General features: G+C 37.4%; 1 protein-coding gene across 2 annotated transcripts; it reads right to left on the bottom strand.

The window, feature by feature from the left end:
* Positions 1 to 1843: 1843 nt before the first annotated feature.
* IGF1 (insulin like growth factor 1) lies at positions 1844 to 49604 on the bottom strand. 2 transcript variants are annotated; one of them, XM_069003001.1, is made up of 5 exons: positions 47429 to 47508; positions 46887 to 46957; positions 44966 to 45122; positions 9870 to 10051; positions 1844 to 3021 (listed from the first exon to the last, which is right to left on the bottom strand). In XM_069003001.1, the coding sequence occupies exons 3-5, from the start codon at positions 45114 to 45116 to the stop codon at positions 2962 to 2964; spliced, it is 393 nt and encodes a 130-aa protein (XP_068859102.1). In that variant the 5' UTR covers positions 45117 to 45122; positions 46887 to 46957; positions 47429 to 47508; the 3' UTR covers positions 1844 to 2961. The 2 variants fall into 2 exon arrangements, with proteins under 2 accessions (XP_068859102.1, XP_068859100.1); XM_069002999.1 differs by lacking the exons at positions 46887 to 46957; positions 47429 to 47508 and adding an exon at positions 49375 to 49604.
* Positions 49605 to 121896: the final 72292 nt, after the last annotated feature.

Below are 121896 nucleotides of genomic sequence, written 5' to 3'. Positions count from 1 at the left end.
TTATTAAGCTAATGCAGCCCTTTATCTTTCACACTAACTGGTTTATCATGTGCTCCTTGCCATATTACTGGAGGTTTCTTATACCTCTGTGGGGCTGGAGCTACTTTCCATTTATTGACACTATTTATTCTCTAGTAAAGCAAAGTGTTGCCTTTGAAGTTCACAGCTATTCATTATTTTAGTTGCTTTCAAGAATTGTTTTAATTTGTTTAGACAGTTGTCAAATTGTGATAAATATTGCTGTCTCTGAGTGACATTTTCTCATTATGGTTTCTCAACAGGAGAAATATGGTGGCATGAATGTGAGTGTGTGAATCCCAAGATAAGACCACAAATTTGAATTAATTTACAGGAATGAATGCAAAATGATGTATAGTTATTCAGTTAAGTTAACAGTGCATCAGTAAAAAAGTTATCTACAAAGAAACTTGCTGCCACAGATATTTGCAAATTGCTTTTTACATTCACACCTTTCTTCCCTCTTCCCCTTAGAACTTCAGAAGAGATAGGGGACAGAAAGGGTCATGGGGCATGAAATGGAAATATATATCATGTCTATGACATCAAAATAATGGCTTATTCTTAGATTGCATTGCAGCCATTCTTAGAATTCTTACAGCCATTAAAATGAAAGTCCTTCCCTCTCCATCCCCCCTGCCAAAAAAAGGCCTATAGGAGCTGTGACAGATACCAGAACTGCTAACTCCATTTATTGATTTGGTGGTAAATAATTTAGGTTAGTTTCCACATCTGTTTCTCTTTACTTTCTTCCTTTTTCAACATAACTATCTCAGTCAGTGAGAGCTGTGACATATTCTTTTTATTCGTTTACTGTTCTACTTTTACATTGCTATGGCAGCTTATTGTGCATATAGACATCCATCTCACAGAAAGCAGAGGGTTTAAAGAGTTGCATAGGAATACATTGCACTTGTTAAAAATACACACCGCAAATTTTCTATGGGAATAAGAAAGGAACTACAATGATTTGTTAGACTTTTATGACCTCTCCTTCTTGTTTCACAAGGGACTGCTGAGGAGCTGTACATAGGCAGTCTGGAGAGAACTTTCTCTTGTGTTTAAGTCAATAGTTATCGACTCCCTTGGTTGCAGTAGAAAGTCAGGCAGATTTGAGCTGCCCTTAAAAGGAGATACTTTCTTTATATATCTAATCTACCACCTCCCTAACTGCTCCCTTCATACACTATTCTCCAGTCCCCCTTTGGAGCTGACCAAGAGGTGCTTCATGCCTTGCCTGAGCTTACCACATGCAGCATAGTGAGGGGAAAATTTTGAATGGGATGACATTGGAGTTCTTGGATAGGGTGGAACAGTGCATTCTCCTCTGCCTTCCCTTCTCTCACAGACAAGTTTAATGCTCACCTTGGGACACTGTTGGCTGCTTATCCCCCTTTGCTGCATGGCCAACATATACTGAGCTGATTTACAAAAATTCAGCAGAGGACACAGTGTCATTCAAGGTAGAACCAGTGCAGGGCCTATCAAAGTTGTGTAGCAGAGGTTATCTGGGAATCTCTGTCTCCCACAAGAACACATGAATGGCAGTTGTAAGTAAGGGCATAAGGAAGTTACAGTTAATCTCTCCTCAAGGACTCATTCTACACTAGTAATTTGGTGATTAGGTTAGCTTTTCTGATTTACAGAGAGATGCAGCAGCCCAACTAACAGTCAGGTATGCTACATCTGATTGTGGGAAGAATTGGAATGGAGGGGAATTGAGCACCCCTTTATGATTGAAGAGAATGCTGATATTTCAGGAGGATTTAGGTCCTGGTGGACTACCCTTTGAAGCCACTTGAGGGCTGTTTTTCAGATTGTCTTCACTGGCCCTAGATATCTATGAGTTTGTGTACCACATAATCAGCTGTCTAAACACCACCCTTCAAATATCTAAAAGGAAACAAGTATGTGAATTTTCTTTTGAAGATGGTAAAGTTATTTTAATGTTGAAATCTGAAGCCATTTTAGTTGATTTAAGCTGAATATTTTTGAAAGTATTTAGTTATTTAATCTTTGGCTTGGTCTTTCCATATTTGCTTTTACCTATTACCGTTTTGGCCAGACCCTTTCATGTAACAAACTATAAAATAGCACCGTTGTACTATAAAACAGATTTTTACATACTGTTTGATATATGTGTATTATTGATATGCTAAATTTTACATACGGCATTATATGGAGGAAGAAAGAAGTTACCTATACTGTTGCAAAATAATTACCTGGAAGAATCATTACTGGTTCGAGAGCCTATGTATGCTTTAACTGCTTTTAAAAATCTTTTGTCTCACAAATTGCAAAAAAAAATGCGTGTTTGCAAGAGAAGGAAGAATAAAACTGTCTTAAAACAAATGCATCTATAACCCATATTTTGTTGAAATGCCACAGATGGAATTAATGGATGTTTAAAACTGTATATGTTACCTTACTGCTGCTGTTACTGGGAATGTCAAACTGTGCAAATATGAAGGGGTAGACAAACAATGTTTTCAGACACTGTAAAACAAACAGCCTGTTGCTTGTAAAGAAGTGCAAATAAAAAAACCACCACTTAGACAAGGCTGATGAATGACTCCAGCAGCCAGTGTTCATAGGTTAATTTAGTGCAATTGGATCCATCAAAGGCCCATAAATTTGTAGGCTTTTGAGGGGCACAGGACTTTGTTTTCGTGCAGGACATTTAAAATAGGTTAACAAACAGCATGTATCAACCACAGATTTTTTTATCTCTGGGCTGCTTTAAATGTTCTGTTCTCTAAAGACTTAGTATTGGAATGTTTAGTTGCGTTGTTCACTGGGAGAATGCCCATTGGTTGAAATTGCATCAAGCTTTTTAAAACAAAGGTTTTTTTTAAGTCTTCCAATGTTTAACAAATAATTTATTTACAGCAAAGTATCCTGCAGATGGCACATTCATTCTTCATTCTTGTGGATGGCATGTTCTTACATTCTGTAGTTTCTGTTTCCTGTGTTCCCTCTACTTGTATTCTTCAAATGCACTTCCTGAAAGTTTAGAAAGAAAAATTTATTACAGATAGGTTTGAATACGTTATATGATCACAAAACTTATAATAGTGGGAAAACAGTTGTCCAGAGTGCTGGAACTGTTAGACAATTGTATTTTAATCAGTAATTCTGTTATCTACAGAGAACTTAACTATGCAGAACTTCTGTACCCAAAATTCACTGTTCTCCTTGACTGTTGTCATTCTTGATCTTGGCAGAGGAGACATCTGCACACTGGAACCTAGATGGGCTTAGGGATACGGTAGGTACCAAAGATTTCCTTTCTTTCCCCAAGACATTTGCAAAAGCAGGATGTATAGGGGCCAGGGAACTTTAGAGTTGTAACAGCAGGATTTATGGAATCTCTTGGCCTTTGGTACCAGGTGTTTTCAAAATTGCTCTGCTAACTACGTATTGCATAAATGGCATATTGGATGTGTTGGATTTTGTTGGATAAGGCCTTGAGGAGGAAAAAAATTGTGGGTTCGCTGTAGGAGCTGCAGCCATATAGTTTGTTTTCTCAAAGCAGACAAGGTGATATGCTAGGCAAATCAAGAGAACTTTGGAATGAATAATGCCCTCAGTTCCCTGTCATTCCATGCACAGGCCAGTCTTCAGCAGCAGTGATGGGGGTGGTATATACATTTCAATTTGATTTCCTTGTTTACCGCACTAGTAAATATTAGCCAGGCCCAAGACTTTGCATATTCTGTATCAGACTAAAAGCAGAATTGTATTTATAATCCTCATATTTATAATCCTCCATATTTATAATCCTCATTGGAAGTCAAATTCTTAGTTAAGTGAAATTATAGGGGTTTTTTTCAAGAAAAGCCAAAAATAATAAAAAAGAAAATCTCTGTGACAGATGAAACCATGTGTATACAGCTCTACCACTGCACTAGTTGTTATTTAAGCCCTACAATTTAAAAAGTAGTAACATTTTCTTGCGTTTCTAATGTAGAGAAATAAAATGGAAGCTAGTTTGATGCATTAGTTTTCTGGGGGTTTTTAGTGATTGCCCATAGAAAATACTATTCTATATATAACCTTTCGATTTCCCTTCAGTATCTATTAAATATAAAATAAATCATAAACTTTCAAAGGATCACAAAACTATAGCTCACATAGAGCTTATTAATTTTCACTGGATTTGAACTAGCTTCTGATGGATATGAGTGGAGTTACTATTTTAAGTATATACAACAAAAATTAGGCAGTACTAGTAATTGTTAAATTAATTATACCACCACAGAGTATAAAAGATTGAGCCAAACTAGGATTTATCATCGCTGACAAGCCAAAGTTGTTAACAGCAAAATAGTCATAATGAAGAAAAGTTTTTGTTAGGAATCTGCCATTATAGACTAATCATCTAGTCACTATTCCTGTGAACAGTTCAGAAGGATACTGGCTTCTGCTCATTCAGTTTTGCTAATATTGCTGTAGTATAGCATCAATCAAATACAGAATCAGAAATGTCAACAGAATTCTGCTTATCCTTAAATTAAAATATGTATTTTTCTTTTCACTACCTGTTTCTCTTCCAGCTTTTCCAAAACTACCTTTGCTGTCTTTACTTCTTCCTAAGTTATACCTTGGTTTTCACCCTGGAGAGCTCATCCTGGGTAAACCCCCTAAACTGTCACTGATTTTCATTAAAGTCATCATTGCAGCATTTCACAGGAGTCTGCCAACACTAAGGATCCTGCCTTATTCTACAAATGCTTATATTGGTTACAGTGAGCTAAGAAAACAGGAATTTCTTTACTCATCTGCCCAGTTTTTTTTTTTTTCTACACAGCAACAAAACAAAATATTCTCTTCAGTGCTGACCCTAGGTGCTCTTCCTTGAAGAGAGTTTACCAGCATACAGGAAAAGCTATATGCTACATTTTATCTGCCAAAAGTCATATTTTCTTAAGGACTACAAACTCTTGATCCATAAAATGGACAGTGAGAGCCTTATAATGAAACAACAGCCATTTTACATTGCAGTGACTTTCAAAGTATATTTAGATTGAAAATTAACTGTGTGTTTCCCAAATGAAAATATAAGTTCTCTCTGCTACTGTCGTTGGCTGACTTTAAAAGGGATTTATCACCCAAATAAAGCAGACACTAAGATGCAGGATGGTTTCACTTATAGCTTTTAATACTGACATGTAGGTGGAAAAAGAGCTGTCATGCTACAGACTAGCTTTGAAATTGAGAGAAGATGGCAGGTTGCTTTTAGAACACTGCCTTCTCCAGAATCAGCATTTTGATGAATGACTACCAATAAGTGTACTGGTAGTAGCATGCATGCCAGAAAATGCTTTGATCCCCATAACACATTTTTTTCAAGTATGCATTGCTGAGACCACTGGGGAAAAAAACCCTAAAACCAAAAACCAGGTGTGAGTGCCTGAATTAAGTCCTCAGACCTGCATTTGTACTTGTATAGAAAAGTTTGGTTTATTTCTTAAGTCTTTGAGAAGAAGGTAACTAGAAAGAAAATTGCTCTGAGCTGATATTCAGACAAAGACAATCATAATTTTAAGATGAGAGATGCAAAATGTGAGCTATGTATAAGTCAGCTCAAGAACAGGGAAACAGACTTGTAGCCCATCACCTTCAGCATGGATCTTTGGAGATAAGGCATCATCAACAATAGGATAACAACTACCTTGGTGATGGTAATGGTCATTTGGCTGAGCTGGAAGGGCATTGGGAAGCATGCAGCAGCATTCTTATCCTATTAGGGCAGACATTCAAACCTCATATTGGCATTAAAGGTTCCCTTATTTACTGGTAATAGATGGAAATTCTAATGTTTGTAGTAACAGGCATGATACCTTAGCTATGAACTCTCTGGGGTCTCTTTGAAAGCTTTCTAGTTCTGTGGGCACTGTGATCACTAACATAAAAACAGGGCTGCAAAGTAAGCAGTGGGAGAAAATACTTCTCTGAAAAGGCCAAGTCCTTCTATCTGTTACACCTAAAAGTTCATTCATTGGCTTGGTAATGTGGCATGGCTTCAAGAGAAATTAAGAGTGGTGCCATAGTGCGTATTTTGGCCTGTAAATGTATCTGTGAGTTGATACTGAGCCAATTACAAAAGTCTTAGAAAAATTAATGAGAAATAATGCAATACTTTTTCTGTTTTCTTAATGGCATTTTCTTATACTAAAAATACTAATATCTTTTCCCTTTCTCTCTTAGTCCCACTCAGTGTTATTTAAATTTTGAAGATTAGAAAAATCTGGAAAGTATTTTTGAGAGAATCCACTTCCTAATCATACTTTGTTAGTATATATATTTATGCGTATTTTTCACATATGAGGCCTAAAGAAGAATAAGGACTGAAAATCCGAGGAAGAGCAAAATTATAGCTAGATATGCACCTCTTTTGCCATTTTGCTCAGGTTGCAAGGGGATGGCACTATGTTCATGAACAAGTTCAAGTAGTGCCAGGGGCAGTTTAGATTGGATGGTAGGAAAACTTTTTTCACAGAAAACATTGCCAAGCACTGAAACAAGCTGCCTAAGGAAGTTGTGGAGTTATTACCCTTGGAGTTATGTAAATATATATGTAGATGTGGCACTTATGGACAGGGTTTACTGGTGGACTTGGCAGTGCTGAGTTAATGGCTGAACTCAATACTCTTAGAGTCCTTTCCAGCCTAAATGGTTGTATGATTCTTTTTTTACTGGATTTTAAAATCAGCCTCACCAGCGTTCACATTCAGTAGTAATTTTCAAGGTACCTTGAAAACCGATAGGAATTTTGACATTATTTCTGTGACACTGCTTCATTTGAAAAGGTCACAGTCTTCTCTCATGTGTACAGTTGTGGAAATTGCTCAGTTGTTTCCCTTGGTAGGGCAGTGTTCTTCAAAGGTGCTACTCAGTAGTTTTCCAAATTGCTGTTTAAGTTTAGTTCACTTCAGGGTAATTGACTAAACTTTAGCATTTTTCAGAAGAGAAAGAAACAAGTGAAAGAAAAGCTAGATGGTACCATGACAATGAAGACAAGACTTTAACTCCCCTTCTTGCTCTTGTTTTGCACTTTAAAACTCTAAATATAGGGTAAAACTAGGAGAAACTATTACTTTGCTTTCTAGCAGAAATACTGAAACCGTAAAGAAGAGAAGATCCCTACTCCACTGGACTAAGATCTTCTACCAAATTGTGCCTAGCAGGAACGACCTGCCCAAGGAACTGAGGAAATAGACCACTTAAGCACTAGAAACTCTCTAAAAACAAACAAAACCCCAAATACTGGATTTGTAATTTAAAATTTAAAAAGATTACAGGGAGATGCTAAACAAAGGCTCTATCAGATGTATGAAATGAATAAGAAACTGATTCTCTATGAAATCTGAGAGGAACAGTACAACATCTTATATATTGTACTTATATATCCTACCTTACATCTTAGATCCAAATAAGAAAATTTTGAAGAGGTCGTATATATATTCATTTTCTATGAATAAGATATAGGTCTCATATATAACATATAATATTGAGAGAGAAACAAATTGTTTAACTTAAAATTTATATGAGTTAAGCATATCTATTTTTTTATTTAAAATCAGGGGCATATCAACAGTATGAACTAGCTAAATACATTTATCTTGGGAGAGTCTGTCCAAAAGAGTTTGAACATAGTTGCCTTCCTTAATGGTGGCATGTACAACTGACTGCAAAAAGGAAAGAGAGTAAAAATTAAATGAGGATATGTACCAGTTTTTCCTAATGAATTCACTTTCTCTTCCCTCCACAGTATTTTCCTTTTATCTATCATATATCAGAATTATAATTTCTCCTACCCCTTCTCTCTTTTTGTTTCCTCAATCTAATTTTCTCCATCTGCAGATAAAAAAGAAAATTTGTTTATATTTCCCATCAGATTTGTTATTTTATTGCCAAGTTCCTATCGAGAAGAATATATGGTTTCTTTTATTCTGTTCAACATGCTCCTTTTTGCATACAGTTTCTTTGAAGGTGTTTTTTTCTTTAATATTAATTTGTCTCTAATTTCATTTTCTCAAAATTCCATTCTTTATTTGTGATGCACGCTGGTTCCTTCAGTTTTGCAGTATTTTACATCTCAACCTCTTGATCTAATTCCCTCTCCCTTTTTTTTTTTTTTTTTTTTTTTCCTAATGCTCTTCATTGTCCCTTTGCTGCCCCTTTCACCTCTTGATTTTTCCCCTTTTTAATTTCTGGGATGATTTCTTCAGCAGCTAGGCTCTCTCAATTACTCAATTACATACTCCATCTATTTTATCTTTTTTCCAGTACCCCTCCTGAGTGCTACCTCCTCTGATGCTGCAGAAAGATACAAAGTCTTTCCTGTCTGTAAAAAATCCGTGCTCTCCTGCCTTTTTTTAGAACTGGGAAAAGGACAGCTGCCTAAAGATGACATCATTCCTTAGTCCTCCAAGGAAAGTGATGTGGAGATCCATCAAAGACCTGGCAGGTATCTTGTCTCCTTTACTCGAATGTTTATCCATTGCCTTAGCAACAAGCATGGGAAGGAGCACACAGGTTCCTGGCCAAGCCTGTTTTCTCCTTTTCCAGCAAGCCTTAGGTTTATGTGTGCCCAGATAGGAATAAACCTAAGGTTTAACAAGAGTTTCTTGCCTACAGTTGAGCTTTACCTGAAGAAGTCTTCCCTTGCTGCCCTGTGTGCCCTTTGAGCTAAAGGGCTGAGGCGATACTTCCCAGGAAGGATCATGCAGACACTGATTTTTGGAAAACTCTTGAGGAAGAGGGGAAAGGATTCCATTCTATGGATTGACTTACGGTAAGGAATGGATGCTGGAATGATTACAATAGTTCTTTTCATAAAGTTGATATTAAGGATTTTAATATACAGCACTGGTTTCCTGACTTCCTATGAAATCTTAGGTTCCATGTCTTGTAAGCAGAAATTTTCAGATAACTGCAGGAGTGGTGCCAATATGTGTAGGACAGACAGGGTCAACAGCAATAAAATAAATCACAGGAGACTTACAGCAGAAGACAGATAATATGTAAAACAGATGTTCAGACCTCAAACAAGAGGGACAGTTGGACATGAGCTTAATTGTAGCCTAGTCTAAGATGGGTTTTCTGAACTATAGGCTCTGTTGATACATATATGTACAGTATATCTGGTATCAGAGGAGCAAAAATCTGGATACTCAGAACTCTGCAACTATGTAAATAATACCAATCAACGTTGGAAGTGCTTGGAGAACATACATATTAAACTTCAAATAGTAAAAATGGAGTATGCAATGATTGCAGCGACTATCAATTTAATTTAGTTTTGATAAATAAAAAAAAAAAAAAGGCAAACATAATGAAGGAAAAAAAGATTTGTTCATTTAAGTGTAAAATGAATAGCAGAATGGCTGATTTCCGTCTTGAGCACTCACTCTACCTCTCCCTAAAAGTGGAGGATGAATGAAGAGATTCTGGATAAATGAGTTGTTAATCATTCAGTGTTTAGTTTCTCTTTTGAAAGAAGTCTTAGGTGATACTTATGATTGGATGATGCTGGTACTTGTCACTTACTACCCTGTGGAAGGATAAAACCTCATAACTACTAGCTTAGCAATTCCATGTTTTATTCACTGTTCTAAGAAATGAAATGGAACACACCACTTCCTACTTATTTTCCACCTTGGAAACTAATTTCCAAAGTTCCACTAGATCTAGTAGGCAGAAAACATCAATTGTTTTCTATGTTGCCAGCCTTGATAGAATTTTCCTCCCCTAAAATACGTAGAGGTTTTTTGGTTGGGTTTTGTTTTTGTTGGTTTGGCTTGGTTGTTTGTTGGCTGCAGTGGATTTTTCCCAGCCTGGCCTACCTTTTGTGCTTTTGGCATGTCGGTGTGGCGCTGAGCACGTACGGACCGTGCGGATTTAGGTGGCTTTATTGGAGCACAATACATCTCCAGCCTCCTCAGGTCACAACTCTGGAAGCAGCATTCATCCACTATTCCCTTGTGGTGTAAGCGTCTGCTGCTGGATCCATACCCTGTGGGCTTACCTATTCAAAACACAAAGGGAAAGGTTTTATGTTAGAAAGAAAATGCAAAGATCTCAGGTCGTATTATGAAGCTGTATTATGTTAACCGAATCACCACTGACCGCTGTAGAGCCTGCCTGTGTGTATCTATTCTAAGACCCTGTTCTCAGATACACCTTTGAAAGATATTCCTGGAAATGGACAGCTTTGATCTCTGCCTCTGGGTGGTTTCTATTTAAGCATTTGAGCAAATCTATGCCTTCTTAGAAAAGTATTATTAAAGTATTTTCTTGAACTGCCTGAGCCTCGAAAATGGAGAGGGAGGAAGCTGAAATCTGACCTTCAGAAACCTTACAAAGGAAGTTTGTCATTTAGCTTTTGTATGAAAACTGATTGTTGAGGCACCTGAGGTAGCTGGTGTGTAAAGACCATAGATCATGGCTGTGTTGTAGATAAGTATTTCCTAAGAAAAAAGGCTACACCGAGGTACTGTGTGAAGTCAGAGTGTGCTCCAAAGGGGAAATAAATACTGTGTACCACTGCACAGGCTGTAAGGTCTGCAAGCTCAAAAGTGGGAAGCAGGAATCAAGATAACAAAGTAACCAATGAAATACAAAGGTTGATGGAAGAGATAAAAGCAGAAGATTTTTATATTCCATAGATTTGCACAAGATAAGAAATGGGACTGACACAGCATGGCTTTCCTGTGCTTTGCGTTTGCACCAGCCATCTGTGGCTACTACTTAATTGGCAAATATTTTGCATTTTTCACTCAGCTCCAGTAGAGGCCAACATTTTCATTCATACAAGTCTTACACACTTACATTTTTGTCTTTTTCCCCTGTGGTTTATGATTTCCTTAGTAACTGCTGAATTCTCTGCTATCCTACGCAGAGATTAAAGGCCCATTATTTCCTGGGATTTTTTTGTACACAACCCGGTCAGATGTTGCAGTTGTTGTAGTTATGACTAACTACAAATGAAGGAATGGTAAATTCACAAAAAAAATAAGTAGTTGCTTACTTAATATATCTACTTTAAAATTCTGGTAGAATTTGATTTCAGACAGTAAAATTCTGAAAAGATTAAGTGTTTTGTTTTGACAATTTCAGCATTAAATGTTTCCATTTACAGAATGATCCACATTGGTTAAGAAGTGAAAAATACGGAAAAAGAAGACAAGTGTGCCAAGAGCCAAAAAATGAAGTAACTCAGTTCAGTCATCTCTACCAATTTCTTTCTTGCTTTTTTTTTTTCTCCTTCTCAGTTATATCACTTAGACCAAAAATCTGTTATTCACAGAGTTTGGCAGGAGTTTATGTTTTAAGAATTACTCAAGTTAGATAAAGGATAAGGATATCAAAAAAAGAGGAATATCCAGTTTCTCTTTGGAAAATTAATGCCCCCAATCTTATACAGCAAAGTCTAGATTGATACCCATATGTTTTTCCTGCAGTGGTCAATTTGAAAAGACAGCATTACATTTTACTGTTCCCTGTGATTAAAACGTATCCATTGATGAAGAACCCTTGAGGCCTTAGAACATCAGTAAATGAAAAGACCTCTAGTGGTACAGTACATCTCACATTTTAGCCAGCAATTCAGCCAGCTAAGAACTAACTATCCCTATGAGCTTTGTAAACCCAGAAAGCAGGTTTTTAAAATGTCGTCTTTTTTTTTTTTCTTCCCCCAGGGACTATAAATTAAACAAAAAGAAAAACATGCTTACTTAGTATATTGCAATCCACTGGAGGCCTCTACATTGTGCATTGCCTGCTAAATTATTTGTTTCATAAGACTAAACAGAACAGCAAGCCAGGAGTAGATTACAGTAATATTTTGGTTTGTCTCTGTGTGTTGTTTTATGTGTATCACTGAAAAGTATTCTAAATGCTAAGATGTGGAGTTGGTTTGGTTTTTTTTTTTCTCCCAGACTATTTTCTCTCACTGAGCTTTAATCTGAAATACAAGCTTTTCCCTGGAGATTTTTCCTGAAATCTGTTAATCTGGTTGTTTTAGCCTAAACTTTTAAAATTTAGCCCTCATGATAAAGTGTGGAGTGTCATTACTTTGCAGTATACCCACAGCTGTGCCACATTTTGTCTCACTCCCATTTAAAGCACGGAAAGGCAAATTGTGTTCCTGGATATGCAGGTGTAACCCTTCCTAAAAGATGCAGCCAAACTATAGGTATAAGATTTGATGAGTTAAGCTTCCCTTTCTTTTATCAATCTGTCAATTTTTCATAAGCAAGCATACCCTAAAAGCTTCTGTTCGAGTTATTTTACCCTACAGTGTCCAAATTTAATAATTTATAAAGTTGATAAAATACCTTTACTAACCTATGTCTGCTGCCTGCTTTATTTAGTCATCAGTAGCAACGTTCTTCCTCACTATCGTGTGCATAAATAGTTAATACAAATCCTGAATCCTGGAATCTTTCTGGTGAAAATCTTAGAGTACTTCAAAATCATTTTTAGTGTAGCCAGACAAGAGACATCTATGTTTTATTTTTCTTTCTGACAGAATAATAATTTTATGAAGGATTACATAATGTCTAATAGCTCTTTAAAAGGCCTGTATGGTACATGTAACAAGATGGGAATGGAATCTCTATCACATCAGTAATGGTGTCAGCTATGAAGTGTGACATTAACTTATTTGTAGGCTTAAATATTCGTGCATTACATGGCATACTAAATGCTCATCCTTTATATAAAGGTAACATTAGTATTGAGAAGTCAGAATTTTTTTTTTCAAGAAATGCTTTCCCAAGGCTTTTGAAAGAGCTAAGCAATCAAGTATACTTAAGATTTGTGTGATGTAGAAAATGATATTGCCTAAAGTGCTGTACAACAGAGAGAGAAAATTAACAGAAAAATACAATCCTTTTCAGTAATCATGATCCACAATCGTGATTGAGAAGTATCTGATGACTAAAGTAATTTAAAGCAATAGATTTTAAGTTGCTTCTGACCTCTGAAGTGCTGCAGTGTACAAATATGCTATCACAGAGAAAGATGAGATAAAGAATTACAAGGAGATAGCACCACTTCTACAGATGTTAATCACTATTTGGCCCATCTGTTCTGGCAGGACTGCAGGATCAGATGGTCCCAGTTCATCAAGTTACCAAAGTATGCACTTAGATCTAGGCAAATGTTCAAGCTCCTACGTGGTGTGTTGGACTAAATTGCATATTAAAAACAGTGAGCACATGCCTGAGTGCTCTCCTACATAGGAACTGATATAACTAAGCACTTAAGTTAATTTCTGGACAAAAATCCATACTGGTAAATAAATGGCTGCTGGTTCTGCATTTTTAATATAACTTCTCCTTCTTAATTTTTAAAAAAATATTATTGCCTTCAGTATGGATTACACCTTCTGTGTCACTATACTGGGAACACATATAGTTCTTTCTCATCTTTCTGACAGAATTTGAGTGCTGCCTTCCTGCTGTTATCAGAAGTTCCTTTTATTTACTCAACCATCAAAGTGCTGCCTGTGGACATACAACAATCCTAGGTGTTTCTTTTTGCTGATGTACACTGATTTCCTTGGAGGTTTCTTTCCTTTTTTGTCAGCTGCTAGCTCAAAAGAATTTCATATCATGTAGGTCAAAGTTTACTTAATAGAATATTTGGCTCTTATTTAATCTACTTTATCAAACCTGTGGATGTTTCTTTCAGTGTGTGACAAGCAGCTACAAAGTCTAGTCACATTGTTCTGAAGTGCTCTGAAAGCAGGCCAAGGTATAGGATTCCAATAGTTAAACAGCTGGCTTCTGCACTAACAGCACTTCCCTTTAAATGATGCAAAGTCAGTGGAGTAACGCAGCAGGACTTGTTTACACTTGCTTTCTCTGTTCCTCCTCATCCCTCCAAAATTCCCTACTGTTGCTGCCACTGCTTCTGCTCTAGCAGTGGTTTCAATGTGAGAAGCACTGGGTGTAGGTGGACTACAGAAGTTTCAAATGGCAAGTTATCTAGGCATTCTGGGTAGAATCATAATCTACTGTTGTAGTAGTAAAATTAGAAATTACATGAGAACTAGCCCAAGATAAATGCAAAGCTTATCTACTCTAAGACTCTAGGAAAGAACTGGGGTTATGTGTCCTGGAACTTTTATGTGACTACTTGTATTTGCTCTTGTGTCTCTTTTAACCAAGCAGTAGAACTCGAGAGTGCCATGTAGACTGTAATTCAGAAATACATCATAAATCTGAAAACCAGAGGATTTAATCCTAATCTAGCATTAGAGTCAATCTTCAGATGCAACTGCAGCTTTTAAAGTATGGTGGAAGGCCATTGACCTATTAGATTGCTACAGTCTTGTAGAGAGAAACCCCAAATGCTTCCATCAAAACATTGGGGTAAGGTAAAATTTGGGAGCATTGATAGCAGCTTACAGTATTGGGATGTATTGGAGCATCCTGTAAGGCAGCAGGTCAGTCAGACAGGATTTTCCTGTGGCCTGAACAACAGGCTGAGAGTTTGTGGTGCTGCATCACAACACAGTAATTGAACAAGCACGTCCTGTGTGCTAGACCCAGACTGGGAACTGGTGGTTGGAGAGGTTTTGAGTTGCATGTGCTGTCTGCCTCATGGTGGCACAGAAGGCGAGGGGGTGCCGAGTTTGACATTCATCTTGCTCATCCCTGGTCTCTGAAAATTAGGGATCTGGCTTAAGATAGTGAAGTCAACAGGTAGGTGTGTATGGAGAGTGAATTATTCCTGCATTGAATCTTTGCTTAAAATTAAATTTATTCTTGTCCTCTGAAAGAAATGGTCTTCTTTCATCGACTACAGATAAAGCTAATTGATCTGGTCTTAGCATATATGCAGAGCTTCTTCTAGGAGATAGAACTCAAGGAAAATGAATTAAATTAAAAATTATTTGTCCTAAATCACAGAATTTATGCGCCTGGTGGAGTAAAAGCTACTCTCTTTCATTTCCAATTTAACAATTAAATATAATGATAAATTGTTCTAAAGAACAGTCCAGCCAGTGTACTGTTTAATTATGTATCTCTGTGCCTCTTTGACTACATTCTGTATGTTAGTCTAGTATTTCTGTCTATATTTGCATCATAAATGCCTGCATATGCAAAATAAGAGACTGTTGATATCACTTTTCATCTCCTTGTAATCTTGAACAAATGGTTTAGTGTTATATTGGTAATACTTCTTGAGGGTGCTCTGGAATTTCTCATCTGTATTTGAAAAATTATGAGTCAATGTTCAATCAGCAGGAAATGCCTGGGTTTTGATATTTCTATGAAGTGTTAAAACAAACAAACAAGCAAATAAACAAACAAGCAAATAACAAATCTTGGGGATTGTTGTAAAGTCCCTTACCAGAAATACCTCAAGGTTTAAATGTGCAAAGTAGGCAATCTGATTTTCATGTAAATAAGTTGCATGCATTTGAAGTGACAATATTTAATGTTTAGTTTCCATTTTCCTTCAATGTTTTGTTAATGCAAAAAAAATTATTATGCTTAGACTGATTTTTGTTTGTATTCATCAAAATGAGCATATATTAGCATTTATAAATGCTCAATGAATGGATGCCCTAGCTCTGAAATCTAATTTAATATGCATGAGAGTAGAGGATAAGCTTTATCAGTATGCCCAAGTAAAATCTTTATGAAAGCATATGCATTTGTTAATATTGTGATATTGCACTACAGCTACTGCTTTGTGGAATACTAGATTGTATTAACTACTGAGTCCAAAGCAAGAAGATGTTTGTTCTTTGCTCTGAAATCCTAGGCAAGTAAGACTGGGAAAACATGGACACTCAGTATTGATCTAGAAGAGAAATCTGTCAGAACTTCAGAGTGTTTTGGCTGAATAAGTGAGATTTATAAATTTCACCTTTTGAAAAAAATTATAACTCCTTGATGTTTCAAATGCAGAGTAAAATAACTATTTCACTTCTCTAGGCAGTGAGACAAGTGTAGCTTTATTCCAGAAGATGTCTTAATTTGTAATTTTTATGTCTATGTTTACTTAGTCTGTCACATAGTTAAATAATTTTTTTTCTTCTAGAAATATCCCTTCAGAAACTTTTTTCCTTCATTGTGTATAGAATTGGGAAGAAATTCTTCTCTTCTCCTAAACTTATTTCCAAAGTACAGCACTTGCAACAATTTCCTCTCACATACAGGAGTGCTGTTCTCTGCCCTTGTTATGGAATAGCTGCTTTGGAGGCCATCAAATGTGCTAAGAATATGATAGAGCCATTATGCTTCACACAGTGATTCCCAAGTCATTTGCAATGTGTGAGGAGAAGGAGGTGTAGTTTTGAGTGTTGTACTGGGATATGAAGCAGGAATTTCAGAGTTTAGATACTTTTGAGGGGAAAAAAAATTGGAAAAAGAATGGGAAACAATATAATGTCTTATTTTACACCAATTCAGTGCTCTGGAGGCTGAAAACCTTGCCGACCTAGCACAATTTACAAGCCTGCATCAGATTCCAGGGCTGGAAAGTGCCAGATGCTGCCAAAAATATATATACTTTGGCAAGGGAAATGCTTTGCTGAAGAGAAATTCACTATTGCAAGAATAGCCAGGTTGATCAGGGTTTAGGACAAGATAATTAGAAGCCAGTAGGTCATTGTTACATTTGAATATTGCCCTTTAAAGTGCATTGAGGAGGGCAATGATAACACAGATATACAACCATAATGAAAATACATTCTCTCCCCTTCCTGTATATGCTCTCACAGGAAATAATTACTGCATAACCTTGCATGTGGTGGAAGTAGGAACAGTTGTGATAGAAACTTTCATATCCTTCTTATCCCAAGCCAGTGTAAAACTGCATTTTATTTGGATTACCAAATTAATAACAATGAAACCCTATAACTGGGTGAAATTGTAACATTGCTGAAGTCACTGGTAAATCTTTTAGTGCAGTAAGGATTATGTCTTGATGAATCAGACGCCAGAAGTTACTTACATATAACCTGATCCAAGGTCTACTCAAATCAGATTTCCACTGTCCTTAGTAGGCTTTTCAACATGCTGGTATTGAACACTTGCTTTTTCTTCCAACCTTGCTGTTCAATAAGTAAATACTGTCTTAGTGGCATCTAAAGAGATTACAGGGAATGGGTGTGATGAGATTCCTTGAAGGAGGTGAGAAGAAGAGGATACTGATGTATAGTGTGAAGCAGAATGACTGATATGTGGTTGGTGCCACTGACCACATAACAAGTAGTGCATTGCTTTGTACTTTGTAATCAGAATTTTTAGCTCTAGAAAAGTTACTCTTTCTCAGCTGTTCTCTGAGACATGAAAGTAAAGAGCAAATGGCAAGCATGGTGCTCTTGCATTTTGCCATCATCATCTGATTAAGGCAGAAGGTGGGAATGGCTGTTCCAAGGCTCATCTAATACCTTTTCCATTGTCCAGGAGTGCATACATTATGATTTTAATTTTTATTTATACAGAATATATATATCCTCTTTACAGGAGAATAAATAGGTGGGCACAGGCCAATGTCACCTAACAGAGAAGTAGACAATATTCATTCCCTTATTAGAAACAAGTGCTGGTTTGACAGCAGCTGAACATGAACCAGCAGTGGGCCCAGGTGGCCGAGAAGGCCAATGGCATCCTGGCTTGTGTCAGAAATAGTGTGGTCAGCAGGACGAGGGCAGGGACGGTCCCTCTGTTCTTGGTTCTAGTGAGGTCATCACACTTCGAGTGCTGTGTTCAGTTTGGGGCCACTCACTACAAGAAAGACATTGAGGGGCTGGAGTGTGTCCAGAGAAGGGCAACAGAGCTGATGAAGGGTCTGGAGCAGCTGAGGGAGCTGGGAATATTTAGCCTGGAGAAAAGGAGGCTCAGAGGAGACCTTATGACTCTCTACAACCACCTGAAATGAGGTTGTGGTAAGATAAGGGTTGGTTGATTTTTACTTCTTCCAAGTAAAAAGTGGTTGGAAAAGGGGAAATAGCCTCAAGTGCCAAGGGGAGGTTCAGGCTCAACAGCAGGAAAAATTTCTTCACTAAAAGGGTGGTTAAGTGTTGGAACAGGCTGATCAGGGAAACAGTGGAGTCACCACCCCTGGAAGTGTTCAAAAAACATGTAGGCATTTTGTGATACGGTTTAATGGGCAAGGTGGTATTCAGTCAAAGGCTGAACTCGATGATCTTGGAGGTCTTTTTCAACCTTAATGATTCTATAAGTGTGGCAATAAAAGAAAAAGTAGGAGGGGGAAAGAAGGTAAGGCCAGTAAGGGCCTGGCTCACTCCTCACTGATTAACTCACTCATTAACTTTAGTGGATTTGCTCTAATGTGCTCTAAGCTCTGTCTAGTAAGATCTCATGTAATTGCCAAGGGCTTTGCCAGGGAAAAGTGTCCAACCTTGTACATTGATGCAGCTATAGGGCATCAGGAGTAAACAATATTCAGTTTTGTACCTATGAAGTCTTGAATCTTCTTTAGACTTCCAGTTATTGAACTTTTCTGTACAAGTCAGAATGACATTAGTTACTTCAAAAGTTACTTAAGCATGGTAAGATGACTTAATGCTTTTGGTGAAAGTCCAGCATGTAGTTTTCTTACAGCCAACACTTTGAATGAATCATTTCCCAGAAAAAATATTTTTTATTGTCTGCTACTTTTGCCATATTGGGATGCTTTTACTTGTGGAAGTAGATTGCAAGATTGACTTGCACGATTCCTGATTATAAAGTACAAATTAACCACTACATTCAGAACAGAAATTAAGGCAGAAAGATTAAGAGACAGATTCTTTTATCATCTCTGATGCTAAACAGTACTGTACCCTAAATTACAAGAGGTCTCTGCAGAGAAAGATAAGAACTTAATTTGAGTAATATTTATGGAATCTAACTATCAATTATTTGCCCAGGAGAAGGCTGTGTCAGTGCCAGGAACTTAACCTACATCAACATAAGCACCAGGCCAATGCTTTAACTATATACCTGTCTTTCTTTAACCTTGCTTTTGAGTCAGTAGGGCATGCAAAAATATAATCTTGAAATGAAACATTCATTTGAGGTCATGATGCTCCTGGTTAAATTTGTCAAAGGAGATAAAAGAAAAGTGAAACTTTCCAGAGTGCATTGTCATTAGGGAGTGAGGATGAGGTCATTGGGATGAGAAAGGGACAGTGCATTGTGGCTGGAAACAAAACCAGAACTAAACCTAGCTAAAATATAGTGGTGTTTGATTCGTTTTTCACTCACAATGATTTTCTACCAGTTGTAGCTCCATCCTTTAGCAATTTAATTTTGCAGTAGGAGCTAGGAGAATCAATTCTAGTGGCAGGAACATAAAGAAGTCAGTGCTGAATAACAAATGAAACTACACTTGCTCTCCTTGTCCTTCCAGCTCACCTTGTTATTGCTGAAGAAATGCAGGGGGATTATAAGGGAACACTGTTATAGTGCAGGGAGAAATTAGTTCCACTATAACACTTTAAATACCAAAACTAGAGTTTCTGTAGGATGCTTGAAAGTGGAAGTGCTTATGGGCAGTAAAGCTGTTTTATGAAACAAGGAGGACACAATCCATCTTTTATGGGGCTGACAATGCCCTCTGCAGTCACGGTGTTTAAAAGGGAATGTAGTTTCTGAAAAGATTTTTCTTCAGTTCTCACTTGCTAAGTTTCAGTGGCCTTTTCAGGGAAGTTGAAAGATTTTTAAAGTTCATTTCTGTTAAAAGAGAAGTTTTTCTAAGTAACCAGAATTATTCCTTTCTTTTATTATTTATTTTCCAACTTGTTTAAGTTTGATTAATGATCAAAACCTTTGCATCAGTTAAAGATGTTTTTCAATGGCTTCTCTTATTTTACAATCCTGCTATCCTTTTATTTCACTACGCTTCTTCTCGGGGTCATATGGGAATACTATAAACTTTAAAAAGGCTATGGCAATGTTGAGGTTGACCTGGCCTTTACATTTTAGGTACTCACTGACTTTTTTTGAGCCACCACACCCACAATTATATAAGCAAGTGAATCCATTTCAGCAGAAAAGCAGTAGGATGAGTAAGTATTCTTACAATGGTGTAGAGTTTTTATTTTTCTTATAGGTGCCATAATGTGTAAGCTTAATGGTGACTCTGTAAAACCTAACTGTTAGATGCACTTTGTGTGCAAAATCATTCTTCCTAGTGCTGGGCCAATGTTTTTCACATCATGTCATCCACTTCATCAGTCTGAGCCTACCCCTGCTCAGGATCTATGGTGGTTATAAAAAAAAAAAAAAGAGAGAAAGAAGTATTGTGGAAAAAATACTTGTCTTAGGCATCATTGGCCAGTGGAGGGCTTACACGGTATCAGAGCAAATGCGAAAATAGAACCAAGTAATTCCTATGAAATGCATTTCTAAAGAATATCTTTTATTCCCTTGTTGGTTATTAAAGATCACAGCCTTTTTGAATTCTCAGGTCTTCAACACCTATAATTCATTTTTTATTCCTTTACATGCTAATAAATCTCAAAGCCTGGAGGACTTTGAATAAATCTTTTGATCATCTGAAAGCATAGATTCTGAGTTTTGTGTTGGACATAGGCATCAGTATGAATATCTTTGTTGTGAGTCTTTAGATACTTAGTTCTGTAGTTACAAGTTAGCTGTATTTGAAATTTAGAATCCAGTATTCAAATTAAGGGTCAAGGTACACAAAGGAAAATTACATTCAGGCATACCCTGTTGCTACCCAGAATTTGACTTAATAAGATCATAAATATTTTTAAATTACTATCCTTAAGTAGTTAATTGTAGTTAATCCTACAATTGGATCTAGTACTGTTGTACGTAAACTGAATCAAATAGGATAGAAAACAACACTTCCACACAACAAAACCACCTAAGCACCAAAATCCTTGTAATTTCTCATCTTCACTTCTTCTGATTTGATACAGCTAAAGGAGTGGGCAAATGTCCAGGTAGAGCTAAATAATTTTCAGATATTTTAGATGTGCAGCTGAAAAGTTTTTTGTTCAATAACATATCCAAATTAACTTTGTCATTATCCACTCAAATGTCATTGAGAAAATTGAAAAAGAATACTTGCAACTGCCTGCACTATTAGTATTTATACAGTTTTAGTGTGGATGTAGATGCCAGCAGTACAATATTTCTTTCTCTTAGGTCTTTTGTAGCAAAACCTTCTAGAGTTCTTTCCATCGAGAGTGATTTTTTGGATAAAATACGACCACTGCTCTCACTGAAACTTTGGGCAAAATGTATCCCAAATTAAATTGAATTTCTTGTGGTTTGGGAAGGTTGGATTAATTTTTTCCCTTGTTTTTTCTTTTAAATTCCTCTAAACTCCTCATTGCTTGCCAGAAAAGGAGGTGCCAAAATAACCCAAGGAGGCTGTGCAGCCTCTCCAGAAGTGAGAAGTTCAGCAAGTTTAGTGAGAGTGGCTGTTCACTCATCTTCCCCATTAGTGAAAGTTAGAAAAGTTTCATGTCTGCATCCAGGATAAAATCCTAAATGAAAGTACAATGAAGTCACTTTCAGAACTCTTCTTGTCTAAAACAGGTCTGAGTTTTCACTTCTTTTTTTCTAAATGACTACCTAAATGGCATCTCTTGTGATTTGGCTTAATTATTTGCAATTTCTCATCATCTGTTAGTGGCTTATGCCTCTCATGTGTTCCTTCTTGACTTCTTCCAATACCACTTCATAACTTTCCTAATTAATTTCCTAAACTCATTCCAGCATTCTAGGTGTTCTTTGTTTATCCCTCTAGCAGTTAGACAGCAGGGCATCAAATACATTGCTATCAATTTAAACTTCATAGTTGTTTTGACTTTCCATTCAGCATCATAAAACTGCTATGCAATCAACTGTGATCACTCTAAAGACAAAAACCACAAAAAATAAACTATTGCGTATGGTTTTCTCTATGCAACTTCAGAACAGGATTGCTTTAAACCAGATAAATTTAATGTATGTCTCATTTAGAATTGGTGACAATAAAATAAACAACATCCTTGCTATTTTGTTTTCTAATCTTAGTGATACAAAGCACAAACTAAAAGGTTTATATACAGAAATAGCCGTGTGTTATGGACCTGTGTGGGATTGAATATGTTTCTCTCTTGATTTGTCTGTCTCCCTCTACTTGCATGGCTGGGATCTTTTGCCATACTACCACTGGCAAACAGATCTGAGCACTGGAATTTCCTGGGTATGGTTATATTATAGTGCAAACTGGCTGTGTCTGAAAGATTTGAATGATTCTGAGATAACTGATAAATTTTATCCTAGTGTACGTAAGGCTTAAAAAAAGGCTTTCTGTCCTTTAAATGGTTTGTATCAATTGTTCTTAAGGTCACGGTCTATTGAAAAATTAAACAAAATATTTATCTGACAAGGGCTGCAGTTTATTTCTACCTTATTCTCAGGGTTTTGGATCCTTTTTTCAATTAAGACTGTCTTTGTGATCAGTCATACGTTAGCCCTGAAATCACATGATGACATACATATTTGTTTGTTTGAGTTCAGGGTTGAAACCCAGGGGGCTTTGTAGTTGTTGAATCTCCTGGGCAGTGTACGCTGTTGAAATGCCTGGAAACTGACAGGGACGTTGTTTGCAGTCATTGTTTTCCTGTGTTATTTGTGTGCAAATTATGGGCTGTATGTCCATTTCTTATTCACACTAGAGGGCTCCTTCACACTTCCTTAGCAATGTGGCAGCACCTACAAGTTAGAACAGTGGAAACATGCTGCAGTGCAAGGGTTTGCCTGCATTTCAGGACATAATAGGGTCCTGCATCCTCCCTTCACAGAAATTGCTTCTGCATATTGTAACACTGTCACCTCATGAGCGGTGTCAGAATGGCCTGTGATAATTTTCTCTCCTTCTTACCACATTATGTGGGAAGAACAGAAACACTACAGGACTATTTCTGAACAAAGAGAAGATTTTCTCCCTGTTCAGCTTAAAAGTACTCATGAGAATAATAAATGTCATAATCAAGCCAGCTGATAAACTGGAAATCTTACCTTGAATGTTTCCTAAAATTAGGTAAGATTGTTGAAGACTATTGAAAATCATGTGGACTTGTCTTTCTGCCTTTGGAGTGGCTGAGATGATCTGATTTCAGTAGTGAGGACCAGTGTTTTTACAAGTTGAAGAAAATGCTTATGCTAACTGAATGTTGCAGTAGTCTTTCCTGCCAGTACTTGTGTCTTGGACTACAGTAGCTCAGACAATGGAAAAGAACTAGAAAATTAGAAGAAAGATTAACTGTTGGAACAAGGCACCCCCATGTGATAACTACTCTTGACCTTTTTTTAGACTAGAATTTCAGATAATTTTGGCTTGTAAATACAGCTCTGAAATTTGAAAACTAAGTTGGTAGAGAAGATGTGTAAATCAGGAAGCAAAACACTTCTCAAATATCTGTGTTGTTATCTGTTATGTCCTCTTTTTCACAATATTAATAGTTTTCTTAATTGTCTATACAGAAATTTCTTAGTATTAATCAGCTTGGGCTTTCTTAATGTCTAATTTAAATGAAGTATTATGGCAGAAAACCCTGAAATTTACTAACAAAGTAGCTGTGTGCTGTAGTTCAGTAACCTTTTAATTTTCTAAAATAACTGAATTCTCTTCAGTGTGAGAGGCTGTGTAGTAAACAGTGGCCATTCAAGTAACAATATTGGAAACTGTTCCCAAAACACTGAGTTATGTTGATATTTTAAAACATTGCTACTGTTTTCCACAGCTTCGGCACTTAAGCTCTACCCTGCTCTTTGTCAGCTTCATGCTTGGGAAATGTCACTGGAGTGACAGCTGGTGGAGTGAAGGCAAAGAGCGGAGAAGAAGCACTGAAAAAGGCAAAGAGTGGAGACAAAGCACTGAAATAAATGCTTGGAACACATTCCTGTGTTGTAGGGAGAAAGGACGCCAGAAATAAAGAAACCAGTGCATGGCTTTTAATATGCACAACGTGTTCCATCCTATGTAAAAGCCTGTTCAGGGCTGGTTGCATTTAAACGTCCACGCACGATGGGCAGCGTATTTGTCAGGACTCCTTGCCACTCTTCAATAATGCAGCAACAAGGAAGATTATCTTTCTCCTACTCCAGGATGACGTCACTGCACTGATAAGAAGGACTTAGAAAAGGTTTATGTTCTTAGCACTAGATTTAAAGAATATAATGCTCCTTTTAATATAGTAATTTCTAGCTCTACTAATTTTCAATGTTGATCTTGCAGGATCGTTAGGAAATTCAGAAATCATTTCTCTGGTTTGAGAGGAAAAGAGTGGGGTGATCTAAGGATAAATAAGCTCTCTGCTGTAGAGTTCCTCTACCACTGTATCACATCTGGCAAGTATCCACAAGGTCTTTTCAAAGTGATATGCTGTAAAATTGCTAAAAATGCAGTCTTTAAAAATTCAAAATATTGTTTTTAGTGTTGAAGTTGGTAGTAGTTACTGAGTACTTGATTTTTTTCCTAATAGAGTAGACATTTTAAATTTATTATTTCACATTTTAAACTTTCACATTAGACACCATACTGGATCAAGAGAAAGTATCAGTGACAGGACACTTGTTCTTTCCTTTTAATCAGAAGAAAACAGATATTATTGTACCATATCCTGCATCTTGCTCAGATTCATTTTGACTCATTTCCTCACAGAAATTGCTGAAAACTCTCCAGAGTTCTTCATGGACAATTCATTCATTATTGTCTCATTGCCCTGGCACAATTATATTAAGTTGTATTTAGTGGATGTAGAAGAAGAAAGATGAAGAGTAGCTCTTCTGGATGGGCTATGTGGTATCTGCTATAGCTCAAACTGGAATCAGTGGGGGGCAGCCCAATTCCTAAAGAATAATTCATCCTGACTCATTGCACAAAGTGCATATAAGTGTTTGAGATTTAAATACTTCTGCAAAAGCAAACTAAATATCCTGCTACACTATTATCAGCTGATACACAACAGAACACAAAGTTTTGGTAATCATACATATAAATTCTGATTGTTTGGCATGGTAGAATTGTCACTAATTGTTGGAGCAGGTAATGACACCTAATCTTCATATTGCCTGACATTTCCTAATATTAATCTCTGCCTTAACACCCTTATAACTTAACCAAACATTGATTGTCTGGGTTTCAGGTTTTGTGGATTGTGTGTATTCTATAGGTTCTGGAGGTGTTTTGTTCTCTTCTTGTAGAAGACTTGCAAAGAAAAAGGTGCAACTAAAACCATTGAGTCATTTCTGACAGTAAGATTGGAAGCTATATGGTTTTGCCCCTGTTAAAATGTAACCCCCTCTTCCCTGAAGTGTTAGCCTGTTTTACTGAATAACCTTTGTGCTTCCATCATGTGAAGGTGGAATTTGGGGAAGAGGCAAAAAGTAATCATGGTTTGGGTTGGAAGGGACCTTAAAGATCATCTTGTTCCAACCCCCTCTGGGGATTATTTTGGTTCAGATACTTTTCTTGTTATACTCCCCTCATGATAATTTCAAGGAGTTGTCATCCAGCAACTTTCCTGCTGTTTAGAGTGGCTGGTATCATTTGTTACTGCTGCCATAGGTGAACCTGCTGTCTGATATTGACATTTCCCCACCTGAACATTGACATGAGGTTTCTCTTAAAAACATTTTTTCTTGGAATCTACTGATATTGAAGTTAAACAAGGTGTGGCTGCTTTGTGGTCAGGTGGGTTGGAGTGGGTGTTTCTGTAGAGATGCTTCAGAGTCTGCACTAACCAGGACTGCAAAATCGATATTTATGTATCTGTCCTCTGACATGCAATGGCTACTATGCAGGGCAGTCACTGCCCAGCCCAGATCTGATTAAGAAAAATGTGACAAGGTTGCATGTGCTGAGCGTTTGTGAGAGAACTGTCCTTGAAACCTGGTTCAAACATGGTTCACCCTCAAAGGAGTCAAAGTCCTAGTTCAGGTAAGGTAGCTGCCAAACACAGAACTTTGTTAGCAACTTTTAAAGGCTCCTCTGACTTAAATTATATTTTCTTCTGATTCATCGTTTTCACCTCTCTCTAGATGAGGTTTTTCTGCCTTTCTTGTAACACCTTTCTGTTACTGCTAATTCTCACCTTCTTTTCTCCTTGATGCAGTTCTGTTGTATAATGAATGCTTTTAAAAGAAGTATACTAGAGTATTGACTCCTTTAAATTCATGATGGATATCTCAAAGCTCAGACTAAGACCTTTTTTTCTATTGTTTCTGCATTAAGAATACTGGAAACTTTTGACCAGAGTTTCTATTAAATTTGAAAGAGTAAAACTTTTCTCAACTGAACTTTTCCAAGTCAAAAGTACTTAGCAATTCTGAAAAATAATGCCTTCACAGCTCATCAGCACAGTATTGACCCAGAACTGACAGATATCCTAACTACAGGGAAGTCACTGACTTCAGAAAATTAACCTCATGGGAATATTGATAGAAATGAGACTAGGAAAAGAGCATGCAAGGCAAGTGTGCTCTTCTCTGAGGTAGTTCTTTTGATTTATTGGCAGAATGTTGTGGAAAATAAAAGAAATTGCTTACTAGGCTCTACCACTTTATTGAGAGGATGCAAAGGAAGTGTGAAAAGTGGAATGTGTGGGGAATTAGAGTGAGAGCACAGTATTTTGTTGCTGGCAGATGTGTGCTAGGCTTCACCATTTTACTGGGGTGGTATAATTCAGTTGTTATGACACATCCAGGAAGAAAAACAGAAAACACGAGCTGGAGGCTTGGAGAAAATTAAATGATGATGACTCAGAACTTATACCCCAAAGTAAAATGAAGATTGAAACACTGCACCAATTCGTTTAGCAGAGAAATCTGATGCAAACATGAAAAAATGAGCTTCCTTAAAGTTATTCAGACTTTGCACTGATCTTCAGATGAAGAGGGTAATATTAGAAAGATAGTGTCAAGGTGAAAGGCAAGGATGATTACAGATAAACTGCAAATTGAGCTTATGTTTTTGGTGTAATTTTATTTTCAAAGTATTCTTTTTGTTCATTGTGCAGTCGGCCCTACATCTGCTTCTACTGAAAACCAAGGAAAAGTGTTTCATTGCCTAAAAGTGTTATTGTTTGACTTGTTTGGCTGGGAGAATGAGTCTCAAGTAACCTATGAACTCTGTGCCATATTCCTGCAGTAAGCAGAGGCCTGCTGGGGTGATCTACTTAACTTGCCATTAAGTTTTATGTAAACTGTTATAACATTGTTTAAAAACAGTTTGCAGGATTCTCTGCAGTAATATGGCATATATTAACTTCTAGACTGAAAGTAGTAGCCAATTTGTATCCCTTATGTAAACAGATCTATTTTTTTGTATTTACTGAACTGTCTTCCTAAGTTTGATAGACTATTACCTATAATTTATCAGCAGTACTGCAATGTGATACTTTGCTTAAAACTTTAACCCTTGCAGTATTTGGGTTATATGTGGGTGAGCTTCTAAAAAGTAGTATTTTGTTGGATCTGAATTGTTATCTGAATCAGAGGATTTCAAAAGCAGTTTTAAAAGGTGAATAAACATCATTGCCTCATTTTCACACATGGTGAAAGTAAGACAAATAAAGATAAAATTAGTTGGTTCAAGGTTATGTAAACCAGTTAGTCCCATAGCCAGAAATAGTCCTAGCCCTCCCACCTGCTTACTCTTTACCTGTTGTCTATCTAAAGAAACACTTTGTCTGTCCTCTGAAATACAGATGGGAGGTAGTTTACACCAATTAGGCTTCTCATATTAGAAAGTCTAATTTCTGGATTCTTGGAAAGCACAGAAAGGGACTGCGCTAGTCATAACTGCATACTGCTGGGCCCCTACATTTCAACATCTCATAATCTTTTTCATGGTTGCAAAATTTATAATTAAATGTTCTGTACATATGAGAAATTGGCTAGTAACAATATCATCTTATGCAGCATATTAATCAAGTGACTGTGGGTTTGATACTGTAAGTAATCTATGTCCAGAAGTCTTGTGCACTTTATGTAACATTTATAATTTCCTGGTGCTGAGAGGCAAGATGGTGGTCTTGTTACTTGTTACCAGAGAAATTCAGGTATTTTTACCTCTGCCAAAGAAGCTGTAATACTGTCTACCCTAGAGGATGGTGTTGCATGGAGCACATCATCCCTTATCTTCTGAAAGCATAGCCTCAAAACTCACTGAACACCGGGCAGCCTAAGGGGCACAGTGAGCTTTTATTTCATAGTTTTATGCATTGTAAAGACAGTGCTAGTGTTCTCCTTGATGGATAATCATGAGGGCAGAGGCTACATTACACCACTGCTGCTGACTGTGGTCACAGAAAAGCACAGTCAGACTGACATTAGTTCCTCTGGCTTACAGTTCCAACCTGCTGATATTCCAAAAGGATGGATAATAGATAACACTACCTACTCCACACCACGTGTCACCTGAGACAAAGGGTGCGTGTCATTCCCTTCACTAGTACCTGGCAATGCTGAGCTCTGTTTATCACCAGCCAGTTGGCAACAAGAACTATTCTTGGTTAGGGCTTTGCTGGTGTCCTGCAGAGCAGATACTCTGGAATTTCTGCAGCTCACAAGAACGAGGCAATTTCTGTTGTTCCAGTGAGAGGAGGAATAGGCTAATGATTCTCTGGAAGGGCACGTAGGGTTGAAAAAAAGGAGAGGAGGATTATATTCCCAGTTTCTGTTACATGTTAGTCACCACTGCTTGTAGTTGTTGGGCTGAACCTATATTAAGTTCACTTGGGTTGATAGCTGCATCATTTACTCAGCAATTTGGGTGTGCTATGGGTTTTTTTTATTGACTGTATATATTTTGGCACATTTTAGTCTGTTTGTAATGTAAAAGCCCAAGTGTATTGCTGTCCATTAAAATGATCATGATTAGCTCTCTTACTAGACTATAGCATTGTGAGTTAGATTGGTAATGAAACCTGTTCTTACTATGTCTGTTGTCTGAATCCAAACTTCCAGTGTTAACACTGGCTTAACAAGCTTTACATTTTCTGTTTCCTTTATAAAACAAAAAAAATACAAAGAGCTCATATTTCAAAATAAATCTCCTGAACTGTACTTTATTTAACAGCTGACACAGCTGAGATTTTAAGCAGCTGAATGCACATATAATGCATTTTAAGAAGTGACATTGCTATGGTTATGAGTTACACAACAATATGATGTCAGCCCTCTGATTGGTGCCATGGTATTTAGCAATGCCACTTGGACAGGAAAGTTCACACACAGAAGCCTGTCCAACAGTTCTAAGAATTTTATATCTTTTGAAGTATTCAATATATTTCTTTATGTGTTGAAGCACTGGCCTTCCAAAACCCTTGTTTTCATTTTCCAGCAATCTCAGTGAACTTGGGGTCATTGGATTGTTTGCTTTCTCACTGGCTGCACTGAAATCAAGCAGCCATCAGCTAAATTACTATAGTTTGAGTGTGTCTAAAAAGAATTCAAAGCAGTCCTTTAAAACAGCATTATGACTGTGCTTTTAACTTAGCATGAAGATATAATAGAAACTTAAGAGGTGGAGGCAGTTCAAAGGAAAGGTGGATTTTTAGTATTGGCTCAAAATAAATGCTGGGACTTTCAGATTTCAGCTGCATGCTTCAGTTTTCTGTGATTGTAGTTGTTTAGCAAGAAAACAATCTACTTTTGATACAAATTTAGTTTTAGTTTTCCAAGCCATCTCTCCATCTCCTGAGACTATAGGGAAACACCAAAATGAAAACTTTCACAAGATATTATCAATCTATACTGGCATTTTTTTCAGTGATAACTTATCAATTCCGGAAAAAAGAAAGATAAATTGAGGCCAGTTAAGACAGACTTGAACAAAAAAATCATATTTATCTGTTTAGGTTACTCAGAACCACCACTTTTCCAAGTGTTGTGTACAACATAGTGATGCAGAATGGAAAAAGGAGGAAGGAAACCAGGTGACGTACAAAGTGGCTTTTTATTGCAAACAAGGTTTGGTGTGTGAAAAACACTGAATTTTTATGGTGACTGTTGCAAAATGCACTGGTGGTCTCTGCTAAACACTCACATCATAAAATCACTTGAATGCATTTTCATCCAGTTAGTAGTTTCAACTGACTACCCATGTGGATAAGCCTAATCCATGTCACTACAGAGGACAGGAAATTGCTGAAGGTTTAGAAGGCAACTCTGAGCTGGCACTGTGCCCTTGCAGCCAGGAGGGCCAATGGTATCCTGGAGTGCCTTGGGAAGAGTGTGGCCAGCAGGTGAGGGAGCAGATCCTCCCTCTCTACTCAGCCCTGGTGAGGCACATCTGAAGTGCTGTGTCCAGTTCTGGGCTCCACAGCACAAGAGAGACAAGGAGCTGCTGGAGAGGGTGCAGTGGAAGGTGACAAAGATGATGCAGGGTCTGGAGCGCCTCTCTTATGAGAGACTGTGGGAGCTGGGTCTGTTTAGTCTAGAGACGACTGAGAGGGGATCTCATTAACACTCATAAATACCTCAGAGGTGGGTGCCAAGAGAATGGTGCCAGACTCCTTTTGGTGGTGCTCAGTGACAGGATGAGATGCAAAGGCCATAAACTGAAACACCAGAAGTTTCACCTCAACACGAGGAAGAACTTTTTTCCATTGAGGGTGTCAGAGCACTGGAGCAGGTCGTGGAATCTCCCTCTTTGGAGACGTTCCAAACCCATCTGGACTTGTTCCTGTGTCACCTGCTCTAGGTGACCTTGACTTGGCAGGGGGCTTGGACCACATGATTTCCAGAGGTCCCTTCCAACCCTAACAGTTCTGTGGTTCTGTGAACTCTGAGAAGTGTTAATGCAACTACAGTACTTGATGAACCTTTAGTGAACAAATTTAGGGGTTTTCTGTACCGCCTTTCATGGGATCCTTCATTAGCTGAAAAGGAAATTAATTATTTTATGTTCTCTCTTAATGGTTTCTAACATGTTCATCTAAAATTAGATCTCTTGACCAAGACATTTCAATAATTTAAAACTTTAATTGTTTTTGCACTGAATTCGATTTATCACCAGCCACTTGGCAGCAAACATTGTTCTTGGTCAGAGCTTTGCTGCTGTCCTGCCCAGGAGGTGCTCTGGAATGTCTGCAGCTCACATGAATGAAGCAATTTCTGTCACTCCCATGAAAGCAGAAAGAAGCTAATGATCCCTTGGAAAGGTGTTTAGATTTGAACAAAAACGGAGGAGGATTAAATTGCTTTTGTTTCCAGCTCTTTTGGCAAAAGTGCTTTGTTAATTCAGGTAGAGAGGGTATATGCTGAAGCTGCTTTTGAGGAAGGGGGACACTTGCAGCTGCATGCTTTGGAGATGGTTTTGTCTTTATCCTTCATTGTTCCCTGTATAAAGGGAAGGTACTACATCACTGTATTGCTAGGTTAAATTCATTCACATTTTTATTCTATTTTGAACATGTGAAGTTCTAGCAGAAATATAAAAATTGTTTTGGGAAGTAAAAGTTCTTGCCATCTCCAGTTGGATATGCAATCACTAGGGCAAAAAAACTCACAAATGTACAGAGGAATAGATGATTTCCTGGGATATTGTAGCATATAACGTATTTGTCTGAAGGCTGCAATTGAATACTTCTATGACGAGCACTTTAGAGGAGTTTATGAAGAAAATATTAATTCTTATTGTCTGCAGTGTTTGGATCTTGGAAGTCAATAAGGCATGAGACCACCCATTACATAATGAAGACACTGGTTTTTCTCCTTCTCCTAGGAAGTGTGTATTCTGCATAACTATGGATACAATTTAGTCATTTAGTGATGGACTGTGTGTCACAACATAAAATTCATTGGCCTGTGACCAAAATTAAGGCTAGTATTCCCTGATTTTAAGGAATTCCTAAAGACACATTTTCAGTCACTGATTCTTTCATTAAACTCTTCTGTTTGCATTGCAGCATGCTTAAAAGTGGGTTTAATTTACATATTCCTGTATTAGTCACTATTACACAAATACGACTTTCTAATAAAACGTATTCCTTATATTACAGTGTATTTTGAATGATTGCAGTAAATGTAGCTGCTGTCAGATAGTCTCATTGCAGGGGAGACAGGGTCTAAGTATGGTCACAAGTATGTGAAACTCCTAAATAAGACATCCTAAAGAAGTTTATGAGAATTTAAATTAAACTTTCCTGCTTAGAAGACAAAGAAAATGATAAGATATGCATTGTCTCCAACTTTCTGCAGTGATTATAATTTTTCTTATGTTTGATTTTTGTCCAGTATTGTTTGTGGTGCATGTTTAGACTTTAGCGTCTTGCAAGTGAGGTTAGTAGAAAGGTAGCATTTACTGTACTCATTAACCACTGTCTGTTCCATAATGCCTCTTAGAATATTTATTCAAATTCAGCCATCATTATTTTTAGCTTGCTTGGGAAATTATTAGCTTTCATCTGATGCCTCACATACTTATGCTAGAAATAAGAAGATTTCATACTAAGCGTATTAGTGTGTTTAACGTCAGAGAGGAAGCCAAGTCATTATGCCAATTCTTATTTTGAAGAGCTTTTAATAGTGATAGCTTTTTGACAAGTAGTCAATAAGGTCCATAAGCAAAATTTAGACAAGTAGCTAAGGACCCTGACTTGTATTTCCAAAGATCCTGAGGCAACTAAAAAGTCAGGCATATGCCTAGAAGGATTAGAAAAACAAAACAAAACAAAACAACCTGCCTAGGATCACCTATCATTGATTTTAGCATAAATTAGATACATGACTGCTTTTGAAAAATCTCTTGAGTGTCCATCTACCTCTTTAATGCCTAAAAACCATTGAAAATCTGACTCATATGCCTTTAGGAGCTTCAAAGGTCCCACTAGCTATTCATGAGACTCATGCTGATTTTTGAGAATAGAGTAACACTTCTCATAAGTTAGTTTTCAGTCTTTTAGATGTAGTCATCTACTTGCCACAAAATCAAGAATAATTTAGGTACTTTAGCAAACAGCTGAAGTATGAACTTCAGCAAATTAGAGAGAGGAGCAATCCCCAACTGCACGAAGTTTAGCAAGGGTAAGTGCTGGACACTGTACCTGGGGTGGGGCAGCCCTGGTCATGTGTACAGACTGGGGGAACGATAGCCTGGAGAGCAGAAAGGGCCCTGAGGATCCTGGGCAATGGCAAGCTGAACATGAGCCAGCAGTGCCCTGGCAGGCAGAAGGGCCAAGCATGTCCTGGGAGCATCAGGCACAGCATCACCAGCTGGGCGAGGGAGGGGATTGTCCCCTCTGCTCTGCACTGGGGCAGCCTCACCTCCAGTGCTGGGGGCAGTTTTGGGTGCCACAATAAAAAACAGATATTAAGCTGTTAGAGAGTGTCCAGAGGAGGCCACGGGGATGGTGAAGGGCCTTGAGGGGAAGCTGTGTGAGGAGCAGCTGAGAACACTTGGCTTGTTTAGCATGGAGGAGGGGAGACTGAGAGGAGACCTCATTGCAGCCTACAACTTGTGAGGGGAAGAGGAGGAGCAGACACTCATCTCTGTGGTGACAGGACTTGAGGAAACAACATGAAGCTGAGTAAGGGGAGGTTTAGGTTGGATATTAGGGAAAGGTTCTTCACCCAGTGCGTGATTGGGCACTGGAACCGTCTCCCCAGAGAAGTGGTCACAGCACCAAGCCTGACAGAGCTCAAGAAGTATTTGGACAATGCTCTCAGGCACATGGTGTAATTCTTGGAGTGTCCTCTGCAGCATCAGGAGTTGGATTCCATGATCCTAGTGGGTTTGTTCCAGCTCAGCATAGTCTATGTTTCTATGAAGAACTGAATGGTAAGTGAACTTTAAAATTACGCTCCAAACCTTTCAGGTTGGTCTGAATATTGTTAAAAATGAGGAGTTTTTTGATGTGCATGTACCCTTTTCAAATCAGGAACACATAGTATCTATTGATTGCTCAAAAGAGCCTTTATTTGCTATATTTATACACAGAAAGAAAAATATCAGAAGTTCAGCTGGTAGTTCTTAGGAAAAACAGGTGACTAGTAAGAAAGCAATGGGAATCCAGTCAAGGGAAAATATTTGTGGTGTAATGATACTTATGGCCAAAAGACCTAGGAAAATCAATGATCGATGTTTTCTTTAGTGACCATAGCACAGAGAACTCATGAAATAGAATTCCTCAGACTAACTCCTGCTCTCCTCAATGAACTGAGCTAAAGCCATTTGAAGTTAACAGATAACCCTGAATGAGTATCCGTGAATTCATAATTATGGATTATGAAGAAACTCTTGGACAGGGCCAGCCTGGATTATTAACATTACTATTTTCTCCTTCTCTGGCATCAGCTTTGTCCCTTCTTTTATTATACTACATATCAGATTTTCCTTAACATTTTCTCTTTGCCACATGAAAATGTAGAGATACACCTTAAAAATATTACATCCTAAGATAAAAAATAAACAAGGCACTTCCACCTGTTTCTTAATTCAAATATAATAATTTTTGCATTCAAAATCTGTTGCAGGTTATTGGATTCTTGATGGGGCAGGGAAAGCCTTATTTATTAAAAAAGTTTTGTTCTTTTTTCGCAGATCTGAATTTCATCTGTTTCATATCAGAGTATTAATTTCTATTTGAAAAGAACAGCAGGGTAAGAGTATCACCACTTATGAATTCTGCTCATTTTATTAGTCTTCATCTTAGTGATAACAGGAAATAGTTGTATTTTATTGCATCAAGTCCTACTGCTTTCAAAAACTAAAAGAAAATGCGTAGGAAAGAAAGATTAAGGTAGTTGACTTAATGCCAGTAGAGCTGCAGTTGTAGAATTTCATTCCATTTTTTGCAAAAATAAAGACAAGGGTGAAATTCTGCAAAATATCTTCCTTTTTTTTTTTTTTTTTTTTTTTTTTTTTTTGTAAAAGAACAGATTTTCTTGACCATTCCACTTTTTAAAATGTTTGTATCTTGGAATAGCTATATTAAATCTACTGTATGTAATTCCTGAAATAGTGGTGGAACTCCTTAAGTGTAAGAAAATAATTTTCATGTCTCATATGAGATCCTTTATGTCTTTTAAATGCAGAAGCAAATATATAACTGTGAAGTGAGAGCCTCTTTTCTACCCCATTTTCCTCAAGCCAAATCAACTGAGAATAGTACAGTGCACAAGACTAAGAGCATCTTGAAATAAGCTAAATTATATAAATATTTATTCATAGAAAATATAAATAATTCTTTCATGGTTTTAGTGGTGGTTTTTACTCTGCTTCAAAACAATACAGTTACTGAAAAAGGATTATCAATGTCCGAACTACCTAAAGGACAGTTCCTATTGCCATAGACGGTTTGGAAATTTTAACTGCTGTGATTACTGCTCGCTGCAAAGAGATCACTTTAGACAAGATCATGAAATACAAATGTCTTTTGTATTTCTGTGCTTTTCTATATTGCCTTGGATGAAGAGGGGTACTGAAGTGAGGAAGGTACAGATGCTTTGTGGTGTTGTTTCAGCTCACTGAATGGTTTACAGCCTCAGGTGAGATTCTTTCTTAACTCAGACTACTGCTTTTATATGTGAGCTCATTAGGTCAGCAGTAGCTATTTTTTAAATCTTTCAATTCATAGTATAGTTTGGGTTGAAGGAGACGTTTTAAGACCACCTAATCCAACTCCCTGCAATGAGCAAGAACATCTTCAACTAGATCAGAGCCCCATCCAACCTGAATAGGAATGTTTTATTTCCTGAGTATCTCAAAACTGTGCTTGAGTGTCATTCTGTGTCCTTTCTCCATGATGATACCATTATAGAAGGCACAGCACTGTAACAGAGAAAATCCTTCTTTAATGACACCTGATATTTAGCTGTCACTATAGGTTATAAGTATTATTATTGTCTCAATTTCTTAGAAAACTGCTGGGAGATGAATATTCATAGAAATAGAAATGATCTTGTGTGAACAGCAGTGTAAAAAAACTGCTTCATTACTTATGCACCTTATCTTGCAGGAATAAAACATGAAGGAGTTTTACTTGTTATGGCATGTAAGAGTATATTCTATCCATTGTATCAAGAAAGAAAAGATAGATAAGCTTTTCCCTTGTACTTTTACTGTGTCAAACTGCAGTGCTTTCTCCAACAGGATTCACACTTAGACTAAAGCCTGGGAGTTGTTAAGAGCCAAAGGAGAAGCTCGAACTGGTGTTACCTGCATAAGGTACTTTCTGGGTCTTTGCTTAACTGTATCATATCATAGCAGCTAAAATAAGTTTGGATTTACTTTGATCTAAATTGTGATCTGTATGAGTGCATCCTTACCTCTACATGGAAGTTCAGAGTGTGGTTTTAAACAGATTCGTTCCACCAAAATGTAGGCTTTTAATGGAGGGTCCTTACTCAACTGACTTAACAAGCATAAGGATACAATAAGGATACAATAAGCTACAGCTTCCTTGCTTAATTTAATGGAGAAGGAAAAGTATGTCCTAGGGAAAATTTATAAATTAAGGAGAGCTCTGAAAGATTTTTAGTATTCTCACTGACTGCAGGATGAGCTTGAGTAGACTCCTAACTCAGAATCCTCATTTAAGTGCCCAAAAGTAGATGGACTGAATCTGAACCAGAATCTCCTTACTTCAGGTCACACTCTCTTCAGTGTTTATCATTCAGCAAGTTCATTCTGTATGTGGATAAATGAAAATGATGTATGTCTAGAAAGGTCTGAATTTAAAAGTCTTTTGTCTGAAAAGACATGAAAGGAACAATACAGTCAATAACATAAAATACAAATGAGAGCCTCTTGAATACATCTATCCTTCCTCTATATGAATTGTGGAGGTATAATAACATCAACTGTTCTTCCTATACCTCTATCCTCTCTTGAAAAAAAACAAAAAACCACAACCAAAAAATATCATAAGGAACACTTTTATATTACTGAATTGCAAAATATAAGTAGGATTGTAATGCAAATTGTTTCAACTAGTGCCTCTGTTTTTCATTCAACACCCATTGATTTAGAGTAAAATGCCAAAAACAATTAGAAAAAAAAACACAGAAGTGTTCTAAAAGCAAATATATATGGTATTTTTTGCATTTAATCTTAGCTATATATTTCAGAAATAAACATGGCTTTTATTCAGGACATGTATTTGCCAATAATACATTTGATTAAACTAGGAAAATTAGACATACTATCAGTAGCTTGGTCCCAAATTACACAAGAAGAAATTAGATACATTTTCAGTAGCTTGCTCTCAAATTTCTACAGTCTATGAGTCACCAGATTCTTCCTGCCAAACTAAATATGTCTGTGAAAGGCTGGAAACTTTAATGGAAAGAAACATAAAACTTGAAATATGTAGGAAAAAATAAGTTTTTTTCATGGAAGACCTGTTGACTAGTAATTCAGGAATTCAGGGGATGTAGAAACAAATTGTTACAACAATATTATTATTTGTCCACAGAAGTTTCAAGGTAAGAAACGTATTCAAGTTAAACCTGCTATGTTAACCTAAAATAGATAGACTTATTAGCTTTCATGTAATCTGAAGTAATCAATGAAGACTTACAATAAGAAGCTGTAAGGCTTCATGATGAGAGTAGAAGCTCATATCCAGTAATTTTGATGGGGCTGAGTTAAAAGAAACCTTCAGTATAGTAAATGCAAGTCTAAAAAAAGTATCCCTCTTGTAAATTGGACTTACTATACATGGTCTGGAACAGCCATCAAACATAATTGGGAATGTACTAATTTTTTCAGATCCACAAGCAGAATGACATCTTCCCTACGATATTCCCCACAACACTTAGCCTTTTTATACCTTTGCATAAACCATACAGTTTAAAACTTTCTTTAGAATACAGACTTGTGAAATACAGAGTTTCTGTGCGTAATTTAAGATTTTATCCATTGCCTTAGAAGGATATGGCTGTTAATGAACCTCCTTTTGAAGTCAAACCAATTTTCAGTAGTATTTGTTTTACTCAGAATCTGCTGTTTATAGGATTTGGGGGTATTAAGTGTTTACTTTTTTGGAGATAGAAATAGTATTCCTAGAATATTTATTTTCAGAAAGAAAACACTTCACTGAGCTGGATTGAATCATCATGGTCTGAGCCAGCCCCTTCCTTTTTCTGCATACTCAGCCTTGTGCAAATTTCTACCCAACACACAAAGAAACAAACAATATAAACAAATAGCTCTGTTTAAAAAACATCATATAATTTCAGGTTTGTGTGAGTCATAATTTCCCAAAGGAAGTGCTTTGACAGGACACTCTTTCCCTACTTCCATACTTTTATGGGCACATAAGGAAGCAGAAGGGCCTGCTGTCTGGATGCATCCTCTTACTCTAGAAGAGTTATATTACATAAATGGAAGACTGGGATCACAGCTGGATTTCAAAATAAGATGGGAAATATTTAAATATACTCTCAGGGGAAAAAAAAGGGCCCTAGAAAGTGTCTTTGATAAAAGGAAGCTATTCCAGTTTTCGCTAGCAAAGGATTGAACATGAGATAAACAAATGCATTCTGCTCTGCCTTGTAAGACTAACGACACTGAAAACATAAAATTTCTCTGCATATGCGATTCAATCAGAAAACAGAGCAAGTATCTCAGACTTGAGTTGGAGTTTGTAGGAATTTAAGTAACTTTCCACAAGCTGGAGTCATCCACTGGTATGCCCTTCCAAAGACCCTGGATGTGTTAAAATTCTTGTTTGCAGAACCTCATTTACTGAGGCAAACATGAAATATGCCTGTCATTTCTTAAAAGTTAGACCCAGTACTTGGGCTTTATCTTTCATAATGGTTTTGCACTAAATGCACCACATAGAAACTATGAATTAATGGCTTTTTCTTCCTCTTGACGTTGAAGTTCCTGTGGTTATTACCAGAGATAAATTTAGCATAAATTCTTCAATAAGTATACATTTGTGGTATTTCTTTTGTCTTGCTTTCTAGACAGAGAAATTACTTAACTGTTGGTTATCCCTTGCATTTGTTGTCATATTTTTGAACAATTACTTGTGTCACAGGGAAATACTGACATTAGGGTATGGTTTAATAAACAAGTCCAGATCCATCCTTTTTTAACAATGCTCTGAGATGAAAATGGCTTTAAGTCTTTATTTGATTTTCAGTGATGTGAAAGGGTTTGAAACATGCATAAGTGCTGGAGTGCTGAATAAGCCCTAGAGAAACAGCTCTGTGAACTTCTGCCTTTGAATGAGCACTCTGTACAGAATGCCCTTCATGCACAGGTAGTAAATACAAAAGGTTTTCATTAGCAGAGCGTGTGGCTCTGCAGACTGAATCATTTGCTTTGTGGCTCCTGCCGCTGTTGATCAAGAATCGCAAGCGCTTTATTGATACCAGAACAAACAAAGAGGTCCATATGCAAAGGTTTTGGCCAATTGCATAAAGCATGTGCCAGAGCTGAAGTCAGTGAAGGGTTTTTCTTGGTATTTAAGATTCAGTGGAAAAGTAAAAGGGGCAGCTATGCCAAGAATTAATGTTGATCTTGCCAAGTGCTTCTTTGAGTGACTTTATCCAACATGAGACTAAACAATGTATTAAATACACATATAGCAGTTAGGGAATCAAATGTCAAGTAACAGCTTTCTGTTATTTGAGACCAAATTTGAAGCTTGGTCTAGTGCGTAAAAAAAAGTAAACATCATAAAAAGCATTAACATCTCTAATATCTACCAGCTAACAAGGACATATATAAATTGAACTTCTGGAGAAAATGTACTTATTTGGTTTTGGCAGTGGGCACTTTTTTCAAAGATGTTTCTTGTAGAAATTTTGATCAATGATTTGTTTCCAGTCACTTTATTAAAATTATCATCACTACTGCAGTCCCTGTTAAGGAAAAGGTTGAACAATTACAAAATCCTTGGTGACCTGAGAAACTAGCTGTAGAGGAGATCTGTTTGCAGGGACTAAATTTAGTGTATATCAGAGTCTAAATCCTCCTAGACTCACTCTGCAATCCATGGAGAAGGAAGAACCTCTCTCTTTCTGTTATTAAGAAGATAAGCCTCACTAAACTAAGGTTAGCCTTTATGAACACTCCTTACCCTTTCTTAATGTGGTAAAAAATGAGAAAATTCTTTCAAAGACTGGCTTATTTTCAGAGAACTTCCTCAATGTTTACTACCAGGGGCAACAAAGCACACATCTAACTTGTGTCAGCTGTTTGACTATACAGTGATATCATTCCAGAAGTCAGAGCTGTTCTCTTTCTCACAGAGATACGTCAGTAGCTGTGCCTATAGTTTTGGTTCCCTGAGCACTGACCCTGTAGACTTGGCTAAAGCACATCTGAGCTCCTTTCCAGGTTAGCTTTCCTGTAAGAAGGAACCTAGGGACAGACAGAGGAATACACTCAAATCTTCCATAGATACAGTATTTGGACATGAATGGGGCACATAGCCAGACCAAGGAACTTAAAAACACTCTCAGATCTTGCTGTGTGAACACAGCCAAGATGACCAGCGTTTGTTTGCAAAGATTTGTAAGACTGTCAGTGACACCAGAGTCTGTGTGTGTCCGTGGCAGCTTTTCAGCATGCCTCTGCTGGGCTTCTAACATTAACATTCCTTTCAATCAGGGATGCAGAGAGGAGCTAATGACTCATAGCTCCTACAGGTATGGAGTACTTAAAGAACTGAGTGCCATGCCATCTCTTGTAATTATGCTGATAGGTTTGACAGGCCTAGAAACTTTAATAACATCTTAAAAGCAGACTTCCTGAAGTAAACAAGAAGCTCTTAACTAGAGGGAAATGGAAGAAGCAAAACGTAATTGCCTATTGCTATGCTGCTTGTTTCCTCTTTTCTAAGGCAGCAATTCCTCCACATATACCTTAGTTCTACAAAGCAATGAGATCTCATGACAGCTCTCATTACCCAGAATTATGTTCAGGGGCTTATCCTGATTTTCTGATGATTCTAAACTAATAGTCTTACATTGTGCACAGCTGGGGATTTTCCCAAGAACAACACACAATTTTGATTGTCTTAGTGGACAAAAAAATGTAGTAAAAATCTGCAGTAATTCTCCACAAAGTACTTGACACAGGGAACATTAAGCTGGATATCAGAAAAGCCCATCTTTTATGGGATTCACTGCTTTACACACGGAAGCATGTGCTAGATCATTCTCCATTCTCTGAAAAACATCAGAGGAACTTCAGTGTCTCAGGTACCTAAATTCAGCTCTTTCTTTTTTATGCATGTGATGGTTCAGAAGATTCACATGAGACTAAAGCAGTGTTTTTATCAGGAAAAAAGTTGGAGTTTTAATTCATGAAGTTGATTGCCATGATTTCAAATAAGTATTTCCATCTAACTTTGGCTTTAGAAATGAGAAGACTGAAAATGTCTAAGGAAATAAGAAATCTGTTTCTTTATTGACACTCGTGTATTGTTAGCCAGACTGCTATGTATTTATTGTAAAAGGAAAAGGCATATTTTCAAAGGAGAAGAAACTAGATAAAAAAGAATACAGTATTTTCTCCTTAGAATAAGCTACCTGATCTTCCCTTCCTCATGGTAGTAGTAGTCCTCAGAAAAGAGCATGAGCAAGAATGCATGATTGTCCAGCAACGTAAAAATTTATTAAAAATAATCTTTTTTTTACTAATCTACTAAATAAATTCCTGTGATAAGACTAGACTATTTCAAGGAAAATTTCCCCCCTCTTTGGCTATCACTTCTGTAAGTTTCCTGTAATTTCTCCTTTCAGTTTTTCCAATGTTCTCTGCTCTCAGCATTGTTTGGTAATAAGTGTACCATGGTAGACCTCTCTAGACATTAAAGTTCAAGTGAATGTTGAAGCCATCCCACTTTGTTTTGAGAGTGAAGAAATATTGAGAAAAGCTGTGTTTAAGTGTAGGCGCTTGTGTAGCTGTGGCCAGGTTCTCTGTCACCTTCTCCTAATAAAACCTAGCACATATGAGGGCTAGAAGTTCTCCTAGAGGGTGTCCCTGCAAAAAACAATCTGCTTTTCCCTGGTAAATCACGGGAGACAAAAAGCTGTCTGAGGAGTAGCCAGTGCTGGTTGGAGTTAAATGTGACCAAGGAGAAACGTAGATGCTCAGTTTGGGGATTTGTGCTGTGTTTTCCCCTAAAAAACTTAGAAAAATGCTCCTTTTCAGTCTATCTCAAGACAAAAGAGAGTGGTAGAAACCACATTTGACTTCCTCTTGAAGTCAATACTTTTCTTTGTGTGTGGTAATAAGCAGCTGGGGCATATCCTCAGAAGCTGTAAAGAGTTTCCTTTTATAGCTAGAAAGCTGGGCAGAGTAGACTATATAAAGGAGATTTTTGTCTTCCAGTCCTAGCCATAGATATAGCCTTGTGGTTGGGAAGCACAGAGTTTCAACAGAAAGTAACACAATTATTTCTATCTTCACTTCCACCCACAACTCCCAAGGAATAGTCAGAAGCTTTGACCTTGACTCTGAACCAGGAATTCCACCTCAGCCAAAAGGTATTCTTTATATTTGGAGTCTCTAGTGAAATACAGAATGATGGAAGAAAAAAAAAATTCACAGCTATTTCCTGTGCAAGTTAAAGGCAAACACTACCATTGATTATACTTTAAATAAAGGAACCATAGTATGAGAGTAGAAGGCTTAAAATACTACTTTTATTGACATACTGTTTACAACAAAAGAAAAATTTCACTGGGTTTTTTACCTCTGCAAATGATGTGGCATTCTTAAAAAGTCCCAAGAAATCGAGCAACATTTTTAACTTCTAATAGTATGCTGCATTCTGTACTACATTTGATATGGGGGGGTCTCAATTTGTTTTACCAGTGTTACTGGGCTTACTTTTCCCTGATTTTGTGTTTTAGATTGAACTCGAGCAAATAAGAGGGAGAAGGTTAAAACAGATTAAATTTCTTCCTCCCGAATAAGAGGTAGTCTGGTAGAGCACAGGCATTACTTAGCATCCAAGGGGCCACAGACATATCAGCTTCATAAAATTTCTATTGAATGATGCAACTGTAGTCTATTGATTACAACTGTGCAAGACTTCCCTAAAACAGGGTGGTCATTCATGAATAAAACCTTTTCCATATAAAACAAGGTCGACATTTATAGTGTCGTTACATTATTTCAAGTGAAAACTCAGAAATGTCAGAAAACAACAAAGATTAGAGAGAAAGTCTAAAACTGACAGCAGATAAAAGTCAAAATTGCAAAGGTAAAATGTAATGATCTCCTTTGAAATGTTGGAAGCCCATCCTGGTATTTTAAATTAAGGATGACCTATCTTAGGGTAGAGATTTAAAACAGATTGTGAAACCTTAGAATAGCTGAGATTGAAACCAAAGAGAGTTATTGCTAATGATTAGCATTTCACATGACCTCTTACCTTGAGGATCACAAAGTACACATCACAGTAGGTCTGATTGCTCGGCAGTAACAGCTACTCTCGTGGAAAGCAAGCACGAGAGGTCTCTGAACCAGCAGCAAACATTTTGCTGGGAGAGAAACACCTGAGATACATACACAGTAAAAAAAATTGCTCTGCTGTTCTAAGGATGTATTGTCTCATCTTTCTCTGGTGCAGAAACAGGAGGGGGAGATGACAGTCTTTCAATTCACTCCAGCAATAAAATATTTGTAGGAAACTCAAATAGCCCCTAACTCCGCTGCTAATAAATGCAACAGACTTTGGTGTACAAATGAACACCTGATGAGTTGGTAGAAAAATGCAAATACCTCTATGAGAGATTCCAGTAGTTTTAGTATTGTGTTTAGCACTAAGCTAAACAGCACCCTGGAGGAAGTGCTTATCAACAATAGCTGAGGTGTTAAATACAGAAAAGAAGGGTTCTTCTCTGAATAGTGGATTACTTTACATATATGAAACTAAGGCTTCAAAAGTGAACTTTAACAGAATGTGCCAAGAAGATAGTAAAAATCCCTACAATTTATACACTGAGGAAATTAGGATTTTCTGTAATTTAGAAGTGCAAGAATCTGAATTTCTGTTTTTATTGCAAGCAAGGAGAAAATATTGAAAGCAATGACTTAATGAATAGAAATAAATAGGAATAGTGTGGGTATGATCAGAAAACCAAAAATGCTCGCTTAGAAGAGAAGACTCTTCGGCCACAAAGGAATATCGAGAATATCAGAGAAACACATATTGTTAGTAAAAGTAAATGCTAGCTTCAGAGGCTATGAGAGCACAAATTCTATCATGTTTTGAAAAATTATAATAATGAATGTATTCCGAATGAATATATTCCTAGCTAAAAGTTTCATTACCTTTGTTGTTTAAATAGCAAATAGCTGGAAATCAGAAATAGATTTCTATTACTTAAAAGCTGAGTATTTCTTGATCCTCACTATTGCAGAGTTAATTTTATCTGTTGCCTGTACTGGTGTTAGTCTTTATTATCTCACCATGCATGAATTTTCCTCCACCTGTATTTAACTGATGAAGCATGTGGATACTTGGATATGGTAACTTTCTGCTTGCTGCCTTCCAACTCTTCTTTTTTTTCAAACCAGATGTTGAAGCTTAGTGTGTTTTTAATGTGATACAGTGTGTACTTAAAGTGTTTACTAGTAGTCTGACATAACAGGTACATGTAGTTCTGCCTCATGAATGTCTTGGGTTTAGTGTGTGCTTTCATTAATTTAATTTCAGTGACAGTCAGTGGAAAGCAGTAATAAAGCAGGTGGAATAGCAGCAGCTGGAAAGTGGTGAAAAACAATAACAAGCCTGAGAACGAAAATGTTTCAGAAACTCAGAGGGGTTGAACACAGGCACAACTTTATTCTTTACTGAGGCTTCATGGTGACTGAAGGCTTGAGCATCTTCCAGGTACAGGATACCAGTCCTAGTTTGGCAGCCTCGATGATTATAGCTAAGCTCCTTTAGAGCAGTTGCAGACTCCAATGGATTACATGAAAGCTTTTAGCAGTTAAATGAAAGAAAGGGATGACTTACTGAAGTAAAAGCCTCTGTCTCCACACACGAACTGAAGAGCATCAACCAGCTCAGCACCACAGAGTGTTTCCGGGCCAGCAGCAACAGAACTGGTTAAGGTAAGCAAACACAGGCCAAGGTAGAAGAAATGGATGTAGGACACAGTGTGCATCTTCACCTGCCAAGGAAGCAAAAGCAGTGTCAGAATTTCCCCAAAGAGTCTTAAAGAAAATGACTCCTGAACCTTTGTGAATGAAAATGAATATGTACTGTGATTTCTTGGACAAATAACATGGTATCAGGAAATGTCTCACCATGATTTTGCAACTGCCTACACGTTCTAGTCCATGCATTTTGCAAACTGATAATTTATTCTGGTGAATAGTCACAATCACATCTAGTTAGGGAACCCTGTAGTAACTATGGCTTGTATTCGCTTTTGCAAAAGGGGGATGTGGAAGAGTGGAATAGACAGACAAAGGGAAGCCTGGAATAATAGGAATAAGGAACACAACCTTGAATTGGTTTTTCTCAGACCAGATAAACTAAGAGGGAATATGCCAGGTGCCTGCAAATATACTGTGGGAAATGGGAGTGGCATATGATGGAGAAGAGCTATTTAAACTAAAACTAACATTGTCACAAGAATAAACAGCTCTACACTTGCTGGGAGGAAATTTGGTCCAATAGGAAAAGAGCTCATAATTAGTACTTCACAGTTCTCCAACTGCCTTAAAAAGGAAAATACCAGGACAACCCAAAAATGTTGCAAGGTTCAATTCGCCAAAGTTACAAAAGTTGATGTGGGATCTTCTGTAGCAGAGGATCACATTCAGTGACTTTTACAGTCCCCTGTTACTAGCAGACAAACATTTGGAAACATTTGAGAAATTAACAGTAGCATGAGTGGGACCATTAAAGATTTGAATTTTTACTTGTTGCAAGCAGCTATACTTCACTGACCTTCATTATACCCTCTTAGGCAGCTGTGGCCATACACAGAGGTGATAATTCTTCTCTCATTTACATTTGGTTACAAACTATCTTTTTCTTGCACTTATGATTGAAGAAAGTCCAGTTCTCAATGGGTGTAAAATTGCACCAATCCATTTATCCACTTCTTTTCTATCACTTGATGTCCACCTAATTTCTTACCCAACATGCAAAGAAGATACCTTTTTCTTTTAATACTAGGAAAAGCTATGTATGTATAGTATCAGGACACTGAGTGATGTGCTTAATGCATGTTCTGAACTTATTTAGATCACTTGCCAAAAAGGATAGTTTTGTAAGGTGTAAATCTGCATTTAATTTCATTCTCTTTCAAGGTTAACATTAGCATTGCAGTCAGGTAAGAAGTTACAAATCTGTCTTCCACATACAGTTAAACTTGGCTTAAAACTGCTGTGTGTTAGCAGTCTAGTGCAAAGTGATTGGAGTAAAATAATTAATCTTCCCTAAAGTTTCTTTCAGGGTTTCAGGGACCATTTAATCTTTAATATTTCTTCACTGAACTTTTGAAAAAGAGATGAAATTATTTATTTTCTGATCAATTGGGATCTGATCCAGGGGGTATTGGGCCTGTTTTAGTCAATAATTTTTAAGAATTCTTATTTTCTTGGCAAGAGATCTTAGTGCCTTGCTGGATGAGCCCCTTATTTCCACTGTGAAAATAATGAACAATTTAAAATCCCATGATATATCATCAAAAAAGAAAGAATAATTATTTTTCCATTCACAAGTGTCTTTAACCAACTTTGCCATGCAAAACCCAACAAGATTGAACGCATGGACATGACTTCAATGGTAGATGGAAAAAGATCAGATTATGAATGAATGATGATAACATGAGGAACTACTTCCTGTAATGATTCCCTATCTTAAGAACAATTTCTTTTTTCCTTTGCCGTATTTTTGAATTTATAAGATAAATGTAATGCACCTGCAGTTTAAGATGGTTCCCAGTTCTGAGGAGGTAAAGCAGAAAGCTGTTTAGCACACTGCCTCAGAAAGCTGAAAGACATTACAAATACAAGAACATTATGTATTTAACAATTTGTTCTCGTATAACATTTGGTCCAGAAATAAACATAAATTTTAGACATTTAACAATTTTTTATTTTTCAAGGCTTCTCAGCTGGCTTGCATTTTCAGATAAATATCAGCACTGAACTACGACAAAACAGATTATCTACTGTTTTTCCTTTAGTGGAAGCCAAAAAAGGCTACACAGTATAAACCACAGAGAATTTCTAACTTTATCTCCAAATTTAACAACAGACAAGAACTTTCAAACAAGTAAAAACTTTGCAGAAAAGAAAACAGGCTCACATGGTTGTAGGGTTCAATCAATTACTTAATAAATTAAGTATTGTTTCTTAAAAGCAAATTCCAAAACATAGTTTAAAACTTTAACTTTACTTCATCATTTTAATTAAACACAACATTAATTGATTCAATATGCTTGTGATAAAATCAAAGTACCCCATTATATCTGAGGGGAATATTCTTAAGAAAATACAGAGTTGTAATCCAATATTGCTTCAGGTTCTGTACAATCAAACAGAGTACTTACATTATCCTCAATTTGACTAGAAAGTTGAGAGCTTAAAAGAAAATGCATTGGCATGTGGGTGGGGTTTATCGAAGCATCTAATTACATTAGGAAATTGAATACAGGTTCAAGATGAGCCTGGTTAAGCACTTCTTTTAGTTGCATAGAATGACTGACCATATTTTCACAGCTGGAATTTCCTCTTTTTTTAGTAAACTAGCCAGCTTTTGCTACATTCCTCTTTTAGTAGTCCAGAAGAGTAGCACCACAAAAGAATGTTATATATGAACACACTGCATCTCATTTGCTTCTTAATTCTTCTATGTAAGTCTCCTTCATTTAACAAACTCTCACTTGACACAAGTTGTACATAAGAATTCTTCAGATGCTTGGTCATTTCAGTAACATGTAAGAACATCTGCAATAATTATAAGTATCTTGAAGGAGGCAACATTTTTTTGGAGAGTATATGCTACAGCAATAAATCAAGAGCTATATATTCAAAATTACATTTTATTCCAGAGGGGTTGGGCCTGGTTATCAAGCCATAGTAGAAATGTGTAATTCTTATGAAATATCAGTATTCACAAGTAATTATTATATAAATAAAGCATATATACTCTAGAGCGGATCAAGGTTTAAATACTGTTAACTTTGAGTAAAGAATCTGGGCTACATGCTAACCTAAATCAATATGTTCCATTGATTCCAAGGAAGCTTGGCAGGATGCACAGCTGAGGAACTAGCACATTACTTTTATGTCTCTTAGTGCCTTGCTCAATACTTTAAAAAAACAAACCTTCGTCTTTCAAGTATATTGGAAAGGATGCCCATTTATACATTAAGGGAATGATTTCATCCCTTGCAATTACAGACCTGTAATTAGGTCATTAAGGAATGAGATAAGTGTGTTTTAAGTGTAAGACCCTCGAAAAAAAATAATTAGGCCCTAAACAATTAAAATAGGATAATTCTTTCAATGACATAAATGTCCTTGCAAAATATTAAGGAAAAGAAGTTCTTGAAGGATATAAATTTGCAGATAATGGAAAGTTGGACTGGAGCCAACTGACAGAAACAGAGGTCAGTGCACCTACTGAAGTCAAATTTACCTTAAGACAGTTTAGTAATCTATGCAGAAATTATAGGGTCATAACATCAAACTTCACATTCAAACTTTCCTGAAACAGCCCTCCCTAGAAGGGAAAACTTGGAGATGAACATGTAAGGGAATTTCCATTTTCTTTATGTACAATTGCTTAAGCTGTACAAATATGCAAGGTCAGCAAGAGTCGCAGCTGGTTTCTAATGTAGAAAACAAACTGAACTTCTCATTTACTTTTAATTTATGAAAGCAAAAACCAAGTAAATGCTACGATGCTGCCAGAAAATTGCTGCAGTGACAACATCCCTTAAAAGTTTCCTTGAGAAAGCATGAACATTTTCTCTATAATTGTGTATAATAAAACTGCAGAAACTTAACATGTGAATATTACCTTTTTTCCTATAAAACCCTGCACCTGCAGAAAATAGCTAAAAGTTCTTGTTTTCAGAAGCATTCATTAACAATATAGACAATGATGTAATTGGACCTTTTAATAATGACATAACTGAAATATTACAAAGTTCTCTGAATAGAAGTGAAATTTAAGACATGTATTTGCAATAGTTTACCCTTACAGTTATCTATGTAATTGCAACTATTACATACAGCCATTTTCCAGATCACATAAAATTGCATGTTCAGCAATTTATAAATAATTCTCAGTTCTAAAATAATGTTATTAAAAAGTGCACAATACTCTTCAAGCCAGAAGCAGACAATACACAGCAAAATAAAACTAAAAAATTATTTGAAATAGTAATAAAGGTTTACCTTCAAGAAATCACACAAGCAGCACTTAACTAATTGTGTTGAAAGACTGTTGATTTTTTCCATTGCTTCTTAAAAGTGCAAAGTCTGGAAATGAATTTGTTAGCAGTAATGATGAGAAAAAAGAAATCCAGAGAGATGTGAGATGTTGAGAGCAATGTCACATTTCAATATTGAGGACTTTATTCCATTGCGCAGGCTCTATCTGCTCTGATTTTAGCAGTGACAGTGAGATTTAGCAAACAGAAGAGGGATTTAGAGAAAATCCTCACATTTATCTACATTACACAGACACTGTAGACAGGAAACAGCTGGGGGAGCATTTGCCTCTCTCTCTCTCCCTCTTCTGGCAAAGTTACCGAGTAAGGACTTTTTTGGGCATGGTGACAAATAACATCATACCTTTGCATTTTAAAACTAGAGCACAGAAGCATATTTTTTTCCCTTTAAAAGAATGTGAATTAGTGACTGCGGGGTTAGCAGACAAAAAGAGCTTGTGCTGCCATGAAAAATAAGAAAATGTATTCTGGTTAACTTTCAGGTAGCTGTGTGTGCATTTGTATTTATGTGTGTGTGTCTGCATTTCAAATATATAAAAACTTACATATGGGCAATATTTGTACATGTGCATACCTTTATATATATATATGTACATGCAGATTTTATTTATGCATAGAAACATAGGTATTTTATTTATATAGTACAGAAAGACAGGCAGGCAGTTACCTACTTTTCTCTTAATGTGTCTTTACGTTATTAAACTTGGCACGCCTATATGCTGAGTAACAATTAAAACCTCCAACTCTCTGTGCCATTAACCCCAAAATAGCAGTTTGTAATTTGCTAAAAAACCCAGAATTGTTGAGAACTGCTTGTAAATAGGGCAAAATAGCTTTATGATCTTTCAACAACCACACAGGAGAAATCATGTAATTTCCTAGAACTTACAGTACTATGAATACAGTAACACTAGTAGCCCAGTTTGGGGGGGCTTCCATGACATTTTTCTTAAATCTGCTGCTATAATTATAAAGTGATTACCCCCCCTTCCCCCCCCTTTTTAGTAGTAATCTTCAAATTTCTCTTGATAACAATTTAAATGACACTGGGAAAGAGAGAATTCAACTTATTAGTTCTGCAATACCTAACTTCTGCCTTTTTATTTTTCCTCAATTATGAGTATATTATAAATAACACCAGCTGGCCAGCAACATGCTCTCACGGGTTATGATGTCATTCAAATCCCTCAACTGTGTTAGTGGCTTGCAATGTGCTCCAAGCCAGCTGTTTTTCTATTTATAATGTATGCTTGCATTTCAATACTTAGCTATTGAGAATAAAGTTGTAATATTGTTTTATAGATACAGTTTATACTTGTTACCCTTTGGGTTTGGAAGATGGCATTCAAAAGTGGACGACTAAACAAGACTGCAGCTCCAGAGACCAAACACATGTCACAAACAGTGCATGATTTCCATAAAAGCTGTTTGAGAACACTGCATTTTGTCCCTGTCCACTTCCACTAAGTGAGAGTTGCATGCTGAGGTGCTAGCTGTACTTTATTATTGAAAATAACAATTGAGATCATGTTGGCCCAGATCTGTTCTCAGTTTTCAGATCCACCTTGAACTATAGGGTGCTTGCCAGGCAGAAAGGACACATTTAGTTATTTGCATCCTCTATGAATGGCTAATACTCTGCTTTGTGCAATTTTAAACAGTGTATGGTTAGCTAAGCTGATTAGTCTTTGGAAGGGATTTCTTCTAATGTAACATAACGGCAGAAGCACAGGGGGCTTTGAGGTAAGTTTGCTTAGTACAGGTAATACTAGTATTTCAAGTATTCTAATACACATTTGTACTGCAGGTGCTGTATTTTAATATTCTGGTCTGGTTTATTCTCCCCTCTGCATTTCAGAGGTCACGGAATGGTGGCACCATTCTGCGCATGGCTTGATGAAGCCTGCTGCCACTCGTACCACAGGCATCACTTATTCCACTAGCCTTAGAGAAGAATGTGGGAAGACAAATTAGCAAAGCTCTGATAATATTTATCTTTTTTTTTTTTTGCTTTTACAGTACTCCAGATGGGTGCACATACTTCTGCCTTTTTCTTCCTAAATAAGAGAAGGAATACACTCATTCATAACAGCCCTGCTGCTTGGGCTTCAAACGCTCTTCTCACTCCTCACTGCTTGCTTTCTCCTTGGTTTCACCAGGCCTCTCTTGGTCATGAGGGCAGCATTGAGCAAAAGATTCCACTTTGGGCTGTCAGGTTAATCAGAGAATCATAGGGTCTCTAAACAACTGGTAATTCTGGTTCTTTCCACAGAGCCACTCTCAACACCTTTCCTCAATGCACCTGACCAGCCTAAGGTTCTGTTGCACTTTATTTCTCTCTTCTGGTTCTTGTTTTAAAGTGGTGTTATGAGAAGGCAGGAAAACAAGAGATTCAAGAAAGGTTTCCATTAGTTATTTTTGGACTTAGTGCAGTGTTTATCTTTACTAAGAAGTTATTCCATTTTTTTTTAACAGAAAATTAAAAATCACTCAGGTCATCCTCAGATCATCAGATCCCTGATCTGGGGATCACTGCTTACCTGAAATATAGCTTCTACGCTGGTGGTAATATTCTAGTCAGTATAGCAGTCAGTTAACTACTGGAGATTGGTTCATTTCTCCCCTGTTAAATATAATAACTTTTTAAACTACTTAAAATACTGTATGACTGCACACTTATGCAGTTGCATACATTCCCTTGAATAAAATACACCTGTAAACTCCAGAGTTTATGGTATTCTTCAAAGTACTGAAAAAGATGTCCAGGTCAGAAAAAGTTATCTAACTGGTATGTGTATAGCTATTATATATTAAAAAGCAATAGCATATATATCCTTCTTTGGCTTCTTAAGTATAACCTTCAGTACTATAGTAGCCACAAAGATATATGAAATGTGTGAGAGATGTAATGAGGTATTTAGGAATTTATGTGTCCTGATCCTCATCTTTTTTACTTTAATTCTTCCATGATTTCACTAGCATGCTCTAATGTTATAGAGCTCATGTATCAGTTTTTCCAGGGATAACTATTTTATAGATTATAAAAAAGATACAAATAAGCAATTATCCTAATTAATATATTGTTCATACTTAAATCCTTTCTTAAAAGGTAGGAACATTGCCACAATGCCTTAAAAAGCCTGAACCAGCTTGCTTTTGTCTTACATTCTTCTGTGTTAGATCACTCTTACCTATATGCAATTATTTGTAGCTGTTGTTTAGATTTTTTACACTGAGATTACAAGTTTTCTGATAGAAAACTAAGATAGAACTACTGTAATAGATATCACCAAGAGGGTGATAGGGCAGACAGCAAGGTTTAGGAGAGGATGGAAGAATACAATAAATACAGTAGCTGGCAAACAGCTGTTCTTCATTATATAAAATAGCAGAGACAAGTTTGTCTTTGGAGGAAAAGATGAAGGGGAGTATTTTATTGATATGGAATTCTGTGTTGGAGTTAGTGATTAGTCAAGTATATTGTGGAAAATTCTTTTCATCAAGTTAAAAGTTGGGAAATCAAGAAAAAAAGAAATTTTGCTAATTGATTTGAGCTAAAGAACGTTTTAAAAAAAAAACCCTCAAATACCTTTTGTAATGGTCACCTAAGAAGCATCATCACTAGATGAAATGGAAATAAAAAATTTGATGGGAAGCATGAGGGTATGAAATCTGAGCTGTCATTACACTGTCAGTATTGAAGAGACACCATGGAGAGAACAGTGCCATGAAAACCAGTTTTTCATTTGGGCAAAACAGGGAGAGTGCAAGCTTCATGATTAAGTTTTAGAGAGGATCACATAAACTGAAATCCTTTGTATTTGCTGATCAAGAAAAGCATGAGTGTTTCAAAGCAGGTTGAATGTATGAGAAACTCAGTCCACAATTATGACTTATAGGTAGCAGTGGTAGAAAAATCGATGTTAGTAACAGCTCAAAAGTAATCCATGGACTTGTAAACTGACAGTGTATGGTGAGAATGCTGTGATGAAAAAAATAAAATTATTTCATCACTTTAATGTACAGTATAAATTAAAGTAGCTACTGTTTTGAATATCTTTACATTAACATGGGGTTTTCTCTGGTTTTAGAAACAAATGTGCTGAGATACAAAATGTGTGATAATACAAAGCCAGATATTGATCTTCTGTTCCTACACAAGTGAAATATGCATCAACTATTGGATATAATTGTTCACAATTTGAACAATTAATTTTAAAAAAATTATAATATATTAAGGAAATTACATATTAATTAAGTGACATGAGATGAGCTATAGCTATGACTAAAACAAAAATACAACATATGAAAAGTAATATTATAGAAACAAAACTGAAAAGTTCAAACAAAATGTGTTTCAACATTTTTGAAAGCATTTTTTTAGGTTTTTTTTTTTTTTTGATTTCTGCTTTGTGGGAAATTTTGAAATAGTTTGTTCTGATTCAGAATAATCAAAATACCAGCATTTTCCATTAAACTGGAAATTCCCAGTTTTAGCTGTTTGTAGTCTTGCTCTCACTTTCCCAATGTTATGCCCTGAATAGGTCATCTTTGCTCAAAAAAGTTGCTTACTTTCTTATTCCTAAAAGCAGCACAAAGTCAGAGTTAGTAAAGAAAGAAATTTAGGAGCTATGACTGCATAAGCTCTATCCTTGCATGCATACAAAGAAGGTAAAATAAGTGGGAATTGGGATGGGCAACTGTTAACATACATGTGTATGAAGGGTGATATCCTTGAGTCATTTGAGTGCCTCTATCACAGGAAGAAAAATGCATGACCTTATATATCCCCTTAATTTCCTAGACTGTTTCTTCCACGTTTATGTGAAATGTAGAGCCATATTAATTTTTTTCCTGAGTCATCATTAGCGTCAAGGCTAAATCTGTGCTCACAGATTTTTACAAAAAAGGGTCTAGCACATACGTTTAATGGTATTTTGCTTTTTCTGTAAGTTAGACACTGGAATGCCAATGCTCATGTGTGATTTTTTTTTTTATTTTTTATTTGCTGATTTAGGAAAAACCATAATGAGAACTGAATACTGTAAATTTTATGGCAAGCAGGTTGTGTATGTCCGTACAAAGCAAACAAGGTAAGTGCTTGGAAAAAATACATATCTGTTTTATCTTGGCCTGAAGAGTATTTGCATAAGTTAGAGGCTTCAGAAACTACTCCTTATTGTACTTATAAGCAAACTCTCTTTGGAGATGAAATAAGATGTCTCTAAAAAAACCAGAACATCTGCTTCATCCATTTTTAGTTTATTTAATTTACAATTACTCTGCTTCTTACTGTATGTCTTCGGACAATTTCTTCTGGGTTCATTTCTCTTCACTCTCAGGATTTACTACTCAGAAGGGGCTTATCCCATTAAATTTATACAGTGTTCTGTGGCCTGAAGCCAATATGTTCTGCACCTTCAGATGCTAACCTCCCTCACTGACATTTTTCTGTATTATTTCTTCAAATAGAAGTTACAGATAAATCAGTCCCCTCCAGTTTGGCTTATTGATACAGTGATACTCTGGTTTATTTTGAACAAAACATTAAAAGCTAATGGAAAAAAAATTAACCTAAAGCCATAAACAACCTCATCTCATTATGATTCTTAGATTTTGGTCAACTATGCTTTCATTAAGAAACTGCTGAATAATTTAAGTACTAAAAAGAACCCACAGAATGCGAAAGTTGCTCCAAAAAAAAAGCTATATTGACTCTAATTCATGAGTTCTCTGATTACAGACTTCACTGTGTCATTTTAAGCTCAGACTTCAATCTATACTGTAGCAGTAGGATATAGGAACCATCTCCTCAAGTGTCGCTTTGAACAGAATTGTCTGATCAAATGACCAATTCTGATTTCCTTTCCCTATTTTTGTCTTAAAATATGAAGTATGTTGAACTATAGGAGAATTTTCTTAACTTATGTATGGATTTTGTGGTTCTGAGCAATATCTGCTTAGTAAGCTTGATGTATTTTACACCCCTTATTTTTATCTGCTTTGCTTTGATAATGTTATTTTGCCATTGGATGTGGTTTTAGGTTTTTCTGGAAGGTGGTGGCAGCTTAGGCCATTGAGACTGATTTTGCAAACCTGTGGTTCTGGGTTTCAGGGCATCCTGTATGTGAATGAATTAAAACAAACAAAAATGCACCTTTGATCTCTAACAGATCTTAAATATGGTTTCATTGAACTTGGCTCTTACTATAGTTTCTACCTTTGAATTTCTTGAGCCACTTGAGTAATTTCTCCAATCAGTTCCATGTTTTCCTGTCTGTGAGGAAGGAATAATAGTTACTTTAGGTACTTTGAGACTCAGAGAGAGAAAGCAGAGCAAGCCATATTATGTATTTTTTGGAAAATGTTATCATGGCTGAAAGAACACCTCTGTATATTTATAGGAAGTGACAAGCTACTATGTTAGCCTTGCACATATTATGTCTCTGTCATCTTCCAAATGTGTTAAGCACAGCTGGAAGAATTCCCAAACAGATGCTTCCTTTTACTTGTTTTCTTATTTTTTTTTCTATTACACCATTCACAAGTGTTCTTGTCAAAGACCTACTTCACAAAACTTTTTCAGGAATGATTGTTGTACGATACAAGTACTATTAGTTACGATAAAAGTATATGCTTCATTTCTATGCTGCTTAAAAAAAGCAAGGCTGTTATTTAAACTTGGGTAAGTGAGGAGTAACATCTCTAAAAACAGTCCAATGTAACTGGAAAGGGAACTGCATCCCATGAAGTGGCAGAAACCAATGCCTAGCTAATGTATTAGTTAAGATGTAAGGGAACAATTTAATAACTCAGTCGTTAGTCTAAATATGGACACATGGCTGGTTAATAGAATAAGGTCCTGATTCTGCAGACTCATTAGCATGACATTTTTTCCAGTCTTTGAACCTGCCTATGAATTGAGCCATGCCCCTGTCCAGAAAAAAAACCCTTTCTGGCAAGGAGGTTACTGGCTGGAGTGGTTTTCAGTGGTAATGAGCACCTACAGTGCTGACTGGACTTCTTTTGGTGCTAATAGGTGGTAACTACCCCTTAAGATTGGCAAGCTCATTTTGAATCCTATGTATGCTTTCTGTGATAGTTCAACCTCTTTTCCTTCAGTGCTATGTAAAATTTTAAATTAAAAAAACCCCAAACAAAACAACAAAGTAAGAAATAATTAATATGAAAGGTTTTGTTATATAAAAAAAAAAGAAGTAAGAAAGTAAGAAAACGCGTTTTAACTTCTTTAAAGAGGGGCAAGTATCATGGGCTAGAAGTTTAAATGATGAAGAGAAATAAATCTTTAGCTATTTTGTTTTATTGTTTGGAATTTTAGCAAGAGATTGAGAAGGAGAACATATTTACTTCATGTTCTCTGTTATCTGTTTAAACAGGACTTTCCTGTTTCTATGTCTACTTTACAGCTATCATTTTCAGTTTCCTAAATCTTTATTTTTCTTGCTTTTTTTTGTGACATAGGATATTTCCTACATCAAAGAGTATTACTGCTTCTTTAAAAGAATGTTTCTGTTTGAAAGCTTTCTTTTTTATGGGCAACAGGATCAGCATTATTATAAAGAACTGAATATTGGGGCAGTTCTGAGATCATCACACATCATCAATGTTTCAAAACACTCTAAAGTTTGAAAAGCATAGCAGGTTGTGTAGCAAATTTTACCAGTGGAGCAAAAATCTTTGCTTAGTATTTGATTTTAAAGGTTTCTCATTATTTATAACTTTCTATTTCCATTCTTTTTCCTTTTGACACAAAGGAAAGAGTACATACCAGCACAGCATCTACCTATATTTTGCAATGCTGGATTTATTTGGGATTTTTTTTTTTTGATACTTTTCTGTCTTTTGGTGAATGATTCATATTTTAGCAGAACTTTTTTCATGTCATTGTAGTGGATGTGTATGGGACGAGGTCATTCAGAAACACAAGTCTGAGCGAGATCAGCTGTGAGCACAAGATCACGTTTCCGCTAATAAGGCAGAGCAGAATTCAGCGTTGATGTGGTTTTATGCTGGTTGCAGAAGGAGGCATGGAATTTCATTCTTCATAACGTTATAGGGGTGAAAGCAATTGTTATGTGAGCTGGCATAAAGACTGCAGGTACAGAATTAACCTGTCAAAACTCCAGCAAATTTCAACAGGCACACTGAGTTTTGTTTGAAGCTTTGTGTCATGTACGCCTGGAATATTTTTATCTAATATCAGAAGCCCTAAAATTCAGTACTAATAATTGAACCGTGGACTCTAGCAATATTGGAACATATTGGCTTAGAATCAGTTGGTGTTTTAAAATTCTAAAATTATCTTTGATTCTCTTTATAGAAGATTACAGTAATCTGATAAGTGCATTAACTTCCTTTATTCTAATATTTACTGATAATTTTTATCATTTTCTTCTGCTCTTATTCTAGAAACATTTTTTTACATGGAATCAAAAAATATGCCAGGTGCTTTTCTGTCTACTTTTTGTTGTGATAGATATATATGATTCTATTCATATTGAAATACACGCAAACTTATTGTTCAGTTCATTACTGGAAAAACATTTGTCTATTTTGCCAGTATTTCTTCCATCATAAGAATCCAAAATACTGCTACTGCATAAAAATAGCATCTCTTTAAATTAAATAATGGGATTTTATGGTAAAAAATCAAGCACAGGATACGAAAAGAATAAGATACAGTTGCACCTAAACCCTTTCATCAGCCCCCACTGTGCATTCGGTTTCTTTCCTGAATGAAAATTGAGTATTTTTTGGGAAATACCCTATGGCTATGTAACTACAGAGTAATAAAAGGATGGACTCAGGGCAACCTGAGTGGGCACATATTTGGCATCTCCAAGACCACTTTACAGGCTTGCAAAACACCCATCTGAACAGCAAGCATATCCTTTCTTGGGCTTTGAGCATGGAACTCACTCTTTTTCTTCATAATTTACTCTTCTTGCCACAAAAGTGGTATCTCATGTCTATTTAGTAAAATTGTTATTGCTTCTCTGTGGATGCCCAAAGACTGGAAAACCATCCTGTATTGTTGTGTTCAGTGCCATACTTACCAGCAATGTTTTTTGGGGCTGTGCCTACACTTCACTGGTCAGACAACCCAGGCACCACCTTTCTTTGGAAATCACAGCTGAGAAGGTCTCACAATGTGCTCAGGCCTTGACTCGAGGCTCAAGATGCACATCTCAGCTGGGGAACTCAGAAGTCTGTCTCAGTTTCACTGTCCATATGTAGCCACAGGAGCCTCACTGACTAAAGATTGCCTGGGAAGCAGCCTCCTATAATTTTTATGTGTGTCAGTCTTCCTGGAGGCAACCATTTCATGACCTTGCACATCAAAAAATCTGATGTGATCCAGAGGCATTGTGTACTAATTACTTGTATTTGCTAACTAGTACTGGGTTTTCTTGGCTGTCAGGTGAGCTGAGAAGTCTAGAGCAATCTTCATTCCAAACACAAGAAATGCTTTCATAGCTCAGCAAGCACATGGCCTTTGGCTATCTCACTAATATATATGACAAATTAACCAGGGTGTTCTCATTATATAGCTGGGAAGCTCTGTCAAAGGGGTTTGTCTGCTAAAAAAAAATGGCTTAACCAACACTTTTATTATCCCTAAAGGTGTGAAGACATACACTGATGCCAAAAGCAGGAGTTAATGACAGGTACTCGGTCCCCATTATCCTTGTAGTTGCAGATGGTTGTTTTTTAGTTTCCTTCCTGTCTTGCACTGATACGTCATCCTGTGCATAGTGAAAAAGGGCCTGTTGTGTTCCACTTAGGCTTTATACAAGGAGATATTTTTACCATTCTGACATAATCAAATCTAATGAAGTCTGTATTTGATTTTTTTGATCATGTATGCCTCTTTTTAAGAGACATGTTTGTTTGAATAACAGGTGAGACAGAATGGTTTGACAAAAAGAAAAAAATTTTCTCTTCCATCCAAAGTGGTTGCTGGCTTCCTTACTACCTACAGAACTGTTAACATGTTGACATGTCAACTTAAATACTGTTCAGTATTACATGGGTAGTGAAATCTGTCCTCAAAACAACTGCTTGGACTGGTAAGTAATCCTAATATTAATGAAAATGTTTTCGGAATCATGTCTTACAATACAGTATTTTAAATATGCATTATGTGTACACGTCTGGCTTGAGTTGGTTGTGTGTTATAAGAACCAGCTGAAGTTCATGATGTAACCATGTTAACACTTTTTAATAGCTTTTTGAGAACACAACACAATTGTGTTAATGATAATCAGTTAAAGATTCTATTTGTTCCAGATGTTACTTTTCCAGGCAAAAAAAAAAAAAATTTTCTTCCATATCCCTGCTTACTATCAAGTAGTCAGAAAAGTCCTAATGTGAACTTAATCTCTTTCTTTAGATAACATACTACTGAGCCATAGCTTGAATTGGATATGTGAATACAATTGTGAAAGAAACATAGATGCCTAGAAAAGCTTTTTTTTTTTTTTTTTTTTTTCCTGGCATGGTTCTTTAGTTCCCAGTGGCCTAAAGTCCCACACCACAAAATCACTATAATTGGTATGGCTGGCAACTTCTTCTCTCATTGTCAAACAGATCTTTTACAGTAAATTTGTAGGAACTCTGAAATTGAGCTAATACCAGAAGTATCAAAAGAGAAAAAAGAAAGCAAACCACACACAGATTCAAGCATACCATTAAACGACTGACTTTTGATAAACTGTACTATTAAGTGACCTATATTAACAAAAAAAAGAAGCATTTACTTACTAGTTGCTTACATTTCAAAGGGTCATCCAAGACAAACTTGGCATTTAATGCCTCATTGATAAGAAGGGTACATTTTACTAGACTTATAATGAATGGACATGTCCAGGCTTGTTACTAATGTTAAATAAAGATTGATCTTAAAGAATATATCTTCAGGAAAGAAAAGACTCTGGAACTTTGGAGGTAGGGAAACATGCATGTAAATCTGTGCTGCAGTTGTAGCTGGAAAATATCCTCAGTCATTGCAGTGAACTGCAAGAAATACCTTTTCTAGGACTTTTCATTCCTGCATAAAATAGGAATAGGTATGATGGCCCAGAAATCTCCTGCACTAGGACAAAGAAAGGAAGGAAGTTAATTATGGGTTCTAGATTCCTACACTTATGCACTTCTCTGCATTGCTCCAGAGGAGCAATCTGTAAAGATATCTCTGGCAGAGGACATATACAAGACCACATGACTTCCAGCCGTGTCATTCACGTTCACAGGATGTCCTTGGCATACAGTCACCTCTTGTAAGGATACTTCCTCCTTTCTTTGCTCTATGCCATGAACACTCTGTGACCCATCACTCTGCTTTTCATAAATGAACCTTGTCACTGCTGCCCTTCAACATTGCTGTTGGCCTTTCTGTGACTGTGTGTTACTGCTCGTGACTAACAATGCTGAAGAAGAGTGAGGAAGGAAGCAGGAGGCTCCAAGGAAAGAGCTGACCCTACTGCCCAGAAGGAAAGCAGGATTATTCTGCCCTGGCACTAGTCATTCTGGGCATGCTTTGTCAGTATCCCCACCCAATGAGGTGACTAAAAGGAATTTAGCTATCCAGGTGCCACCTATCTGCTGAGATTTCCTCTAATTTAGTCAAAGCACAGAGGCATTGCCTATGAAGCAGGTGGACTGGCAGTGTGGAGAGTGCTATAGCGATCACTCAGGACTCTAAAGCTCTTCAAAATGCCTGTGGGGAGAGCATGGATTGTCACTGTTTATATGAATACAGTGAAGACCTTGACCTTGGTGGATGCTGCTCTTGCAAGGTAAGGGAAATATACCATCTGTATCAACATATATTGGGCATTAGGCCAAAAAAATAGTCTCTTTGCAAACAGCAAAACCATTTCTTTTGGTCAAGTGCAAAAGTCACTTCTGTTTCGCAGTTTCACTTCTGTTTTACAATTTAAGATGATTTTTATTAGCCTTACGTGGGGAAAAGAGTTGTAAAATATAGTAAAATCTGAAAGACAGGCCTTTTTTCCTCAATTGTTAAACACAAACACTCTTCCCCAAAAGGCACAGAATTATTGTTGCCAATACAGACAGAATCTATATAAAAAGGCTACCCATATTAATCACAGTCAGAATAATCACTGACTTTTTTTAGAAGCACTATAATATGTTTATGCCCTTGAATGGGCTGCCTTATTTTGATGTTTTTATAGTGTTAGAAAATTTTTCAGTTCAGGGAAAACCAGAAAATTTAAGTACCAGTCATGCAGTGACGAGGTGGTTTTTTTTCCAAATTATTTAAGAAAAAAGCATCCCCTAACAGCCATATGTGTTTGTGAAAGAACAATGGGCAAAGAGTGAGTGCCACTAACCTTCTCTGTCATGCAGACTGTTGAATTCTCCACTGAGTGTTGATTAAAAAATGTCTGTTATCATATTTTCTGCATGTGACTGTGAACAGAGTGTTCTGTGGCCATGTAGACAGGAGAGATGTTCCACTGCGCCCTCATGACTGTAGACCTGGGTATCTGCTTCACTGAGTTTGCCCTCTCAGGGAATGATGTACTCCACTTCCTCTTGCTTGTCCCAGATATCATGGTCACACCTTGTCTCCAAAGGAAAAAAATGCTTGCCAATGAGTTTGGTCTGTTCAGCAGGGTTTTGGAAAGGACATATCTTATGTAGAGCTACAGGGGTTAAGAAGTCTGATATGAGATTGGGGCAGGATGGGTTGTGCTGTGTTGGGCATGATGTTTTGGGGTGGGCTGGCAGGAATCCGGGTCATCTAAGCTGTGTAAGGAATTCAGAGCATGATGGAGGAGAACTCTCTTAAGGTTTATTTCTTGACATTAAAACCGCAATGCTCTCAGTTTCGCATAAAGGAGATGTGAAGTGCTAGACAATGTGGGCAGTCAGGGAATCTGGTCTTGAGTGTGTTGCTGAAACTGTAACAAGGCAAGCTGTAACTGCAGCACAGGAGTTGACTTGACTTGTTCTGGCCATAGCCCTGGCATGGGTGTTTTAACATGTGCCAAGCTGATTATAGTCTGCAGGAGACTATGTGCCAGCTGAGAATTGCTGGAAGGCAGGCCAACATCAAAACAGTTAGAGGGTAAACTGCTTGTTGACTTTGTGAGTGACTTCTGGGAAGAGGGGCAGCCTCTGGCAGCCTCTGAAATTGCTGAGAATGGAAGGAAGTAGTGTCCTCTCAGAAATGCAGCTTAGGGTGGTTATGAGAAAAAATAACCCTTGTGCTTCTTTGAGACAAGAGTTGTGGGAAAGATAAAGTGAGTACATGGACTTAGTGTGGGGGAAGGGAATGAAGAAACTAAAGTGAGTACATGGACTTAGTGTGGGGGAAGGGAATGAAGAAACTTGCTGGGTTTGTTAGGAAATTGGTTAGTTTTGCCTTGTTCGCTCCAGCTCAGTCTGGAGGATTGGGACCCTCTATCAGCCAGTGAAGTCAGGAGGGTTTGGTCCTTGTTTGCCACAAAAGCCAAAAAGAGAATGTGTATAAGTACAACCTTTTAATAAAAATGGGCACACATCATGCAGATATCATTGCACTTTACTCTTTCTGCTGGTAGTAGATTGACCAACACCCCTCAGTTTACCCTTGCCAGTTTTCTTAATAGGGACTGAAATTCCAAGTCATAGCTGTATTTCTTGGCTTTGGTCTGTGCTTAAAATCATTGCAGATGGAGCCAGAGAGGATAGGTAAACTTGTGGCACTTAAATCCAGGCACTTATTAATGATAAATTGTATTTAGTTCATTAAATCAATCTCTCTGAGCATTTTTTCTTCTGCCCTCAATTCCCTGTATCACTACAACCAAGGGGAGTTGTAGTGTCTGCATGTTTCTAAAATAAACAGAAAAATCCTTGATGGTGCTGGACTAGATGTTCCTGATAACATGTTGCCAACAGAAAAGTTCTCATCCTTGAAGAAAGTTTTTCAAGTGGTCATGACACTCTCAATCGCGTAAGCCTCTCTTCAGAACAGACATTCGGTGCCCTCAAATGACTCTTCAGACTTGGCTCAGAAACAGGCTGACACAAAAGGGGCTAATTAACACACACATTTTCATGTGGAGGAATCTGGTTTCCAAACAGATTTTTACCAGTAATATAGCTGACAAGCTGAATCTGCTAGGACTGTTTCTTCCGTCCAATTTGAATGAAAATGGGAACAAGGGATAGGAGAAAGAGACATTTCATTCCACTGACAGTACAGACACGATGAATTCCTTTGAGCCCAACTTCTGTCATGTTATATTTCTTCTTAAATGGAGCAATGCACAAAATATAAGAGGCAACAAATTAAAATACAGATAAATGTTGTATGTGCCATGTACATATCTACAGAAAATGTGGGTATGAACATTTCAGGAGCATGTATGCATTTATGGAGAAGAAAGAGAACAGGGCTAAAAAAGTGGTTCTACATTATAGCACTGGCACATTATAAACTCCATTTTTCACTTCTGCTATAGACTTCAGATCCTGTAATTCTCTTATAATGGTTGCAACAGTACAGCCCTCCTCTGCACAAAATATTTTAAGTCTGTCTGTGTGTCTGTCCAGACAATTGTAAACAGGACTTTGAGGCAAAACAGGGCAATTAGTAGAACCCAAGATTCAAACACTTCCTCTGCTCCCTCACACTCCCCCAACACCAGTTAGGAGAACTCATCTTTAATGTGCAGGGCCTTGGGCTCTCCTACTTACTGTCATATTCTCTCTGTTCTACCTAGATTGATTCTGAACCAATTATTATTTTTACTGTCTCCTTTATGGGAAATTATACATATACCTCTCTCCCACCACAGCAACAACTACCAAGTGTTGATAGCTAATTGCTCCAGACTAATCCACTGCCTGCACCCCTGTATCTGGCAGGGTATTGTAGTGGCTTCTAGTAAAGGGCTCTGGAGATAAGAACAGATTTTCACATGTTTTGGTGAAACTCACAAGGAGTCCATTGTAACACTGTGCCCTTTGGATTAAGATTAAAGAAATTACTTTTTGTCAGTTTATCAAAGGAAAATTAAAGTTCCTTAGACATCAGTTACATTGAATCTGAGCCTATAATCATACTGACAAGAAAAGATAGAGAATTTGAACTAAAGAATGTGTTCATAGTCTCAATGTTGGATGGTTGGTATTTAACTCTGTGTAAACTACTGATTTTTATCGGGAAGAGTTTTAACTCACCAGAGTTATGTACTTCTGTATCATTTCAGTTTGAAGTATTCTACCCCATATCACTCTATACATTTATTCCATGTGGTAGACTGGATCACTCCAAAGACTATTAGATAAAATTCTGGAAATGCTTCATTCACAAACCTGTTTGGTTTGCATCCAGCAAAACAAGGAACTCGAGCAGAAGTTCAGGGGGAAAAAAAGTTGTGATTCTCAATGACACTGCCTGGGCAGTCTTTAGTCCACGTGAAACTCTATTTGCAGTACTACCAAATATTAATATACTGAAAGCTGTTATAAATGGGTGCTGGACCAACTCCCAGAAAAACCTTTAAGAAATACTTAATGAAAAAAAAAGTGTTGAACTTGAGGCTTATCTTTGAGAAAGTAAGAAAATGCTAAGTGGAAATCATATGTAAACAGAAGGTGATCTGGTTAATACATGAACTACTATGCAGTTATTTCAGATTACAGGCTTTTCCACATCTGACCAATAGAAAAATGTACAAACAAGTTATAATTCCAGAAAGAAAGCCTCCTGGACAGACAGCTGGGGGTAATTATGAGACCGTGACCAAGCCATCAACAGTGTAGGTGTTACTTTCAGTTCAGAGCCAAAGGGAAAAGGAGGCAGTTAAAAAGTGCCCTGGGGAGGGGTAGGATGGAGCTGTAAATACAATAACAAAGAGGGGCCACCTTAAAAAATAGTAGTAGCAGTAGAGAGCATATAAGGATTAAAACATATACATGTTCAAAAGAAAAACAGAGTTTTAGAAGCAGAAAAGTGCAGAAATAGCTTAGGAGTTGTCCAAAGAAAAGCTGAATCAGATGTTACATTCTTCCCCCACACCCCCCAAAACTTAAATAAAATATGTATCTAATTTTTCTTCGACTCTTCCTAGAGTGGGTTTGGGACACTTTTTTTATCTGTTGTCCTATAGTTTTCTTTTTTCTCTTTCTGTATATTTTGCAGTGCACCACAAGTTTTGTGATTCCCCTGTGTTATGTGCTATTCTTCACTTTTATTAATGTGCACTTTCTTGGATTGTCTGCCTCCTTTAGCATTAATTCTCCTTTTCACTGCTATTTACTAACTCTACCATATTGAGGATTTGGGACAATGAAATTTAGGTGGAATGAGGCATACAAGAGACTTTTCTTAAGAAAGCTTTGCTTCTAATTAAACAATTTTTTTTTTTTTTTTTTTTTTTTGCTATGAGGGATGTCCAGTTATTGAATGTCATGGGTGGTAACTTCTGCCATATAACATGAATACATATTCACTGGAAGCCTAACATTGTTGACAGGTACAGTCATCTACTTGACATTTATCCTGGCCTTTACTCAACAGAACAGTGTTAAATTCAGTACTGCTAGATAGTTGAGAGAACTGGAATTGTCAGTTCTGCAGTGATGCAAGATGCGGAAAGAGATTTATCAGTGTTGTTGATCCAGAAAGAGTAATTTTTCTTTCTGAACCCTTAAAAATGTAAGCAAGACTGACCAGTTCCAGGCCCTGGAGGAACTATGAGATGAAATTCAGTCTCTCATTCAGAGCCAAGGAAAATAATTATGAGAGAAGGTCAATATGCATTCATACAAAAAATGGGTAATGAGAATCAAAGAGGCTAAGTCCTGTCACTAAGTCTCCTCTGAAACACCTGGTGCAAGCAGATCTGTAGCTCCCTAGTTGTGTTACAACTTGATTAAAGTACAGCTGAATTTTGGTTGATTTTGAATGATAGATTTTCTGCTATGTGTTCTACCTTCAAACTAGTCATTTTTTTTTTTCCATTTCATAAATTGCCTGTTCAGATTTTGTGACTTGCTTCTTGCCTTTGGACCTACTGGTTAATGCTCTGAAATTCTGGTTTATAATTTGATTGACACTAGGAGACATCAGGTACACTGTGTGTAGGTTTTGAGCATTTTTTAGCCTAAGTTCTTGAAGAAGCACCATACAAACACCAGAAAATCTTTTGACAAAAAAATCTTGAAGGCTGTTGAAAGAAAATATTGAGCTATGGAGAACAAAAAAATAAAAATATGTAACTTTAGCTTGTTATGTTGGTGTGGACTGAGCATGTATTCCACTGTTTGGGAGGTGTCAAGTTGAGCATGCTGTCTTAACCACAGCCCTTTATAGTGGCTGAGGTCTAAACTTGACCCAAGTGCATGTTTAGCCAGATGTCACTTGTGATTACAGGAATTTGGACCGACTTTCAGCTAAACCACAAACCTGGATGAATGAGTGTTGTTCCAGATGCATTATCTCATAATCCTAAAGAAAATAACATCTCAGATGAAAGGACTATAGAACTTTCCTTTGTATGAGCTTTGAAAGCTAAGGCTAATCCTGAGATCATTGAAAAGGTTTAACCTACCACTCTATGAAATTTTAGCCAAACAGAACTTAAGAGCTTTAATACTTTTAGAATCCCCTCAAATTAGTAAAAGAATATTCAAAATTAATTGAACTGGAAACAGAGATCTCAAAACTTATAACAATTTCTCACTTTAAAACATCTTAATACATTTTTAAGTGTTAGCTTACATTGTGTTAGTAACATCTCGATCATGTATGGAATATGCTTAATTGTAGGGAACCCTTTACATATACTATTATCCAGAAAGATCCCAGGAATAGTATAATCCAATAACCAAAGAATCTTTTAGGTTGGAAAAGATTTTTAAGATCGAGTCCAACCATTAACCCACTGTCAAGTCAAAATTTGTTGACATAAAGACCTGTATTGAATATCTGGAGAAAAAGGAACTGGGGGAAAGACAGCGAATGTTTTGGGGAGTTCCAAGCAATAAATAGCTGCTGTACATTTCTAATGATATATATGTGTCTATATATATTATTAATATTGTCACTCTCAATCTTACTCTTCTGTGCTTCAGAAGACACTCCAGGTTTCTAGTCTAGCTCCTGACTTTTAGCTTAAGACCTTAGATGAAATCTTCTCCCTCACAAAATATTCCAGAAGACACAAAAATAGGCAGGGCTTTCAGAGAGACATGTAAGACCTATATGTTCAGTGCACAGCTGAAGGTCAGCTATAGTTAATACTATGCTATTAACCTGGATTTCAAGTCAGGTTATAGTGTGTTACCATGCTGTCTTCTATTAGCTGAACTATTGCAAATCTAAGTGGGTCTTCTTAGCCTGTAGCATGGACAGAAATGAGTCTCAGTTTTAGTTGTTTTTGTTGCAGACTGATCTAAGTCACAGTAATTTCCCGTTGTTTCTGGCAGAGTGAACTGGCAAACAAAGATCATGTGTTGTACAATAATTTGTCAAGCAACTTGATGGTGTGTCTGAGTCTTATTGAGAGCTATCTGAGATTTTGTAAAAGAGGTATGCCTGGTAAAACTTACAGAGCAAGATGATTTATATGCAGATGCAATAATTAACAAAAGCAGGCCCATTTTCTTAATGGTGGGGCAATTTATTGGATTGCTGGAATAACAGAATTAAAACGGGGAGAATAACATGTATCTCCCTAAAAGACTGTGAGTATCATTGGTTGATTTCTTTGGTGTGCCCAGAGTGGTTACTAGTTTTTGAACTCCAGTTGCAGAAGGAGCCAGAAAATGAATGGATATAGAAGTATGTGAAACAGTGGCATGGGCTATACGTACGCAAATATGAAATCAGTTATGCTGAAAATGTTACTTTTAATCTCTTAGAAAAAATATTTGGGTTTGCTCACAGTGCATATACCTTTGAGATGTATGTATTAAGCTAATGATGAAGGATTAGGTACTAAATTAGGTGGCTAATTCACACATGCTTGTGTCAGAAAAGATATTCTCTTAGCTGGAATTTGACACCTTGTTACAGATAATTTAGAGTGTATGAGTGTATCTTTTTGATGCCAAACAGAAATCTCCAGTAATGGCCAGCACTGTTATGATCAGCATCACAGATTTGAGTAACTATTCCTTCCAAGTATACCCTTTTGTAAGAGAAGTGAGTGTCTGCTAACATGATATTCAATTATTTCCCTTCGTTCTTAAAATTTAACTTTCAGCAGCCAAGTAGGTCTCTTCTCATTGACTGTATACATAACTAATTCTTTCCCACCATGGAGAGTTTAAGATAAATAACAACTACTCGCTGAAATAAACTTTATTCTGCTTTTGTTTCATGATTTGTTTTAACTCAGGTGATGCTCTTATCATCTTGGGAAGAATAGGGAGAAGAAGCAATTACTGGCTTTGCTAAGAAGAGCTAGTGCAAAAATCACCTGAAGTAGATTTAAATTCTGTACCTGTGCAACATAAATCAGAAAACACAGCTGACAGACAATTCAAGGGTTTTTTTCCACATATACATATAAATTAGCTACAGGATTGTTTTGATACTGTTTTCTAAATGTGGTGAAACACTGCTGAGGAAATAATCATTTAAGAGTGCTGAGGCAGTCATCCAATGTCATTGCAAGGCTGCTCTAAAAAAATCTTTGAAAAGTCATGGCAGTTGGACAAAATTCTCAAGGACTGACAGACAGCAAAGGCACTCCTGTCTTCAAGAAGCATAAAAAAAAAGGAGCTGATATTGTTTATTTTGACTTTTACAAGGTTTTCTCCTATAATATCTACATAGGGAAACTGATGAAGTTTGGATGACATAGTGAGGTGGATTGAAGACTGGCTGAACTTCTGGGATCAAAGAGAAGCAGCATGAAGTTGTACTGGAGAGTAGTCATGATTTGTGGGCTCCAAGACTGGGATTGTGGAGCTGATACTGTTTAGCATCTTCGCATATGATCTACATACAGGGGCAGAATGCACACACAGCAAGTGTGTGGATGATGCAAAATTAGAATGATTAGCACACTAAATGGTTGTGCTGCCTTTTAGAGAGACCTTGACAGGCTGGAGACATGAGTCAACAGAAATCTCATGATTTCTAACAAAGGGAAGTGTAATGTCCTGTACCTGTGAAGCTTCATGGTTTAGAAATGGTATTCTCCAACTTAATTCTTCCCACTGAAACCACTCCAAGATACGTACCTCTCGTTCGCTCCTTGCAGTGGGCTGGAGAGGAGAATTCTAGGCACAAAAGGTAAAGATCATGGGTTGAGGTAAGAACAATTTACTGTAAGCAGCAATGGCATTAGTAAACAAAGAGTAACAGCAACAATGCTAATGGCAGAGGGGAGAAGAAAAGGTTATTGCTCACCGCGGCATCACCATAGACAATTCCAGATGGCTCCTGCTGCCATGCTCCCCCCACCACTCCCTCTGGCTCTAACAGGCTGCCATGCTCTCCCCATAGCTCCCTCTGTCATGCTTTGACATGTCCTTTTTGTCACTGCAAAAATTCATCCCTGTCCTGGCCAGAACCAGAACAAAGGAATAGCCCCCTTTGCCGACACAGGCTGGAGACCAACCAGCTGGAAATCAGCTTTCCAGAAAAGGCTTTTGTACCCTGAGGATTCTGGTGGACAAGTGGACCATGGGCTAAGATTGTGACCTTGTGGCAAAGAAAGCCTGCCAAGATCTGGGCTGTATTAGCCAAATAATTGCCAGAGGATGGAGGGAATTTCCCTTTTTGCACTCCATTCCTGGACTCCCCTATATTCGAAAAGGATGTTGTTGTACTGGAGTGAAGCCATTAAAGAGCATGAAGATGATTTAGGGACTGGAGCATCTGACATGTGGATGAGAGACAGAGATCTAGACTTGTTAAACCTAGAGAAGTCTTAGAGGGATCTTGCCAAAGTGGAAAGAGGGAGAAGGAGCAAGAAAGAAGTTGGATTCTTCTCACTGATATCCTATTAAAAGATAGGAAGCAATGGAAACAAACTGAAACACAATATATTTAGATAAAACATAAGAGAAAGGTTTTCAGAGTGAGTGTGTTCAAAGTCTGGAAGAAGTTGCCTACAGAGATTGCAGAGCCTCTGTTCTCAGAGACATTGAAACCCCACATGGACATAGTACCAAACAAGGAGCTTTAGTTGACCCTACTCAAACCAAAAAGGGGGGGTGCATAAGGGGAGAACAGCTGATATTTTTAGGGGATTGATAAACCATCATTCAAGAGGGAATCATTGGGACTGGAATGACTTTCAAGAACTACACTTTCCATGCACTGTTTACAACCTATGAAATCTAGAATGTTGGCATAAAACTGTCAAGACTTACATGACTGAAACAGTCAGAAGATCTGTCTGATTAGGCAAAATGTTGTTTTGTGAACCATAGTGCACAAGAATTTAACCTTGAACTTTTTCCTGAGGTTGTGACAAATTGGTTGTGTGCACAGGTAGCAGAGAAGTATGGTCAGGGCAGTTCTTTGGAAGAAGCCCATTTAGTTTCCACTTCTAGCTCATGAGAAAGTTTTGACAGTTGTCTTGGCATTTAGTTGTTTACAGGAAACAATATGCAGGATATGCACAGCAAAAGTCTGAAACTGTTGACCATTCTTCAGTTTCCATGAGACTACATTCCTACAGAAAAAGTAGATCACGTATATTGACTTATTAATAAGTTGGAGAATATTTTGTCTCTTAATAAATAAGACTTCTGCTAAAGTAACAACTCCCATTCTCTGTGAAATACCTTACAGTGTATCTCAGAAATTAAGAAGAGCTGCATTTCTAGTTCTCAGTATTAACTTATTTGGGATAACATATTTTTTTCTTGTATGGAGACAAATAGCTGGGTAAAGCATACTATTATTACTAATTTGGCTCAAGTCACAATTATGATGTTCAAAACTAGACAGTACTTCTACAAATATCTTGCTTTTTTTTGCTGTCTGAAGTTTTATATATTTTAACTTTCATCACTAAATGTGTCACTCATCCAGAAGCATTATCCAAAAGTCATAGTTGGCACACACTCCATTACACCAAATAATACTAAATAATGAAGAAGAATGGAGACTGATTATTAATGCAAAATGGCTTGAATAAGCAAATGAATAGAATGACAAAAATAGATTAAATAATTGAGTCTCAGAAAGGATGTTAGAATGTATGTCTTACATAAATCAAAAATGAAGTGTGTACGACACAGAATGAGTCACCCTGTGAATAAGAGGAAGATGAATTCAAATGTTATTTGCCAGTAGTAATAGATGGTACCACTCTGGTTCTGCCAATCTGCTAAATAATAAAGATGGACCTAATACAGGAAGTCAGTAGGAGTTTTGCTTGGCTAAGGAATGTAGCATAGAGCACTAGGAAAATAATGAATTTAAATACTGAATATCTGTTGTGTTGGCCTACATTCTAATCCTGTCTCTAGTGAGTTAACTAGCTAAATGTTTATTAGCATCACTGAGAACAAGGAAGGACCCCCTCTCCTCTGGTACCAATTAATTTATTTGTTTTAGATGAAAGTAAAATTTTAAGTAATCTGCAAATAGTCTATAAAATGTTAATTTTGATCAAAATAGTAAAATCTTTAACAGACTTTTTTGTAATGTCTATCAGTGAAGGACAAGGTAGAAATGCTGTTCATTATAGGGTCAGTAGAAATTTTTATCATATGTCAGAGCATACATGAAAGAAATGGCAAACCTATAAGACAAGAAATTTTAAGAATTAGCATTCAGATAATCTCACATTATCAAATCTGAATTATATAAATAGATATTACTACATTACTAGCATTGAACATTTCATTATTGGATTAGAAAATGAAAGTTTAATACCAAATGGCATTTCCATATGAATTTTTGACTATGCATAAGATACCACAAATGAAGTTTGAAAGTTGCTATTGTTTTCAGCCATGTCCAGATTGAATCAGTTTTTGAAAGTCTCCTTCTTTGCTCTACATATTAGGCTGAAAAAATCAGGACAATGACTTCAGTTTTATTGCTCTTACTAATCTGAATTCTCAAGTTTTAGTTTGTCACTGCTAAAGGGAAAATAAAAGAAGAAATAGTGGCGTTGTTTTAGTGCACTAAGAGTAGAAAAAAAAGTAGAGAAGTAGAAAGAGGCTAGAGAGACAGAGGGGAAATAAACTTGGCAAAAAAAGTCTTGAAGTGCAGGAAGGTCAGAACAGGAGAGAAAGCTTGGAGGAGACAGATGTGCTTGGGAACAAAAAGGGTAAATGCAATTTCTGGAGTAGAGCGAAGCCTTGGACTCATTAAAGCAGAGCAAAACAATCAAGAAGGAGACTTTGGGGAGCAAAGAGAGCAATCACACCTTGGAAGGAAAAAGAGAAAGAAACTGGGAAGTGGGCCTGAAAGAGGAGAGCAGGGGAGAATTGAGAAATGAGGTTTTGGGAGAAGAGATAGGGCTTTGTTAGGATGGAGTTAAGCAAAAAATATTGCTAAAGGCTCCAGCTCTCTGAAATGTCAGCCAAGGTGGCTGTCTGTAAATCTCCGGGTTTATTTATTTGTATTGCCACAATATATAAAGGAATTTATTTAGTTAGTGAAATGCATTTTTTTTGCATTCTGCAGAGCCTATTCTCCCTTTAGTGTACATGCTAATGGGAGATTGTTGCATATATCGATGGGAGAACAGATGTCTCTGAGTAGTTTTCCATTGGCAATTTTTTCTTGCTATTTAGAATTTTTAAGAATATGTGAACTTTTGGAAAAGTTTGCATAGAATGTGCCTAATTCATGCAGGCTAGAAACTCAGAAAGTTGTACTTAATTGTGAAATACAGAGGGCTGACAAACAGCTAGGTGATATAACCCTGAATCACTTAATCACTAACATGGTTAGGTTGTCAATGTTGTTATTCCACCAGAAAGTGCTCCCCTGCGTGAAAAACAGTTGTACACTGTATTCCAAAGACTATCTTGGACAGTGAATTAAGCAGTCTGGGTGATTAATGGATTTGGTGAATGCTGGAATGGATTAATCAGTCTTTGATTATGGTGTGCCAAGAAGTAAAGAAGTTGTAAAAAAAAGACATGAGTTCTGTTAATGGTATAGTTCTTCCATTTAAGTATATGAAGTTTCATAGAATTTGTCCAATTATACAATCAGATATGACACATTAGGAAAAGAGTCTGCTTCCTTTGCTCATAACAATTAGTATGTCACTTTTCAGGTGGGATACCTGAAGGCAGCAGAAGGCCTTGAAAAGTAACGTACTGTTCTTCACATAAAGAGTAGGTAAGGAGTTTAAAAGCTTCTTTCAATATTTTGCTCTTTTTTTCCACTATATATCAGCACAATGCTTTGAAAAGTTTCCTTCCTTGTTTAATCTGATTGTTGGCTTACAACACTGAATGGCAAACTGAGCTAAACCAAAGCAACCTAAACCCCATTGAATTTGCCGTGTCTCATCTACTAATGCCCACATTTTGTCACAGGTTTCATAATTAGTGAAGTATATAAGAATGTGTTTGCACCTGTTGGAAAACCTATAGCTGATCTACTGTGAAGACAAAAATAAGGAATACAAAATGTTTTCACAACAACTACCAAAAATACTACTTTTCTTTTACTATGATGTGACATTTGTTTTATTTTGGACTAGGATATTAAGAAACAAATATTAAAGACTTCTTGTACTTAGAAAACACATCTTGTCTGGGATCCTGATGGTCTTAATCTGTTCAGTTTAGTAAAAACATACATAAATATGTATGCATAAAGTTCTTTTCCCTGTTGAGTGTTATAGTGACACACGCATGCATAAATTAGTCTGAAAAAAGAAGGCGGATGGGTTGCACAAATTCTTTTAGGTCGTTGTGATGTGGGTAGAGAGGACAAACCATTCCCAAAAACTAGAAGGATATGGGTTCTCTGCCATGTCACTGAGGGGAGGAAAGGACAGCCTTAGATATATTAGATGCAGGAATTGTCAGGTTCCATGTGTTGAACCAGCTGCCATGAACAGAGTGGTTTCTGGCATCTGGTCTGAATCATCTGCTGGTGGCTGGTACATGGACCCATAATCATCATATCAGAAAGAGGGAAACTGTCTGGATTCCATTTGAATGCTGACTGTTACAAAGGGTCTTTGTTTTTAGCAGGGATTGCAACCCAGGATGAATAGAATTCTGAACTATTCATTTAAATCTTGGCTGCAGGAAAGATTATTTTCCTTATTTTGACTAGTCTAGAAAAGGCTGATACAATCCTTGGTTTGAGTTTTGTCACTTTGGGGTACCCATCTCAAAACCAGGCTGAGCAGCTTTTGTCATGATATGAGTGACTGATGCACAAAAGAGGCTGGTATCACAAGACTTGCCTTCAACTGACCTCTGTGAGACTGCATCCACAGCCTCCCATAGGGATCTGAGTGACTACTAGACCCCCAACAGGTCAGAGAATTCTGCCAACTTGCATCAAGTTTACATTAAAACAAGAAAGGAAAAATAAATTTTCAAACCTTTCAAATGGAGAAACATTTTGTGAATTAAGATTTATTACTTGGTTTCATAATCTGTTACTTGACAGCAGCTGGCTATACAAAGTGTGGAGTCTATTGGATTAGTTTATATAACAGATGGTTCTGTTTTCAAATTTATTCCAAATGTTCAGATGCTTTAGTAAATTAATATTTCCCATCTGATAATAGCTCATGGATTCAGCTTTAATCTTCGGTCTTTCAAAAAAAAAAAAAGAATTAAGAAAGACCACTGGGAATCATTGACACTCAATTTGAAAATGATAGCCTGGGGAGTGACAGGACTGGGGCAAAATGCATAAGAAATGGCAGCAAGAGTACTGTACTGAGGTTTAAACTAAAATCACAGTGTATGCAGTATCAGAGTGTATTTCTCAAAATATTTTTGTTGGAAGATTTCAAGACCTGTTTCATGTCTTAGACAGTTGTGTGTGTTTTTTGCACTATCCGTAAGTTCTACATATATAAAAATCAGTCTTGAAAGAGCATAAATAAAGAAATACCAGGACAATAAATTCCTTAAGCTTCATGAAAGTTCTGTAAAGTTGGTGAGATTATCATTGTAGTGCAACACCCTATTGCGGTATAAGAATTATAATGAATGGCTTATCCCATATATTTTTTTGAGCCATTGGAAGAAAAAGAAAAAAGAAATCCAAGACAGCTTCTAAACACCTGCAGGCAGTACAGTGTTGTCTGTTTCTTACTCAGTAGACATATGGAGATGTTCTATGTCTGCATGTCAACCCTATATCAACTTTCAACAATTTTCTTCCTTTGTCTAAACTGACATCTAAAAAAAACCTTACTAAAGGATGTGAGGAAAATAGGAACTGCAAACAGTGAAGCTGCTGTTTCAACATAAATTTGCTCTCTGTATATAGATGTGATGTGATACCTGTTTATATTACATAGCACTTTTAATTAGGCAGCCCACTTTTTCTACATAATTCCAGCCTCATTAATGACTATGACAAATGGTGCTCATTGTAGATTGGTCTTTATTTGGCAGTTCTTCACGGTCTCATTTTTCAATATATAACCATATAAAATATTTATCATGTGCCATCTAAACCATGTCCTCAATATAGAAATTTTACTGTGTACAGAAATATTTCTACTGGGCCCTTGCATTAGTGCCAATGGATTAGTTCAAAAAGAATATGTGACTGCAGACAGGATTTCATAACCCTAGAGTTATGTGCCCAAGCTCCACGTGTGGTGTAAAGGGAGAGCAAAGATATTTCACAGGGCTATGTGGATTAACTCTCAGGTTGAATAGACTGCTGTCCAGGGATGACACATAGAGGGTGTCTGAAAAGGAAAAATGCTCTTAAAGTCTTTCCACTGTGAAAACTTAAGACTTTCACTTCGGACAGAAGTCTATCCCTCATCCTTGGTGAAGTATCTAAGTTCTTGCTTTCAATAAAGAGCAGGAAGCATTATTATTTCAGAATTTGACTAGAGGAGGAGGCAGCAAAGGATTTGAGGGTACTCTTACTGTGATATTGGTTGTGCAACAGTTTACTGGTTAAGCATTTGCTTGACATTTTAGAAATCCAGGTTTCATTATTTTCTGTCTCACTCTGATAGAGGAATAAAAAGTGTGCTCAACAGCCATTGCTCTGTGCACTAAAGCAAGTTCCACTCAATAAGGCAAGAAAGAAGACCAGGTGTACCAATATTTCTTAGTTTAATGGCTAGAGCATGCAGTTGAGAATGAAGGAGGAAAGGAGTGAGCATCTGCTACCCAAAATAGGGAATATTTATTTTGCTGCTTTTTCCTAATATGGAGTCCTTAAAAAAATATGAAAACCTACAATGGAGTGCAGGGCTTTCTGATCCAGTCCTGCTGTTCCCTGGAGCCTAAAGCTTGTCCAGAAAGTTGATGAACAAAATCCTTTCATGTTGTGGCAGAGTTTCAAAAGGAACCAGTGTTCTACCCTCCCTTCCTTGCATTCCCTAAAGCCTATTGTGTGGAAGCTTTGAGTATGACTCACCTCAGAAGAAAGGGGAAATTGAGACTGCACCTCCTACATCCCCGAGAAATGCCATATTGACTAGGCTGTTGCCTAAGAGGAGGCACCACCTTCTTGGTCAGTTAGGTTTTAACAGAAATCAGTGGGAGTAAGCTTCTTAATAGATATAGATGGGAGTTTTTAGAGCCAAATCAGGCTGAGGAAAGCATGTTAGATTGAAATAGGCCCTATTTACAGTGACATACCTCTCAGTGAATAAGGAGAAGTAGAATTTTAGACACTTGTTAAAATGTGAGGTTGTTGAGACTCTTACAGAGATGAGGTAATTCCAAGATTGGGTTGAAACAGACATGGGTGTTAGAGGAGCTCAGAATGTTTTTATCTTAGTGACAGTCCTGTCCAGTAGGGACTATTTTTATCACAGAACTATGACAGACTATAGATAAAACAATGAAAGAAAATAAAGTGGCCAGACTGACAGTTTAGTTGACATTGTAAGAACAGTAAAAGTGAAGAGTAGGGCTCATCCTGAGGCCTCTTTGGTCTCAGTGATCGAAGTTACAGGAGTAAGAGCTCAGTGCACTTGCTGCACAACAAACTAGGAGCAACCATGTTGTCCACTTCAGAAAATTTCAGATCCTTTGACTTTCCCAGCAGGACTAAGAGCTACAATAGGAGCTGAGACAGAATCAATTTACCCTAGGGAAGCTTTAACTACTCTAGCTTTGAGGACATCCTTCTGCCTCCTGTATGTTTCAGTCTCAGTGCTAGGTTTATGGCAAAACTCAGGTAGCTCCCCTCATTCAACAGACAGCCTTGAGTACCATGCACTAAATAAGGCCTGGCTTCATTTGGAAGAATTACATCACCATGGAATTTGATTGTATCTATGTATGCATGAGGGAGGCACATCACAGCTTCCTAAAGCAGTTTGCCATGCAGTAACGCAGGAACAAAAATCAGACCGAAAAACCACGGAACATTCAATCCTGCGATGTATGGCAGATCCTCACGTGGGTCATCAGTGGGTCTGGGCTCCTGGTTTGTAACATGGCTGTTTAGCACTTGAGCTGACAAAGTAATTTGTAGTAGCAGAAGACTTTTATCTTCCACTAGGGGGGAATGGATACACATACTTTGCTGGTAAGTTAACAAATCTTTGCTAGCCCATGAACAAATTATGAGACTTGGGGGTAATAGGTTAACTGGTCCTAAGGCAAGGATTAAGAAAGTCATAGTCTGAAAATAGAAGCACACCCCAAGAATGTTGCCTTGTCTCCTTTTATCTTCTGTGTTTCTGTGAGCTTTTGAAAATGCTTAGGTCAAACTTTTTTCTTTGACTGAGAGGGGAAAAAAATGAAAAAGTAGGACTTTAAGGAGAACACCATGTATTGCAAGATGCACAGTAAAAGTGTATGGATAGTTGAAAAAGATAATTTTTTGGTGACTGAAAGCTAAGTTGTCAGTTCAAAAACCCTGAGCTGCCTGCACCACAGACAGCAGTTCCTGTGCTACTCACAATGGCTCAAAGCTCCCTCAGTCCATTCACCACAGTCAATAGCAGCTGACCTGACAAACCATCCCAGCTGTTTCTACATCCAATTACTGTGAAGCAAAGGTGACATGACCTGACATTTAGTCAGAGATCTTTCCAAAATCCAAAACAGTGGCACGACAGTCCCAGTTCTTGGATCTTTGATTTCTGAAGTTGGGAGAGCTTTTGAGTTTGGGTCTCAGTCAGGCCCTCAGTTGTGTGATGTGCCAAGGGCCCCTGGCTTCCCAACAGCCTTATATATGGATGCTCTTCTGACTGTGTCAGCTTGGGCCTCAGTTACTGCTCTCAGCTTTTAATTTCCCTATGCCTGTTCATTCTTCCATTAATGCCAGTTGTCCACCCTTTCCCACCCTCGTGGGAATGAATTTTCATTCACTGTGGGCCTCTCCAGTTCCCACTGTAGTCAAGAGTGCTTTGCCATTGACTTCCATGAGAACAAGATCTGGCCTTTCCTATTTTGTTCTCTCTTCACCCACCCACAGCTGTCGGCCATCTATTCTTATGCTGTTTCTCTAGGCATTTTTTTTGTAATTCTGTGTCCAATATTATAAACTTCATAATTTTTTTTTAATATTTCTCTGGCCTCTTTATGTGCTGTAATCTGAACCCTTTGCTCTAAATCTCCCTAACTTTTCACACACCCATTCCCTTGTCCCGCTTTCATTTTGTTTCTTTTCCAGCTTTTGGCTTTCCTATTTTAACCTCTCTGACTGACACAGGAAACAGAAAAATAAACGAAAGTACTAAGACTTTCACACAGTAGCTGAATGAGGTGGTGGTTTGAATTCATCAAAGGGTATTCGTTTTTCAAATTTTAATAGCCTGGGTAGGAATCTTGTTCATTATTAATCTGTGTTAGAATTGTAATGAAACACTGTGGTGGTGGTAATTAAATTTCAAGACAGATGCTTCATAAATAAAGAAGCATTTCATAAATATCAAATTATGCCACTATCTTAACATGTGCAGGTTCTCTGTCATCACAGAAATGTGATAATTATCTCTGGTTATTTGTTACAATTTAAGAATGGATAAAGAATAGAAAATGTAGGCATGAAGGAGGGAAATACCTGTAGCATTGAGGCTGTACCTTAGCTCTTTTGTATGTGAGTTTTAAAGGGGTTTGCATTTTTAATTCAGTGCTCATTTCAGCAGGGAAAATTAATATGTAGTTAAGTAGAACCTGTCTTCAACAGTACATTTAACTGTATCTTTCACTAACTGCTGAATAGCACTTTTCCTTGCAACGGGCTCTCCCTTTGAGCACTACTCTGTTCCCACTGGTGCTTTCATAGATATGGTCAACTTGAAAACTTATTTTGTTGGGTTTTAAAATCTCTTGAAGTGAGACTGACAGGCCTGTAGTTTCCAAGGTCCTCCTTCTTGGCCTTCTTGAAAACTGGGACAACGTTTGCCAACTTCCAGTGAGCTGGGACCTCTTTGGATTCCCAAGACCTCTCAAAAACCATTGAGAGAGGTTTTACAGTTACTAAAGCGTTGCAGTGAGGTCCATTTTGTGAACTGGAGAGAAGTTTCAGTTATGCATCACTCGCACACAATATTCCTCTAGCATATTCACATATAAATATAGCAGTAGATTCATCCTTGTATTGTATCCATGTTAATATTTTGTGTGTGCAGAGGTGTGCTTCATTGTATAATTCCAAATCATGTGGCAAAATCCAGTCAACACCTTTGTGGATTTAAATGCAAATCAAGTAGTTCTGGCATTTAATTTTTATTAATCACATAGTACTCTAAACTTTCTCAGAGTCTGATCTTTTCATCCTAAGCTTGTTTGATCTTCATCCAAGTAACCAGCATGATTCAGTATTCTCCCAGGATATAATATTATAGTTTGCAAAGTGATTGTTAAATGCATTAATAATTTCAATGGGATCATTAATAACATCTCTTGTCAGCGACCTAGCTCAGATAATAACTTTCTTGTGACTTGCATGAAGTAAATTTTTTTTCTGGGGGGAAGGGTATTCTTTTTCAGAGGTTTCGAGATGTCTTTCAGTTGTTTTCCAGTGGCTGAAATAGCTTTTAACTGTGGTATGTCTTGAGGTTTATGCACTCATTTCTAAGAAAATGTGATAATTGGTTAACCAATCATTCCTCTGTAGTTGTCCTGATTACTTAACCTAACAAATCCACCAATATTTTCTGTAAATAATGGTAATTATATGTATTTTTCATAATAATGTCTTATTAATACAAAAGAATTTAAGGTAGCAAATGTCTATTGACAGAAGTCATGTTAATGTACTAAAATAGTATGGCAAAGACATATTTTGTGGACTGAAAATTAATTTGGCAGAATTTCAGTTTATAAGACCAATATATCATCATTGATAATATTTTCATATCAAGATAGTCACAGGGCTGCAAAGGGTAGCTCTCTGGCTGTTAGCATATTGTTGAGAACCCTAAAATGCAATATAACTTGAAGAGAGACAGTGATCATCTTTGTCTCCCTGTTTACCCCTGCCAGACTGATAGATTGCTGTCTGGCAACATTCATCTTGCAGATCACCATATCCTCCTTGAATGACAACAATCTATCCCTGTGCATCTCTACGTTCCCTGTATTGCTGTCCCCTCTCTACTGTGTGTGGAATAAAGCAAGTCCAACTACTTGCTGGCCACAGTTCAAGCAAGAATCACTCTTCCTTCTTTATCTACCTTGCTATGATGTGTAACAATGGAGTCAAGGGCCAAGGTGTCATCCTTTATCAAAAGAAATAAGTTAATACAAAAAATTCAGTTGTGGAAACAATATATCCTGCTAAAACAATGAAAGGGAAATCCCTGCCAAATGTTGACATAACTCATTAGCAACCAGTTCTGTAAGAAGTTGCCTCTGTGCATTGTCTAATGTGAGCAAGCCAGATTTCACTGTCTTAGGAAAATGAAAAAGTCCTAAGGTAGGTCTGCTTGTAACTGTCCTTCACTGAAACATATTCTGGTTACTCTTCTCTGCTTCTATCTGATACATCAGTGTTGTACAGCTGAAGAACAAGATTTATTATGTATTATCAACAGCGGTCACACCTTTGTGTTTTTTGCACATGCATTGAAATGGCAGGATGGGGTCTATACCTGTAGACTACAATGGTTACTATGGTTTGTGTTCTTTGCATAGTGAATGAAGTATATTTACAGGTGCAAGACAATTAATTTACTGTCCCATCCCTGGCAGTGTTCAAGGCCAGGCTGGATGGAGCTGTGAGCAACCTGGTCAAGTGGAAAGTGTCCCTGCCCACGGCAGGGGTTTGGAACTAGATCATTTATCTAGTTGGTTGGCCTTCCAACCCAAACCATTCTATAGTTCCATGATTCTATAATTCTATTTATTCTTTCTAAGCCTAGAAATTTTAAATAACATTTTTCAGAAGCATATTGTTATAACTGTACTTTTGGAAGTACAATTTATCTTGGATCTCCTGTTCTTCAGTCCATTCCCTAGGTCAAGTTAGAGTCACCCGTAAGAATCTTTATCTAAAGTCAGCAAGCAGTGGGTGCAACTGAGCAGGTTGTAGCAGCTGGGAAATGCAGGCATTCCCACAATGACTGTGTCATTGTGTGCACTGGCATAAGCATCACTCTTGGAACTTTGCCCAGTTGTGCTTACCCTCTTCCCTTACCTTTTGCAGAAAAAAAAAGTTCACCATTTAGTGACTGCTTTACTCTTCTGAATCATTTCACTGAAGCAATGCCTAAACACAAAATAGGGGTACACAATTAGCTGGAGACAGAATTTTCCAGCAAACCCCAGCTCAGACAATCATTAGTAGAGTGGAAAGAAGGATGTTCAATCTGGCCTTGTTTTACACAGTCCCTATAGGTGTTATTTATTATCAAGGTACTAAACAAGATGCTAATCAAGCATTGTAGCTTCTTTTCTGTGAAGTTTTGTATCCTGTAGCTTTAATTCTTCTTTGCATGCAGGAAAACTGGGTAAGTATTTATCTCTTCTATTCAGATGAGATGCTGAAACTTATGTTGTTAGTATTACAGAATCATAGAAATTAAAGATGGAAAAATTTTATTAGATCATCTACAGTAGTAGTTCATCATCTTGCCAATACAAGCATTTTACTATAGAACAATGACTCCTTGCCCAAAGCCGCAGAGAGAATCAGTGTCAGAGCCAGGATTAAAACTTAAGGAGTTTCTGGCTCCCTGTCCTCTACTCAGACGGCGAGAGCATACTGCAGAAAAGCTAGATTGTCCAAACATTAACAAAAACCAGCAGGGATGATTTGATTAATTCAGATTTGTTGCTAAAAGGCCTGTAGTGTTTTTGATTAGCTCTTGGGCCCTCATCAGGCTTAGAGGGGTGTGTGTGGTAAATTTCCTTTTACCAGTATGTTACCGACAAGATCCTGAAGTGATATGTATTCTTGAGAAACCTGCAATTAAAACACTTCTTCAAGCAAATCCCTATGAATACATGGATCAGCATCTTTATGTTAAATAGGTCAGACTTAATCCTATAAGCACTTAAAGACGGACTATGTTTTCAATGTGTCCATACAGTGCCTTACTGGACATTCTGAAAAGTATTGTGATATGTATAAATAATAATATATATTTATTCACTGGACAGGAGAGCTAAAGTTAGAAGTTGTTTCTGAGGGGTAGCTTCACTTGTTCATAAGAAACTGCACCATGAAAATTCTATATGCTTAATGTGCCGGGCTAAACAAAGTACCAGTTGTTCTGCATCCCATACACATTTGCAAGGATGAGTAGTACATTGGAGGTACTTAATATTGTTATTATTACTGCATAGAACTCAGTGTATATATTTTTATAGATGCTCATGTAGCACCTACAGAAAGAACACTCAAAAAGTCAATATTTGCTGCACAGCTTGGTTTTCACTTCCACACCAGAATTTTCTCACACATGTTTCTACAATAGAAGCACTATTATTGGTACTGGAAAAAGTGCCTACTATTACAGATTTCAGATGTATCTCATTATAAGGTCTTGTTTTCAGTAGCTAAACTTTAACTATGTAAGGAAACTTTTCATTTATATGTCTCCACCTCAGATAGGATTTTTTTTGAGAAAATTTCTAAGAAACTGAGAAGAAAAAATGCATCTATTTTAGTGAGATCTGAATCCCTGTGTTTAGTAACAGGAATATAAAATTTGTCAAAAGGGGATCTTTATCTTAGATGTCTGCTTTCTTTCTGTTTCGAACAAAGTTTTAAGGATATTCTGAGATGTTCTGGAAGCAATTTTTCTTCTCTCAACTTTTCCCACTTAAAAATGAAGTTTTCCACTGGTCTGATTCTGTTTGCTCTTGAACACCAAGGTTTTTGCCTCTTCAGTGCTCTTTTGGTCCTTTCCCCATTGTCAGATGACTTCTCAGACACTAAAAAGTGACACTCAGTGTTGAGTTTTACATTGCATTTTAGCAGGAATCTGAGAATGAGTGGTTACATGCTGTGGCAATGCAGAAGATAATGAGAATTAACTCTGCATGCAGCTAAGGTTGTGCTTTCACAATCACTTGAAGATGATCTAAGTAGATGCTTCTGCCAAAAGTGGTGACCTCACCTATCCCCAGACAATGGTGGCATATTCCTGCTTCTTGACTTTGACAGAACTGACCCAGATGAGGACTACTAACTTTTCAGCTGAATTAGTTTCCTAACACTATCCATAAAGATGGTAGCACAGAAGTAGGGGTAAGATTGCTTACCTCTGGCAGGGACAGGAAATGCTAGCTCATACAGGCAGCAGCTGGAATTCTCTTTATTTAGCACTAGCAGTCATCCTCCTCACCTTTCTGTTGATGGTATACAATCTTTAAATTCAGTCAGCAGTCTGCCAGCATAGAGATTAGTTAATGAGTCATGGTTGGTAAATGTCAACAGCTTTTGAATATCCTACTGGAGATACTTATCTGCTACTTAAAAATTATTAGGGATGTTCATAGGGATTTTGTTGTATGCCTGTGCTTCCTTTATTGTGTTACAGACCACCTGAGTTGCACGTTTAATTTGGCTGTGGAGGATGAAATTCATTTCAATTGTCTGTAATGTAAAATTTGAAACTGATTTGACCACCTAGGCTCCCTTTAATCATCAATGAAATGTTATTGGGACCTCTTTCAGTAATCTGTCATTAGGATTAATCATGCTCTAGAAATGCTTACCTTGCTCTATTGAGTAAATAAAAAAATTAATTCTCTGCAGATGAGTAGTCACATGACAACATATGCATGGTTACATGAAATGAAGCCAATCAAAAAGCCTAATCTGGTAAATCCAAGGACTGGTTAGGCAAGGAGAACGAAAAGATAAGGCTTCCGTATGGGAGTATCCATGCTAACATTTGTGCCCATCATCTGAGTCTTACCAGTGCAACACTGCTGTACCCTCCAGATCTTCTGGCTTACTTGTAGGTGTAGTATCCAGGTTCAGGGTAATTAGATATAAAGAATAAATTCTTCACTATGAGTGTATTGGAACACTGCAACACATTGCTCAGAGGAGCTGTGGGTGCCCCATCCCTGGAAGCGTTCAAGGTCAAGTTGGAGTGATCTAGTGGAAGGTGTCCCTGCCCATGACAGAAGTTTGGAACTAGATCATCTTTAAGATCCCTTCCAACCCAAAGAATTCTGTGATTCTGTGAGATTTGGCCGGAGCAACTGGAATTGTTTGGCAAATTCATGATGCAGCTGGGAATAAATGGGGCTGAACACAGAACAACCAGTAAGAACAATCAACTACCAACTCACTTCTTCTAAACCATAGTAGTCTGTGCCATACAGCAGAGTGTATCAGCCCCATTCATGACTTGTGAGTATCAGAATAGTGCAATGTGATGGATGTTGCCATTTCTCTACTTCTCTGTTTTAAAAATATAGGTATTGATTCAAAGTCAAGCACTGGACAGTGAGAATTACCACTAAGTTCATCCCTAAAGGATCATCATCTATGCTACATTTTCTGTGAAAGAGAGATCTCAGATGGGAATTTACACTGTTCCTCTTCAAGGTTAGCATATTTCCCTGAATTTCAAGGAAGATATTAAAAAAAAAAAAACTTTAGGATTAAATCATGCTTGCAAAATATAACTCACTTTCTAAAACCTTTGTAAATATTTTTGTTTGTTTTTAAACTAAATCTGATGAATGCCACTGTGTACAGTAGTATTGTCATGCTTTGTTCGGTGTTAGGAATCAGAGATCTATTTACACAATGAAAATTAGACAGATTTTAAGTATTTGTCAAATTGAGGCCAAAGCAAGTAAAGTTTACATACCATTCAATTAAATTATATTTTAAATATAAACAGTAGATACATGTTAATTGAGTAATATGTAAGAAATAAACAGCTCACTTTCCAGCTGGGCATTTACAGCCTTTGGCAGGTAACTAACAGTAGCTTCAGAGCGATTTAAGTAGTCAGGTTAAGTGCTATGCATGGGAGCATGAGGTGTGAGAAGAGCTTCAGCATGTGAGAGCAGGGGATGATCCCAATGAAAAGCACATATGTGCATTTCATATCCTGTGAATTCTCTGGCTCCAGTTGGAGATCATGCCATTGTTTCTAAATAGCTCTGATATTCCCCTCTGTGTCAGTGCAAAGCATTGTTAAAGTTTAATACTACTTCTGTGCTGTTCAGTTTTTTAGTTTTCTTGGCACACTCAGCTGAGGAAGAGGAATGCTCAGGGCTAAAAATGAATAACTTAATTACTGGGCAAAATTCTGAGTCCCTCAACTGAGCAGAACTCCCACTAATTTGAGAAGAACTTTTGTTCAATTGACTGCATAACTTAAATCATTGTCCCATGTTAACCTCTGGTATCTTAGTTAGTCTCATTGCAAGATGCACAGGGAAAACATCTTAATCCCGAGGAGCTGAGTCTAAAAATGTGTCACTAAAAACCCTCTTCTGAAATAGTTGTTATGTTCTAGCTTCACTTTGATTTAATATTCTCAGCTGCTGGTGATACAGGGTACCTCTTCCACACTAGCCAAAGCTTTGGTTTTGAGTTATACTGCTGCATCCTGGGAGAGCAAGAGTAAAATTTTGGACTGTTTTTCAGTAAAAAAAAAATCTATTTGGAAATTACTTGCATGTTCTTGCAAGATGATTGCTTTTACTAATGCAGCTAACTGCCTCAAATTCACTGTAATTTCAGATGAGCAAGCCACTGGGAAACTTTGTTGTGTTGCACTCAAGGATGGTTGCATTTCACAGATGGATAAAACAGGGGGTCCTCCCTCCTGTTCTGTTTATGACAGTCAGCAATATGTTCTGTAATATTTCTGGAAGAAAGAAATAGTGCTGCAAGAAATATGGCTTAAAAGACTGTTTTTAAAGGCTTCTAGTCTGGCTGCATGCATGGTTGCTTTGTTCTCAAAAGCAAAAGCACCTTATGTGAGAACTATTACTAACATTTTTATTGCTTAAGGAATTTACTATGAAAAGAATGTAAAGGAGAAAACTAGCCAGCTCCTTGACAGTTGTCAGCTTTTGTGACAGTAAGAGTAAGACTTTCAGAAGTCCTCAAATTTACTTTACACTATGCATTTTCAGAAGCAAAAATAGCATTACGTTTGATGGAATTTAGATCAGAATGGAAAAAAAAATCATTTGAAATTGCAGAGAAATAGAAAACTTCAGATTGTATTGTCATCTGTTGGTCTCACAGACTGACATTTATGGGAATATTTCCATTCTGTTTTTCATGTCTTGTGACCGATGTTATCACAATCTTATTCTAAATCTTGTCTTAACAACCTTACTCTTAAGCCCCTTTTGATTGATTTAGGAAAAACAGTTTAAGACATTTGTTTTTCATTCAATGACTTAAAGTGGTGAATGATTTCACCATAACACTTCTAAGTTATTTGTTATTATCTTGATAATCCAAAACATGCACCTTATTTTTGTTCTCAATTTGTCAAGCTTCAACTTCCAGTTATTGGTTCTTGATATTTATCTCCTTTAATTAAAAAAACCCCAACAAAACTACTACCAAAAGTATTCTTATTTAATCACTAATAAGATATTATCAGATCATCTAGTTATCCTTGGACAAATTGACTAGACTGAGCTGTTCTGTTCTGTCATTCTATGACTAATTTTCCACACTATGATTCATTCTTACTTTGCTTTCCTGAGCCCTGCACAATTTTTTAACATCTTTGTTTTAAGTCTGGACATCAAGAACTACACACACTATTCTAGTAGTGGCCTCACTGGTGAGAATCACATGTGAAAATCACTACAAAATGCATTATTCAACTGCTATTGCCATAGGGGCCAGATAGTACCTAGCTACCAGGGTAGATATAAAAGCTGTAATAACATTCCATCCCAACCTTTTCTTTGGTTTTGGTTCCTGTGGTTCTATGCACTCACCATGCCCATTTAGCTTTGAGTTTTGGTTGTTCCAAAACTGTAAAGTGAAACTCATCTCAGCCCACAGTTCTTCCCTTTCTGCCCCCTGAATTTTGTGCTGAAACTATGCAAAAATGTGCATTTTTGTTATTTTTATTTAAACAGCAAAAATAGTTTGGCTCAAGTGTGCTGAAAACTGGGTCATGGCTTGTTCAAAATATTTGCAGCCCTTTCAAGGAACATTGGTTATACTTAGGGCTTGTAAGGAACTCTGAATTTAACAGTTTTAGGTGGCAGGTGAGAACATTGTCCTGAGTTAAATGACTTTGCTTTTTAATGTTTCAGAACATACTATTGTAAGATAACTCCTGTTCATTTTCTTCCAGTAAGTTAGTGATTGAAGTTAAAATATTTTTGTGTTCAGAAGGCAAGTGTCACATTGAATTTAAATTAAGTTTACTGAATGTGAAACTCTCTCCATAAGGAATTAAACTCAGGTCTGTTTTCCAATAATGCCTGTGCTTGTCATTTCGTGAAAACAGAGCCTTGTACAAACTGGGCTCAGCATGGTTAGGCTGAGGGCTCACAGCAAAGTCACATTGGTTTAACAAGGCATCATGTGCCAGCAGAGCAACAGTTACAGCATGGAGGATGTCCTCAGCTCAAAGCAAATATAAGGTCATCCAACAAGAGTGTTCAGGCACATGGTTGAATTACAGAAGCTTTTTTAAGTCTTGGTAGCTGAATCTATGTGTCCTCTCAGACAGTCGGCCATAAATTAATAAAACCTAGCTTAAGTCTGAAGGAAAAAGTAGGAGAAAGGTTATACTGCCTTGCACATGAAGGAGAGTAGCTAACAAGACAAACATAAAACGTCATAGAATTTCCATTGGTTATATGGTAACATGGTTGTCTATATGATGTAATGTATAACAGTAATGCAGATTGCTTTAAAAAGTGTATCTCTTGTGGTATGTGTTTAATATTATGAAACTGCTGGTAAATGAACTCCAACTCACAGATTTTAACAAGGACTGCAAGACTTTTTGGCAAAATAGGCTGGATTTCCAGCAAATATGGAGCAAACTTTTCTTTGGAGGGGAGCTGTGTAAAGTCTGTCTATTTCAGCTTTTTTTTTGCTTTTTGATCTGATACAAACCTATAGGCTTAAATGAAAAAAACCTATTCTTTAGCAACTGTTCAGTCTAGCTCTGAAAGCTGAATAAAACTGGATTTATGGGAAGAGTAGGTTCCATACTTTCTCTGAATGTGAATGGGAGAATGATAACAACTTTGTACTTACATCATTTTCACTCTAAGCATGGGTGAGAGAACACCAGCTAAAATGAAGTTGTCAGTTCATTTATGTTATTTTTGTAAATAGATGGCAGCATGTTTATAAGAATTCAGTCTGTTCAAGGAGTGAGGAAATCAAACCTTAGGCATGTGCTTTGAGTTGATAGTAATTACCACAATTTCAGATTAGCACTGAGAGATTTTAAAAAGTGTATTTAATTTATTAAATCTTTATGCTATGTCTTGAAATTAAAATACAAAGTAAAACACAAGAAGTATGGAGCTATTAGGCATGACTGCTGCACAAAAGGCACAGAATCACAGGTTGCTGTATTTCTCACATGAGGAAACATGGAATTAAAACTCAGCAAGTTTTGAAAATCGTTGCAAATTCTAGACCCATTCCAGCTCTTTGAAATGCCTGGGAAACCTTAGGGTAACTCATGGTTTGAATTTTAGGAAAGCATGAATCAATACCTGAGTAAACTTTGGGGACCAGACACCACATGACTCTGCTGTGATGAAGTCACTGATGTGCTCCTCTGCAATGCGGTGGAGGGGTTGAAGGGATTTACAGTGCCAGGGTATCTACTGGACCCAAACCTGTTGTTATTGACTTCCTTAAAAATAATGCAGAAAATGAAAACAAAGTCCTGTGTAAATTTTTTTGGTTACATTTTTAAGAGTGTGGGAAAATTACAAGTCACCTGAGTTAACAGTACTTAGGAAAACCCTTGTGTAGGTGCCCTTAAGTCAGCAAAAAGGCACATTTTTTCATGTAACTGCGCCTCAGAATATAATACATCTCAAAGACAAAGTAATGAAGCATGGCATATTTGTAGCAATGCAGGAATTACTCACAATATTTACTAGGATGATTTAAAGGTTGGCCAAAATCCCGTTAATGAAAACCCTGAATATTTTTAAACTTGTGATAGCAAACATGCAAAATCTTTGGGTGTTCCAGAAAGCAGTCACTCTTCACTTTAGCAAGCATAAGACATAGATAAAGCTAAATAAAACATATATTTCTCTGTTTCTCTTTCTTTACACCTTCAACTGATACAAGTCATATTTTTTTTGGATATCAGACAAAAGTCTTCAAGTCACTTTTGTAGCTAATTTTCTGCTTGAAGTTGCTTCTTGAGCTCATCTCTTAACTTATTGTTATTTCTTAAGTTTCCTTTTGTTGAATCTCATCACTTTGATCAGATGATCACATATTTTCCACTAGAGATTCATTGCTAATTATCAATCTACCTTGCTTCATTGGTGTTTTGGCTTCTTTCTTCAGCATATTCAGATACCAGACACTGTGATCACTCAGTCCAGAGCTGTGTATGTGACACAGGTTTGTCCACTACTCATATAAATCCCAGCAGACATGTCCAAGAGAAATCACCAGTCTGAAGTCCAGGAACATGGATCACAAAGTTAATCAGGTAAAGGGATGTATATTATAAACATTTAATGAAGAGGTTTATTTGCCATATAATCTTCCCCTTCATGAGAAGGCTTTGTCAGCTCTAGCATAACAAGCAAACCCTACCCAGCACACATAAATACCACATTCAGAGCCATCCCTTGTAAACCAATACCATCATGCTTCAGGTAACTCTCTTCATATCTGCTATAAAACCTAAACAAAATGGGGTGAGTTGAGGACAGAGTTGCAGCCCTAACTCTAAATTTCCTGGCTTTTGTGGGCTTAAGTCATACCCTTAATGTTATTTGAAAGTATTTTTTTGTGGTTTAATATATACTATAACTTTTTCTTTTGTGACAACTGGATTTATACTGGCTTCATCCCTAATACCACTGGAAACTGGAAGCAGGTCATAGTGTGAGCCTGTCTTCCAAATATTTTAAACAGAAAGTCACCATTCGGCACTCATCGCTCTTGTTCTCCAATAAAAGTTCAGTGTTCCATTTTCATTAGAATGATACCTCTTATGTCAATACCACATCCAACTTGTAGACTCTTTGTCCTCCTGTATGCTAAAGGTGAACAAATTAACAAAAATCTCTTTGTACTTTTCTGCTTTCTATTTTATTCATATTTATTCATATGAAAAGACCCCCTGACTTAGTGAAAAAATAGGTGTTTTTTCACTAGAAATTATTTTCCTATATTTTAATTTGATTTTCCTTGGTTGATTCTATAGTAACTTTATTCTATGGTAAAATATTTTAATGCTACAGACTGCATTCACATTGACAAAAATCTGTGTATCTCACCAATAAGTACTGTTTAATGTCTTCATACTAAAGCCATAGTCCTTGCTTGTCTGAGCAATGTTACATCACATGAAAAAATGAGTTCATGTGAAGTTGTTGATGTCAAGTCCTGCCTCCTAATGACTTCTCAGGACACAGTACTGAAGTGTATTGCTGGAGGTCAAATCACTTCCATCAGGATGCTCTTCCACCTACATATGTACACAAGTGTTAATTAAGCCAAAATCCTTGTCACACCAATTCTGTGTAGCACTGCCTGCCTGCAGAATGCTGTCATTTTTCTTTACCACTGAATGAGCTGTATCATTCTCATTCATACACAGTTCATTCATACAGCCTCGGAGAGAAGCTGGATAAGAGGAAGTATTCCAGAGACAGAGAGGTCAGAAAAAACCTTGAACAGCTGATCTGCTCCCTGTCTGATCAAAAAAACTTTGCTGAGGTCACTTTTGTAATTCAAAAGCTTTTGTTGTATATCCAGAAAGTCAGTAGACACTGGCTTATTTTTGGACAGATAACCGTTGTTTGCAATTTGCTTGGTTTCTTATATTTTCGTAAAGGTGTAATTCAGCATTTCACAGGTTCTGAAATTGATTCTCTCACACTGGTTTGATTTTCAGGGTTTATCTCTGTTTTGCCAGGAGAATACTGTTAAAATTGTTTTCAACTTCATGTAAAAATTGATAGGATGTAATTTTCAATGGTGGGCATTGTGATGAGTATATAATTTGGGGATGTGTTAGAATGTGTCTCTTTTAAGGCTACCTGCAATTATTTTTTAATTTTATAAATTGAATAATTAAGCAAGAATCATCACTGTCATATAAATGGAAGGCTAGATTTTCTCTCACTTCAAGAAGCTGAGAAGCTGAAAGAGTGTTAGCCATATGGAAAATGGTCAAAATTAAATTTTAGAAGACGTTACCTCTGTGGCAGCCACTGTCTAAAAGGTATTTCTCAGAAGACTGTATAAGGTCTATATTTTCAGGAGAAATCCCTTTTACACAGATCTGTAATACTCTTCAATAATATCTAATTTCATTAAAGAGCACTTAAGAAAGCTCAATTTTTGCAGCTGTCTAAAGCATTTCCTCCATTAAACTAACTCTCTTCCTTTGTTGTCTGATGTAGCTTTCACTTTGAAGAACATCTGTAATAAGGAGGAGAAACAATACCTTTTTACTTCAGAAAGTCAGTTGTGAAATTTTGGTATTTGGTAGATTAAGTGTTAATTTTTCTGTCACCTTATTGGCCCCCAGTTCTTCTCACCTGTTCTGAGGTCCACACACTTACCCCTTGTATCACTTGTACTTTTCTGACAATGCAAAGAAGTTGAGCTGTTTTGGTTTTTTGCATGGGGGCATTTCAAATACATTTGGAGATTGTCATGGTAAGCCACATGATCTATTTCTTCCACCTTCCTCTCTTTTTGGTGGCTAGCAGAAGTTTGCACAGGGCTCTTGAAATTCCAGACTGAAAAACTATTTTCCTAGTAAGTGGTGTAAGCGCCATTAAAGTTAAGTTTTTCATCTGTATTGTTTTGCAGAAAGAGCAGGAGTTCACAAGACTCTGAATTTGTCAAAAATATGGTAATGTTTTGGTAAAGGGGACACCTGCCCAGATTTTCAAAGTTAAAAAATCTCACCAAAATGACAGTGGTGGTATTGTGGCAGGTGTATAGTTGTAAGGTCATTGTCTTGCTGCAGGTGGCAGATCATCTCTTGTTCATCTTGTTTCCATTCTTTTGGGCTGGTCTCTAAGTAGCAAAAGGAGCTTGTCTGCTCCCTCAAAATACAGTACAGAACAGAGGAATGTGTGTGTCTATGTATGGACACACATAAGTGCACAAAACCACAGAGGTTAGTTCTAATTTACTTTAAAATACGTAAGTGTATTTGGGAGATGGAAACTAAGAAAATTCATAATAAGACTGAATGTAGTCCAGGAACCTTGTAAGATTGGAGAATAGAAAGCAGTTTTCCAATCTTTCATGTATGGAAATACCAGATGAGTCAATGGGTGTTCTTCGAGCTAGGAGCTTCCAGGGCTGCTTTCTCTATGCCAGCAGCATTGCCTTATAACTTGTTTTTAAAGGCCACCCAGTATCCACAGCCACCTCTGATTTAACTGGAGTTTTGGGTGCTCAGTGCCCCTGAAACTGGGCTTATGGCTGCCGTGGTGCTTCTGGAAACCAGTCACAGAAAAACAGTTTAGGGAAATTAACATCTGGCATTCAGGTTAATGTAAGACTTGCTAAAGGTGAAAATTCCTGGTAAAAAATTGCACTGGAGATTTTAAAACAAACAAAAAACCCCCCATGAAACAAAATGAAAAAAACAAGAAAGGAAAGAAAACCTGACTTACTCATCGTGTAATAACACTGGGCTTTTAAAATGCTTTTGACCACAAACAGTTTGGAGCAACCAACTGCAATCTATTAAATTTCAGCTCACAGGGATTTTACTTTTTCCTCAACCATTTCTTGTACATTATATAAGTATTTTTAGGAAATTCACAGTTCTTATTGAATTTAAAAGAAGTATCTAGCTTTATGAGGAGAAAACAATTAATATCCATAGCTTCTAAGGTAGACTTTGGAAACTAAGGAGATTTTTCACTATTGATTGATGGATGTATTCTATATTAAATTATTTTTCTTTTACCTTCTGGGACTTATTTCATTTTAACTTTAGGGTAAAATCCAGCCTGATTTATGCAAGTGTCATTATGTAGAATGCTGGAATTTTTATTACATTTCTTTTTTTGGGATGAATAAAATAAGCAGAAGTTGCCTTAGAGAGTGTGTCTATACAGAGAATGATTTTTTTTTTCAATATCTACCTTATATGGGACAGATTTTTACACATAATAATTCATGAAAGATGAATATATAAGTAACAGAGGCAATATTTAAATGCTGTATAAGTACTTATAATTAGAGTAATTCTTTATCCACATAGACCTTTCAGGAGTTTCAATGAGAACTGAAAGCTCTTCATCTCAATGGTCATGGAAATAATTATTTTTGCAAATTAATAAAAAAAATAGGCCATGTTGTTTGGGTAATCTGTTTTGGAAGCCAAGAAGCAATGAAACCTAATGACTAAATCCTTCTTTCACCGATTTTCAGAGGCAGTCCATTATCAGCTATTCTACTTTTGTAGGGTTTATTAAATATTTTATGGAGAAGTCTCATTTCACATTTTATCAGGCTCTGTTAGGATGGTGGTTCTTGTATCTAGGAACAGACGTGCTTAATGGCTAGAAGTGTTCTATAATGCTTCTTGGAAGCTGTTTAAAGACAATTAGTGGTTGCTTTGGAGCTGTGATGTTTTTAAGTCTTTTTAGAGAATTCACCTAATATCCTTCCTTTCCCCACCATGTTTTTGTTTGGGTTTTTTTTTTGTTTTGTTTTTTTTTTTTGGCTATGCCAGAAATAAACAGCTGAATGACTTGTGATATGAAATTTGTGAACTAATTTTTATCAAAGTTGCCATCAAAACAATTTTGAGTGTTGTCAGAAGAGATGGGGATGTGGGGGTGAAGATTGGGCCTTTCCTTACATGGAGAAAATAGAGGCTTTCAGGTAACAAGTCTGAGGTGACAGGATCAGAGAGAGAGAAAGGAGCTGCAATAGTCCAGTCCATGGGTGAAGGGGCAGTAGGAACACGAGGCAGATTTAGCTTGGGAACTACTTCTGATTCTGATACCTGATTTAGAACAAAACCATTTTCAGCTTGGTCCTTGTAACTAACTGATGGAAGAATTAAAAGAAAATGCAAGTTGTGGGGGTGAAAAAAAATTACTTGGAAGCATCTCTGCCTACCTATTTTGCCAGGAGAATACCATTGGATTTGGTTTCCATTTCATGCAAAAATTGATAGGATATAATTTGTGATGATGGGCATTACACTGAGTATATAATTTGGGGATGTGTTAGAATCTGTCTCTTTTAAGGCTGTTTGCAATTATTGTTTGATAAATTGGATAATTAAGCAATAATCATCACTGTCACATAAATGGAGAGTTAGATTTTCTCTCACTTTAAGAAGCTGAGAAGCTGAAATAGTGTTAGCTTCATGGAGAATGGTCAAAAGTTATCTGTACTATGCCTTCCACTTGAAAACAAAAGAAATATATTCTTGAGTTTAAGAAATAAATAAGTAACTCAGTGCTTGTACAAAGCTCTCTTGATTTCAGGGGAGATGCGCCGTGTAACAGAGTGAATGAATCTGAAGCCTTCAGCCTTCCCATTTGCTTTTCTGGGGATAAATTCAGGCAGAGGCAAGTATGTCTGATACAGAGTCTATGTCATGGATTAACACCCTACACAGCATTCCAAATTAATATTTTTCTGGGAAAAAACTTCAGTGTGTATTATAATAAATCATCAATACTACTGTAATTTAGTATACTGATGAGGTAATTTTAGTAAAATTCTTCTAGTTATGAAGCTATTCTAGAGTTATGCTTTGTCTTGTAGTTCATGGAGCTTTGTTTACTGAAGAATGAAGCCAAAAAACATGCTTTGCAGTTATTTGAAAGCATGACTTTTGAAGAGCATCATACTAATTCTGTAAAGTTTAGCAAATATTTCTGAGATTTCCAGGAACTATCTTCCTACGTAAAAAAGGTGGTAAAGGAACATTGTCTACTGGTACTAAGGTTACTGGGGAAAGTTCATGGACTCAGGGAGGTTTTCAGGGTGATTAACCTCAGGTGCTAAGGTTGATCCATAGCATTTTTTCTCTGAGAAATAACTCATACTGATCTGATTAGATTAAAGAGGGTGCAGCAGATCATGTTCTTACAACTGTCTGTACCAACACTTGTGGATGAAATATTGGATATTCCAATATAGAACGAGGTTCTGTATTAAACAAAGATACAGGTGGAAAGGTCTGAATTTAAAAGCTTCTCCAATACTTCTTTTTGGGTTCCTCATGTAGAAGATGATTACCTGCCTGATAAACTAGATCTGCATAGAAGATCTTCATTGCTTCATGAATTGTTGTCTCTGAAGCTTTTATTGTTCTGTGTAGATGATAACTAACACACTTACAGGTGCTTGCATTACTAGTCCTGATGTTGTCCCAGTGAGAAGATGGGTAAAAGTTCCTCCATGAAGTCAGTCTTGCAGAGATCAGCTCAAAGAGCCACTGGCTCAATCTCCCCCTGGATGGAGGGAAAATAAATGTTTCATAATCAAAATATTGTATCATTTCAAGGTTTTAAAACTTAACTAGGACCACTGAAAGAGACACAATGGATTAGAGGTGCAATAACCACAGAAACCGTACCAGACACCCTCTGGGACACACCAATCTGTGAGAGTTTTGTGAAGAGGGAAGATAAAAGAAAGGTTAGACAGGTCTTCAGTGTGCTCAATGTCTCTCACATTTTTTTATAAAATAATATAACTGAACTGTGCTTAACTCAATTTAAAATTTTACTTTGTGGTTGACCTTTTCCAGCTTAATGACACAGTTTCAGTGGTAGGACACAGGAGACATGCCAGTTACAGTGATTAAATTAAAAAAAGAAACCCATTAAGAGAAACCTTGTATATTGTTGCCTAGCAGAGAACTGAAACATTGTTTTCTTGAAAGCCAGATGAATTTATTTTCCGGGTGTTAAAAAGGGCACTGGACATCAATAGAAAAGAACTGGAGGAGAGAGCTGGTGTGTAGTTGTTCTTTGGATGATAATTATTATAATATCTCCAAATGATTTTTATATGAAAATAAACATTGAGTTTGAAAAAAATAATGCCAGATTTAATAATGTTAAGGTCACACTCCAAGTAGATCTTTTAAAATGGGCTTCACTTTACTGACTTTAATTACTGTCTCTCTCTACCTATTTCCAGATGTTACTTCAAGTCTGATATGTATGAATGAAGACTTAATATTTTCCCTATTAATCCCTTTTGCCTTCTTTCTAATCAGTATGAATAATGCTAATCTATTTACTCAGCCCTAGAATCCAGGCATAACCTTTGGGTTGGGCTTTATTCCAGATCTTCACATCCAGGCTCTGCATGTGTCTTTGCCATCTGAGACCTCTGTTCTGGGCTGGGATAAATCTGTCTCTGAACATGTCAGTTTATATACCCTAACTATATATAGACAGCAAAAGCAAGTAGTTTAGGTTAGATAAATTTTTAGCAGGCCACAGTTGGATAAAGCGAATCCCTAGATGAGATGATGTGGGCCTGGATCAAGGATTTAGCAACATGTAAGAATAGAAAGGTGGAATATGAAAGATGATCCGGAGAAGGAACTTGAAGGCATAGCACCATTTTGAGACGTCTAGGCAAAAAGGTTGTTTTTATTCTGTCTGGAATTAATAAGAGCTGCTTCTTTCTTTTTTTCTTTTTTTTTTTTTTTTAATTTCCGAAGAAAGGCAAATCCCTGACTTTTGTTCTCTTCAAAACAAGAATTAAGATACATGTGTTGGAAGAACATTACTGAAGTCACCCAAAGTGTAAGTATTCAAAAAACAATGAGCTTTGAAGATGGCATTGAAAAGCACAGTTTTTACACCAGGCAAGGAATAGGAGCAGTAAATGAAACCTCATCCAAAGGATTCTGTTAACTTTTGCTAGGAGAGGCAATGGGCTGATTGGGACAGTTTATATTCTCTTCAGTCCCTGAGACTTGAAGCTGTGAGAGCAGGCTACCACCTGGGAAGATTATGCTGGCTTCATGGCCTAGAATGCAGGCTGATTTTCCTATGATTTGGAGAATTGCTTTTGAATCAATCAAATATGTTAAGCACCAGGGCAATTCCTTCCTTTTCTTGACACTTGAAGTGAATGATCAGTCAATGCAAGTGCTTAATTTTCTAAATATGAAGTCATCTAGCATATAAACTGCACGGATTTTTGCTTGTTTCATGTCTATGACATACAAAGTCTAAATCTGTGTTTGATAAGTGGAGGGTGAGAAAGGCCTCTAATTTACCCCTGTTTTGTATGTTAAATGTTCACTTATATTCCTGAGCGAAAAAAGCAGGGCTTTTAATAACAAGTTTTCCCTTGTTTGTTTGTTTCTTTATTTGGGTTGGTTGCCTTTTATTTTTTTTTTTTTGTAATTTATAAAAATGAAAGCTTATTTTTAAGCAGGAAGTAATCAATTTAATTATTCTGTCATTTCTTCGAAACTTGATGCCAAGACCAGCTATGGTTTCCTGAAGATCTTCAGGTAGCTTCCTTCTTTTATATTTATTTAAATTTTGGGGGATTTTTCTGTCTTCTCAAAAAATAAACAAACCAACAACAAAGATGGTAAGCATCCTAGCATTAGTGGTGTACTTACCAAGCAGAAAATATGGTTGCCATGTCCCTTATGGAGGCATTGCTGAAATGCCCCTGTACAAGGAACATATCTAGTTTGCCTTCATACTGCTGATATATTTAGTGTATATTCATCTTTCTTGTGGCTGGGTGTTGTGATTCCTTCTCAAATGCAGCTATTTCTGCTCTGAAATTACCCCATCAATACAAGCAGAGGTGGTTCTACCTCCGATTTCCATTTCTTCAACATCAGGGCTATGCATATGAGGTTTTGGTTTGCAGTTGGGGATTATATTCTTGGTTTACTTATGTGGACTCCAACTACAACCAAAATGGATTTTATTCATTTAAAGAGGGCTATGAATGTTCTTAAGATAGATATTTAGATTACCTGAATGAGTACCATTTCTGCAGGCAGACAAGACACATATATTTAGTCCATGTTTCCAGTTTTTTTCTACTTCTCTGGCAATTTGAAATGCAAAGTCTCATCTGCCTCTTTCATCACACTGGGATAAAAAGCCCAACACTACATGAAATCTATTTTTTTCCCCCTTTTCGAATGACTATTCAAACAAGCTGTGTTGTTCAGGTATCCAAAATCTCTATATGGTATTCACTGCTAAGGATAACCCAATTTCAGGGAGACTGAAAGTAATAGATTTCATGGGCATTACTTAAGTAAAATTACCACCTAAGTGAAAGGGGAAAGCATCACACAAAAACCAAACAAAACTGTCTTGTTAAAAGATGTCTTAAGCCCAAATGAAGTAAGAATATAATTGAGTCTAGTTAAAAATCGAGGTGAAAAACTGGGAGAAATTTGCAGGAAACTTTTCCATTTTGTTTTACAGAAAATGAATGGATATGTTCCCATTCCTGTGGAAAATTTTGGAGGTACCTCACATAATTTATAATTGATTTTCCACTAAACTGTTGAAGAATCATTTTTGCTTCAGTTGCTAAAGTGCAGCAACAGCAAAAAACCTGCAGAATATCTTGGCAAATTCTTCAGAAATTACCTCTACCTCAAAAACCTGAAACTATGATTTTTTTGGTTTGTTTTTAGGGTCTCTTGGGTTTGGTTTTTTTTTTTTGTATTTGAAAAAGAAAATACCATAAACGTGTGGAATAACATTAGTTCCATAATTCAGTAGAGTCATAATACTGTAGTACATTTTAGCAGAACATTTCAAATGACATTTTAAGGTAAATCATACACTTTATAGATTTGAAATTTAATAATGCCTTTTTAAAGCTCTTGGATCTAATCTGTGACTTAAAAGCCATACACAAGCAAGTGTCAAACCTGCACTTGGTTTGCTGTTTCCTAGATTTCCAAGAGTCTGGATATTAGAACTTTTTAAATAATCATCTCATGAGTTTTATTACTGTGTAATGACTCTCTCAGCTTTGAGTTGCTGCTGAATTTTCTGTAGCAACAAAAATGCTTTATTACCTGGAGAACAACTTAAAGAAATCAGAAGTTTCATTTAGCGTGTGAGAACTTTGCTCGCAACTTGAGCGCAGTACAACGAGTCATTAGAGTCAACGTGAATTGACAACTTCACTAGAAATCAAGGAGAAATTTATCCTTTATAAATACATTATAAAGTTAATAAATAACTAACTGGCATTTAAATTAAATACAATTTTATCTGCACTGTTTTGGTGTCTCATGTTTGATATAGGTGGGAGTGAGATGTCCTCTTTTACTGCTCATTATTGTAGTCATGCTGTGGAGGATGAAGTCTTCAGCTAAATGTGAAGGTTCTTTGGAACTAAATACACATTTTACTGTTGATGTCAGGAAGGTTAGCATTTTGCCCTTAGGTTCCATAAAAATCAACCTGAAATCATCCCCTATTGTTGTGGTTAAACCCCAGTCAGCCATCAAGCCTCACACAGTCCCTCTCTCACTCCCTCACCAGAGGGATCAGGGAGAGAATTGGAAAGGTAAAAGCTGGAAAACTCGTGGGTTGAGATAAAGACAGTTTACCAGGGAAAGCAAAAGCTGTGCACACAAGCAAATCAAACCAAGGAATTAAGTCATCTCATCCCATGGGCAGGCAGGTGTTGAGCCATGTCCAGGAGAGCAGGGACCCATCACATCCCATGATGTGGATCTATCTTGGGAAGACAAACTCCATCACCCCAAACATCCCCACTTCCTCCTTCTTCCCTCTACTTTATATAGAGAGCATGATATCACATGGTCTGGAATATCCCTTTGGTCAGTTTGGATCATCTGTTCCATCTGTGTCTCCTCCCAACCACCCAGGCACCCCCGACTTCCTCACCATCCTGGCAGTACAAAAAGCAGAAAAGGCCTTGGCTCTGTGTAAGCCCTGCTCAGCAATAACAAAAATATCTCTGTATTATCAAACCAGTGTTCAGCACAGCCCCATACCAACCCCTGCTGAGAAAAATAACTCTACCCCAGGCAAAACCAGCACACCAATGCACTACACTGATTTTTCAATCCTGTCTCTGCAGCATCTTTTGCAAAATTACCTACACAGTAGATTGCAGAGACAGCTGAATGAACGGGTTCCAATCGTTCTCTCAAGCAATAGACATTAAGCTACCTTTTATCTCCTAAAGCCCTTGAGAATATGTTGTAGTTTAGCTGTGGTATTAGTGCTGGTTGTATCACTGATATGAGAAAGAATGTGTATTATTAGTTTCACTGCCAGTACTCTTATCTATTTCACATTTCACTTGTGAGATTTACAGATACTCTTTCAAAAATATTTCTGCCAGTATTTTCTGTTGCTACAGAGCCATTATATAGCTTGAAAAGTACTGCTTAAGACATAGGTTCATCCCTTTGTCTCCCTTTTCCTAACACTTAATATTAGATTGTGCATATTAAGTTGCTAAAACCTAGTTTTACTCAAGCTCATTTTCAAAATGCCCATTTTTATCTGTGTCTGGATACATGGCCAAGACTGGATATTATCATGTTTTTTTGACTTGAAAACCTTCAAATGAATGCTAGAATATTAACTGAAAATTCTGAACTAATATTTACCTGACAATACCATTACCACATGAGGTTCAAGCCAGTGTTGACTACTTTCTACGTGTTTTATGCCTATGAATTATAGCCAGGTTCTGCACTTCAAAGAGAGTATTTCTAGTTTAGGTATATTTTATATTTAATAAGTTGATTCCTGTCTTCAAATTAATTATTTCGTGACTGATACTGGAAATAAAAATTTTTTAAAATCCTACCTGATCTTTGACATAGAATTTAGGGTTTTTTTCCCCTTGCACTATATATCTGTTATTCTTTTTTTGTGGTGACGACTGATCATTTCTTAAGCTCTAAACTCTTGTGTATATATAATGCAAATCAACTGAGTTTCACTTTATTTAAGGTAATACCTGTCTTAAAGACACTAAAGGGAAAGTATGAAATCAGACTTCAGATTAGCAATCTATTATTGTATTGTTTCAGGTATCGAAATAATTGTCATGCACTCTCTGGAATCTCAATTAATGACTCAAGGCTTCTGTGCTCAGGTATATTTGCTATGGTGGGCTTTGGCTGTGAAGCTTCTCATGCTGGTATTTATGAGTGTGACATGGCTTTGTTTCCTGAAAGCTTATTTGATTTATGGGACTTATTTGTGATTATTTAGGATGCTAATTCTCATTCTGAGCTGACAGGTTAGATGGGTACCCTAAAAAGGAGTCCTTTTCATTTATTAATTGTTTAATTTGGTAATAATAGAATGCCACTTCATAAATAAATTGATCTCTAAGCTCACAAAGACAAAACTGTCAAGGAAATTAGTGGCAAAATAACTCTCACCCTTTCCCCTTCTATTTAATATAGGAATTATATCTGTTTTCAAGCTAACATATCCCAAGGGAAAATTGCTGTGTAACTTCTCTCTCTAGAAGAAAGCTCTTCAGTCAGGTAAAAAATAATGGCCAAAGATTTACTCTGTATCTCCTGAAGGTTACTTCAATGCATAGAAAAATAAGAAGGCACAACTACCTTTCTATAAGTTGAGTATTAGCCTTATTTTCACAATTTTATGAGTTCTTTTTAGTTCCTTGTTCAAGTGGGGTGATTCAGATGCAAATTCCTCTGTGTTATTTTTTCTGGGTTTTGGTTTGTTTTTTTTTTAAAGAAAAACTTTTCAACATAATCAATTATATGCTGGAAGACACCTTTGGCTCAGATAAATACATGTTTGGAGTAGGAAAATGCAATTACATGTAGGACTTGAGAGCATATGGTGAGATCCTTGGCTATTTTAAACATGTCTCTGAACAGATTCAAATGGATGAAAATAATCCTGGATGTAAAAGTGGTAATATAAACTAATCCACCTTTTTTTTTTTTTTTTTAATGAAGTTGTTTGTTAAGTACAAAAGAAATTGTAAGTACTCCAGACTAAGTTATCTTCCCTTCTTATCTCTCATATTTTCATCTGCTGCGATGTCTTTGAGGAATACAAATTCATTCTAATTCAAATTTATTTTTCTTTCTTTCCATTCTGATTTCACCTAGCCTTTCACCTCTATTACTCTTTTCCATCACACAATCTGCAAACACTATCTATGCTTTTGGAGCCAGTGATTCTCTTCGACCCAAATTTGTACCCAAGGTGCTACAAACAGTAGGATGCAATAAATATCAAGTAGTATAATATTTAATTCTGCACTGTGATTGGAAATGTGGAAGGAAAATGATTAGTGTTTTGTACAGCATGAAAGAAATTGTTGTTACTTAGTTGTGTGCTGCAGAAATTTATACAGATAGCTGAAGATCTTTTGATATATTAGTGGCATCGTATGTGAGAAAATTCTGACGTTTTCCATTATAAGGTGCTTTTTTTTTAAATTGCTTTCAACTTTGCTAGAATTGAACTGTTGAAGTTGCAATTTCCTTGTCTGACCAGAGCTGGTTTTGTTCATTTAAGTTTCAGTTTCACAGAACGTAAGTTTTACACATCATATTACACTTGTTGCCATGACAATGATGATCATGAGTATAGACTTTGGAGCAGGGACTTGATACGTGCAAGAAGAATGTTTTGAGTTTTAGGGATGGATCATTTACTTGCCCTTGAAAATTTGTTCAGTTTTGGCTAACTTACAATTGTTTGAATAGTCTTAATTTATACATCCTCAGTAGAGTTTTGTTAACAAATTTTTGCACACATTTAATGAACATTCCCTATGCTTTAGGCATGCTTAGTCTGCTCAGAGAGCCAATGGGCAATTTACACTGTTTGAAACATCTTCAATCTCATCGAGGAAATATCTGTTTTCATTGTTTTCAGGACACTGCATGAGGAACATCCACACCATGCAAAATTTTAGTGTTTTCCATGCTGGCTTGGGATGACCAGCTGTATCTGCATTGCACAGAGCAAGTGCAGTTATTCTTGCCTCTACACAGTGGTGACCCTCACTTGCTTCTGATCCTGGCTTAACTAGCTGATTTAGGTATCTGCATTTTCCTCTCTCACCTGCTGTAATTATATCCACTGCCTACCTGTACTCTCCATAATCTTGCTCTTGCTCCCAAAATGTCATGGAGAAGGTAGAGGGGAGGAAGGGTGTACAAGAAAGAGAGCGAAGGCTAAGGCTGATCTGCCCTAACAAACGGAGCTTTAAGCAATTCCCTTTAGCAAATCAGACTTTTTACCAGAGTGTGTAGAGACAGTACAAGGGGCAGTGGTTTTAAAGTGATAGATTTAACTTGGACAAAAGGAATTTTTTACAATTACAGTAATGAGACACAGGAACAGGTTGCCCAGAAGAGTTGTGTGTGGCCCATCGTTGGAAGCATTGAAGGTCAGGTTGAAGGAGGCTTCGAGCAAATTGATAGTGAAAGATGTCCCTAGGGAAAATGGACTAGGTGATTTTTAAAGGTCGTTTCCAACTCTCACTTTCTCAGCTTCTTCTCCTGCCATTTACTGCATTAGTGCAGGTTGTAAACGACTGTGTTGCGATTCTAAAAGTTGTGATTCAGATGAGGACCAATAACTTTGGGTCAGACTTCTAGTTTACAAGATAAATTTCAGGAAATTACATTAAAAATACTGCAAGGGTGTTGTAGTTGAAAAGTCAAATACTTCAAAACTGTGCCAAAATTAAATATACTTGTTCTTTTTCCAGCAGAGCTGTGTGACTACATTATAATGGTACTTCTAACTGTGTTTTTGAATGCTAAATACTTTTCTTTGCTCCACTGATGAGGCAAAGCTGTTAATGAATGGTAAGACAAGTGCTGGATATTTTGACTGCTGGACAAGATGGATTAAAAGTGTCAGAAAGCAACAAGTGAGGAAACAAGAGAGGAGGGGAGGGGCGGGGCATTGTTTGCTCTTCATTTCATTAACAGATGGCAAGGGTTAAAGGGGTGTGAGGGAAGGGAAGCTGGATAAAGCTAATATTGGTTTTGCATGACTTTGTCTAAGACAACTGCAACGACCCATCTGATTATTCCATGTGGGTCAGAAAGGTACCCTCAAAAAGGAAGCCTTTTACCCCTACTGAAACAAGAGCTTCTCTCCTTCTGTTCCTTTTTTTTTTTTTTTTTTTTTGCTACTTTAGTGAAATGATTAATCCATCCTGTGTTTATGCTTTTGGCTGAAGCACCTATTCCTAGAGCAGCTACGCCCTTCCAGCTTAATGATGGGCCATTAACACCCCATGGCTTGCATACCCTGCCTTGAAGGTCCTCACAGCTGGACCTCCTCAGTCCCAACAACTACCTCCATCCTCCCACTCACAATGCATTCAGGAGCCAAGCTCTCTGCATGCCTATTCCCCTGCAAAGTCAGAAAGGGACCACTATTCAACAACCCATGGACCAGGCATGTAGCTTTAAGCAACAGCCAAAAATCTGAGTGGGAGGAACACCTGCAGCTGAACAGGAATGTGTCAGCAAAAGTGTTCAAACTACAAATTTTTATTCCCTGGGAGGGCAAACATGACCCATAAGTTGCCAGAAGATGAAGAGGGAGGGAGATTTGGAGGGAGGTGTGAGTGAATAGGAAATATAGAAAAGGGATCAGTGTAGTTAATATGCCCACCACTCAGAAATTCCTTAGTAAGGTAGCTTGGCCCACTAAGGACTAAAACCCTCAAAATGCCAGTGCAGCAGTTCTTACACATCAGGATTGTTGAGAAGACTAGAAAGGCTGCAGTAGATGCCCTGCTGAGTAAATCCTGCTGACATGCTTTGCTTGCCTGGGCCAATTTGGAAGCATAAGGGGTGTTTCTGAGTACTGAGGATAGGGTGAGACCCCACCTGGAGTACTGTGCACTGTTCAGGTCTTCCCAACAAAAGAAGGACATGGAACTGTTGGAGCAATTCCAGAGGAGGGCCATGAAGTTGATAAGAGGACTGGAGCATTTTTCCTTCTAAGACAGGCTGAGAAAATTGGGGCTGTTCAGACTGGAGAAGAGAAGGTTACATGGAGACCTCACAGCAATATTCCACTATCTTAAGTTGGACTACTGGGAAGTCATAGAGGGACTCTTTATCAGGAACTGTAGTGATAGGACAAGAAGTAATGGGTACAAACTGAAAGAGGGGAAATTTAAGTTAGATATTTGGAAGAAATTCTTTAGTATGAGGATGGGTAGCCACTGGAGCAGGTTGCCCAGGGAGATTGTGGATGCCCCAACCCTGACAGTGTTCAAGGCCAGGTTGGATGGGTCATTGACAACCTGGTCTAGTGGGAGATGCTCATGCCCATGGCAGCAGGGTTGGGGGCTAGATGATCTTTAAAGTCCATTCCAACCCCTTAATATTCTATGATTTGATCCCATATCAGGATTCAGCTGACCTTTCTTCTCTGGTGTCTCCTGCAGCTGGCCAACACATCATAGCCAAGGGAGCAGGATTCTGGAGGAGGACCAAAAGTGTCATAGAGGCTACTGTTTACACAATTTCTCCAGCCCTTCCTGCTCTCAAGGAATCACCAATTCTCTCAGACCCAGTAGCTGTTGTACAGGCAGCCATGACAATTCTACCAGGGAATCCTGCTGCTGGAGGAATGTTTGGACCTCTCCCAGTGGAGGCTGACAGGTATTATGTCTTTGGAGACTTAGGAGACATCTTGAAGGTTCATCTAAGAAGCTTCCCCTTGACACTGGGGAAAAAGAATTTGAAAATGTCATGGGAGAATGGAGAGGATAATAAAAAGAGTCTGAGTACAGGAACAAAAATATCAAGGTCAGGTAAAAAAGAAGGGATGCTGCGGCAGCCAAAAGGTTGGATAGATGAAGAAGTCCAGTTGCACAGTCTTGAGAGCTAGTGTACAGTAGCCACACAAAGGCGTGGACAAATTTTGTCATTTTATATAATATGAGAATTGATCCAGGGTTTTAGATATCAACAGTACCAGGGCATTGTGTTATTGTATGTGTGGTTGATACAACCTGGAAGACTTCGCAATAAGGCAGTCACCTCATCAACAGTTGTTCTGCACTGGAATGCTGACTTCACAGTCTGAACTGATACCTGGTAAGCAAGGATAAGAGGGGTATTGTCATGGGTTAGCAAGCATAATCCCAGAAGGGATGTCCTTGCTAAGGGTGCTTACAGCTTCCTCTGGGACCTGACAGAACCTATCAGCTGGCCAGTTTGAATATGGACAATTCTTTGAGCCACTTAAAGTTGTGACCGCCTCTGTGATCCACACTTAAGAATAGGAAACCCCGAGGCAGAGCCTCTGTCTCATTTCCAGCCCTGGGACAGGTGGCTGCAGGCCCCATGGGGGGGCCAGTGGGCCCGGCCCAGGCCCTGCTCGGGCCAGGCCAGGCCGGGCCACGGCCATCCTGGAGCCGATGGGCCCTGTCCAGCCATGGAACCCCCCCCACAGCCCTGCTGTGGGCAGCCGGAGCAGCTCGGCTCTCCCCCCCCCCCCACTGTGGTCGAGATTCAGCTAAAGCTGCACCTCTGTCCGACAGAGGTCATGTGACCGACAGTGATAATCGACATTCCAGCTGCAAGGCCTAGGTGAGATTAACCCTTTTAGTGCTGTGGAGAGCTGAAAACCTGAGGGAAGAGAAAGAGGAGATGCTTAAAGCTGAAATTCTGTTGTAAAGCTATGATATATCAGAGTATCCCATTGTAATTTCATGAAGGCATAGGGGGAGTGGAGTGTTCAACTCGTACTTGTGATCTCAGCACCTGCGCTGAGATAGGCAGATGCTGACGCAGCTGTAATTTCATGAGAAGTTGAACAGGGAAAGATGGAAATGATGAGGACTTTTGCTCCAAATGGAAAAGGAGAAAACCTCAGTTCCTAGAGATGCTCCCAAAGATTTCTTAGAGATGAAATGCTCCCAGAGATGGGTGAAGAGAACTTTTGTTTCTGAACGGCTCAACCTTAAAATTGTACCCCAAAAAACTTCAAGAGTGGACCCTCGAAAGCAGTTGTAGGAAAGCTGCAAGTTGGGGGAAGGGACTCTCATGCAAGCAGAGAGACTCCTCTTCCTAAATGGACTGAACAAAGTTATTTGGAAATGGGTGGCTGTCTCGGTGTGATAATGTGTTCATAGCATGGACAAGAAAGACTCCTCTTCCTAAATGGACTGAACAAGGTTATTATGGAAGTGGTAAACAGACTGAACATCTTAAGGGTTGTCTTTTTACATTGTCAGTGGGAGAAGGGAGGAAGGTGGGGGGAGGAGAAGAGTTTTGAAGGTGTAGAATGATTTTTTTTCCTTCTTTTAGGTCTGTTAATAAACTTCTTTATATTCTTTCAAGTTTGGTGCCTGCTTTGCGTTTCTCCTAATTCTTATCTCACAGAAGGTAAACAGTAATGAGTATTTTGGACCAAACCACTACACTAAATTGGTGTTTCTGCCCAGTTACAAACCCAACCCGCTACAGGTATTTGCTTTAAATGCCACAACAGATTTAGATGCATACAGGTTATATCTGTCCACTAGGCCTGTTGGTTGATCTGTTTTACTACCAGTTTATATCTGCTTTTCCAGGAGGATGTTGCTTAGATTATTGAATCTTTGCTAAGAGGCAAGGGTGGAAAGAAACAGAACACCTTATTGGATTGGTTAATGAAAAATATCTATGCTTACATTATGTAATTACTGGAATTGGCACTTCGTTCTGGGTGTCAGTTTATTGTTTCAAATTCAAGCTAGCTGTCTTTGACAACTATATAAAACTAAGATGTGATTTCAGACATTTATTTTAATGAAGCTGTTTTCATCAGCACCTTTGTAAGGGTTGTATGTCTATTTTGCTTATCATTGTAACACTTAATGAGATTCTTGCTGGTTATTTTATTTTTCATTTGATTTTATCTCCTGAGGTCAAGTTATTAATTCTTTTAGTGTCACTATTCAGGTATCTGCTATTCACACTTTGCATCTGAGATAACCTTTAAAATACTCAGTATTTTGCCTTAGTAAATTTCGCTTTTTGTCCAGAACAATGAAGACTAACTACAAGATTCTCTCAATGACAATGCTGATGGTTTTCCAATCTTCTTTAATTTTTCTATTTAATTACTCTTGATTGTTTGCCAGAAAATCATACTAATGATTTAGAGGTTTCCTCAGCTAACTGAAGACTCTTGAACCTAAGATATCTGAATTTGTAAATGTTTAGTTGTCACAGAGACTACCTCATATCCTCCTTGGTTATGCATAGCTAACTATTTGATCTATCAGTAATACATTCAGAAGTAGCTACACATCTTCATTCCTTCCAAATTCCACTGAAATATCTACTGGACATTTCTGCTTTTCCTTGATCCCATTGCACTATCCCACTGTCTGAATCTAGCTATTGACTTATAATTAATTCACCGAGTTTATTGCTTCTGGAATACTTTTAAATGCCTTATTATTTTAAATTTTTTGATTTGTGAAAACTCATTCATTCGAGTTACCTCATTACCCATTTGCTTCTATTTGTATTTTATAGTAATCTCATTGGTTTTTTAATTCCCTCTCCATGTATACATGCTATATGTTTGTATATGTATATAGGTGTAAATACAAAATTTATGTGATTGCTTTCACCAAGAAGATCTCCTTCAGTCAAGTATATTTTTTTGAATTTGAGGGATCTTGGCTTCTTGGGCATCCAGCAAGATGCTCCTGAAAAATTCCCAGTTGTTTTAGCACTTCTTCATTTAAACGTATTTTCTCAACTCTAATCTCAACTGTTCCTCTCAGTTTCAAAAACCTGCAGGTTTTAAAAGATCCAACAAGACATATTTCAGGTTGGTGACATATCCTGTTTGCATTAAATAAATCAAGCCTCATTTCATTGGGCAATTTTTCAATTTTTCAATTTTTGTAAAAGCCATTAACTGTTCCTTATTTATCATAATGAGGTCCATTATGGTGAGTAATTGATAATGGACATAACTGGGTTACTTGATATCCCATGCAGGGTTTCTGTGCTAAGAAAAAATCCATTACTTCTAGAAATTTCTGAAGTTGTATTACTGATTGTGTAGACTGAGAAAATGATCTGTAGGATGAAAGTCACTTTGGGTAACAGAATTTTCCTTTCTGCTCTTACAACCAGATTTTTTGAGGGGAAGCTCCTATAATTTTGTGAAACGTGGTAGTCTGTTGAAGAGACCTTCTAGTTTGATTTTGTTTGTTTAGCTAATTAGCACTTTAATCACGAATGCTGTGGAGCCCACTCAGTCATCTATGACCTTCTAATCATATAGCAGGATATTGGATGCAAAATATCACCACCACCTGATCTGATTTTCCACTGTAGCTTTTATGGAACACATTAGACATGAAATACAATCCTCCAAAACCCATTGGACTTACCCCATCAGGTTTCTCTATTATTAATCACATAATTTCTTTTCTCCTACATGACCATTTCCAACTACCCTTATTGACTCTCCAAGCTCCACATGATAGTACTCATGTTACCTCTCAGCATACTTACTTGCTTTTTGTTTTGTCATAAAAAATGATGCTTTTATTTGGCCTATGTGCTTGGATATGTATGTCTTGTTCTGTCATCATGATTCTCTCCTTTCATGTAGTTTGAGTAGATTAAGTCTTTCTGACTACTTCATCTGTCAACCAGAAGACTGGTACATATTTGGCTGAAATTAAAGCCATAATACCATGTTATCTTTTATTTCTATAGAAGTTACCTTGCTCTTTTATTGAACCAAAACGTTCTCTTACTTGACCTACCCACCCCTACTATTGAACTCCATCATTTTCTGCCTGCTTTTAAATTTTGCTTGTAAAAAAAGAGTTTAAGGTTTTTAAAGTATCAGGTGGGGTAGCTTTTTTCACCTTTTCTCAGCTGGCTGTTTGATTAATGTTTTTAGTGGCTGAAAATCACCTGAAATAAATAAATAATCCTGGCTTCAAACCTTTTTAATTGCCCTTAGTGTTTCCTGTTGTCTGTTGTGTATTGTGGAATACATCTTAGGCACATGCCCAAGGCATTTCTGGGGCACTTTTGTGTACTCTGGTTTGAGCCGAACATCAGCCCTCTGCATTTTCCTCTGCTAAATTAATAGATTCGTTCTTACAGGCTGTTCTTTCTGATGCCTCACACACTATCAGGTAGTTATTTGATACTTTCAGCTGGGAGTAATAGGCTCTAGAGACTCTCAAAATGTAGAGTGAAAACAGATTAATATTTGTAGTTTCTCACTTGACATTGGGAAACTGGAAGATCTCCTGTCATACCAACCTAGCTGATCCACTGGGGAATCCCACATATGGACAGTATATGAACTTCAGTATCATGGATTTCTTTCCCATTTTGGTTATCAGAGTGAACCTCATGTAGAGGTGAAATTTCTATTCACAAGGAAGGATATAGATAATACTAGATTTGGTGTTGGTCACAGAAAATGATGACTATTCATCTTTGTTGCTATAGCAAAACCACATGCATACAGCAAAACTTATAAACACTGTTCTGCAAATTCTGGTGGAAACTGCTGCTAACTCCTCTATTTATATTTCACAGTGTCTGTATTAGCTAGCTTTTATTCATTGTTCAAGTCAATCCCATCCTGTGTCAAGAATTGTCAGCAAAGTTCAAACACCAGATGAAGAGCACATGCCTCAGGTGGTGTGTGTGAAAATCAGTGATACATTCCTGTAATTGTTCGTGAAACTTCCAGACAGGAGGCTTTTACTCGGCCATATATTCCACTCTTTCCTCTCATGATGATATACTGCTTGAACTCCGCCTTTGGTCTCTCCCTGTTTGTCACCCTGGCTGCTCTAGGGCTTGGTTCTACTCCTTGTTGTGGAAGTATTTTGAAACTATTACGCCTTTGTTTTCTGAGAAGCAAGATTTATAGGGAAGGTAATATCCTTTATTAGACTGTTCGGTTCATTTGGAAAAAATGGGCATTCTTGTGGGGTCAGAGTCCCTTCATTACACTTGTTTTCTGCCTGCTTGGTTTTTCCATGTCTGAAAGCACTGCTTAGAGAAAGCAGGCCCACTCCTTTTGTTCTTTTTGGTTGCTACATTTTCTTCCAGAGTAATAGAGGGAACACATGTACTTGTGCGATTTTGTGGAGACTTGTGTTTTTTTGTGGAGACTTGTGTGCTTGTTTTTCCAAAATCCAAAATAAAAATAATAAAACCAATTTTAGGCCAAACATCTGTATTTTGGCCCTGGTGTATGGAAACCTCACTGCCTCCAGGTTTTTTGGAAAAAGTCCTGGACTGATATGATCAACTTCTCTTTTTTTTAGAGGAAAAATAAAAATCTGCTTTATCAGTTACATAAGAGGCAGAGAAAAACCCTATGGATAATAGCAAGATATATGTATTGATTTAAAAATGACAAATAGAAACATTCCAAATATTTGCAAATTATTTCTTCTGCTGCTTACACCCCAACTAATGGAAAAACAATCTGTATTGAGTAAGAGACTGTAGGTTTTGAATATTTTTAAGGTCTAATGCAGTTCTGAATTCCAGACACATGGAACTCCTCAGATATCTAGCAGAGTTTGCATAAGTTTTAACTGATTTAAATACCAATGTATTTTTGCTTGACAGCATGGCCTATACATAGTGGGCAAAGAGGCCTTACACTCTTCTAGTAATTCCATTCTATGCTTTTCTCACTCTGTTTACTTCTCCCTGAAATGACCGTGACCTTCTGCCAGATTTTCTTGAAGGTTATGCTAATCTTCATTGGCAAGAGAAACAGTAGCTGGAGCAAAAAAAGTGAAAGAGAATGCCACATGAGAATGAACAGCATGCAGAGCGTGAGAAGTTTCTGCAATAATTGGAACTGGAGCAGCCTTGTCAGCATGCAGTCCCCGGAGCAGTAAGTGGGGATGTACACACTGGAATGTTCAAGAATGAAATCTTAGTTAATATTCAGGTAATCAAAAAGGCATTTGGGATAAATCCTTTGCTAAGGGAGGTGGGTGCCCCTCAGGTACTTTCCATGAAGTTTTGTGTGTCTCACACAGCCCCTCATTTGGCCCCAAAACTCATTTCTCTCATGTTTAAATCCAAATGAATTTGTTTATCTCCCTGAGAGTTCTGTGTACAGTCTCTCACACATAAGTGGTGAATGTGTTTATGTGCAGGGTCAAACAAACTTCCCACAGTATTTTCTGACCTGATATCAAATAAACACATCTTAAAACATGGTCAAAATTAAGCTGCCTCGTGTTAGATTTGTGCAGATAAGTATATTTAACGAGATAGAAGTATTCTTATGGAGTGGAGTGAAAGGGTTAATGCCACTCTCTTTAAGGAGCTGGAATTGCTGCTGCTTCCTAGAAGATCCCAAGCATTGCAGTTTAAGCCACTTCAGGCTCTTGAACGTTGCAACATCTGTAGCATGGTTCAGGGCCAAAATGCAAACAGTTATGTCACATCGACTTTACAAGATGGAACGTGGTTTAACCAAGTTGAGGGGCAAGCATGCTGTAGGGAGGCCCCACAATATGTTTGTTTTTGTAGAACAGATGAACCCTAAATTAGTACCAGATGTCAGTACTAGGTCTGTTGTATGGGGAACACAGCAGGGAACAAGCAATTATGGTGGAGCCACTGTGAGGCCATATTTAAGGTTGCATTCTGTTTTACACTGACAGGGAGAACTCAGTCTTTTTTATTATATTAAAACACCATCTTGCTCCTTCCAGCGTTGGTCCATGTGTGTATCTACTGGGGGGATGACGAAGTGCCTTCTGCTGTCAAACCAAAGTACTATCTGCCTTTGGAGTGCCTAAACAGCACTATTTCTATTTGTGCTCTGCACAGAGATTGCAAAGAGTGGTGTGAGCCTCTTCTTTCTTGGTTTGCTTCAACTGCCTTTGGCTTCAGATGTAGCTCTGCTCTCATCACAGGCTGCAATGTTTTTGGCCTTGTGATCATTTTTCTGTCATTTTGCTTGTTAGTTTGTTCATTTGGTTACTTAGCAATTTTCTTTGTTTTCCTAGACTTTTTTTGTTGCCAAGAAATTTCCTCTTGGCAAACAGGGAAAAGAGGAGATTTTCAGTTTGAGTTAAGCCATGTGGCTTCCAATAGCCTTTTAGTTCCCTGCCTCAGAACAGTTTAGTCCCCTATCCCACATGACTTTTTTTGTGACAAGGTCTTCTTGCTCGCACTTCCCATCACATGTGTTGAGGGCATGTGTTAGGAAGAATCCTTATTGTCGGGACGATAATTGTTTCAGAAAGAATTCTTTATTCTGGAGATTCTGCTATCTCCAGGTCTTTCACTTGCTCAGATAAAAGAAAAGATCTTCAGTACCATCTCCTGAACTTAATTGGAAATCTATGAGGGTTTCTTCAGACACCAGCAGGGCAATTCAGAGGGCAAGGAATCCATGTTTGGAAGACCTTTTTTTCTCATTAATGTCTGAGTAGTTTTCCTTTGGTGCAATAGAGTGCATGGGGAGTTCAAGGAAGATAATTTAATCCAAAGTCTTCAAATAAATGTCTCTTGTTTCTTCCTTGCTTTTTAACTTTCATGACTTAGTGGTCCCACAGGCTACATCTGTAGAATTATACTGTAAAAGGCCATGATTTAGAACTTGGCTACCATTCTCTTATAATCCACAGTGTCTAGCTGATAGCACACACTTTTGCACAGTTTGCATGACAACTAACATCCTCCAAAGTAGCACTCAGTTACAGCTGAGGTTATAGTAAGGGCCAGAGCGTGTTTGTAGAAAACAATATGGATAAAACCACTTGGTTTGGGGTAGCTATAGTGCATGGCTATGAGGGCACAAGTTGGCTCTCAAGAGCATGTCATTCCTTCTAAAGGACAGAAAATGGACCCTGGGATGCTTCATTTGCTTGTGCAGCTGTAGCTATATTGGTCCTGAAGAGGTTCAGATTAATGTTTGTAAGAATAACTCAGTGCTGAGCTCCTGTGATGACACAAAATCATCAGGAACAGCAGGAAGCCTTTGGTATTCACCTACTGGAGTAAAAATTGTATCTTCTGAGAACTGTTGATCCAACTGTATAGACCCTTTTCGTCACTCCAGGACAGCACAGGAACCTGTTGCCATTCAGAGAAAGGTCTCTACACAGTTCTGCCCACTGGAAATTATTTTTCTAGTAACACATACTCCTTTTACAGGATCAGAAAACCTTTTTCTTTTGATAGAAACTAATCCCTTCCCTTCCCTTCCCTTCCCTTCCCTTCCCTTCCCTTCCCTTCCCTTCCCTTCCCTTCCCTTCCCTTCCCTTCCCTTCCCTTCCCTTCCCTTCCCTTCCCTTCCCTTCCCTTCCCTTCCCTTCCCTTCCCTTCCCTTCCCTTCCCTTCCCTTCCCTTCCCTTCCCTTCCCTTCCCTTCCCTTCCCTCCGGCTGTTGTCCCTACACACTGCATGTCTCCATTAGCACTGGGACCTCCCTTACTACCATTTTGCCACCTGTTTTATGACTTCTTGAACAACTCCTTAAATGAGAAACAAGTCTTATGGTGTTCACAACTACATAATTAAAGCTGACTCCTCAGGCCCTCAGAACTGATAAAAGGTGCTTTTTTTCATTTGAGATTCTCAGAAGAAACAAACTCATCATCCCCTGTCCCCTGGGGTAAGAATCTACTCTTACATGTGCCTACAGATTTTATTAGCCTAATCTTTTCCACAATCAGGCAAACTCAGTGGTACCTGTCAGGGACATAGTTGTGAACAGAGCCTTGCAACCTGTTACCCATCTTTTTCAGCCCAAATGAAGCTGGAGTTAAAGTTTATTTAAACATAAGTGCCACCTAATGAACTACAGTGCCCTGAATCTACTATCTTCATCTCCTCTAGATAAGTCTGCAGTCTCTCCTGACACTTAGGAGATAATTTAAAGTGGTTCCAAAAGATAATAAAGTGGCCCAGGCTTTTGTGACCATAGTAGAGGAATGAAAGGTGTTATTGTCTTTTATACTCAGTCTGAATTTTACAGTCAAACATTATATGTCTGTGAAAATTTACACCTCTTTAATCCATTAATAAAACCTTAGTGGGATGAAAAGGTTCAAAAAATGGAGTGATGATAGTCTGAGTGAATTTACTCAAAATTTTCTTTAGTATGCTACTGCATATTTCAGAACTGCATAATTTTCAGTCCCCTCTGCCTTAACATTTAGAAAAGTAAAAGATATGTATGGAATGAAAGTTTGATAGATTTGCTGGAGTTAGAGCATATTTTTTCTCTCTGTTAATCAACCAAGTTTTATTTCTTCAGCGGCAATTTTATGTATGTTAGAGTAAGTTAATGGTAAAACCATTCTGCTCAACGTCTGTCCTCTGACTCAATTTCAAGAGACAAAAACCCCAGTAATATATTACTTTAGTTGATATGCCCCATGTCTTTAGGGTTAAAACCTAGATTTTTCCTGGCTGGAGAAAGAAAAGTAGTAAAGGAGTTCTTAAGTTATGCAAAAAAGACTTCGGTTCTTGAACATTACAATACTTTTCATGTTTAGGTGAGACAATTCTAAATATATGCCAGCAGGCAAATCACTTGCCCTGTTTGTGGGGACAAAGCTTTGATGAATTTTGAGGAAGGCAGCCCTGAACAAGCAAAATTTGCCATGCTATCAGGGACACATGGGGCTGCCTGTGGAACAAAGTTGTGTGCCACTGGGAGCTTTACCTTTCCCAGTTTCTTTACTCTGCTTTGTGTTAAATGTGGTACACAAGTAACAGGTAACACCCTTACGATGTGGTTTTGTGGCACATCAGTCTGAGGGGGCTATGGAAGAACATGATGCCTCAGAAGAAGGTTCACTTTCAACATAAGAGATGCCAGTTTGAAGAACATTCTGTAGATTTTCAGCAAATGAGGCATCTCACCCATGACTACTCTGAAAATAAGACATCTCTATCAAGATTTGAAGGATCTAGTTCTGGATCCACATTTTTCTAAGAGTTCCTTTAGCATACAAAGGTGGAGAAATGTTTGCTTCCTCCTGCAGGTAATCATGCCTAGCATGCCAGAGCCCAGCCTGCACTAGAGGTATTGTGCAGGGAGCTTGCCAAATGCAGACTTCACGGAATACTGGTCATTAGGCTAATGGAAGGCTTTTTCAGAGTGAGAGAAAAACACACATAGCACTAATGCTTGTGAAATATATTGTGTGACTCGCCCTGAGCAAATGCTTCCCAGCCAAGGGATTGAAGAATGGGATTTCTGATACTTCTACTAATTAAATGAGGGGTAGGGTGTTCAAAATATGGATGTCTTGGATGATACTCCAGTTGATAACCATGCAGATGAATGAGATCAGGGAATAGGGGTGATACAGCCTTGCATGATATTCTCTGTTTGAAACTCATGGCACAGTTACAATACATTGTAAGGAAAAAGTTAGTCCTGGAGCTGTTAGAGGTTTAGAGCTCACATAACACCTAACAGTTCACCTAACTTTTGACTTGTTTCTGAGTGAGAAAAGAGGAAACTCCCAAAATAGGTTGCTGTCAGCGTCTCAGATGTTTTTTGCTTTGGTTACTGTAATCTTCTCCTGTCTGGACCCATGGTTCCTCTGCTGTCTCCCTCACATCTGTCCTAAATGTCTCTGCTAAAGTCATCCTAGTTTCCTCCCACACATTAGCACTCCACTGATTTCCTGTCACTTGCCATGTCAACTTCAAGCTGCTCATCTTTACCTACAACACCCTTATTGTGTGCTCCTATATATTTAGTTTCATTTCCTCTGACTCCCACTCCCACATCTCTGATCTGGAAATGACCTCAGTTCACAGAATTTGTGGTCCACAAAAGAAAAGACAGAAGTGAAACTGTTTTTAATCAACACTGGTTGATTAAAATCATCTTGATTTTAATCAATTGGTTTCTGTAGCAAGTTGTACCCCCTCAATAGAATTACATCAACCTAACATAATTTTAGGTCAATGTAATAAAACAAGGGCAGATTTCTTTTGGGGTATTCCTCTTATTATCGTATAAGCCTATGATACACGCATTAGCTTGCATTGGCATGCAGAAGCTAAACTGATAAAACCATTTTGAGCACCAATATGAGCGTTGACAAGAAAACAATTTTCTTCCATTTTACACTTCTGAGATTTGAAAAGAATAAATAAATATCTTGTCTTCCAACTGAAACAAAGCTCTCAGAGAATTTCTAGAAATGAGAAAGGCCTGCACCAGTAACATAACAGTGGGGCATGAAGAGAAGATTGATTCCTTGTGAATGAAACAGAAGAAAGTTATCCTTGGTGTTTCCTGCTTTCTCACACTTTGCCTACTTACTAAGATCTTTATTGGTCTGTAATCTGGAGGGAAGCTGTGCCTCCCTTTCCGTCATGCTACCAGCTCCTCTTCCTAATTTCCCAGCATGTCTTTTCTATTTTTTTGGTCTCTTTGCTTATTGCCTTTTGTAGCCATGGTATAGAGGTGATGGGCATCTAGAGAAGCACTAGGAGTAGACTGATATACATAAGAACTTTGCATGGTGCGCTTTACCAGCAGTAACTGTGTACAATTTTGACCGTGGATATCTCCAATGTAGCAATCAAATTACCCAATACCCCATCTGTGCATACCTCTGTGGATAGGTACATCTGATCCTTGCTGTGTCCGAGTATGTCCTTTGCTATGTCTTCTTCTGCCCACTTCTGATGTGGGCAAAAGTTACCTAGTTAGTAGTTACATTTACTTAATTCAGCTTAACAACTAACTTCTAAAATAACTCAAACTTCCTCATTTCCTTGTGACTTTCCCACAGTGAAATCTGATTATGTGGGTGATAGGGAGACTGGCCTTTTTCTCCTTCTATGCTGAAAGAGAATGCTAGAGATATCTGTACATGTACACAAGGAGTACTTCAACTTCTAGTAGCTCCTAGTTCAATTTTATGTACCTAGTCATTCACCTAAACGTTTGTATGGAGGTTTTATGCTTAAGACTTGTTGATTCTTTCTTTTTCTCATTGTCAAGAAGATACGTGTTTGGGAAGGCTCTACTTGTTTAGAGAACCTAGCATTAAACACTGGCTCAGTCAATTTGACACTGTTTTACTTATAAATCTCCTGCAAAATGTGTCAGTGCTCAGGGGAAATATCCTGAGTGTTGCCATGCTACAGAAGTCTGCACAGGACAGCTCTAAGGGCTGAGTTCTCTTGAAATAAAACAGAAGAACAGAGAAGCCAAGAACATAGTGCACACTGCACGTGTGTGTGCATGTTTGTGTGATGGTTAGGGTAGTTTTTTTCTGAATTTGTTTGCTTTGAGGCTGGAGGTGAAAACAAGTGGACCTCTCTTTTACTGAGGTCACAATAGGTCAAATACACCCACTGTGTAAAAGTGGTTTGGCATCCTGGTTCTCCTCACCTGAGCTAGCAGTGACTGTTTATCAAGCACATTTATCAGCAGAGATAAAGCAAGCTGAGGCAGAAGGGGTGGGGGTTACACGAGAGGCCAAGGGCAGGGAGCTTTTTGTGCAGCCTCTCAAACACTTTGATTGTAGTTTGGGATTTTTCAAAGCTGCACATGTTGAGTAATATCTGCCAATAAACACAGCTCAGTGGGTGAGAAATCTGTCTGCCTCTTGCTGAGGATTAGAAGAGAAAAGACACCAAATGAGCAGTTTCTTCATATGTGGGTCATGCCCCTCACTGGGGTACTTGCCCCTGACCTAATCCTGTTCTACTTTGTCTCCCTCACTCCCTCCTGTCTTCCTTCCCCCTTCTACTCCTCTACTGCTGCACTACTGGTGGTCTGGTGCATGCTGCACAGATGTTTTCCCCATGCTATTATAAGATTATTTTTCAAGTGGCTTCTTGGAACAGATGTTCCAGTGTATGCACTCTCCTTGTCTTGGCTGAAAGTGCTCTTTGCAAAGAGCAGATTGCATTGCTGCTCTCCTTTTGATCTAAAGAGCGAGCGCGAGAAAAAATCCCCACACAAATGATGCTGGGTTTTGTTTTGGGCTGCTTGGCAATGGTGCACCTGGGTGTGTGTCTCCTGCTTCTTTTCTCCCCGTCACTAATGCTGCTTGCAGATGGTTTTCTCTGTGTCTTTCTTCCTCAGCCCATTTTCTTTCCCTTTGTGATCCAATACTTTACTCCCACTGCCTTTAAATTTTCTTTCATCTAACACTCTGGTATTCGTGCTTCCAAAATCATTCTCTACCATTGCCAGCACCTCATCTTTTCCTTCCCTTGGCAACTCTTGGACCATTAGTATGGATTAGTCCCATGAGTTTGGGTACAGGACCTGTCCCCCTTTTGGTCTTTTTGTTTTGAATTTATAGTCTTTGCTCAATTTCTCAATTGTCCCAGTGAATTCACCTGGACATTGTTGCTGCTGCTTTTTCATTTTATTTCTCCTATAGAGTTAGGAACATTTTCAAGAATCAAATGTTCTTATGATGTTAAAGGAACACCTTTTCCAAGTGCCGCTTAACTTGGAGATGTAACAAAGGCATGACATAAGGAGGTTGTGAAATGTATGCTATGTTTTAGGACCCTGTAGCTAGACCTAACCCACCGAATCTCATCTTCTGTGATAAAAAAAAAAAATTAATTACAAAATCTTTATTTGCTCACATCCTGTCCTTTAAATAGACAGCATGTCAACTTCAACTCTGCAGCCCTTAAAAATTCAACTTACAGGAATTCAGTCTATAGGGATAAAAATAAATATTGCTAATCTTTTCTGAGCCAATGAGAGAGAATTTTGAGTGGGATAAACTTACTGTTTATCAGGTTCAGTTGATTTGGGATGATTTACATCAGCAGAGAATTTGCTTTGGATATGTCTTCAAAAAAACCTGCTCATTTTTATTCTTGTTTTAATATGGCCAACACTCTATGCACCCATCACTTCTTTTTATGTTGTCTTCTTATGGAAAAGTCCTGCAGAATTTAATAGAGAATGATAACCTCACATAGGAATGTAAAGGACTCTCTAACAGGAATATTACTTTCTGTTGCATTTCCAGTCTGTCCTACATTCCTCCAGAAATGTTAATATTCTTTGTTTCTTTATAGACATGCAGAGAAATTTCTCTAGAACTCACCTGGGCTAAAATTATAAAGTATCCCATCTTTCCAGGATATATTTTTAAACCACAATTGTAACCTAGTGAACCCTTCCCTTCTCTAGCTTCTCTCATTAGATTGTTCAACAACATTGTACCTCAGTGTGTATTAGCAAAAAATGAATAAACACCCAAATTTACATACGTATATATATACATATATATACATACATATATGAAGTGCTTTGACAGCATTTCCCATCCATTAAACTACTCCTACCTGTGAGCTAAGCCTGTAAGAATAGCTGTAGTTTTGATGTGCTGCTCTCAAAGTAAGACTACCTGTAAAACTGACATATGGGTATAAGTTTACCTACAATCCAAATAATCCATTTCAGATAAATGATTCTATTTCCATTCACATTTGGGGCCAGACTACCACACATTCTTCTCTGGAAACTCAGAAAACTGGCCTTTCAGTACTACTGCTGGAAGGTTACTCCTTCCTCTTGTGTTCTGCACTGAAGTATTAGAAAGCTGCCTTAGCCACCTCAGTATTGTTAGGATCTAAAAGGGTAGTGGAAGGGTAGAAGAAGAAAACTGACTGGTGTACTGATGATTTTCAACAGGCTTGTGAAAGAAAGATCATATGACAGAAAGCATGTGATCTCAGGAAACTGGATTCTCATGCTGCAGGAAATCCAGTCCT

This window comes from Aphelocoma coerulescens, chromosome 1A (assembly GCF_041296385.1).
Source record: "Aphelocoma coerulescens isolate FSJ_1873_10779 chromosome 1A, UR_Acoe_1.0, whole genome shotgun sequence".
Taxonomy (NCBI): Eukaryota; Metazoa; Chordata; class Aves; order Passeriformes; family Corvidae; genus Aphelocoma; species Aphelocoma coerulescens.
The sequence above is the reverse complement of the archived record's forward strand: the minus strand, read 5'-3'. Positions and strand labels throughout refer to the sequence as shown.

What these genes read in the sequence shown, in the direction of transcription:
- IGF1 (XM_069002999.1), bottom strand. Translation starts at nt 49,437, where the DNA reads ATGGAAAAAATCAACAGTCTTTCAACACAATTAGTTAAGTGCTGCTTG. An exon ending in GCTTGTGTGATTTCTTGAAG is followed by an intron (nt 45,123 to 49,374) that starts GTAAACCTTTAT and finishes CTTCCTTGGCAG; the next exon opens with GTGAAGATGCACACTGTGTC. An exon ending in ACATGCCAAAAGCACAAAAG is followed by an intron (nt 3,022 to 9,869) that starts GTAGGCCAGGCT and finishes CTAAACTTTCAG; the next exon opens with GAAGTGCATTTGAAGAATAC.